Raw genomic sequence first — 144,179 nt, 5'->3', positions numbered from 1 at the left:
GAAGTGTAAAATATTTAGTATGTCCACTCTTCACCTTCATTGTAGCGTCCATTCCTTTCAAGTGACTTGCTTTAAAGAGATCTCCAGGCTTATTTTTCCACACCTCAAAAGTCCAGTCTTAGAAGTTGGTTTAGCATCTTCTACTTCTCACAATCCAAGTAATCCCAAACACTGATGTGCAGCAGCTGCTTTGTTTGGTGTGTCCGTCTCCTTTTCTCAGTGAGGTTCTTCTTGATCAGCTACACATCCTTTCAGACCCACAGCGCTGAGTCGTCTTCTCACAGTGGAAGGATGGACAGAAACACCTGTGGATGTTTTCAGATCTGAAGCAGCTTGATTTTCTCCTCTCTCTCAGAGATGAAAGCTTTAAGTGCTGTTTATCTGATGGGGGCAGTTTTGGTGCCTACCAGGTCTTGCAGTTTATTGTCAGGAGTCCCATCTCCTCAGAAATACCTCCCGAAAAATGAATAGCTTGTAGTTAATGGTGGTTCCTCTGGCATTCTAATGGTTGTGCATTCTCTCACACATGATGTAATTTAATCAGCATTAATTGCTAATTCCTTTTGAAATAGAGAAACTCATTTCGTGCTAAGTTGCCATGGGTGATCAGACGTCAACCAGAGTGTCAACTCCTGCCCCCCCGACCCATCTGGCCCCGGCCGCTGATGCATGCTGGGTAAACCATATGTCACACTCTGATCTATCTGTGGTCTCTGCAGTCGGTGAAACCCGTGGTGAAGCTTGCACACATACACACACACAATCGCACACAACGCGCACAACCCCACACTCTCGGTGTGATCCTGACTGGGAGAGATCTAATTATTGCAGCTCCGAGGCCGTCTTACTGAGCTACTCACCCAGCCATGCGGAAAGAATGGGCAAGGACAAAAAAAACAACGCTGAAATGAATCCCCCCCTCCCCATTTCCTGTTGAAAGCCATCTACACATTTTAGCATTCATCGGATGCGACTCCTCAGGGATGGAGCGATGGCTCAGATGCTTGTTTTTGTTGTATTTCAAGTGATCAACAAGCATCCGAAATGAAAATTGGTTTATATGAAAATTAAAATTTCACAGCTGATTTGTTACAGGCCAGGGAAAGCCAGCGAGACGCATGCTTCGATTGCTGATTGGGTGACGTTTTTGAATGGTTATCATTGCTGTCATTGTTATTATTTTAACTTGTTTAAGACTTTACTATAGGGCAGTGTTCAAAAGGCTGCATGACAGAACCTGCATGAACATTCGTAAATATTTATTTCAAAAGACGTCATCCGTCATGAAGGGTGTTTTGGTCAAATTTGATATCAGGTTAATACCTTTTTGTTCGATGTTTGCATTCAGGTTTGACTTGTATTATGTGGCTATACTGTCCTTATCCATCAGTTTGCTGGTTAATGTTTTGTTAAATGGCTGTTTCACCAGCAAGGTGGAGTTACAATTTAGGTGCTTCTAATGGCCAATGCGAAGTATATTTTTAACCTCTCTGGTCGACAAGCCAGGAACACAGCCTCTGACTGGTCGTCAAATCAGGAACACAGCCTCTGATTGGTCGACAAGCCAGGAACACAACATCTGACTGGTCAACAAGTCAGAAACACAGCCTCTGATATGTCAACAAGCCAGGAATGCAGCCTCTGACTGGTCAAAAAGTCAGAAGCACAGCCTCTGATTAGTCAACAAGCCAGGAACACAGCCTCTAACTTGTCAACGAGTCAGGAACATAACCTCTGATTGGTCAACAAGTCAGGAACACAGCCTCTGACTGGTCGACTAGTTAGGAACACAGCCTCTGACTGGTCAACAGACTCAACCCAAGGCATCAATGGGTGGCTAACAGCAATGCTAACAACAACAATAACTCTTTCCAACACCTAGAAATGGATAAATAATCATAGACAACATTCAGTTTTGGATTTTTCATTATGAATATATTTTATCAAGTCTCCAAAAAGACAACACAAAGCTTCTGGAAGGTATACGATCACAAGTCCCTAGCATGCAGCATTCCTGAGATTTATTCTTTCATGTACAATGTCTTTTGATGTCACATACGACATTGTCGACCTGAGAGACTTAGGTAAACTTAGCATTGCCCTCCCTGAACCCTCTCCTTACTAACTGTGGCATTGCTCACACATTACTGCTGTACATTTCTGTTGAATTCTGTTTCTCTGATGAACGATAGGCTGGAAACAAACGGCACAGCCTGTCAGAAGTGTCAGATGGTCGCTTACTTGCATCAACCGAGAGTGTGAACCCGAACTTGGCGCGAGATTGGCTCTTGATGTGCCTAACCGCCAGAAATGTATCCGGAGGGCTCAGATTATCTTGAGCGCGTGGGCTTGCTTTGCTTCATCTGCAGTACGGACCAAAGCAACAGGCTTTGGTTTGTATTGCAGATGATGTCTGATGCAAGGCTTCCAAAGAGGCGCTGGGCTATTTGGATGTGTCCTATAAAACGGAGAAAAAAAGAACGTGAGACATGATGGCTGGAGAAAGAGTCTTATGTTTGCTTTTGACTGCGCTTCAGCACTTGGCTCTACATATGTGCGATTACTGTAGTGCAGTGCTTGCATTGTAGTCTTAGCCCTGCAGTCGAATGGCTAGATTTAGAAGCTTTTATTCCCGCCTTAGCATATATTTGTGAAGTCTGTCATTATGTGGCAGTCCATATGCGCCAGTTTGATGCTCTGGCTTACACGTCCTAACTCTATTCATAGCCTCATGCTATGTTATCCCACACTTCTTGGGATTGCTCTTTTTCTTGACTATGTGGTGGCTGGTCTCTATTACTTATATCTAGGGTTGGGTATTGAAACCTGTTTCTGGTTAGGAACCAGTTGCAAAATTCCGAGAACCGGGTACCCGTTACAAAATAAAATTTTGATTCCACTTGTCGGCTCCTACAAACACATTTTAATTTATGCATGCTCCAAATACATGGCTGCAATTACTGCAAAAATATGTCACAAAGTGGAACCACATTTTTAAGCACTTTCTGCAAACCGTTGTTCACTTCTAATAAAATATATCAAAAAATGATGTCTTACCGAACATACACAGGTATTGGCATAAGGGTGCAGCTATATCGCAAGACCTGTGTAGGTTCTATAAGACATACAGTTTTTGATAGATTTTTTTGGAAGTGGATGATGGTCTGCAGAAAGCGCTCAAAAATGTGGTTCCACTTTGTGAAAGAAAACAAAAAGGCAAAGTTCAGCATTTTTGGAATGATGATCTGGTGTAAAGGAGGTTGCACCTCCAACATGGCAAAACATCTAAGGTCATGGTGTTTCAGCAGTGCTAAGTGTTTGACCGAATGTGATCTCCAAGCCCGAATGGTGCATTAGCCAGGTCCATACTTCACTAGCACATCCAGTACAGTCAGCCTATGATACAACTTTCTTGTTAATAATTAGAGGAAAGATAACCAGGTAGAAAACTGAGGAGTGACAGTATTTGTAAAAGGACTACATGCTTTATAAGGTCTTGAGTCAATGTCATTTAGGCAAAGTTAAACAAAAAACCTAGCATGATACTTTGCCGCTATTAGTTTACTGGTAAAGTACTGCTGTGTTGTATCTACAGACAGTTGGATTTTTGCAGGGAGCAACCAAGATGCTAAACCCAAAGTACACTCCCCCCATCCAGAGATATTTTGACAAACCAGCTGATCCTTGCTTGGTACAAGGTAGAAAAATCAAACATAATATCAGAGCTCAGTGCTGTTAGCAAAGATGTAGAACCAGAATCCATAAACAGAATCGGAATAGGAATTTGAAAGATACATATCTCTGAAGTCATTTCGTCATTTTGCAGTCGGCGTCATGCCGATCCTAGAAACTCCAGGTTTAAGCTGGTTTTCCCTTTGGGGAAAATTGCAAAGTATGCAAAAGTGCATTTTTGCTGCATGTACATTTTCCTCTGAATGTCAGTGGATCCATTTGGTTGTTAAAGAGTGCAAATGTTGCATGCATGTTAACACTGGTGCACACTGAACTGACATCATAGCATCAGCAATCTCATCAAAACACATTGCCTAAAACCTAATGCTAATCTTAGCTGCATGGCATGAGATCCCTCACCTCCTACACACTCAAAGAAATGGTTCTTCAAGGGTTCTTTAGTAAAGGAAATGATTCTATATGGAACTATGAACACTCAAAGAGCCCTCTGCTAGATTAAAGGGTTCTTTGCATTATGAAAGTATTCTATATATGTGCTATAGAATGTGCTATAGACGGTTCTATATAGAACCTTTTTGAAAAGGGCTCTATATAGCACCAAAAAGGGCTCTTCTATTCTTACAGACTTGACCTTGTATCAATAAAAGAACCCTTTTCAAAAAGATTTTACATAGGACCATCTATAGCACATATTCATATAGCATATTCTCTATCAATCTAAAGAACCATTTAATTATGCAAAAAGCCCTTTAATCATGCAAAGGGCTCTTTGAGTGTTCATGGTTCTATGTCTTTACGAAAAGACCCTTGAAGAACTGCAGGAATGTTTTGTAACACTATTTTAAGAAACACATATTGGGAGTGTATGGGTTTTATGGTTGCGTGCCTGGAGGCCCAAACCACTAGGGGGCCTCCACGAGCAATTATAAGAAGATCTAAACAGCTGTTTCGACTCGCAGTGGGAACTTTATTAGTGGCAAAGCAAAAAAAAAGAGCTAATTTCATCCTTGTAATTGTGTAATGGCTGATCATAATCCTGATGCTCTCCATGTTTTTGCCAATATCTGCTTCATTTACTTGTATAATTACTGCCTAGCAACCATTCAATCCAGTCAAAGTTTCAAGGTTTTAAGAAGTAAACTAACGTTCCTTTGATTCCTTTGAATTAGAAGGTCTTGTCAATGTGTGCATAATCTTGCTTCTGTCTTGTCTCGATTTGACAAAAACATAATAGTTCATATATAATATAATATATAATATAATAGTTTTAACGGCCACATGATAAGACAGATAAACTGAACTCTTTTGTAGAAGAGTTTTCGATCTTTTTAACAGTCAAAATATCATAAACTGATATGGAATTTGTGATGCAAATTGACTTTTTTTGAAAACTTGCTTAGCAGGTTATAGCTTCTATTTAAAATAGTCACTTGACACTTCATTGTGTGAAATGTTGACAATTATACAATAATAACGTGACTTTCATACTCAATAACTTGCATAACAATGTCTTAAAGAGCATACTGTGCATTATTGTATCTAGTAATGTAATTATTAGTGACTCTTAGATAGGTCTCTAGTTTATATACTGAAACAGGTCATGTTGAATAAAACTTAATGGATAAACCATTGAGAAGTGTCTAATTCAGGCTCTACTGAACAAAGATCAAGACCTTAACAAACCCCAGTGAATTAAATGTTACCACATGAATATATGGTGGTTGATCTCGCTCACTTATGCATATAGTGAGGCTACTATTTATACAGACCTCTGAAAGTCAGAAGTTTGTTTCCACCACTAGAATCTTCTGTTGAGTTTGGACTGCACCCCAACGCTTGGCTCTATATACGTGTGATTATTGTAGTAGAATGTTTGTAGTCTTAGCGCTGCCATCGAACGGCAGCAGGGCTGCTTTGGAAGCCTTTATTCCAGGCTTGGCATTTGTGAAGCCATTCTGTGGCCGTCCATATCAGCCAGTATGATTCTCTGGCCTACATGTCCTAATGTCCTAATGCTATTTTAAGCCTGATGCCATGTGATCCCTCACTTTCTGGGAATGTTATGTTGCTTGACTCTGTGGTGACTGGTTTCTAGTGCCTCTACCACTTATATGTCTCCACCACTGCACTCTTATGTTGAGTTTTGACTGCGCTCCAAAACTAGGCTGTATGTTTGTGTGATCATTATACTGCGATGTTTGCGCTGTGGTCTTGGCTCTGCAATCGAATGGCTGCAGGGCCGCATTTGGAAGCGTTTATGTCCATGATGGCACCGTGCCCTGCCTGGGCAACACCCCCCTATTACTCCTGAAGGAAGGAAACAGACTCTGCCGCCATCTTGACAAGCCGTTTAGGCTGGCTAATGCAATTATGAGTCACCTAGAGATGGAGCCAGAAACCGGAGAGGCACAGTGGATCCAGCATCAGGGAAGCAGGCTCTGGGAAGTGTGTGAATGTTGTTCTGAGAATTTCTTTTGAGCCATGGGGCTTTTTCTGTCCTTGTCTGAATGTTTTGGAGATGAAGGGGGCCATTAGTCCCGCTGTTTCTTAATGCATGTTGAATAATGTTGAAATATTATATAGTGCTATCTAATATTGAAGCTGTTTAATGGAAAAAAAATGGCTTTTACTTTTATTATTTTACTTTGTGTAATATCTACAGCTTCGCTTTTGCAATAGCCAAACATATTAATCATTAGAATAACATTTAAGGGTTTAAGCAGCTTAAAGGTTGCTTTATGGAGCTTTCCAACCAAAATAAGTTGTCTTAAAAGTTTTTTTTTTGTTTCACACTATCTAACGTAACTGCTAGAAAGCCAAATATCACATGTATTTTTTATTGCCATTGGGATTCCCAATGGTTGTATGATATACTTGCATAATTGCAGGCTGCGTATTGCAGTGAGGGAACACTGGTGAATGAAAACACAACCAAGAAACAAAATTATGAATTCTGTCTAATAAAGCTCAAAGCCATTGTGTCAATGCTTGGATATAAATAAAGAAAATGAATGGAAACTCTTCCCAGATTTTCCCTTTTAAAATTAATTTCATGGTTGGTTATTGATTTATCTCCTAGATCTTTCCTTTGTATGATCTCAGTAACTCCTTGTAAAATTTGCCCATGTGTATCCCAGCTACACAGTTTGGTGCATTTGTTCCTTAAATTATTATGGAATGTTTCATTTTGAGTCTTGGTTCCCCCCAGATTTTCTTCCTCTTACTCCTAAAGGGTTTTCCCTGCTACTGTTGCCCCCAGCAATGCTCATTAGTGGCCTATAGTTACTGGTCACTTCATCAGAAACCCCTGCCTAGTAGCTCTGCCTTGCTAGTGTACAGTTTTGGTGTTTTTCCACTGCTAAGTTTCATGGTTTTTGAGACCTGCTCAAGAATGGTATCAACAGATTCTAATGGTACTCAAGGGACTTCTCCACTTGCAGCTGAACAACATTTTAGCGAAAATTTTACTCTTCCAGGTGACAATAAAGTCACCAACGACTATGACATCACCAATAAGTGCACCAAACTGTAGGCTAAAATGGTATGTTGGTGTGTTAGTTTTAGAATTATAACTTTATAAAGGGTTCAATAGAGTATCCTACATTATTAGCATTTATGCTAACCTACACAGAGATTGTTTCGGCTCATATTTTCACACTGCAGAAAGAATAATATTAAACTACAGGGAAACAAGTAATGATTCACTTCAATAACTATGCAAATGCCCACATGGGGCCCACAAATGCTTTTCCATAAGCTCCATGTGGATGTGTGTTAGCCCATGTGGGACACTAACAGGGCCAAGCTGGGCTTCAAGTGGGGCCAGTGTGAGCCATCATCATTTTACTGTGTTCCCTTAATTGGACTAATAATGGGGCCAAGGTGGGCTGCAAGTGGAGCCCTTATAGGCAAGATGGGCAAAAAAGAATATCTTAAAAAGGGCTCATGCAGGACCCACACATAAACAGGAATGGATAGCTTAACTGTAACCCAACTGGGGACCACACCTGTAGCCAAACTGGGGACCACAACATTAACCGTGTGGGGTTCATGACTGTAGCCTAATGGGGACCACAACAGTAACCATCTGGGGTCCATGACTGTAGACTAATTGGGGCCCATGGATATAATCCAGTTGGGGCCCACATATGACCCATCAAAAAGCCCATTATAAGCTCATGCTAAATGCCTGATTCGAATACCTTCAGAAAAATGCTGCCAAGAAAAAAACAAATATTACTTAATTTCTAGAGATTGTCTGAGTGGACTGGGCAGTCAGAATTCCCCCCTTCCTTCTCTAAATGGAAAACTCTTCAAATCTACATAACTTACGTGACAGCGAATGTGAATTAAAGGTGAAGAATTTGTGTGGGTGGTCCTGCTAGTAATCCCCTTATTTTTATTTTGTACCTATAATCTGATTACTGTCTTTTTACCATAACTAAAAAGAATAGTTTCCTTTTTACATAACATTGTTTCATGCATTGTGTCATGTGCTACAAATGGTTAACCACCCCAATAATATCTGGTCAACGGTGGACCTATGGTGGTCCCTTTCCACTGATGCCCAGGGAGGAGTGGGGCAGCAACAAACTGTGTAGCAACAGATAGGCTACAGTCTGTACAATACATTGAATATAACAAACTATTGCTGCCTCAAAACACTGCACTTGTTACGGCCGTATGCCGTGTGCATTAAGATGCTAGCTCCTGTTCACATGCTGTAGATATGTAGATTACTGCCTAGAGCATACAGCCCCGTGATTTCCTCATGTGGGGTATGAAAAGATGTAGTAAACATTGAAATTACACGCCTGCGCAATTTCACAATGTTCACAGCGGCGGAAAGGATGAACACATCACCATAATCCAATATTACGCCACTTTGTCTTATTCTTTTTTGCCAGCCTCTTTTGCAATTAAGAATACATTATGAAGAGAAGTTCGGTGATTGGCACACCACGTTATTGTGGAGAAGCACAGTGCATGACTGTTGAATGAGATGACTCCAAATCTGCTGAATGGCATGCAGTACCAGGAATATACAGGAATGTATGTGTCATAAAGATATTTCGATCTAAAGACGTTGAAGGCTTGAAATGTGTTGCTTTGCCAGTTTGGAATCCTCAGGGCCTCCTAGGCCTTTGGAGATCATTACTATTTAATAGTATCTTCATGCTTCTTGCTTTGAAGCTCCAATTAATGTAGTAATATTTTTATTTCATTGTTACATTCTGAGGGTTTAAATCATGGAATGCTAAATGGAAAATGATGATTGGGAAACCTTCTCCATGGTGCCTATTTAGATACAGCAAAGTAAAGTCTCACATGGATTAGGCCCTCAAGAGGTGGAGGCCCTAAACTAAAGGCCTTAAATGATAGAATAGTGCTAATGTAAGTAGTTTTCTCCAAACAGGATCTCTTTCATTTGACATGTACATGTGGTTTTGTGGGAGGTGAACAGAACATGAAAGATTGCACCTGCCTCCCCTTTTGCTATGGGTGATAAGGTTCTTAACTGAAAGAATCACTGTCAAACTGCTGAAGCAAGTGTAGCTGATTGTGGTTGGAACCAGGCAGATCTCCAAGACCAGGGGTGGAGACCACTGGACCACTGCCCTAAGAATTCATAGATTTTCCCTAGGGCAGTTGTCACCACCCCTGGTCCTGGAAATGCACTTTCCTGTGGAGCCTTTTCCAACCATCATCTGTCACACCTGCACCAGCTAATTATGTTCTTCGGAAATCTGTGATTGGCTGGATCAGATGCATTACTGATTGATAAGTAGAAGGCAGCTTGGTGAGGGTTGTTTTTTTTTGGTAAGCATTCTATGCCAAGTCTGCAGAGCAGTGTCACCTGGGGCAATAGGGGTAAGTGCCTTGCCTTACAGTACAGCCAGGGGTGCCCAGTCATTTGAACCCACAACCTTGTGTTTGTTGACTTACCTCTTCTACCACTAGGTTGCCAGCCACATTTAGGGCATAGCTCCTAGTCATAAAGTCCTGAAGTATCTCAGGTAGTCACTGCAACTGGACTCTGGAGCAGTGAAAATGTTTTTTTTTATGGTGTGATGAATCACACTTCTCTATCTGACAGTCTGATGGACGAGTCTGGGTTTAGAGAATGCCAGGAGAACATTACCTGACAGCCTGTATTGTGCCAACTGTAAAGTTTGGTGGAGGAGGGATGAAGGTATGGGGCTGTTTTTCAGGGGTTGGTCTAGAACCCTTAGTTCCAGTGAAGGGAAATCTTAATGCTTCAGCACCAAGACATTTCAGACAATTCTATGCTTCCATCTTTGGGGGACAGTTTGGGGTAGACCCCTTTTCTGTTCCAGCATGACTGAGCCCCAGTGCACAAAGCAGTGTCCATAAAGGCATAGCTGGCTGGGTGGGTTTGATGTGGAAGAACCTGACTGGCACTCACAGAACCCTAACCTCAACCCCATCATATCCCTTTGGGATGAACTAGAATGGAGATTGTGTACCAGACCCTCTCGTCCAACATCAGTGTCTGACCTCACAAATGATCTTCTGGATGAATGGGCAAAAACAGAAACACTCTAAAATCTTGTAGAAGCTTCCCTGAAGAGTGGAAGCTGTTATAGCTGCAAAGGGGATATATCATAAAAGCTCCTGTACGTGTAATGTCTAGGTGTCTCAATAGAAATAAGACTGTAGAAGAAAAACATTAAGGTTGGCCAGTAAAATGGAAGTAGTCATACTTCAGATTTCTCACTTTGCAGCTCATTTGTTGAATGTGAGAACAGTTACATGCAGCAGGTTTAGATCATCACAGAAATGCTGGCGTTTATTAAAAAAGACAGCGCTTAATTAACCATGGAGTTTGGCATTCTGTCCCTGCCAATATGTCAGCATTCGCACGAGGAGCCGCTGAGATTACACCCTAGTCACAACGGAGATGATGTTCTGTCATGATGACCTAAAAAAAAAGGAAAGAAAAAAATCTAATTAGAGTGTCTGGCCTCAACTGCAAAACAGGCTGTGAAGGGTAGAAAAGGTCAAAGATCAGCAAAACAAAATGCTCTTTTGTCTTCTTTCTGGCCAGTGCTGGATTGACTGCAGACATGTCAGGTGCATGACCTCTTCAGCTTTCTTTCTCTCACTCTCTGTCTTCTGCTCAGCTAATGGAGGATAGGCCACACTCGACCTTCTGCTTATTAGCCTTTAGATGTCTAGAGTTATTATTGCCATTGCTGTATGTTTGATTCTGCAACAACAGGTTGTTAGTGTTCTGTTTATTTTAACATAAAACATCTAAAGGATGTGTTTTCTTTCCGGAAAACAAGACTGTGCCAAGACCGTTAAAGACAAGAGATCTGAATGGTTACAGTTGTAAAATCAGGCTGAAGTCAGAGTAAAAGACTGTGTGAATTAATTAAATAAAAACTGTTTGGCGATGTGCTTTTCATTTTGTTGCCATATGGCAACAGCATGTGACAATGGAATTCCAATCAACAATGCAAACAATGGGAGTAAAACAATACAGCACCATAGCACATCACCATAATTATCATCCTGGCATGTATGTATTGCAGATTGCGGTTCCATTGTTGTAGGGTGTTGCCATATGGCAACAAGTACATTTTATCGCTTTTTCTAAAGCATTTATGAATAACTTTTAACTTAACAAATGTTGTCCTTGCATTTGTTTCTTAAAGTTTTTGTGTATGCATATTGAATTATACAAATAAATTCAGTGGGTAGGCCTCACTAAGTGAAGCATATTTGAAAAAAGAAGTACGGAGCACAACTGGAAGACATGATTTGGTGTAGATGTCCTAAATGGCAGGGAAGCTTGACCCAGTGATGGACTGGGCAGGCTTTACTACCCACTGCAGTGCTTTCCTGTCTGAGGTGGACAGTTTTAGAGCAGCAGTTTAGGATGGGTGTGCACAGGCCAGCCCTCATCAGTCTCCTTACGAAGTAGAGGCACTGTTGTACCTTCATGGCCTGCAGTAAAGGGTTAACATCTATTGTGTAACCATTGTCAGCTATTGTAGAATTGTTTACTGGCACTATTATTAGTAATAAATTGCATTACCTATTGAATCTTATTGCATGTTGTCGCCATTATATAACAGCAAAATGCCATGAGAGGCTGAACATTACAATGATGTTACTACGGTTACAAGTAAATCCTTTCTTTACCCCAGTTAACTGGTAAAATTATTGTAACACACAATCTCTTGTGGCTTATTACCTTCACAATTAATACCAGATTGAAGCTCGAGCACAAACGATGATACAATTCCTTTCTTTTTCAGGTCTCCCAGTGGCTGAAGGTTTCCCTCATTACTCCATCGGCACGGCAGATCAGCAGCCCTGGAGAGGCAGATAAGAGAAATTCCGAAGCACAGAGTTCTCCTCAGATCATTAAAGTAAAGCTATTCTCTTGCCTCTAGACCCAGAAACTATAGAAGCTACTTAGGCCTTTGTAGCATGGCTTCTTGCAGCTTTGGGATATACCCTCCAGTACATATCAGAGCTTTTTAATCTGTTTCTTTCTCTGTATTAAAGCAGCAATATTGCCCTGGCTTCTTTACATGTAATGAAACATCTTGTTGACATTTTGGCCTCTTATAACATTTTGAACTTATTACAGCTGCATTAAAGCTTTTATTCTTAGATACTTTCAGCAAAAGCATCATTAATGGCACATATAACCACCTTGCTAGTACTACCACTATCTTTCATAACAATGATGAGACAATAAGAGGATGATAATGGAATCATTGTAGTGACGACACGGGAAATTGTTTTATTGAATTCGCGCAGGAGATGGAGCAGTAACTGGCGGAATAATGAAGCAGATAAGATCTTTAAAATGCAGCATGAATTCCATTAGTCTATCAGCGAGTCGTTTATTTCACAACACCATCATAAATCTGATGATACAGTCTTAAAACGCAAGAAAGATGAAACAACTGCAAAGTCACCTTACTTGGCAATGCTGAGCTAATGTGTTTTGGTGGCTGCAGTAAGACCTTAAGCTAAGCTAATCAATAAGGCACTGTTAACTGTCAATACCTTCTTAAATCATGCTTGAACGATATGTTTATCAAGTTTCTTAGCCTGTAGACATGCGTAGAAATCAAGTTGTGGCCATTTACCTCAGTCAGAGCATTCTTTGTAGCATGGCAAGTGGAGATAAGGCTCCTGTGGAGATGCTAATCAAGATGCCCGCCACAGCAATTAAAACTGACTGGGGAGAAACACCATGTCGCTTCTCTAATCACACAATCTCTGAAGAGAGATGGGAAATAAGAATTAAGTCATCCTCACAAATCTCATCCAGGCCCATTTAGCAAAGAGAGGTGCACCATTGCAAAATCCCTGTTGACTTTTCGGTGACATTTAAAGGCTCCAAAAACTTCATTTAAATCCTTTGGCTTTGAAAAGACTGTCAAATTATACCAATCTGGCAACCTCAAATGACCCTCTCTTTGGGTACTATAGTCCTTTATCCATGAATAATACAAACAGTTTTCAGGCAATTATGAAAGGCCTTGGGTCACAGTGCAGTTTGCAACTGTGCTTCGCTCAGCTGACAATGTCAAGCACTTTGAGTACTTTGAGTCATGCTGTGAAGAGACCTTCTGACATTGTGCAGAAGAATGGTGTCCTAAAAGTCCCAGCGGACCACTGCGTCCAATCAGTAGGATGACTCTGAGTGCCCTACGGTTGCAGGACAACTGAATAACGCACGGACTAGGCAATGCGCCATGTTAGTCAAACTTCATATAAGTAGCTGTTTAAGCCAGGCGACTTATAAAATCCTACCAGATTTCAAAACCGCATGGCATGTCACAGTTTCAGTTTAAGTCTAGTCCAGATTTTTTACAGAGTTTTGCTGTAAACATGCATATTGATGTCGTCAGAACACAACCTCTGGTAACTTTACAGGAGAAGGAAACAACATACTGTACTTTTAATGTAAGTCATTGTAACCAGTCATTTTGGTCTGTTTCTTTTGGTCCGTTTATCATGAAATTTACATAAAATATAAGAGGCAACAGCCACTTTCAAATGATGTCAAAAGCTGAAAAATGACAAAAATGGAGATATGAGGTTTTGTTCCGACAGCAGCGATATATTTGACAATTGGGCAAAATTAGGCACAGCTAAACATTCTTACTAATTGACTACCCATTGAGAAAAGTTGCCAAATAATCACTATTGCCGTATTAAAAAAAGACACATTTTGGACATCTGTGAACAGTATTTAGATCATAGCTCGCTAACAGTGGGGCTGGTTGTACTGTCCAAAGCTTTTTTTCAAAGTTTCAACCTCAGGCACAGAAAAAGTCCACAGAGGTTCACAGATTGTCTGATGTAAACTGCATGTTAAAACCACCACAGCTATCAGAATCTCACCTCTTACCAAAAATTTAAACAGGCTCTGTCTATCTAGGTTCTAAGTTCCATTCACTGGTTTATCAGTCTGATGGACAACAACTGATTGTTGATCAAGCTAAATAATAGTAGCTGTAGATATGGATAGATATACTAGTAGCAAGCAGTTGCATCTCTACTCACTAATAAACCTTTAAGAGCAAGATATAGGCCTAGTTGCAGAAGCAGAAAACATTCCATTTGAATTATTCCTGAATTTTATTTAAAACTAAAGCTAACTGTGTGACAGATATTTCTCAGAGGATGTCGCAAGATTTTCTACAATTAAATCACGAAAAAAACTGAAATACTGATCATTGGTACAAAAACTGCTTTATGAACAACTTGGTTCTTTAGCTTCCTATGAAATCTGGGTGTTTTCTTAGACTCTGAGCTCTGTTTTTTCCCACATGTTAACACAGTCAGTAAAGTAGCTTTTTATCATTAGAGAAAAAACATTAAAGTTTGAAATTATGTGTAAAATCAGAGTAAAACATTGACTCATTTCCATCCACACTGTCAACCACATGTGTTCAAGTTCCTGACTTGGAAATTCACATACAATTGTAAAAATTAGTAAAATCTGGTTCAAAATTGGACCAAAAATTATACTTTACATGTGATTTTAGACTGAGATTAGACAACAGTGCCACCCAATTGATCTACTCATGCTCCGCCCTAGACTGAACAAGCTTTGCAGAACAGCAAAATTTCCATTCAACTTAATGAGAAATTATAGCATGTCGTTCTCAAAATGTACATTATTCAATGTTTATTCAATGTTTATTTGGTGCCCCTACATAATGTTGAGTTTCCAGTTTGAAATGCCATGCTATGGACCTGCACTACGCTGTTGCAGGTAATCAAAACTAGGTAGATAAACAGAGTCTGCCACTTTGCTAATGTTAGCTTGAATACATTACAGCCAATATATCCTAACAGTGCATTTGTAATTTGGAATTAATACTGTTAGTAGACTGAATGGGATTTTTCCCAACATTCCACAAAGATTATCCAGTACTTATGACCGAAGACATATGTGGGCGAAGCATGAACAGGTCAATTTAAACAAAAATGTGTAGCGCTAGTGCTATTATGTGCATAATTGCTAAATCTGGCATCAGTGGAGCCAGTGTGGGCTGGGATTGCATGTGCGTTTTGTTAGCCATTAGCAACAGCTGCTGAGGTACTCTGCATTAATTGATAGAACACTATGCTTGTAGGCTTTTTGGACTCACATTTTCTTTTGCTTGCACATAAACAGGTTAAAGCAGACAAAATGTAATTTGAAACATTGACCGTATGTCTCTAATTAGATTACTTTGTTCTCCGAGTCGAATGTTGTTTGTGACCTAGCATAGACTTCTACTGGTCTGTAGGAAGGCCTCATTAAAACAGTAGAAGCTAACATGCCTTCACACCTTCCCAACAGGGGGGCCGGGTGAAACTAAGAGGGGAAGCACGGCAGGAAGATTATATTTAGCGCTTATCAGGGTCATATTTGGCTTTTATGTATTTGTACATGCTTTAATGATAACATTTTTAAAGTAGCAAGATCAGCACCCAGAGAGCAAGGCTACCATGCAATTAGCGTTCCCAGTGCATTATCCCCAGAATATATAATCAAGCAGCTTTTTTATCTATGCGGTGAACTCAACAGCGTTAAATGAACTCCTACAGAGTTCATTTGGGCCCCATCTGGGCAGAGTGGGACCAAATGAACTCCATACAAGTTCATTTACCACCACTGATTTCACTCTGTGTAGTCTATGATGCCATGGTTATTGGCACGGAAGTTAATGTGTCATATGAAGACATAAAAAAAAAGGTTTGCATGACTGGTCCATTGCTTTGGACTAAATTTCCAAAGGGTTACAAACATATGTGCTACAATTCAGTTTGATTTCATATGGAAGGTGAATGCTACCCTTACATTCACCCCTTTTCTTTCAAAGACTGAAGCAAGATAAGTTAGTGGAAGACTTTGAAGAGTTACTTCACTTGCAAAAAATCTTCATAAACTGGAAAAGATTTGATCTTGAACCTGCTTCTGCATCATCACTGCTATTTAGTTAAGCAACAGTCCAGTCAAGCCCATCTGTCTCCATATTCAAGATGTTACAGCACATCTGAACAGTCTCCCAGCAACTTTTATACATATACTACATGGCCAAAAATATGGGAACACCTGGCCATCACTCCTATATGACCTTGTTGGACATCCTGTTTCAAAACCATGGGCATTAATTTGGAATTGGCCCCTCTTTGCACCTATTACAGCCTCAACTCTTCTGGGAAGGCCTGGCTTGCAATCGATATTAAACCATGGAACTCGCTTTGTGCGTTGGAACAGGAAATGGTCTTCCCCAAACTGTTCCCACAAATTTGAAAGCATTTAATTGTATAACATGTCTTTGTATCCTGTAGTATTAATATTACCCATTACTGGACCTAAGGGGCCCAAACCCTGAAAAACAGCACCAGCCCATTATCCCTCCTTCACCAAACTTTCAGCCCTGTGCACTCCAGTAGGTAGTGTTCTCCTGGCATCCACCAAACCCAGATTTGTCATCAGACTGCCAGGTACTGAAGCGTGAAACATATTTTCCACTGCTCCAGAGTTTAGTGGTGGTGTGCTTTACACTACTCCAGCCAACGCTTTGCATTGCGCATCATGAACCCATTTTGTGAAGCTCCCAACACACAGTTCTCGTGCTAATGTTGCTTCCAGAGACAGTTTGAAACCCTGTAGTGAGTGAGGATAGTTGATTTAGAACTTGGCAGCCAAGCTCCATTTGTTTGCATGATCTACCATGTCCTGACTGAGCTGTTGTCACTCTTAGATGCTTACATTTCACAGTAATAGCACTTGCAAGTGACCGGGCAGATCTAGTAGACAGATCTCAAACTGACTCGAGGCAAAAGTGGCTGACTTCTGATCTCCCCTCACGCAATTCTACACAATTCTGATGTGTTACACCTGTGTGTTTTGATCATGTGACTTCCTCAGTTTAGCTTTTAAGCCCGGGCTTTAGCGTTAGTTATTTACGAGGTATTGTTTCATTTTTGCAAACTACTGAGCATTCTATCTGTGATCCTGATTTTGTGCGTGACCTGTATTACCCGTTCTTTTCGATTCTGTTTTTTGGATTTGCCCTTTGGATTGATTGCCCTGGATATCTGTTCTATGTGTTTTGACCTTTTTGCCTGTTTTTTGACGACGACTTTGGATTCTGACTCCAACATTAAAGCTTACTTCTCTTTCTTTATCCACGAGCGTCTGAATTCTGCAAAACCGTTACAATTCCAGTCTTGACTGGCCTAGTTCAGCTATGCCCCTTGTTGTGGACTCCCCTGATCACCCCCTGCGTAACTAATTCATGTTTTGTCTATGCCAGTGTTAGTTTTGCAGTTCTTCTTTTGAGACACCGGCATAGATTTGTCCATTATTTACTTCCCTGCCTGTGTCTTGACTTCTTGGATTAGCCCAAACAGATTCACTCAGACATCCTGTTGCTCGTACCTCCTGTTTGCCATAGTTGGCAATGCATAGAAACATTGCTACACTGCTGCTTGGAAAGATGCCTCAAACTCTCAGGGGTGGTACCACAGCTGTAGATACTCATTTACATTCCACCGGAGGGAAACCAGGGGGGCGTTACCTATTGAGCATTCATGCTAGCCGAGTTTTCAATTTTAGTTCTCATAATGATGATTTAGCACTGCAATCACTGTCCTAACAATGCTTTGTGGTTGGACATTTGTTTGAATTATGATTCAAAGAGCTGATATTTCCCTTGGATGCTTCTAGTTCTTAAGCATGGCACCCGGTGTGAATTAATTTAGGATGTTGCTTCTCTAGTGCTCAAATGGAAATGGTGTATTGATGTATAGGCACTGATGGCGAAGTCCTCAAAGGATAGTTTAGCAGTTCCTGCTTGCTGAGTGAAATAAATTCATCAATTCTTTTCTTTCTCTGTGCATTTAGGCTCCAGGCCATTGAAGCTGCTTAGCTTAGCTTAGAAAGATCAATGGTGGGCTTCAGGTAAAGCCATCTAGCTCCTCTGAAAAGCAGATAAATAGGCTTTCTAGCGTTGTATTCACTATTTCAAAACTTTATTAATCGTACTCTCAATCCCACAGCTGTGCCGACACTAAAATCCTTTTGCTAATTGGAAGCATTGTCGTACGATGCCAGGGAGCAGCATCTGAATGCAATATTTAACATTTAGCATAATTGCATTGGCAAACTCACTTAGTAAGCTAACTAAAAAGGTATAATTGGGATGAATTTGTCGAGCTCCAGGTAAGCAGATAAAGAGTGGCTAATTGCTATCTGTTGCATTGCCCTGTTTAAGAAATAAACCCATTCTCCCATAGAAGAGGCGATCGAACCTAATCAAGCTGCCCGTTCAGTCTAATAAAACCACACCTCATTTATGATCTCATTTGAGTGCTCCAACTTCAAAAGGTTTCAGCATGTTCAGCTTTTTCTTAATCTCATGAAGGTGTAGAGGAACACAGCTGATTTATCACTGTATGCAAAAGTTCATAGTGGTGAGATTTTATATGAACTCTACTGTAGTAGCACTGCTTTTACAGCAATGGTGAGAGTTAGCCTTTTAGCATCTGCTACCCTTTTAGCATGTCGGAGAATGGCAGTGGGACAGTTAATTACCAGCACATAATTTTCAATAGAATAACTGGAGACACTGTCATGTAACAAAGATGTCTAATGAATTACAATGACAATAGTCTATTCTAGAAACACACTGTGGGCTAGATGTAATAAGCCTTTTGTGCAAGGTTTCAGCTACAAATAGAAGGCATTTTGGCTGAAAAGCCCTGTTATGTCCATGACTAGAGTTTGGGCCTGAACAAGGGGTGGGCAATTGGGTCAAATGTGATATTCCATTTTGTTGGGCAATATGCAAAAATATTTGAAGCCTGAGTGTGGCATCATTTGTCATTAGCGTTTATTGGTAACACTTTATTTGGATGGTCTACAGAGAAGCTTTGTAGATGCTCAGTTTATCTTTCAACAGAATACCTATTAAATGCAACTGAACTTGAATTTGCATGTGAAACGTTCTTTCAAATCTTTCCCTAAACCTAAGCTCAAGGCAAATCCTACACCTGGCCCTAAACGTAACCCTAACCTTAATGTCATTGGTAATCGACTGGGTATCAAGAACAAGTTTGGGGACCATGCAAATAGAGGACCATCCAAATAAAGTGTGACCTATTTATCTTTTACAATTCTCATGTCCCTCATCAGGAAGACGACACGGACCTTCTAAAAGCTTGAGCCTTTGTGTTAAATGAAAGTTCCGATTGCTGCTGACATTTGGCAATTTCCAGCTCTGCTCAATGTCTCCAAGCAACGCTTAGCATTTTGTGATTACTGCATTGAAATAAATCCACAAAAGACCACACATAGCCACAGCAGGTAAAATGTAGCTTGAAATTTATACCAACTGCAGTCAATATACACAAACTAATGCTAAGCTTCTGTTACGTCAGCACACGTTACTAGCCTAGCCACACTGCAGCTTGTATATTTTAACTTGAAACATTTTGTGAAGAGTTGGCTGAAACCAAATGAGAAATTATGCTGAACGTTTATCATTAAATCTGCATGAGTAGAGGGTAAAATGGGCTTGAGTTTCCTCTGGCGCTTCTTATGTGCTATTGCTGTGCTTTGTACCATTTTCTGAGTGTTGGGGTAGACTTCGGATGGCTGTGGTAGTCTTTTTGTTGCCTTCACTAAAGTTAAGAGATTACACCTCTGACCAAAATGGACGATGCTACACTGCCCTCTAGCATGTGTGTTCGGAGATACTGAAGTGTGGCTGATTATTCCGTATTGCATTAATTTTGCAAACATTTTGGCAGCCATTTGTGTAAGCTTTTTTTTGCCTCTTAAACCCAGGAGTGAATTAATGGTAATAGGAATTATCAATCTATTTCCATTCTCAGAGCTCCTACTTGAAATATGCAATACTTAACCTTTAGCATAATTGCATTGACAAACTCACTTTTTTTTTAATTTCATGAAGGTGTAGAGGAACACAGCTGATCTATCACTATGCAAAAGTTCATGGTGGTGAGATTTCATATGAACTCTATTTAACTCTACTGTAGGAGCACAGCTTTTACTTTCCTTTTACTGTAGTGCAGTAGAGTTTACATGGAAAAGTTTCAGTTTCAGTTTTCTACACCTTAAAAGCTCAGCCGTTGTAGTTTCTGCTTCTCAAATTTCTAATTTGGACATTTTATTCTCAATTTTCGGGCCATCTTGAAGATTGCACATCCTTTCAGGCCCATAGAATTGAGTTGTCTTCTCACAGTGGAACACCTGTCTATAGTCAATAGTCTATTCTAGAACCATACTGTGGGCTAGACATAATAAGCCTTTTTGTGCAAAGTTTCACCTGCAAAAAGAAGGCAGTTTGGCTAAAAAAAGCTTGTCTGTTACATCCATGACTGAAGTTTGAGCCTAAACTAGTGAGCTATTCCTAAGTTACAGAAGTGTGTAATAAAACTTGCTGGCTTGTTTAGGGGTTAAACAGTTTTGGGACCTAATCTGTGGTCTCATACTTTTGCATCACATGATCCTGAAAGTCCTGACATCCTGAAAACAACATTGTATAAAAATCTCTGAAATAGACACATCAGGAATTTCAGATTGGAACAAGGTTATGCTGCTTGTGCCGAGATCCCCCAGCGTGTGTTTGTTTGTTTGCTATATGACCACCAGGCCGCCTCCAGTTGTTCAGCCAGGCCTAGTGGTTTCCAGCGTCTGATCTCTACCACCGCCTGCAGCCTACCCAGCATGCTTTGTTCTCTGCTTTGTAATTTCTTCTCATTTCTAGAGGGAGTGATCTTTCTTCCTTTCCTTTCCTTCTTTCCTGATGCTACCAAGTCATAAATTAGGGACACATTTTTAAAGACTTGGAGCATGGTGGGAGAGGAAGTTTGATTGGCTTTAGAGGGATGTGCATGTAAATGTAAAGAGGGGAGGGGCATTTGCTTGAGAAATGATCACTACGATGGACGTCAACCTCCGCTAAGCATTAATCCTGTAGGGCGCACCCAACAGGGAGCGATGCTTCATAAGAGAGTGTCACGGGTGACATATAGAATCCATAAATAGGAGCCGGGAGTGGATGAGGACGCCTAATGTGTTGCTCTTGTGTACACTCCGAGCGTCCTAGCTGGGTTATTGATCCGCAAAGAAGGCGGAGGCGGTGAAAAAAAGCAATCATTTCCACCGAGGATTACTGAGATCCTCTCTGTTCTAGCCTCAGACATAAACACTGGCTTCTCTGTGTTTACAGACACTCACCTGGACCTGGGCTCTCAGAACAGGACGTTTCGCTCACTGTTTGAAAAAGGGAGATGGGAATTTATAAGTTCTATCTGGTTTGGATTGGTTTTCTAGATGTTACCATGGAATGCCGTTAATACTTTACTTGAACCTTGGTATGTAACACTGACATAACCATGTTATAAACATGCCATAGCAGATGTGAATAATCTGTAATTGTCATGACAGATGCCATAATTTGTGCAATAAGTAGAATTGTTCATGGTAACTGTATCTTTTCTTTTGCTATTAAGGTGTTAAATGACCAACTTAGATTGAAGGTGTAGGGGTTGGGGGTCAAATTGGGGATATTCTGGGTTTATTTCAAGCTATAAATGGCCATTTATTCTGGTTTTAAAGGCATAATCTGACAAACATGGACCATGAATAAAAGACAATAATAAGCATAAAAATTATAAATGTCAGCCTTTGAAGACTTCAAGTCTTCTAATTAAAAAAACTCTACACTTTAAATATGTCTCCAAACAGATAATGCATTTGTTTATAATTTAGACTTTTTCAAGTTCTACTTCACTGTTTATAAACAACACAGAAATTGGTAGGCACATTACAGCTCAGACATACATCTGATAAAAGTACATTCAGAAAGAATATGTGCAAGGAAATTAAAAATAGACACATATATGATAAGATGAAGGGAATAACAGTAGATAATAAATAAAACAATGGAACATAACAATAAAGTCAGTTGTATATCGGGAATAGTACTGATGATAAGAGGACTCCCTGTGGTACAAACCAGGGGTCAATGGTTTAGATTTATCCGAGATTAAATACCTTGACCTTTACCCATTGTGGTCGATTATGAAGAAATTTTTCAATCCATAAAATTAATTTTTCATGAACAAACAGATCACAGAGCTTGGCTCATGCAGTATTAAAAGCAGAAGAAAAAACAGTAAATAAAATATAAACAAACTCTCCAGTTGTGTGCAGATGTTTAATGGTGATATCTAATAGATAAAGAATTTGCATTCTCAACTGGCCTGGAAAATTGAAGTGGGTCCAAGTCATATGTGTGTATATATATATATATATATATATATATATATATAATTACATTTACTTATTGTCGCTGCTGGGAAAAAAAATCTCAAATCTCCAAAACTTTACTGGTTAGAGAACTTTCAGTGGCATTTTTTTTAAAGGGTTTTGTTTCAGGGAATTTTGGACCATTTCATTCATTCATTCATTCATTCACTCACTCATTACATTGGACAGAATGGATTCAATGTTGGATACATTTGGATAATGTTGGAAAATATGAATAAATATTATACATTTGTACCTCAATTTGGCTTCTTTGCTTTGGCTGAAAAGGCCTCTGGGTTCCATTCTGTTTTAAACAAAGATAAAATCACATCTTTCTTTATAATTTTTGTTCAACAACCAAGGTAACAGCTACAATAATGCTAGATTTGTCGTATTTATTAGCCTATAAATCAGTGCTTGCAGTCAGGGTTGGTTGGCACCACTGGGATTTCCAGTGGTTGGATGATGTATTTGAGTTATACAAGCTGGGTATTGTTGTGAGAGAACAATGATGAAGGAAAGCATGAATTCTGTCAAACTGATGAGGCTTGTAATGAAGAATATGGTGCTGTGCTACAAAATGCTACCAAAATAATCATAAAAATGGAACTTATGATATATTTAAAATGAATTATCATCTATCAAATAAGCAACTAAGCAGTTGTCCTGGCCAGGTACTTGCTTAAAACAAAAGGTACTTGAATGGTTCTTGGCTTGGATGTACAGTTAAAGGAAGCCTTTCATTGGTATAGAAACTTTCATTATAGGGAGGTTCTCTCAATTTTAAAAAAGGTTATTCTTCAATGTCACTGCTGAGAAAAGAACCCTTTCTGGCACAGTTATTTTTAAGACTGTATCAGCTAATGCATCTTTTCCCAAAGTCATAAGGTCTATGTTGCTTTTGGAAACAGTGCCCTGCCTAGTAAGACAAAACTAAGCTTTCAACCTATTTGTCTCTGGTCTGTGCTCCACGTTAAGCCTTGAACCTTTTAGCAAATCTGATGCTTTTCCTCTTATCCTGGGTCTCTGAGGACGGCTGCCTCAGAAAGAGCTCTCAGACATTTTTCTCCCAGGACGAGTCCGGAGGCTTCCGGATGAAAGAACCAAAAGTAAAACATTTTGGGAGAACCTCACTTGCTCAAGTGTTCGCAACTTGAGGGAGATGAATGATACTATCTAGGTCGCCGCCCACCATTGTCCTGGGCCTCATGTTTTGCCAGCTGGACAAATATGTATTGAGTTGCTGAGGTCAGGGGTACAGCTAAATAAAACGCAGCGTTTCAGCAGAAAGCCGGCCACCAAATCACTGAGGACTTAAAGCAGGTCAGGTCAGCCTGAGCAAGCGCTGTTCTCCACTTACCTGTCACAGAGCATAGTGGTGCACTAGCCCTGTAGCCCCATGATATGGCCAGGCACTGATTAACAGCTCAGAAACCTAGAGTCAGAGACCCTTGTCCACACCCCCCCTTCCTTTAGCTCCTAAAAATAAAGGTTCAGAAGTGGTTCTTGGCTTGGACATGCACTTCTATGAATGTCTTTTAATTGGTATGGAATCCCATTTACAAACTATCCATTAAAAGGTTCTCGATCCAGTTTTTGAGGAACCCTTAGAAAGTTCTCCATCCTAATTTACAACACTTAGGGAGAACCATGAAGTTGGTTCTTGGCTTGGACATGCAGTTCTATGAACTTCTTTTAATTGGTATGGAACTCTTACATTATCTGGAGATTCTTTAAGGTTTAATCTCAGTTACAAACCGTCCATAAAAAGGTTCTCAATCCAGTTTTTGGGGAAACCTTAGAAAGTTCTCCAACCTAATTTGCAATGATTAGGGGGAACCACAAAGTGGTTCTTCTATGGCACTGAACTAAGAACTCTTTTAAAGAATGTACCAATTTATCATAGCTCATTGTCTGGTGCTGGTGTTGGCTGAACTTTGCTCCATTGTAAACAATGGAAAACTCGTAATTTTATGCTTCTTATATGTCATTTGCAAGTTCCAACTTCCAATCTCTTTCAATCCACAATGCTTTTGCCATTTCTTGGCATAGCAACAAAGTAGAAAAAAGTCAGGCTCAAAACTGTCAATATAGAAGGTAAACTGAATGGAAAACATAATTAATTATGTTACTTACAATGCAATTACCTAGGTATTATCTAGGTAATTACATTGTACTAAACAGTAACGCAAAACGAGGGTAATAACCCTGAAAATGAGAAGCAGGAAAGCTTTTTCTTGGCCTCAGGGCCCATTGACCTAATCAACCAGGTTCATTACCCTTGTTTCGATATGGCCAATTCAGATCTCTCTCTTTCTTACTCTCTTTTCTTTCCAAGGAAAGCTCTCTTCTCAGTGGTTCTCTGAGTAAATTGTTCTTTCACCTGATTTCAGATTGAAAATTAACACCTCACAGCACAGCCCGCTGGCTGTTCGATCTTTTGTCAGCTGGCTCTCACAGGCGGAATAAAACATGTGAATTGCCAGGAGAAAACGAATGGTAAATTAGGAAATCAATGTGCGGAACTCTGCGCACTATGTCAGTGTTCATGAGCGTCAGGTTATTCTGAGCTGAATGCTTTTTATGACGTGTGAGTCTTGAGCACCTGGCAGACTTCCTGAATTTTTTTCTTGTTTTCTTATTAAAAGAATAACTCCTGCTGAATTTTTATTCACGTTTAGGAATGTAGTTTTGAGGTAAACCTAAAAACCTTCAAAATATGTTGGCTGGTCCTGCTTTTTAATAAGAACCTCATCAACAGTTCTGTGCAAACGTAAGAGACCTCCCTTAAATTATTTGATTTCCAGTCAAAGAAGAGGTTATTCCTTTTTCAGCGCCAGGAAAAAAAGCAAAATTTAAAAGAAAATTTCACTCCTTTTTGACACTTTCCACACTTTTCCACATTTTTTTTTCTTTTATTTTAAATTTTTCAAAGAAATCTTCAGGGATATTTATCCATACCTCCCAAATTCAACCAAGTTGGTTGCAATTTTTCTTCATGATCCGAACAATCTTAATCCTTTAATGTCCTAACCAAGGAAAAAGCAATGGAATTTTATGTTTTGTATTTTTTATTTATTTAGGGCAATAATAAAAACAATTAGTGTTTTTGTTTCTTTTTTTTTTTTCGTTTTTTTGACCCCAATATTTTTAAAATATTCAATATTCAAGATGGCACTTATGTGGCATATATAGTGATTCAGAATGTGCTCTATCAAATGGTTGAGCAGAAGATTAAAGGGTTAAGCCTCATTCAGACGAGATTAGTTGTCCATGGGGAGCTGGGGTACTGTATTTATACCACAGGACATGCGTAATATTTAGGACCTATGACACAGTATAAGAAATCTAAGTATATATGCCAGAGATGGGAATGGCTACTCGATTTATGCACTGCCTTTATTCCAGAACAGAGTAGAAAACATGTAAAACATTTAATTTAACCATTATTTTGTTTAAACTTGCTATTTACCTTGCTGTCTCTTCAGTAGAATTGCCGTCACCTTGGAAATGCACAGTGAACAGTCAACTTCACTGCGTAAAATCAATCTTTTTCTGCAGTTTTTGCATATTTTGAGTTGTACACATGATAGAGGACAGTAATGTTACATACTGGCTTGATTTTAGTGCCAGAGGACACATGTAAATGCTTCTTCGAGTGCCTTTAAACTTAAGGAACGTCTTTTTAACAGAATATGTTTTTTGTTGACTTGCATTAATATAACCTTGGGCTTTTAATACACCTCGTTTTACAGAAAGTAAAAGGCACCTGAATCATTACTGACTTGGAAGCAGGCAGTTCAGAAAAATATCTGACGTGGCGCATTCAGGACTAAAATAAGAGAAAAACTCCTGTAAAACTGACCCCACCTCCTCATGTAAAACGAATTCCATCCGAATAGGGCTTTAGTCCACATCTTGGATGTCCAGTTTCGATGTTATACAGCAATTGTCTGTTTTCTTTTCTCAGTAAGGGCTTCTTAGAGCTACATATCCATTCAGACCCATAGGGCTGAGTTTTCCTCTTTCCAAGATGAAAGCTTTAAATGCTGTTTATCTGATGGCGACAGTTTTTGTTCATCTACCAGGCCTTGTAGGTGGTTGTTAGGAGTCCCATTTTTTCTGTACCTGACTTTTCAAAAAGATGGTTTTTGACAGTTTGGGAAACTCGATTTTCCCTTATTTACCTTTGACTTTGTCCTTCCTTATGTGGAAGAGGACTATTTCCTCAGAAATATCTTCTAAAAAATTAATAACTTGTGCTAAAGACCTTGTTAGTGGCTGTCTAACCCAGATCCTCCATTGCTTATTTAGCACTAGCATAATGACAGCTTTGTAAGGCTTCAGGCTCTCAAGCAAGGAATTCATGTGTTAATTTGTCTTAATCTCCAGTTCATATCAAGGTCCTGTTTCTCGCTAGACGTCGCATTACTCACTGTCTGTGGAACAGCAGAGGACAGAGTTGTAAGATTAGCTCACTATGCTAGCAGCTACCACAGAATGCAACTGCTGGCTAGCCATCAAATCTACTGAGAGAAAACGTGGCGATCTAGCCCCGTGATTATACTGTGCTCAAACAAAGCTCTAATTAAAGAATGCTCTGTTGAAGGAGCTTGACGAAATCCCAGGGCGAAAGCACCCGCTAAATGCTCTGCTTGGTAGCACAGAAACGAAACTCCGCCAATGGGATTCAGTCTGAACTTTTCTCTCGCAAAGCCGACTAAGGCCACGATGTGTATCCCCCTATTTTTCATCCGCAGAGATAAACTGAATTTCAGTAGAGCGTCTCTTGAGTGTATGACTTCAAATAACTGGCATGGAAACAAAATGAAGCCCAACTGTTGATTTTCTGTAAATGAAAAAGAAGCTGTGAAATGGGGGATAAATAAAAGGGGGGACGCACTTAGCTTTTTTCTTCCAGCCTGTGCGCTGACTTAACTGGTCAGCTGGAGCAAATGTGGTATTGATGTACGGCGCTTTTTAGATGTGTGCACTTGAACCCGGAGAGCCAGCTTCTTTTCAGTCGAGATGAAAGCGATGCTTGCCTCCATTGTGTAGCATCTTGTGTACTGAAATGCATTTCCCCACAACTGAAAATGCTCTTGTGTTTGCTAATGGTCGAACTTTGGTCTTTTCATACTGAAAGTGGGGCTGCTATGACCATCTTTTAGTGAGCTGAAGGCCCTGTCCAAAATTATGTGGCCATTTTTTCACTAGGAGACAAATTTAGACAGATTCAGTATATCGGAGAGCTCTGTTGCTTTAACCCCTTAAATGACCAAGGCCCACTGGCAGGCCCAACGTTTTATTACCCACTTCTATAACCTAAGAGCTCAGCCTGTTTGTACTGAGGTCCCTGTAGTTGAATAATAAGCATTAGTATGTAATACACCTGGGCTTTTAAGGGGTTAGTGGATGCTGCAATACATATATGTGTTATTGCACGTAATTTTTGGCACTAATATAACCAGTTTTCTATGTTTTTTCTCAGTACAGTGCAAAATCATGGGCCACCTTTTATTTATTTAATTTCTCGTCAAAATTGTTCATTTTTCACTGTCAGGTAAAAAAGCAGAATAGAAAATACGCCACTAAATATAATATCAGGTATTTCAATGTTGAATGTGTCCACTCTTTTGGGGGCACACTAAAATCTGCAGGGATATTTTTCCACACCTCCAAAGTTCAGCCTTGGAAGTTGGTTTAGCATTTTCTGCTCCTCACAATCCAAGTAATCTCAGTCAAGATGGTGTGGTCAGTCCATTGTTCTAAATAAACAAGCAGCAGTCTATTTCCTTTTCTCAGTAAGGGCTTCTTGCCAGCTGCATGTCCATCCAGAGCCAGTTGAGTCTTCTCACAGTGGAAAGCCGGACAAAAGATTTGAAGCAAGATCTCCCAAAGATAAAAGCTTTGTCTGGCTGTTGGTTGGTGCAATTTGAGCTCTGGTGTTGGAAACCCCTGTTTTTCACTTATTTTCCTTTGACCTTATACTTCCTCATGATATTTTGTATTGGATCTCCTCACAATCATCTCCTTAATAATGAATAACTTGTTTGTAATTGCCATTTTGGCTGGACATTCATCAAAGGGTAGTCTTTTGCACAGTACTGTGCATCCAGCTAGCATGGCGCAAATGTGCCTTTTGAGTGCCTTTAGCAATTGCCAGTTGGCAAAACATTAAACATCGTAATTAAATTGGCAATCAAATTTAATAAAAATCTGTTCATATGAAACAGGCCTGGTGTGTGAAGGCATTTATTTAGCTACCTCAGTGGTGATCATTTTATCTGGCTAGCCTAGCAGTGGAATCAGAAAGACTTCTGAACATGGCTCCCAAGGGGAATGCTAGTAAAACCGGCTAGCAAGCAAAGGTTTGCCCTACGGCTTAGCTCAAATCAGAGCAGCGCCATTTACCACCTGTGACAGCCAGTCCAGGCTGATTGCAATTGGTCACCTTCCCAGGGAGTCAGGATTGGGCCATATGTGTCATTCTTCTCCTTTTGATAGAATAATGTACAGATTCATTCAGGCGTCCACTTAGCAGTGTATCTGGTTGTGTGGTTAGTGTCGTGCTTTCAGAGTGGTAGCTTCAAAAGGATATAGCAAGCATGTAAATGGTACCATGAAGATGGCCTCTTGGCATATTGTACAAGATAATAAAGCATTAAATATACATAGCCCAATATAATGTTATAATGCTGCAATAATACTGTAATAACATTATAATAAGCCTCAAATAAGAATTTCCAATGGTAGTTCACCACTGGCACTAGGCATAATTCACATCCAGGAAGCCACATAATGGGATCATAAAATACAACACAAGCTGTCATTATGCTAGAATTTTATCATCTGATTAATACATGCTACATCATAATACTAGCATATTATCATTCACATAATATGAGTTATACTACACTGCTAACATGTTATGAACTGGGTAATGCATGCTATGTCATTATACTTACATACTAGCAGGATAAAAGCAAAATGAACTCATCTCCATAGCACCACCTACTACCGTAATGCTAGTATGTTTTCATCTTCATTGCTAATACAAGTTATTTAATAATGCGTACATATAATTTGCATACTAGCAATATATATATTCAGTACAGTGTTTTACAATGAGCAAACATAGCCTATTAGCATGCTCTCATCTGTATAATACAAGCTATGTCATAATGCTAGCTTGTTAGCATCTGTGTAATACATCCTATGCCATTATACAAGCATGTTATCATTTGCCCAATAGAGGTCTTGTCAAGTTAGCATTCACGCATTTTAAGCAAACATATGGAACATATCCCAGAAGTATTGAAGGTGCCTCCATCCTCCAAGAACCGGTTCTGTCATGTGATACAAAGAAATTGCCTGAAAAGTTGTTAGAAACTACTCAACTGGCAGTGCAAAAATAGATTTTTTGTCAAATTCCCTTTTAAAATATATATCCACATTTAAATGTATATAATCTAAGTTCAACACTCATTGTGTGACATCAGTGGTACCATTTACATTCAATGCGTTACCCTTGACTTGAAAAATTATGCATTCCTTGTTAAGCTGCTCAGTAGATTTAGTAAATCTGCAAAGTGTTGAAGGCAAAAGCCACTACATGTAATTGACTTAGTTTCTATGGCCATTCTGGCACAGCTATGAGAGAGTCATGGGAATTACTAGCCAGACTATTTTAGAATTAGGCCAACTGCACAACATTATATAAGAATGAAAGCATGTTAATATAATAGTGTCTGTGTAATAACATCCCATGCTTGGTTCTCTGCTCACACACCGATCAGGCATAACATTATGACCACCTCCTTGTTTCTACATTCATTGTCCATTTTATCAGCTCCACTTACTATATAGGTGCACTTTGTAGTTCTACAGTTACAGACTGTAGTCCATCTGTTTCTCTGATACTTTGTTAGCCCCCTTTTACCCTGTTCTTCAGTGGTCAGGACCCCCATGGACCCTCACAGAGCAGGTACTATTTGGGTGGTGGATCATTCTCAGCACTGCAGTAACACTGACGTGGTGGTGGTGTGTTAGTGTGTGTTGCGCTGGTCTGAGTGGATCAGACACAGCAGTGCTGCTGGAGTTTTTAAACACCTCAGTGTCACTGCTGGACTGAGAATAGTCCACCAACCAAAAACATCCAGCCAGCAGTGTCCTGTGGGCAGCGTCCTGTGACCACTGATGAAGGACTAGAGGATGACCAACACAAACTGTGCAGCAGCAGATGAGCTATTATCTCTGACTTTACATCTACAAGGTGGACTGACATGGTAGGAGTGTCTAATAGAGTGGACAGTGAGTGGACACAGTGTTTAAAAACTCCAGCAGCACTGCTGTGTCTGATCCACTCATACCAGCACAACACACACTAACACACCACCACCACATCAGTGTTACTGCAGTGCTGAGAATGATCCACCACCCAAATAGTACCTGCTCTGTGAGGGTCCATGGGGGTCCTGACCACTGAAGAACAGGGTAAAAGGGGGCTAAGTATGCAGAGAAACAGATGGACTACAGTCTGTAACTGTAGAACTACAAAGTGCACCTATATAGTAAGTGGAGCTGATAAAATGGACAATGAGCATAGAAACAAGGAGGTGGTCAGAATGTTAGGCCTGATCGGTGTATGTGTTTAAACATGGATGTTCGTCAGTGTGCTGGTTGAGGAGATGCTTGCCTTAGTTTTCTTTTCTCTTGTCTTCTCTTCTCTTCAGCCCATTAAAAGAAGCCTTAGTTAGCTAGGAATGGCTGCAGGACTGGAGCAGCAGGGTGTACTGTGATGATGTGATGTGAACTCCTCTGAACTTGCATCAAAGGCTGAAAAGTTTTCAAAGGCAGCACTGGATAGGAAGATTGTATCTTTGTCCATGAGATTGTACCCATATCCTGCATGGTTGTTAGCGCATCTGCACTTTAACAAGCCTTGATTACGCTGTAGAAAAAGCTTCTCATTTTTCCTGCCAAGAGTAAAAATGCATTACAATCATTTACCAGTCCAATTTAGCCACTTCATATGCTTCATTCGAGAATGTATTTTGAGTAGATGAGTAGACAAAGATTTGTGCCAAGTTGCACAGGAACCCCGTCACTTACAGAGGTTTTACTGTCTGCTGTCTCAGTGAAGGTCATGGAAGGCCCACTGGTGTAACAGCAGGTTACAAACTCCGGTACCCAATGGGGTCTGTGTCAGGCTTACTAGCGAAAGGTCAATATGCTATTTACAGAAAGCCCTCCAATGCTCCGGGGAAGCGAAGAACCCCAAATGACGTTAATCAGATAACAAAGTGTTGACATGATGTCAGCAAGTTTCAGAAGAGTTTACCTCGGGGCACAGAGAAAGAGAGAGAAAAGGAGCAAGAGAGAGATTTAATCAGCATGTTTACCTACTTTAACATCACCAATGTGCCCTCCAGGCACATGACTACATGCAGTCTTTGTGGAGAACTGCACAGTTTGAAGGGTACCGGGATTGCTGTGCTTGTATACACAGTCAAAGGGGCATCCTATAGTGGATGGTCTACAGGACGTCCTGTGGTAAGCTGCTGTATTTGGTTTCGAGGATGTCCTGCACTGTCAGAAAAAAAGGATACTGTACAGGTTTATTTTAGTTCATCAAGGTGCTAGAAATGTAAATGTATCCACAAAGGTACAACAATGGTCTTAAGGTCCAACTTTGTACCTTAAGTGGATTTTCTCAGTGTACCTTTTCAAAACCCAATGTGCAACCAAAAGTACTGAGGATGTACTATTTTGGGTACTACCCACGGGACAGTAGGGGCACCACCCCAGTGACAGTTTACCATCTGTCTCAGTATGTGCTAATGTACTAGTACAGGCTGAAAATATAAATGGTAACATACACTTACTTTTCTCTGCTTTAAGCTTTAGCATCTGCTATAGCTGCCTTTCTCACATCTCCAGCAGGATACCTTTCCACAAAAAAAGGGGATGTAATATAGTGTGCTACTGTAGAGGGTGTCCTGTGGTAAGCTGTTGTAGGAGATGTGTGCTATTAAAGATGTTCTAAGGCAGGGGTGGGGAACTGAGTCCAGCACAGATTAGTGATTTCCGTGCTCTAGCATATCAACCAAAGCTGGTCATTAGCTGATGAGTTGAATCAGCTATGCTTGGGCAAGGAAATCACCAAAATGTGAAGGAATCTGGCCTTCCAGGACTGAAATTTCCCATCCTTGTTCTAGGGGATGTCCAGTGTTGAGTTGCTAAGGACTATAGGACCTTCTATAGTAAGTCAAAGTAGCAGATATACTGGGTACTAGTTTATTATAAAGCGTATCCTATATTGAGCTACGATTGAGCTTAGATTGTCTAGGGAATGGCTTGTAGTGTGCTACTGAAAGTGATGCCCTACAGTGAGCTGCTGCACATCCTGTAGTGAGCTACTTTAGGACTGTGTCATTCATTTCTTCATTCAAGCCAGGACTACAGGTAACATCGAGGTAAACCCAGAGAGACGTGATCCAGACGACAGTAGTTTTATTCTGTAATTGCACCTGGCAATTTGCTGAGCGTATGTTGGAGGAACACATACAAGGGAGGGACACTGTGCAAAGGGCAGCATCTATCTCTCTCAGCGCTAAAGTCCCTAGATTTGAAAGGTCATGTCACTGTGGCTTAATTTGAAGCCTGTTTTTGTAATAATAAGGACACACTCCAATGCGCTTGTTCAACTTCGTTATTATTAATCATTCTTTATATATTCATTATTAAAAGGAAAGTTCTCTAAGGAGGGCATGGGGATTGGAAGGGTGCAAGGTGCGTCCTTACCTGTAGGTTATTGGAGGTACTCTTACAAAGAAGTGCTAAAATGCTATTTTACCACCATTTGAATTTCAAATCCAGTGGGGCCATCATACCGACCATGTGATTCTTTTGGGTTAAAGTGAGACCATTCTTGGAAATATGCTGCACTGCTAGAAGTGATTTATTACGTAGAGTAGCTGGCCAACTTCCCATCTCCATTCCCCTCATGACCTCCCTCACTCCTATCTCTTTCTACTTTCTCTCACTCTCTGCCCTCCATGGCCATTTTGCCGGCATAGTCCGAGAGACTCTTTGACCTTTAATTGGGTTACTAGTTTTATCCTCCATTAGGGTGCATTAGCCTGATCGTTTCATCCCCCCTGTATCCTACATCTGTATCGCAGTAATAATGCTGTAATGCTGGCCAGCTCTCACAGCTGTTTAAGTGCACTGGATCGGCCTGTAGATAAATCATTTACTACACTATACTGTCTGCAGGGATTGTGTAAAGGCCATCCAACATGCAGTGCAGTCTATGCCATGTTGGAAAGTACAAATTAGAGACTGTGGATTTTGATTGGACTCTGTTATAATATGCAAGAGACCGAGTGTCAGTTTCATCTATTAATTAAACTGTTGCACAGTTGAACGTACCAAAATACCTCTCTCTCTCTCTCTCTCTCTCTCTCTCTCTCGTTTGCTTTCCCATTTTCTCTCCCACTTTCTCTAGGTCTGCAACTTTGTCTCCCTTTCACTTTATCTTTGGGAAACTAAAGATAGGGGTGTTCAGTTGTTCAATATTGTTTACAAAGGGCTGGTGTGGCTGTAGGTTTTCATTTCAAAAAAGCAGGACCACACCTGATCTGTTTATTTGATAAGTCTCAGTTGTTCATGAAAAAGTCAATAGTGCTTTTTTGCAAATAAAACCTGCAGCCACACAGGCCCTGTGAGCATAAGCACCTCTGGCCTAAGATATAAGATTTATCAAGTTCTCCTATTTAAAAATTAGCTGGATGTTAATTATCTATATGATCTAAAGTAGATGAACATTTAGATAACTTTTCACCCAGTGACAGTCCACACACATATACACAGTGAATCAATCTTAATCTAGACTACAAAGTTAATTTTGTCTTATTTGATTTTTGCCTCTTTTGCAGAATTCAGACAGATTTGTGTCAGGCTACATTTAGATTCAGACAGAATTTTGTTGGGCTGTAGTCAGGTTCAGACTGAAATTTGTTGGGCTACACTCAGGTTGAGATAGAATTTTATCAGAACACAGTTGGGTTAAGACAAACTTTTGTTTGGCTACAGTTGAGCTTAGACAGAATTTGAGTTACAGTCTGGTTCAGACAGAATTTTGACATGTACAGTTGGGTTCAAACAGAATTTTGTTGGGCTACAGCCAGGTAGAATTCTATCAGGATACAGTAGGGCTAAGACAGACTTTTGTTTGGCTACAGTTGAGCTTAGACTGAATTTGAGTTACAGTCTGGTTCAGACAGAATTTTGACATGTACAGCTGGGTTTAGACAGAATTTTGACATGTACAGTTGGGTTCAAATAAAATTCCTTCGGGCTACAGCCAGGTTTAGACCAAAATTTGTTGCGCTACAGTCGGGTTCAGATAGAATTTTAATGGGCTACAGTTGGTTTAAGATAGAACTTTGTCAGGCTACCATTGGGTTCAGACAGAATTTTGTCAGGTTACATTTGGGTTCAGATAAAAATTGGCAGGTTACAGTCAAGTTGACATAATTTTATTGCTCAGTAGTTGTGATCAGACAGAACATTGTTAGCCTGCAATCAGGGTTCAGACAGAATTTTGTCAGGCTACATTCTGGTTTGCAAAGAATTTTGTCAGGGTACTGTTGGCTTGGGACAAAATTTTATCATGCTACAATTGGGTTGGGGCAGAATTTTGTAAGTTCACAGTCAGATTCTGACCGAATTTTATTGCTGATTAGTTGGGTTCAGACAGAACATTGTTAGCCTGCAGTTAGGTTCAGACAGAATTCTGTCAGGCTACATTCTGGTTTGGATAGGCTACCATTGGTCAGGGTACCATTGGCTTGGGTGAGAATTTTTTCAGGCTGCAGTTCAGCTTGGGACAAAAAAGTGTTGGGCTACAGTTGGGTTGGGACATAATTATATTGGGCTGCAGTTTGGTTCTGGCTGAATCTTTCCAGGCTGCAGTCTAATTCAGACAGAATTCTGCTTAAATACATCTAGGTTCAGTGAGGCTATTGCTGGGTTCAGATCAAAATTTCATCTTTGATTAAAGCTCTATCTCATATAATAAATGCCTTAGATGGATATGCTGCCAACCTCGCCCATTCCTTCCCTCTTATTGCATACTTTTTCTCCTCGTCTGCGGAACAGATTGGACAGTGGCAGACACTAGATAAGGGTCGGGTGTATAAATAATTCAGCTCCCTTTCCTGCAGCCACCCGGTAGTTGCCTCGTCCAGCCGCCTTCCTTCCGTTTCTTTCCCTCTGTCCAAAAATGGCAGGCAGATGCATAAGAGCAAACAATGACCAAAGCCCCTTCAGCTCCCTGCGCTTGTATAGATGTGAACTTGTTCTAAAGAAGTCAAGTGACGGAAAGAAGGGAAAATATGTCTCGCTGTGTATATGTGGGTGTGTGTTTGTGTGTAAGACACGGCTCAGACGATCTCCTCTGAGCAAGAGAAGAGACGAGACATGAGAGGGTGTGTGGTGCATGGGGGTGGGGGGGGTGCAGCAGTCATAAATATTCATGTTGTCTTTGTTTGCTTTTGTGTGTTTGTGTTTGCAGGCCCTCAGACGCTGATGGTTCCCGAGGGACTCTCGCTCCATCACCGAGGGTAGGAAAGGCTTTGCACATCCACTATATTCTGAGCCCAGATGGGTGACTCTGGCAGAGTGTCTGTCCAGGGCAAAAGTTTGGAATCACTGTTTTCACTAATATAAAACCAGTTCTGTGGTTTTAATGATTCCAGATTGATGCCAGGACTCTACAGTATTGCAGCAGTCCTGGCATCATAGAGTCATTTAGGCATCATCATATCCCGTTAAACCCACCAATGATGCGTTGATTGTGGTGTGATGGGGGTGTAGAGAAACTTTGAACAGATGTTTACTGCAGTTGGATGGGGTGGGGTGTTGCGGGGGGAGTTGTTGTTCCTCGTCTTAATGGTGCAAGCATCCACCTCGCAGTAAGGTCACCTCAGATGCCACCTCAAAATTTCTGCCACATCATTGGCAGAACTTTTGAGGTGGCATCTGAGGTGACCAGTCAGATTTAAAGGGGGGAAGACCCTAAACTTGCACAAACATGCATAATGGTGCACTGCTTGCTACACGGCTGGTAAAAAAGGCTTCAACAACCTTAGGAGAGTTTGCATGCTTCACTTCATACCTTCTGCATTTTAGGGATGCGTTGCATGTTGTTGGAGGGTAATTAGTAGATTTCTCAAAAGGTTAAACCTTTGATGATTTGTCATAAATGTGGCTCTTGCCTCATATTAAATGCAGTGTGGATTAAGCTGCAACACATTCCAAATCCACCCCACCCAAATCCCTCGATGGTGAATGGAAGTCCCACTCATGGTTTAGTTGTGGAGCTGGGCTTGTCTCACAGGCTTGTAGGAAGCTGAAAATATTCAGACATTTTAGTGCCCAGAATATTAAACAAGTCTGTATATAATTCTGAAATGACTGAAAAGGCTGTAAAACATTAAGAATGACAGAAACTAATATCCATAATATCTCAAATCTTAATAAATACACAAAAGAATATTGCATGTGTAGCTAAATGGTAGTGGTAGCCATTTGATGCCTAAATTTTGTGTATACCTATGTCCATTTTTGTGTCATTCACTGTCAGAAGCCACATACACAAGGCTGTTTGGGATTACTTAAAGGGGAACTCCAGCCAAAATGAAAAATTTAACCATTGCTGTATCAGTTGTAAATTTCTGCCTGTTTTGGAGGTCTTTCAGTTTTTGAAATCATTGCATATGTCTGGGATTAGTGCATTTGCTTGAATACCATTGATGAATATATTCTGACAGAAGGCAAGTAGGCAGGTCAACATTTATAAAAGTGTTTTATTGTGTTCACATGATATGTTTTATTGTGGTAGTTGTACATGATTTTTTGATATCATGAAAGTGGCAGTAACACCCCCATTTACCCCTCAGTGCTCACTAGCAGCTCAACACAATGTTAGAGTCACAATATTCCACACAAAGAGACAACACTGTTCCAGGTAATCTGATGACAGATGTAGGGGAAAACACACTTTATTTGAATAAATTCATTAAAGCCAATTTTCATTCTGGCCACTAGGGGGTTCATTTTCCCCACACCTCCAAAGTTCAGTGCTGGTCTATTGTTCTGAGAGCACTAACAGCCTCTGCTAAGCCAGCCTCTTTTTAGTTCCTTTATCTACTTCTGCAACATTTCTATTTGGTTTCACCCTTTGTTGCTCACTAGCAGCTCAACAAAGAGTCACAACATTTTACACACAGAGAGCCAACAGTGTCCTAGTTACTGTTAAAATACTCTGACTATATTTGACTATATTAATACAAAACACATGACTGGCAGGAAGGCCAAAAGGGAGCCTATAGAAAGAGCTCCATTTAATTTCCCATTTGTAGCTCATTGAAATAAGCACAGAAATTTTGGTAAAAATGTGCAGATTCTAAGCTTTTCTTGCTTTTGCAGAAACAAATGCTTTGAAAATATTTGGTATATTTTGTTCTTTTATCATCAAAATGAAAAAAAAATGCTAAGACTTTATAATAACAGGTTCTATAATATAATAATAACAAATATCTGTTGACTATTAATAATTACATAATAGTTACATATGCATTAATTAATATTATCACTTGATTTTTTTTTACTTATTTAGTGACACAAAAGAATTCAATTTTGATCATGATAATCAATTCATTTGAAATTTCTAAAGTAATATACATACTCATTTTTTAATAATCATTTAGTTACTTGGTTGTCAATAATTATATAACTTTAAATATTAAGCACTCACTCTGTTGCATTAAAAAATAATAATTATGAATTAATTGTACAAATGTCTCTTTACTACTTCATCATCATTAAGTGGACAATACCTTTTTAAGATTATTATGTATTAACAAGAATTAAGTTTCTTACAAAGATATGTTGTTTTTATGGAACATTAATATAATGCACTTATGAGAAGCATTTGTTTTAATAAATATGTAACAATTATACAATGATTAACTATCATTAACAATCTAACAGGTTGTTATTTAAAGCAGCCTGATATTCTGAAGTGTCTACAAGACTACATCTTTAATTAATTATGTAATTATGTAATTGCATTTAAATGAGTGTGCAGTGTTAATTGAATGTATAGCAAAATGAGAGTAAACTACACCAAGATGACTTCTTGTTTTCCCATGATTCACCACTCGCTTTCTCACTCCCGACCGTTCAATTCACTCCAACCGTCAGCGTGTTTCACACGAATGAGCTGTGAATATTTAAGCGCGCCCTTCTTTAACATTTCAGTAGGCTTGCTCCAGATTTGTGGAGGTGACATGCCCCCCCCCACCCCCCCCCCACACCCCCACCCCACACCTCACTCTGATGCATTATAAATGTCCCATGTGCCGCTAAAGGCCTTACGCACAACTGGCTTTAAGTACTCCGTTAGGACTCCCTGGACACTCGGAGAGGCCATTTTTCTGATGCAGGGTGTTATCCTGCTTCGTGTTACCCCATCATGTGTTTAATAATGGATTTAGAGATGGTGTGAAGGAGCTCTCTGCTCAGTGGCAGCTTCTGCTGTGGTGAAAATCACTCTTGTCCTACAAATCTTCTTGGCAGTTTGTGTGTGGGGGGTGCTGTGCAAAAGGCAGAGACCACCCTTCATTTATTTCCAGTCAAAATGGCATTTTAATTACTCAGTTACTCAGCTACTATTTATCTGATGTAGAGAGTTCTGGTGGTCTATCAGGTCTTGAGTTTAGAAGCCCCATTTTCTATATTTTTAAATAATTATTATCAGATCTTTTATAATATCTTTGATTTTCTCCTCCACGCTAAATATTTTCTATTTGATATCCTCAGAAATATCAAAGGAAATTAAATAAATGAAACGTGGTCTCTGACTTTTACAAAAGTCTGAAGAGGCCATGAGCTGTTGCTATAATTTTCTGGATTGTTATCTTGAGATTGCAAGATAATTAACTGATTATCTTAAGATAACAACTTTGTTATCTTGAGAGAACAAGACAATTAACTTGTTATCTCAAGATAACAATCCAGAATATTTTAACTACCTTATGGCCTCTCTGGACTTTTGCAATAGTTGCCCCACAACCCCAAAGCATAGATCCACTCTCATGCTTAACATTTGGCAAGGTGTTCTTTTCATCAAATGCTGCTTTTTCCTCCAAACATACCTTTAGTGATTGTATCAAAAGAGTTCTGTTTTTACTCATCAATCCACAGCACTTGTTTCTAAAATGTCTCTGGCTTATCTAGGTGTTTTTTTTTTGTATACTTCACACATAAACTTTTGTGATGAGATCACAGACAATGTTTCTTCTGATGACTCTTCCATGAAGATCATGTTTGTGCAAACAGTGCTGCACAGTACAACAGTGTACCACCACTTGTGTCAGCTAAATGTTCCTGTAGGTCCTTTGCTCTCATATGGGGGTTTTGCTTTGCCTTCTGGGCGGCATAAAAGCAGGTCTATCAGGGAATTTATATTCCAGATTTTGGCTTGGCTTCCACAGTTCCCCTTAACTGGCATTTTAACTGGAAATTGCAACCTGAAAGCCTGTCTTTCTATAGAATACAATGTCTACATGGGTTCTCAGAATGAATGATTTAGCATTGCACCATAGAACATACCATTCTATGCCATTTGAATCCAGATTTTTTGAAAGCTCTCTCTCTTTCTCTCACTCTGACTCCCACTCCTATTTAGTCTTTTATTCTCTCTCTCTCTCTCTCTCTCTCTCCCCCCAGTGGTAATGAGTTCATATGGGTGACAGAGTCAGTGACAGGAGTGTTCATTAGCACATCGCCATGCAAACACATCTCATATAGATAGACTGGATAAATAATGAAAGAAAAATATGGAGTGTGCTAGGATGAAGATGAAAAATAACACTGATCTAACATGTATTCACGTTTTGAGTGTGATTGGTGGAAAAACTAATTGCTGTTTTACTCAACTGGTTCAGATCATTAGACTTTACTGTCTCTCTCCTCGACATGACTGCTGCGAAAATCTTGCTGTTTCTCTATAATGTATTGAAATAACTGATAAAACTCTGAGATGCAGCTTCATAATCTTTCAAGCTGAACATTCTGCACTGCATAAATCCAACATGACCCAGCAGTGAGCACACATTTTTTTGTAGAATTGTCCCTATGCGTTTCTTTGGCACGATCACAATCCTCTAGTGCCAAAACTGACATTTGTGCTTTTGTAGCTAATATAGCCGCACATTGCACACCAAGTTTTTGACACCAAGTAGTTTAAAATAGTCATAATTTTAGCTTTTTTTACATATTTTTTTTTACATTTTTTATAAAATGGTCATTTTGCAGTGATGAATCATGACTACCAAAGCTTCAGTTTGGGCTATACATGTCAAAACTTATTTATAAATTAACAAAAAAAAAGCCCACTCCTATAGTAAAGCAAATTTCTGCTAGCTCCTCTATGGGATTTCTAGTAGTATGTTAGGGCAAGGCTAACACTGGTGTTGTTTTGGCTATTCTACACTACACACACACACACACACACATTTGAAGCTTGTAAAATATATTGCCATGTATTTTATCTTGTATATATCAGTTTCACAGTAAAGACTCCTGGCACAGAGCTGCAGCTGTTTTACATCCTTAACAACTAACTTAAACCTGGTTAGACTACAGCTCATATTCACAGTCAGTGACATAACTAGAACTTGATCCCATCAACTGTCAAAATGTGATTGGTTCATTCTGTAAGGCCTTCAGTTCAGCTCCTGAAGGCTTAACCAATGAGAGAGCTCTCTAGATCTGTCTAGATACCATAGAGAAGTTTGAAAAAAATATAATAAGTTTAAATAAAAGAATGATGATTATATTTTTTTTATTTCACAGAAATTTTTCGGCCTAAATTTCCCTGAGGTTTCCATATGGAATGTTTATAAATATATTTAATTAATTAATTATTTATGAATAATACAATTAATTACTTATAATTGACACAATTGTGTTTATTTACATTTTGCAAAAGAAAAAAAGTTTCCATTAAACACTTTACATGCAGGTATTGCTGCTTAGCAACACTGCCCAATCAACAGACAAGCCTTCGGTTATATCATCATCACTTTCATCATCGAGAATTAAATCAACCAAAAATTTCTGAGGCCATTAAATTGATGAACACTTCATGATAATTTTTTTTAGCCTGACTGATAATCAAACTTTCCATCTTGTTAGAATTGGAACTGCTGTTTCCTTCTTTGCAACAGCTGGTGGCTGTTGCTAGGATACATGTGAATAAAGTAACTGAAAGGATAATACAGAAGGAGAATGGACCTGTGGTGGTTCATTTTAATGAAGATCAACTAAGGTATGCCTTGATGTCAATATTTCAGATTGGATCAGGACGTCCCTAACAATTTGGCCATTGTGTTGGTCAACTTTGCCGAGTGCTTGACAGTGCTAGCATCAACATGCTACTTACATTCATTGACCACTTTCTGAGCTTCATCTACCTTACAGGTCCAGTATACAGAGACTGTAGCCCTTGGCAAGGTGTCACTTTCATCAAATGCTGCTTTTGCATATTTCCCACTTCACATTGTAGCCCAAGTACAACTCCTGTAGCTCATCTGTTGAGGCACAGCTTATCAGCTCCCCTCTACCCCATTCATCACAGGACCACTGTTGACCAGAAATGTCCCAGCTAGGTTGAAAACATACCATCACCCAAAAAGCCAAAGATCAGCTCTGTGGTCAGAAACTGACCTTTGATGAAGGGCTAGCAGATGGGCAACACAAACTGTGCAACATTAGATGAGCCACAGTCTCTAACTGTACACCAGCAAGGTGGAGCTACAAGGCAAGGGTTTTTGATAAAGTGGCCATGTTTGTGCATTTGCTTATGAGTGTGTGCACTGTCCTGTTTCTGTCCAGCTTCAGCATGCTGCCTAGCTTTGAGATCAACAACAACAAGCTTCACCAGCTGGGCTGTTCATCTCCCTCCCCCCAGCCCAGCATGTCCACAGCAGCGGACGGCTTATGAAAGCTTTGCTTTCCTTAATGCAACATTCCGGCATTTTTCAGTCTAATCTCTATCTGCTGTGCCTATATTGTAAAGTCAATTTCTGTGGACAATAATTCAGACATATTTTCCTGTATTCATAAAAGAATAGAAACTAACTGAGTCGAAACACACTTATATTAGAAGCCAGTTGTATCTGGCTTCAAACAGGCTTCTGCTACATTGAGTCTTTTTATAGGTTTGACACACGTCCACACCTCGGTTATTATGAGAATCTTATCACATAAGGTGCAATATACTTTATTTTGGTCTTTAGTCCTTAGAAGTCCGGAGCTGTAATGATTTAGTATGCAATCAATTTCCCGTACATAATTTTTTAAATGTAATAACAAGGGCTGTCATATGATTAAAGTCATTAATTGTGATTAGCTGAATTCTTTTGTGTAGTTAATTTTGTTGCATTTGTCTTATTTGACCCTAAACAAAGATTTTCCATTTGATGCAGAGATCACATGAAGCTGAATATGAAAATCACATGGTTTCCTTAGAGTGAATGCAATTTCTAGGGAAAGGGCCTCAATTTTTTGCCAAACAAGTTGAAAGCATACAATTGTCTACAATGTCTTTGTATGCTGTACCATTAGCATCACCCTTCACTGGAATGAAGGGGTCTGAACCCTGAAAAAACAGCCCAGACTCATTATCCCTCCTCCACCAAACTTTAATGTTGGCAGCATGCATTCCGGGAGGTAACGTTGTTGTGCAGAATCCAGTGACTGTGTGCTTTATGCAACTCCAGCCGACGCTTGGCATTGCACATAGTGATCTTAGGCTTGTGTGCACCTGCTCGGTCATGTAAACTTATTTGTTGAAACTCCCGGCACACAGTTATTGTGTCGTTGTTGCTTCGAGATGCAGTTTGGAACTTTGAGTGATGCAACGAAGTATAAGCAATTTTAATGCGCTACACGCTTCAGCCCTCGCCGGCCTCAATATGAGTTTCTGTGGTCTACAGCTTCATGGCTGAGCTGTTGTTGCTCCTAGATACTTCCATTTAATAGCACTTACCTTAAAGGCATCCTACGACAGTGCCATGTGTAAAATCACTAAGGAAATTGCATGGCTATGTGCTTGATTCTGTACACCTGTTAGCAATTGAAGTGACTGAAATACCCAAACTTAATCATTAGTAGGGGTGTCCACATACGTTTGACCAGAGTTAATGGTTCCAGCTCTTCCACAATTGTAGCCTTTCACAGTAACACTGGCTATGTAACATTAACATAATATAAAATAATACATTTTTGTGTCCCCAGCCTTTACAGATATATTACACTTAAAAGTCATGTGTAAAGGGTGAGCGCCATATTTTCAGGTAAAAAACATTCTATTCTGAAATTTTAACTACAATAATCTATGCATGACTATGAAATATATGATTTAAATAACATAAAGAAAACAAATGCCAAATAAATATTATAAAATCTATAATGAATGTTGTTGTCCCCAGGAGTCGTGTCACTGGTGTTACTGCGTAACAAAAAATCTCTTATTTTGAAATAAAAGTCACACTGATGACATCACTCGACTTCCTTTTACCTGTTTTCTGAGGATCTATGAAGAAAAGCTCATGGTGAGTCCACTGTGTCTTTCAGTTATCAGAGATTTTCTCATTTAGCTCCTGATTTCATATGAAGCTTTTAGCTGAAGTCACTGGTGTGACCGACTTTATTCTTGGGTAATTTTGAAAAAATAGAACACAAATGGATTAAATTACATATTTTAGTGGATATTCCATGATTGACAACATGTGGTTTTATGCTGTGTAGCAGCCATAAATGCATTTTTCATTAAAAATGTGACTGGTAGACTTTCTTACCTGTAGCACCAATGAGGATTGGTAACACCAGTGACACCTGTGGAGAGATAGAATAGTTGATGTCTCTGTAGAATGACCCATAAAGCATCTTGTCAAAATGTGGGCATGAAAAAGTTCACAAAATGACTTTATGCATGGAATCCATTAAAAAAAGCATCCGCTGCTCCCATAATCACCAGCCCTCCTCCTGGACATCTGCTTTTCTGCACAGTTTAATTAACCTACTTCATGATGCTCCTCCCCCTTGCGTAACACTAAAGTATATCATCCAGCCCATCTTGGATGTGGAAGAAGCTAATTAGCTGGAGCAGGTGTGGCAGATTGTAGTTGGAATTAGACTCGGCAGGAAGGTAGATCTCCAGGACCAGGGTTGGTGACCACCGCTCCACTCTTTCAGGGTATCAGGGTCTTGCTGTTACAGGTCACCCAGGCACATCTTTTGAATATCTGGAGCTATAAATCCAGAGGTAATGGCAGCTCGTGAAACAGTTGCCAAGCAGTGATTGATTGGAGGAGAAATGAAGACATTCAAGGATGAAACGGTGATTACTGGGATTTTGATTGGCCATAGAACAATGCCAAGGTTAAAATTATCATTGCATCACTAGTGATGTTCTCACCATCAAAGCAGCTGTTTAGAATTTGTCATAATTGCTCAAGGAGGCCCCTTAGTGGCTTTGGCCCATAAAACCCATGGGATGATCCAGGGCTCATGGGTAGCTAAGGGTGAATACTAAGAATGAAAAAGGAAGTCAGAATCAGCTTGGCTGCAAAATGCTGAGATGATAACACCATGCTCCTCACTTAAGGGCGAGCAGAGGCCTACCTGCACGGAACACCAGTTATAGATCCTTTGTGTTGGGGTGTGTGTGTGTGTGTTTGTGTGTGCGTGTGTGTGTGTGTGTGTGTGTGTGTGTGTGTGTGTCTATGATCGGATGCTGTGCATCATGAGCTGCTCCAGCAGGGCGTGACGAGAGACAGAAACCCTCAATAAATCTTATTTCATGCAGAGATGCACCTCGTCCTGCCCTGCTCTGGCCAGATTGTGCTGAGGCAGAGGAATTTGAGTAGAATACTGATCAATGCATCATGATGAGATAGAGCGAGAGTGAGAGAGAGAGAGTGAGAGAGGCAGAGGAAGGGAAGGAGGGGAAGGAGGGGTAGAGACAAAGAGAATAAGAGAGCAGTCTTGGAGGAGCATATTAAAAAATAGTGCACACAGTTTATAAGCTTTTAACAAGAACTAAAACATTTAGGAAAAATCTTTTAAAACCATGCAGCTCTTCCTTTCTAGCCCTGACCAGGGTGAGATTACTGACTGGGCTAGGGCCCCAGGGGCATTTGGCTGGCAGGGGGCTCTAACTGCCAGGGGCCTTGGGGAGATCAATGTGGCCCAAATTCTTGAGACCATGCATTGCGGGTGTAAACATTAGCCCTTGAATATGTGCAAACAGCTAAATATCTGTTCTAAGGCACAACAAGTATTATGTTATTATTGATGGGATTTTGTTGTTGCCTTACACAAAAATCAAATCTTAGATATAGACATGATTGCATGTTGGAATTTTCAAAATAAAATGAAACAAAAAAGATAACCTGTTCATAATGTGATAAAATGGTTTAATCCTTAGTTTTAAGTGTTACTGTTGGAGCGTGGGGGGCCTCCAAACCCTTTGCACCCAAAGAGTTTTGCAAGGCCATGATTTGTCCCTGGTCTTGACCGGCATATTTTTTTTAGATAAAAGCAACAGGCTACCAAAGGTTGTGCATTACAGTGAATTTACCACCGTTAAGGGATGTTGTTATGTGTGAATATCAGGTTTTACAACATGGTTCAGCCTATTATAGTGTGGAGGGCCTCCAAAACCCTTTGTGCCCAAAGAGTCTTGCAAGACCATGATCTGTCCCTGGTCTTGACCAGCACAATTTTTGGATGAAAGCAATAGGCCACCAGAAGCTGTGCATTACAGTGATTTTACCACTGTTAAGTGGTGTTGTTATGTGTGAATGTCAGGTTTTACAACATGACTCAGCCAATCAGGAACTACACTTTTCTAACCTTTGACTTTACATCCATGTTGCACATGCAGTCCACATTTTCAGGTACAAACGTCATTTCTGTCAAAAATTGCATCCTCCTACAAACTACTATGCACATTTTGGTGGTTTAATGTGACACAATACCCTTAATTGAGGATATCATATATTGCATTGTAGACATACTAACAAATTCCAGATATCGAAGGAGGAGTAGACTTCAATTCCAACAGTGTCATGTCAGAGGCCCTTTTACCTTAATTGGCCAAAGTGATCCTTATTTCGCATGAAAAAAAATCTCAGTTTAAAGTGATCTGTGAATTGTCTTGCATTTCAACAGAGAAACGTGTAGCTAGCTTTGACTTTAATGTTCTTGAATTTCCTTCTACAGTAACAAACAATATCAATATCCTAATTTTCGCAGACGTATTAGTCTTAATTAGAATCTAAATCTTTTTGAAAGATGGAACTGCAAAACGGCCTCTTCCACTAAAGAATCTGAAGCTACTAGAATCCCAGTTGTTCTTAAGACTACAACAGCTGCATAACTGCATGCAAAACAACTGTAGTAATTCTAAAAATTCATAAAGGAATAATCGTTCTTGGGGTGCGATTTTTTTCACAAATGGATGCTTTTGTTTTGGCCTTAGACACTGCCTCTCTAGATGCCAGTGCACAGTCCTGAACTGTTAGAGTTTAAAGTACAACTGGTAATTTATTAGTTGGATTATTAAGCATAATTTTAATGAATCAGGTATTGGATAAAAAACCCAATTCCTCTGCCCATTTTTGGTTTCTTTTTTTACTCTGTTTATGCCACTGTTGTAAAGGTAAGGTAAATGGACATTATATGGAACTTTCAGCAGTGTGGAACATTTTTAGAATTTAACAAAGAGATCTAATATCTCCAGTGTTGAGCTTTTTTAATAGATTATATCTACACCACCACGGCTTCAGCTGTTTCCAAACCAGCCGTATTTTGTCTAAACACAGGCACACAAAATGCAAGCAAGTGGCTTTTACTTAGAGTCCACTTTCTGCCATTTGCCAAGCATTCATGGCCACCAGAAGCATTCCAGAAACATAATCTCATACAAAACTCTCTCCTGTGATGTTTCACTTGTGAGTGGTTAAAAAAAAAAAACTATTGAGGATCTTTAACTTTCTCCTTTAATGGCATGCCCCAGGCTTAAAACCAGCATTTAACAGCACATTAAAAATACTGAAAGAAGCAGGTTACTGCCTGTATGTGAAAACGCCACGTTTGCCTATAAAATGGTTAGTTCCAATATGTAATTTACAACAAAACTAACAAAAAGCATCAGTTCAGAGTCTATACTAACTATATATAAATTAAGTGACTTTGATGCAGCATATTATACTTAGTACCCATGTTATCAGATTAGTCATAAATGAGTATTAAACACTTTAACTATTACTATTTTAATGTATCCTAATTGTATCCTTCTGCATTAGCCAGCTCCAAGCAACAGCTCTAAAGCAATTTTACTTTATCAAAAGCTCGTTCCACCTTCAAGACACATCATCAGAAAGGTTTTTAAAATGGAAAATCTGGAAAATCTCACATGAGAGCGGTGGTGTTCAAACCAGTCCTTGGGGAACCCCAGATGGTCCACATTTTTGCTCCATCCCTACAAGTTAGGTTGGATCAAAAAACTGGACCACCTGGAGGTCCCTGGGGACCCATTTGGAAACCAGCACTCTAGAGACTACTTTGGCACCAATGTGGCATGTTTACAATAGATATTTTTGTAACTTTTGACAAAGTGACACTGTACAGTACTAGGATCAGACTGGTGGGGGTGGGTTGCGGAGGCAAAAACTGGACTGAAGCTTACACCAGTGGTAAAAGCAATGAAGAAATTCAATGCAACAAGAACCTGACACATTAATAATAGAACAGCAAGAGGCATCTTGGCATCAAATGTATACAAACTTCCACTTAATCCAGATGTAATTAATCAAGCAAGACATATTTGGTGTCTAAATTTTGCTTCTTTAGTATATCAAGATGAATGTAGCTAATGAACACTAGAAGTCAACAGTCACCCAAATCTGCTGCATAACTACATCCTCAAACATCTCTTAACCAGCTCAAACAGCATCCAGGTATGTCACACAAACTTTTTGATGTGGTTAGGACATGATATAACTCAGCTAATGACAATTCCAGAATGTAAAAAAAAAATCTATCTGACTCTTCAAACATTGCTAACACTTACTGGGGCTGGTTAAGTATCTGAAATGGAGGTGATTAATGCCTAAAAAGCTGGGGAAGGCTATGAAAAGATACCCAAGCACATCTAAATTGCAATTTCCACTGTCCTAAATTGCATTGAGAAATGACTGTTTAAGGGAACTGTTGATGTCAAGGCAAAACAAATAAAATAAACCTTGAACTATTTCAAGAAACTCAAGCTGAAGCTTGTGGAATGGCCCTCACAATCTCCTGACTTGAACATCACAAAATATGTGTGTGTAGATCTTAAACATGCAAGACAGACCAAGAAAATCAAAAATTTAGAAGTGTTCTGCAAGGAAAAGTGGGTGAAAATTGCAAAAAAAAATTTCTTTTGTCAAATATAGATTAGATACATTAACATTTGTAGAAGAAATTGTTACTTTTCTGTCTGAGGTCATGTTTCTTTTCACTTCAAAAATGAACAATATATGGAGTTTGGCCAGCATCCAAACTTTTGCATACAACTGTAAGTGTAAACAACTGTTTGCAACTGTAAAGAATCAAGATGTTGGCTGATCAACTACATCTTAAATAAGATAAAATAAAATAAAATTGTGTAAAATAGATTTTTCACTGAACCATTTTAGATTCAGGTTTAGGGTTGACTTAGTTCAAGCACTGAACCTTGTAGCCACAGAAGAACATGGTAAGACCCCATAAAGACATTAAAACATGCCAGTCTGTGTGTCTGTGTATGTGTTTAAGCAGCATTCTGGATAACACCTCCGACACACAAGCACAGGCGTCAACGGTGCCAGGTATCATGGCAACATCGCCACGGTAACTGCTGTGGGTCTGGGAACAACTGGAATCAAAAGGCGTGGAGAGATTATAGACATAAGCTGGAGGAAATTGCAAAAGCATCTTTCAGGCATTAGGCAAATGTGAGGTGTAATCCACAGCAGAAAAGAGATGTCCTTACAAGGAAATTGTTGGTGATTGGACAAGATGAGAGCATTCGTCTCTCCAAACAGGAGAATTTGTAACTCACCCAAGTCCTTATTCTTTGCGTAAGAAACATGTTTTCATATAATATGAAATCTTTGGCAGGTTTTTGGCATAAAAGATAATTCAGCCTCTTCCAGTCTAGACAAACTGCTAAGCTTTTCTACAGCTGGCAAATCAGATATAGAAATCTGAATATGCAAATCAAAACAAATATGGAAGGACAGGGTTTCAGCTACAATAATGGCTTGGCAATGAACAATGCATTCGGCAAAGATTGTAAAATATATAATTAATCGTGTTCCATAAATTTTTCTATATTCTTTGAACAATCAATCAAATTCATTTGACCCTAACTATGCTAATTTGTCTTTGTCCAAGGCCCAGTACCACCCATTCGTTCCTGCCACTCATTCGTGACCATCACTGCCAAGGCATGGAACAGGAGTGAGATTAAAAAAATCTTTTAAAAATTTTAGGTTTGTAACCTTTGAAATCATAACATGTTGCAAAGCATATAGCAAAGGACCCCCTTTACTCTGTGATCCTAATTGTGCAATGCCAAGTCATTAGCCCTTGCATAAATATTCATTTTTTAATCATAGTTAAGCTGGATCAGGGGACCTGGTCACCCCAGGAAGACCTTGAATAAGTGTTATTTTAACATAGCATTTGGAAAATTACAGGAAAGCATACACTTGAGTTCAAGGACAAAGGTTTATATAGGTGTCCAAGTACAAAGGCTAGTTCATACCTGTTTTTGTTAGACCTAAATTTCACTTTAACTGAGTAAGATAGTGACCTTTCGTGTTTGATCTTTTTTACAGTACCAACATTTATTTCTGTCCAGTTGTCTGCTTCACCTCAGCCTAATTTGACTTAGAAATGACCAGGCTTAGTTGGTATATTTGAAAAGGGGAATCACCGAACTGTGCTGGTGGATCAGAACCAGACACCCCTGGCCAATAAGAGGATTGGGACAATTCTCGGTGGGCCGCTAGGTGTGTGGGGCTGCTGAGAGAGCAAGGAAAACAAACTGTATTAAAGCCTTCATCCATGTTATACTGTGATTTCTAAAGTAGGCCCATGTAAAATGAATAGAGACCACCTGGAACAAACTATGTTTCCCAGCAGCTGGGAAATGGGATCAACTATTGGCCATTGGAAGCATTCTGGTGCAGTCTTGGGAAACAACAGGGGTTTTTACTTCAGTGTCACTGTTAGTTTGAGAATTGAGCACCTCCCAAAAAATATCCAGTCAAGAGCAGCTCTGTGGTCCAAAACAGACCATTGTTGAAGGTCTAGAGCAGCCCTTTCTCAACCCTAGTCCAGGAGACACAAAAATGTGCAGGGCCAGGGGTCCCCCAAGACCATGGTTGGGAACCACAGGCCAGGAGGATGGCTAACCTTTTAGGCATCAACAGCCCCTAGGTGGAGCTACAAGGTAGGGATTTCTAATAAAGTGGCAAGCCTTTAAAGACTGTCCAGAAATGCATTCAACTGGAGATCATGGAGATGCTGCCTTTTGAAGTGATACTGGCCACATGTCTGTAGCAAGCACATGCAATTTTCCACCATTGCTCACCTTTATAGATTTGACCTGAAAGGGTCGTGGTCAATGAGGCATGGGGACTTTATTGAAGATTGCACTTAGAGAGGGGCATTTGTTTCAATATTGGCCATCACCGTGACTCGACCTACCCACCCGGACCCACATCGAGGACCCCACCTGCATGTCAAAGCATCCCTCCGCTCCACTCGCCCTTGGGAAAATGGCCTGGGGTCGACTGCTGCCTTCTTTTATGCCTCGCTGCATTTTTAGTCCAGTGACAGCCAATCAGAATGGTGAGTGATTGGAAGCATTAATGTTACATGCTCTCAATTTGTACAGCATGGTGAAACATTTATGCAGGTCTTGCGGCAGCAAGGGGTGATAAATATTAAAACGCTGATTGATGTGGCTTGGAGCGTCCGATAGCTTTTGTTAAAAGACACACATGTGGAGGGAAAGCTGAACATACATCGCAGTGAATTTGATCTGATGTTGTTGCAAATCTGGCCTGAAATATCACAGAATTGCTTGGCAACATAACCTAAAGGGAAGTAGGCCGTGTGATTGCAGGTGCCACATCAGTAGCCTAACATTGAAGAAGACTTCCATAGATATTCCTATGAAATGTTTCATTTTAGAGAAGCGTTGTAGTTCAAGTTAGTGGTGATAAGAGCCAGACGTCCATATTTAACCGGAGACTGCAATTTGCGGGCAAAACTGTAGGTCATTTCTAGCCTTCATACCTTCAGAACGGTTTAAGATACAAACATGATCCACATATCAGGACATTCAGCAGACCCGCCCCTAACTAGCAAGCATGACGACATTGAGCTGTGATGTCAGCGTCAGTGAGGGTTAAAACAAAGGTTTAAAACAGCGCCTTGATTCACACATCAGATCACTCATCAGACTTTGCCCTCACCATCCAGAGTGATTTCATCCGCCTGTGATGATCCATTTGCCAGCAATCCAGTTGTATCCAACTGTTGTATTACATCTCTGCTTTTAGCCTTCATATTATAAACAAAGGGCTTTCAGTTTACATTGATTTTGAGTATTAAAAATATCTGATATTAAACATGCAATTCAATTTGTAATTAAAAATAAAGCCAGTCTTGCTGTGTATCACAGTTTTAGCACTGAGCATGAATCCAAGAGGACAGACAATCAATGAAAAAACACATCCGCCTTATGATAATTATTTATTTTTACTCATAATAAACAATAGAATGAATCACCATCAAAATTATTGCACTTACAGCTCACAGACACTCCAGACTAATTTCTGAAAAGATAACTACAACTGCACTTTTCAAAATTGCATTTTCAAAATCACTATAAATGCAAAATTTTGCAGGCGCTAGGTAAACTTTTGATCAGAAACGACCCAAATTCATAAAGATATAAAATTTCTGTTAACATTTACATGGCAAACAATGGCACATCTGAGTAGCCCAGGGTCTCCTGAAAATAACAACATATGGCATGTGTGACTGTCACATGTAAATATTTTATAATTGCAATTGTAATTGTAATTGACTCAAAAAATACCAAGAAAATATCCCCCAAATTTTAAGTTTCTAAAGGTTAGTGCCTGGAAATTTGGAAAATACATTCAAATCCATTGTAAAAATGTATTTACCAAATACATTTTTGGGCCATTTTAATACATTGCAAAATATATTTGATAAATGTATTTGGAATATATTTCTCTTCCACATTGGCAGTATCAGCTGATTCTCAAGGTATCACCGTCTATTAAAGGCAATGGAGGCCACTTTCTCAGGGCACTGACATTGAGTTCTAGCAGGTCTGCTTGACTTTTTCTTTCTCTCGCTGTCAGACTGACTCAACCTCTCTCTCCCTGTCGGTGTGGAGTCACGTTGCCCGGGTCTAACAAGTTTCTCTCACCATGTCTTACTCCTAATGAGGTTAAAACTGCTCACTATCCACTCCATTAGTGGAACACAGGCTTCACACACCTCACCTTTTATACCTGCTCATGCAGAGAGAGAGAGAGAGCGAGAGAGTGTAACTATGTGTAATAAAGAGAAGATCATCTGCAGATGTGGGACAGAGAGAAGTTACAGAGTGGGCCAGGTGAACATTCTCAAGAACATACAGAGCAAATCCATTCAAATTCACCCAATCTAGAGCTCCCAACCACAATACAAAGGCCTCGCTCCTTACCCCGCCCCCTCTACCAAGACAGCCAATGAGAGAAGTTGTCATTAGCATACAATATTAACACCAGGTAAATGAGAGGGTACAGCACATAATACAAAAAATAAATTAAGGTTTTATTTATCTGGAAGCTAATTTCTACGTAAAAATTGCCATATAGTATTTCAAAACAACAAATATCCTAATAATGAGTTAATGTCTAATAATAATTACTTATGTTTCTCATACTTATGACTAAATAACTAATAATAATGACTTACTATCTCATAGTAATGAGAACATTTTTTCTCATAATTATAAGATGCTAAATTATTGTTATGAGAAACTTAATCATAATACATAGTCATAATTATAAGATACTAAGTCATAGTTGAGATACTAACTCTATAATTATGACTAAGTCATTCATTTGAGATTCTAACTCATTATTATGAGATACTAAGTCATAATATTAAGTGATAATTATGAGGTAAAATCTCATTATTATGAAGTATAAGTCATGGTTATGAGATAGTAAGACATTATTATGAGATAGTCATAACTATGAGATGCTAACTGATAATTCTGATAAAGATTTGCAATATAATGAGATACTAAGTCATAATTATGAAAAAGTAATTCAAAATTCTGAGATGCTAAGATACTAGTCATTATTATGAAATGCTATTTTATAATTATGAGATAGAATTAAAATATCATGAGATACTGAGTTATAATTGAGATACCTAGTCATGATTATGATACTAAATCAGAATTATGACATAGGTTCTAATTATTATGACAAAATATTTCACAAGCATGACAAAATATATCATTGTTATTAAACAGAGAGCTATAACTAGAAGATATTAACTCATTATTATGAGTAAGTCATAATTATGAGAATGTCAAAATTACGAGATGCCAAGCCATAACTATGAGATACTAAGACAATCATTGTTATGAGATGCTAAGTCAGAATTATGAGATCTAATTTTAGATTATAAGAATTTAATTATTATGATATACTGAGTCATAATTGAGATACTAGGAGATGTTTATTTAGATAGAGTCATAATTGTGAGATGATAAATCAGAATTATGAGAAAGACTCACATTATTATGACAAATTATGTCATAACAATAACCTAGTATCTTATTATTATTAGATAAAAAGCCAAAATTATGAGATATTAACTTATTATTATGAGATAGTAAGTCATATGAACCAGAACTATGAGATAGATTCTCACTATTTTGGAATAAAAAGACCATTTGTGTGGTCAGACACTGATGTTGGACGTGAAGGCCTGGCTCTTTTGCATAATTAGAAAATTCAAGTTATCCTTTACATTTAGTTAAAATTTCACAGTAAATGGACCAACAGAAATGGTCCAAAATTACTTGGAAAAATATTTGGATGCATTCATTTCCATACAAGTTAAGAATGCTTTTTCCTTCTCCTGTAAAGTTCCCATTTTGAAGACGAGAGGTTTTGTTCCGACAGTGAAGTTTTGTAGGAGTAACGTAGCGTTATGAACACTTCACAGCAGTGTTTTTTACATTTATTCATCCTAGTTCTTCTTCGTGAACAAGTATTATGCATATACATTTGGCTTTTGCACTTCTCCATCAAAACCTCCACTGGAGTCACACCGTGAACACGCTTGAATTCTAGAGATCCTCATTTTGCAGCCTTTTAGAAAATCCATCCGGCTGCATATTCAGGGAGGCGACTGGAGCGTTACTAAGAGACTCGGCTCAGTAGCCGCCGCAGACTTATGAAAGACAGGGAGAATGAAGCAGCGAGAGTGAGAGTAGAAAAACGTGAAAGGGAGAGAGACAAAGAGAGAGAGAGAGGGAGGAAAGAGAGAAATCCCAGGGTGCTCAGTCTGTCTAAAAGAGATTGGCAGATGGCTTTAGTTTAATGGTGAAGCCTGATGTGGATCTGTTGGAGAATTGCATTTCGGGCCCAACAAGAGGAAGTTTACATGGGATGAAATGTCAGTGTGAAAAGGTCGGCTTAACTCTAATACGCTCGCTGGTGGGTGCAGGTCAGGTAAAACTAGCCGATCCGACGTGGCAACAGTTGTATTTACATAGTGGTTTAATACAGTCCCACTTTAATCTTCAGCATTTAGTTTAATTTTATTCTACCTCAAGCAGAAGTCTAGCTGGTGAGGTCATACCTGGTGAAAAGTCTTATTTACACAATTTGCCCCAAATGTAGTAGATCAACCAAGACATGTTTGGTGTCTGAAGTTTGCTTCTTAAGTTTCACACTGGAGCTACGTGGCTAATGCAGCGAACAAGCAATGGATGCTTATACCTCAACAACTACCGTCATCATATACTTGATATCATCATATCATTGTTATCCATCAAAATGAATTCATACTGTATCCTAAATCACATTAGCCATGTTTACATGCAGCCTGATAATCCGTTAATAATCCAACTAATAGATCAATCAGAATAGAATATGTTAATTTATACAACTCAATCTGAATAGTCTAGTCCAATTGAGGCCATTCTGAATACAGTTTCTATCCGATTGAACGAGGTGAACAATCCTGTAAATAATCCATTAAATAGAAGAATAATAACCATGTAAACGCCTGTATCTGATTACATGCCCTATCGGAAAGTTTAAGTCCGTTCTGATCATGTGCGTCACGTCATAGCAAAAGTTTATAACGTTCAGCATGGCGGAGCAGAAACTGGTCTGCAGAGGAGACGAAGTTTATGCTCTGATCTTTAAAGGATGGCGGTGGGACGGACGTCCAGCTTATGTGTCTCAGAACACGACGTCTTCCTCTCGGCCTTCTTTAATGAGGACATGTGAAGGACGTTTTTTTGAGTCTGACATCATTTTAAAATAATTAAAAACACAAGCACTGCTCACTGCTGCTCATCTCACTCTGACTGGACTCACATGATGCTGGTTGTCATGGTAACGTCTACACTAAGTGGTCCTCTATGTATGTGCATATTTTTGGATCAGATGACTTATAGTGTGCTTGTAAACTGAGATTCTCCATCAGGTTGTTGAGTAACGTGAGCATGAACACCTCAGTCTTAATCTATATATGGAATATATTCACTCAGATTTGCAAAAATCTGCCCAAACTTAATGAACGATGTAGTTTTAATGAAGTTTTGGGGATATATTTACTGAAAATGATTTGGGTGACTATTGACTTCTAGTGTTTTGTTAGCAACATTGGCCTTGCAACTCCAGCTTAAGACTACAGAAGCAAAATTTGGACCCTCAACAAGTCTTGTCTGATTCATTACATCTAGGATAAGTGGGAAGTTGTGTATATTTGATTTTTTGCCAAACCATGCTATTAACCCCTTACATGGCCAGCAGGCCCAAAGTTTTATTACACACTTCTATAACCTAAGAATAGCTCAGGCTGTTTGCGATGTAGGTATTGTAGTTACTGTACAGTAAGCTTTAGTATGTAATAAGTTGGGATTTTAAGGGCTTAAATGGGTAATTCTGTGAATGACCTATTACCGTTATATGCACCGATATTTGTAACAATATTGTAATAACAGGCTTTCTCAAAGAAACCATAAGTGGGGTACTTTCTTTTGCTTTTTTTCCCACGTCATGAAATCATTTGAACTTGTTATACAAGTATGTTAATAAGACCACTATGACATGTTAACAGGAAACTTTAGAACCTGTCAAAGCTACAAGAGAAATGTATCATTTTGCTGTCTAACTATGCCTAGTCTGGGAGCTGAGCAGCATCACTAGCAGAGAAGCATCCCCTGGAGCAGTGGGGGCTTAAGGGCCTCACCTAAGGGCGCAACCAGTGCTACTCAGTTAGGCCTGGGATTTGAGGCTATGACCTTCTGGTTACTGGCTCACTTCTCCTACCACTAGGCCAGTGTAGCTAGTAGTGCACCAGCCAAAAATGAAGCTTTGCACATGCAACATAAACTGCACTTTACTCTCCTAGTTAGCATGAGTTGCACTGTCCTGTATTGTAGCACACCATACACCACAGGCCAGGTTTGATTTCAGCTAACTGATGATAGGCTGACGCATATTGAAAGACTCAACAATGTGTAAGGTGGTAGTGGATGGAGCTGTTATACTAGCTAAGCTCCTCTTACTCCACTATGCTGCCCTAGTTAGCACTAAAAGTTGGGATAATGGTGCATTTGACTAGATATCATAACTCGGACTTTCAAAACTCACACAAAACAACCTGCCAACTGGGAATTTTTGCACGGAAAAATGGGATGGTGTTCACAATTCCGCATATGACATCACTGGTACAAGGCTACATAGTAAAAAGTACTACTTCTCCACTTTAATTGAAATTTGGTTTATATCAATCAACATACAGACACTGTAGCTGGCTGAAGCTCTAACACTGACCATAAAGTTTGCTGTTTTGAGAAGATGATGCATCATGAACGTGAAAGTTGTTGCTTGTATAGCTCAAATATGACTAGCTTGTTGCTAACGATACTTGCTTGTTTAGCTTATTGAGTGACTTAGACGTGTTTCAATGCTAAGTTTCAGTCACAAGTTTAGGGGTACTTTAAATGCCAACTACAGTGAACTATATTGTACAGAAGTTTGTTCTCCATTCATGCTTTTCTCCTTTCAATGTTCAGATGCTTTCAAGGACTTTTCAGCATTTCATAGGAAAGCATTCATTGCCAGACTTGTCAAGGTGACCACACTCACACAATGAATGAGTATGTGAAAGTCTTGCTGTAAAACATTATGGACAATGTGTAGCTTTGTTTAAATGCGTTTCCAGCAACGACGCGGCTATCATTCATTCCAGTTTGTTCTCATAGAAGGAACCTCGTCAATATGGGGCTTCCTTCTGATGGATGAGCGGAGGGTAATGAAATTAGCTCTTATTCACCGAAGTGTTTCGTTCTGAGGCTCAGGAACAAAGGAGGCCTTTTTTTCAGCTAGCAGGAAATGTGGAGCTTCTTGTATTTTTGTATGGATTCTATATACCAGCTCTTTGCTTGATATGCACAGCCTTTGCACATTGAACATGTTCATGTGGGCCCCACATGGGTTAACGATGGGCTAGCAATAGGGCAACCCGGTTGGGGCTGCAAAGATTGGTCCATCAGCTTCATGTGAGCCCTATGTGTGTTAGCCCTAACAGGACCAAGCTGGGCTGTAAGTGTGGCCCAGGTGAGCCATCATCTATTGGTCCCACATTGGCCCCTTATTCTGTTCCCTTATGTGGGATGATGATGGGCCCAAGGTGGGCTGCAAGATGAGTACATAGGATATCTCAAATATGACCAATGTAGGACCCCACTTTGATACGAATGGGTAGCTTAAGTGGAGCCTAACTGGGGCCCATGACTGTAGCCTAACTGGGGCCCAGAGCTGTAACCCATTGGGGCCCACAAATGACTGATTGATATGATTTCAATTCAGGGTGCCAAGATGCAATAACGAAACAATTCTCGGTGCATCTTGACACATCACAACTGTTTATTTCTATAGCATAGGCTAGGATTTTTTCCTGTATATGTCACTAAGCTAATAGTGTTAGCTTAGATGAATTAGCTATTGCTAACTTTAGTTAATGCTTTAATGCCTTAAATGGTCAGTTTTTCAAAGTTTTATTGCTCACTTCTATAACCTAAGAATAGCTCAGCTAGTTTGCCTTGAACTCCCGGTAGGTTTGAAAGGGTCAATAAGGTTTTCAGTGTTATTTTAGCACCATGCTAACACTGCTTACCCAGACTGGTTTTAACACTGATTATAGCTTAATACTAGGTATAGCTGAACTCTAGCCTAAATGTGGGCATTTGAAACATGCGACAGATATTCAAGAAACTTATTTTTACTTATTACTACTTTACAGCAAATTCTTCATCGTGGATATTAAGGCCTAATTCTGATTACTAGTGGATTAGCCTATTAGCATTGCTAATGCAGTTGCTAAACAAAGAAGCGTTTTTATATAAGGTATGTTTGCAATGTTTTTGGACGCTTAGCATTTCCTATTTTGTACTGTCGTTGGCTGCAGTTTATTTTACAGTAGGGGAAATGAAGAGCCTATATTTACACCCAACTATGATGTTTTTGCAAATTAATTCAGAATCTTCTTAAGAAAGAAAGCTTGCATGTCTATTTCTGTCCTTTTTTTTTGCATAATTTAAAAACTCTCAGTTAACCTCAGCTGTGAGTTAAAATTTCAAACATATGTGCTCCAAAATTACTTGTAAAAATACTAATTACAGCCAATTTCCATTACGATTAAGAACATTTTTTTCTTTCTCCTGTAAAGTTACCATTTAACATAAAGATATAAAGTTTTGTTATATGCTAGTCCCACTCCCCAAGTCTAACCCCACCCACAACCATTTTCATTGCCTGTTCAAGTCTGTGCTATTCTGCTAAGTGGGTGGGGCAACATCTGGGTGGAGTAACATGTCTAACCCATCCCCAGGTTCATTTTCACTGGCTAAAACCATTGCTGCAGTTGGATAATGACCTAAAAAGGAAGTGATAGAGGATTCAACACTCTGTGAAAACCTATTTTTTTAGTGAATGCAGTGAAGCAATGTGGCTAAGCAGATGTATATTATCTAGCTTAATTTACAGCTTCTTTTGCATGCAATGAGTGTCTAAAAATCTAAAAATGCAAAAACTATGACTTAAACTAACAGCAGCCACAAGCATTGTTTGACTTTGACCAATCATAAACCTGACACACATCAGTCTGCCCACCAATGTAACCCTGCCCCAACCTCCAGGATGCAATAGTTAAGCATTACAGCACTATTATGTAATGTTTAGGAACAACAAATACAATCATCAACATTAGTTCTTGTTAGTATCTCTGTCGAATGTCAACTTACATTATTTCTGTTTAGCAAAAGAGCTACTTTAACCAAAGGGTTAATGACCCAGGAGCAGTCTAACTGAAATTACCTGGCTAATATGACTAGCCTAAGCCTTGCTAACAGCTGCAAACATTGGTTACAGAGGTCATTTCCCCAGGGCCTATGTTACTTTAATGCAGCTGCATGTCAGGATTACTAATGACGTCCTCTATATAGGATAGAACTCCAAAACCCTCCCTTGGGTGGATACGTGTCCACTATAGGCCTTATCTCATTTGACCTTATGCTATGGTGCTGTCTGCATGTTTTATTCAGTCAAATGGCCAAATGACACAAAACTCATCTTTTCCAATATCCCTTTGGTCAGAATGTTCTGAGGCTTACAGCTGCTATCAGCTAGTTAAAATGGAATATTTGCACAGTAAATATGTAGCACTGGGACTCCTGAGTCTATTCTCCCCAACACTGGACACCAGTAATGATGTATTCTGTATATTTATGACCTATGGTGTACTACATAAATCTGCATTTGCCCTTATCTATGCAAATTTTACCCTATAATACATACCATAATTGGAACGTTCAATGGCAGGCAACAGAAGATGCTAAGATTATTTTTGGCACATGTCATGTAGCAGCAAATGGGAATGTATATGATTCTGAGGTGTTAATATATAATATTTAAAGAGTTTAGGGTTTTTTTTTATACTACAACAATTCAATGTTGTGACTTGGAGTACTTTTGACTCTTTAAAAAGGCTAAAATAAGTTATAACTACATTAACAGTGTGTTCTGCCTATATGCAGGGGTTAAATTGGGGATTTTACAGGTGGAGAAAACTATTTTCCCAGGGCTGTCAACAATGCTGAGAACAATATTGGTCAGTGTATATAGATAAATGTTAGTTTTAAAAGGTTCATGTTAGCTATACTTTAACAACCCCCTGGATACAACAGCAACAGCCTAGCAAACTCTTAGCAACCACCTGGGATACCATAGCAATGGCCAAGCAACATCTTAGCATCCACCTGGGTATACCACAGCAATGGCCAAGCAACATCTTAGCAACCACCTGGGATACCACAGCAATGGCCAAGCAACATCTTAGCAACCACCTGGAACACCATAGCAATGGCCTAGCAACATCTTAGGATACCATAGCAATGACCTAGCACCACCTTAGCAATCACCTGGGATACCATAGCAATGGCCACGCAACATCTTAGCAATCACCTGGGATAACATAGCAATGGCCTAGCAACATCTGAGGATACCATAGCAATGACCTAGTGCTACTTTATCAACCACCTGAGACACCATAGCAATGGCCTAGCGCCACCTTAGCAACCACTTGGGATACTATAGCAATGGATTCTTTTAGTATTATATTTTATTTGGAATTTGGCATTTTTAAAAAACTTTATTATATCTATTTTTATGATGTTATGATTAATATTCAGACACATCCTGGATATTTAGATTACATTTTATTGCCATAGTTGTCTTTTGGTATCGTGCACTCGGCATTGGTGTCAGTAAAACTCTGGTATTATGACAACCCTGTATATCTGTGTGCCTCAGCTTTGTGAGGCTTTTCACATGAACACACAAGCGCCTGGACAGAGGGATGAAGGGAGAGAGAGGAAAAGGAGAGAGAGAGGGATACACAAACAGAGACGAGCGCAGCTTTGATAAAACGAGGCAGGCACTTCTGCAAACAAGAATGTAGCTGGCTCGTGCCGTGCTGACCGCAGAATTATCTCACTGGACCAGGTGTATGTGCGTGTGTGTGTGTGTGAACGTGTGTGTTGTTGGCCCAGGTGTGGGTACACACTGCTGGCAGCGTGCCGCCTGCTCGTTTCCACGGATACTGCAGGTAGCAGGTGGGCTGGGATGTAAAGCTCAGCGCTCACTAAGGGGATAAATATAGTCTAACCTAACACTGTCACACAAATACACACTCACACACTTACATACACTCACACACACACTTGAATACACACACACTATTGTCAGTGACACTGTATTTGTTTAGAAGCCCGTTACGATGAAATGTTAGTCGCCTAAGCTGCGCTGTTGGTCTGAAAGATGTCCTAATTAGAAGCTGTTATATTACCAACAATTCAACCTACTGTTGCATTGTTTTATTGTTTTATTACGTATCGTCAGAGTCACGCATCAGCAGTTCAGCCACAATGGAGGGAACTGTAGTCGTACAGCAGTTTCGAGACACACAATGGCATATTTTATTCATAAAACAGCCCAATTTCCTCACTGACTGAATCCATTTCAACACTCAGCATATTTTACATTGTATGGTTTGTATATACAGCACTGTGCAAAAGTCAGAAAGCACAGTTTCCTTTATTCAGTTTCCTGTCGAAGTGGCCAGTAAGTGCAAGGTACTCATTTTTCGGTGGCAGATAGAAAATAGAAAGTTACACAAAAGTCTCAAACACTATCAAAACTATCACTATAGATTTATAATTGACCACTATTTACTTTTGTGCTGCTGTCATACTGGCTGCGTTCACACAGCAGGTAAAAGTGGCCCAAATCTGATCTTTTTCTTCATATGTGACACAGAATTTCTAATTCAGATTTGATTCATATGTGGTGCTGAAATCCGATACGTATCCGATATGTGGCAATGCGACTCAGTCTCACCAGCCAGATCAGAATTCATGCGAATTTTACGTCAATTTAACTCAACATTCGTCATAATTTGGCATTGCTGAGACTCACAAACATTTAGGCTGATATTTCTGTACAAAAATTATTAGAGACGTATCCAAAATGCTCTGTGTTCGAAGAGAATTTGAAAGAAATGACCGAACGCGGCCGCAGGAGAACGAGGCTGCAGCGTCAAAGTGCGGTCAAAACGTCTGAAAACAAAGTTTAAAGAATCTGAGGATGCGAACCAAAGAAGTGACCGCGCCCTTTTTACGGCTCCAACACATTCTGGGTGATGAGCCCAGCTGTCAGTCAGTGAAGCTTCATGATGGCTCCTGTGATGCTGGTGAAGATGAAGCTGATCCTCCGGGAGCGTCTGGCGTTCGTCGGCAGTCGTGATTGTTTACCTCTGGATGAGCCGTGAAGCAGCGCGACGCTCTGTTCTTTTGCACATGTGGCTCAGTTTAGCAGCTGATCTGTTCAGACTGATGTCGCATACAGATCACATTTGAAAGATAATCTGAACAGACAAACAAAAAATCAGATTTGTTGAGAAAATCTAATTTGCACCACTTTTACCTGCTGTGTGAATGTAGCCTATAACTCTTCCATCCTTACACCCAGTGGGAAACAGTTGTGTCCACCCAACAAAGCTGTTCCCAGAGTAGATTCCAATGATGAAGTGCAAAAAATGATTAAAAGATATAGAGAAAATGGGATCCCTAACAACCACCTGCAACGCCTAGTAGATGCCACCAAACCTGTCCCCATCAGATAAACAGTGAGAGTCCACTCTTGTTTCAGATCTGAAAAGATCCACAGGTGTTTCTGTCCATCCTTCCACTGTGAGAAGACGACTCAGCGCTATAGGTCTGAAAGGATGTGTAGCTGTTCAAGAAGAACCTTTATGGAGGGACGAGTCTAAATTTGAGATTTGTAAAGTAACTGAAGAGAGTATGTACGCCAACAAAGCAATGAAAGTTCTTCAAACCTTATCTTTAATCAAGAGTGAAGCATGGTGGTGGATCAGTGCATGTTTGGGGATGCAGAACAACATCTGGAGTTGGTGATTTGTTTCTGATCAAAGGTGTCATGAATGGGAATAAGTAAAGCATTTGATTGGGAAGAAATTAATTCTACAGCGAGATAACGTTCCCAAGCAGACTGCTGAGAAGATTGTACGTGGGTCATTCTCCATTTGGAGGGGAAACCATGTCACAAAGGTTGCAGGGCTTAAAAAGATGCTTAAAATATCAGGCTCAGCTCCAAAAGTCGGTATGTACATTTACACAGCTGACCTAAGATTAAACAACACTTTTCCCTTCTGATTCTCTGATTTTTCTTTTTTTATGCTGTTTCATAGTCGCTCTGCATCTGTAAAGCAGCTCATCACAAAACCAGTTTTCAACCATTTTTAATATAAAACTATATTTTTAAGAGGTTTAACCTAGAAATTTGTATAAAACAGATTCATGTTTAATTTTTATATCATTAATGTTATACTACTTTTAAAAAACGTGTATTTTATTTAAGAAATTCATTCATCACAGAGATTTTGGTCTCTGGTGTTATCAGGACTCTTATATTACATTTTAACACAGTATTTTCAGCTCTATTAAACTGCTTCTTTGGGTCGAGGATCATCAGAGAGGAAGCATCTCAAGGCAGATGAGAAGGCGAGTCACACTGGCTCACTATATTTCATTAATTTATTAATAATTTTGTTTATCAGTCAGCTCATAACGTCTATGTGTCACCGGTGTTATGTGCTTTAATGGCTGGGTAATTAGTATTTTTTTTTTTTTCAAAATAATGGCAAATATCATTTTATCACTGATTTTAAATACACAAAGTCACCTGACCAACAATGAGTCAGCCAATTTACAGAATCCTCAGTTTTAACCAGAATTTCACTGGAGTCACCGTCACTGGTGTTACACCACATTCATACAAGACCAGGGACTGTAAAACATGTTTGGAATTAAGCTCCTTTTTTACATATATGATAACAGGAGATCTTAAGGAACAAATTAAGATTGTTTAGTTTTGAGATGAAAGAAATCGATTTTTTTTTTAAAAAATGTATCCACCTGAATTCCCACTCCAAATGGAGAACGACCCACATATGATACAAAGAAGCTGCTGGACTGCCCCAAATTCCAGACCTCAACACCATTGAATGTGTTTGGAATTATTTGGATCATAAACAGCAGAAAATCCAACCAACTTCTGCGACTAAACTTTGGAGGTGTGGAAAAAAACCCCTGCAGATTTCTTTGGAAAACTGAAAACAGGTGTCCTGAATAGAATAGCAGCTATAATAAAGGTAAAGAGTGGACACACCAAACTGTGAAAACAGTTGATATTATATTTAGTTGTTGAATCTTTGTCCATAAATTTTCTTTTTAAAAACGTTCTACTTTTTTTCGGATGCTGAAAAATGGATAATACTTCCCATTTTGACTGGAAATGAAATAAAACAGGGGTGGCCTCAAACGTTTGACCCTCATGTTTTCATATGTAGAGAATACTGGTCATCAATTTTTATACTGTGTTGTAGAATATTCCAACTAATAGACCATGGTGAGCTCATATTTCCCCCCCTCTCAAAGGCAACAACACCAATAAAAAAGAAAAATGCTAATGTCGCTCATAGCAAACAAAGGCTAGCCGGATCCAATTAGCATGGTAATTTCAGAATGGCTACCACTACGGCCTCCATTTGTGGTCCATTCGCCATTAGCAGTATTAGTATTTCAGAGTAAAGCATCCCTTTGATCAAAAACAGAACCAGCAATGATTCCTCTCTCTTTGAGATCTAATGTAGGGTGTATAGCTTGCTAATACGCGCTAACGTTCCATGCCGTCTATGTATCCAAGGCAACAGTCCGTCGCAATAACTCTGCCTCATGCATAATTGAGCAACATGTAACTGAGCTGCCTGACGCAATATCAGTTATTCCGCCGCTCGCTGCGATCTACGAGCGCATCTGTAATCTTACCTGCCACATGCATGTATCATTCATAGGCTGCTGCTTATTTTGCATGAGACTACAGTGTGAAATGGCCTCTTAAAAGCTGGCAATGTCAGCTTTGTTGTCGCTAAAGAAAGACGCCACAATTGCTAGATGGTCTGAATGGAGAACGGCTCGTTTTGTGCGTTCCTGTCAGAGGAATACTTCACCGAGAAGACAAGCTAATGACGCTAATGACAAATCAAGGCCAGCAGGAACCTGTTAGCGCAGCACAAAGGACGTTCTGAATGGACAACGGCTCGCGGATCCTTATGTGTTTTTCTCTCAAGGGAATAATTCACTCAAAAAAATGCTAATGATGCTAATAACAAATAAAGGCTAGCAGGAATGAGTTAGAATGGTGTAATTCACTCTACGGTGGGGAGACTGAATGGAGAATGTCTCGTTGGTCTTTATGCATTCTCCTTTCCAATGAAAGCTTCACTTAAAATACAAGCTAATGATGCTAATGCCAAATAAAGGCTAGCAGCATGGTGTGATTTGATACAATGAACAGTCTGAATGAAGAATGGTTTCATAAAGAAGCTAATAATGCTAATAATAAATAAAGGCTAGCAGGACCCAGTTAGCGCATCACAGTGGGCAGTTTGGTATAATTAGCAACATAGCTAACACTGCGGCCCACATTTATGCCTTTTGTTTGTTGTTAGCAAAGTTAGTATTTGAAGTAATAAAGTAATTTCATTTTGTTTGTAAAGTTTAGAAATTCTAATCTTCATTTTAATGCCTGATTTGTGTGGTTTGTTGCTTTTCTTGAATAGAAGTTTCACTCAAAAAGAAAATAATAATGCTAATAACAAACAAAGGCTAGCAAGAACCAGTTAGCGCACCACAGTGGGCAGTTTGGTATAATTACCACAATAGCTAGCACTGTGGCCCACATTAGTGCCTTTTGTTTGTTATTCGCAAAGTTAGCATTTGAAGTAATGAAGTAATTTCATGTTTATTAGAAATTTTTTAAATTCCATTTTAATGCTTGACTTGTGTTGTGGCTTGTTGCTTTTCTCAGTGGGGAAAAAAGGTGCTTTGTCTTGTCTGTACACAAGACAAAACACCTTTGTTCCCTCATATTAAATACAATAGATGACCAATATATATTATGCTAAACATACTTAACTGTGCCACTTTTGAATATTTAAATATGTGCTGATATATGTCAATATATTGAAATATATGCACATATGTAGAGGAAACATATGTCGTTGTAAATTTGTAATGTTTACATAGAGACAAAACATGTAAGGGAATGTATCACAGACATGACACATTTTGAAACATGAAAAAATCCCTATGGGAAATAAACAGGTATCAAAATTATTGTGTCACTCTGGTTTTCATGACAAAAAATCACTAAAATAAAAATTTAAAAATAAAAATTTTTAACAGATTTTTTTGTCAATTAATTTAGGAATAGAACAAATAATACATGGACATCAAATCTCTGCAGTTTATTCTTATTTTGAGCTCATTTTCAAGGCCTGTTCCTGGACACTGCAATGGCAGAATGACCCATATGTCGAATAGGATGCCGGGTTGTACGACTGGCATGACGGAAATTGATTGAAATAGATGCAGCAGCACAGAGTGGAATTGCTTTGCTTCCAGCTGAGGCAGCTGTGGAGAAAAACGTTGGATTGACAGTGCTGTGCCCTGCGACGCTCGTCTGTCAGCGAGGGTCAGAAATTATGCCCGTATGGAGGTTTAGCGAATCCACCTGAGTAAACCGAGGACACCGAGCGAGTATTCATGAAAGGATTATGGCCGATTGATGGACTGCCCCTCTGGTTAATCAAATTCTGGTTTGTTTGCACTTCGCCCGGAATCTATTACATGATCAAATACATAAACAAACAAATCGATGAGCATCTTTCTGACTTTGTTTCCATTCTCAGTGCTCATGATGTCAGATCTCGAGGAGCTTGTTTGCCTTCCAAAGTACTCAGATCAAATTTCTTACCAAAAAAAAAATAAAAAAAATAAAATCTTGGATATTTATTAGCGCCAGGCTTCCTTGGCTGGAAAAACGTGCCCAGCTCCTGACACATTTCCGAAGTGGAGAAGCGCGAGGAGCTTAACATATCGCTTTAGAAAAGCTACTCTTATGAATTTTGCATCGGCTGGTTGAATGGTCGAGGGGTGACGCTCCTCTGGAATCGCGCTCGGAATTACAAATTGACATTGAGGCAGCAAGGCGTGGTTTATGCATGAGCGGCTAGTCCGGCCAGGCGAGATGCAGAGAGAGCAGGGGTGGATGGAGAAAATAAGAGAGAGGAGGAGAGGAGATGGAAGAGCTGCTGGCACATCAGTGCAACCACCGGGAGGGTGATGTTACAGTTACAAAGTGGGAAAACGAGAATGAAAGCGAGAGGGAGGACAACAAACAACGTGACTCGTTCGACCTTGACACTTTCGCCTCGCCGCAACTGTAACACGTTGCCTCAAATCCTGCAGAAGGCCACAATTACTGGAACAGTTCAGGAAAATATCTTTCCCTTCACCTCAGTCATACAACCAAGGCTTTATCTGGGATCCTTAGATTAGCTTCTTTTGCTTAGCACTAAATCTGGGATGCTAATGTATCATCTTACCAAATGTGTGTATAAATAATCACACATTTGCATCAAATTTTGATTAAATAATCTTAATTTTACTTGCTTATGTGGTTTCCAGCACTATATGATGTAATATTATTTCTAAAACTGCACAAAAGTACATAAAATACAGTATTAGCAGCCATCTGAATTCCAGCTAGCTGAATTTTGTTTACATCTTGTTTAGTTAGCCTCGAGTAGTAAAGTGGCTAACCACCAAGCGTCACGTTTTATGCAGTAGGTTCCTGAATCAAAGAGCATATCCGCTGGTTCACCATGCTTCCTGGTTCTGCTTCTTCCTTGCTAATGCTACAACATGTAGCTAGCATGAAAATGAATTGATACTGAAGACAATTCATGTAGCCGTCCATCTGGCAGTTGAAGTCTCAAGCTATTCACTGATAGTCCTGTAGTTTGTCTTCTTATTTGATTTTATTTTTACCGTATTCACTATTATCTCGTCCATTTCCGTAGACAAGACTGTATCATGATACTAAGTATGTAATGATGCTAATCACTGGGATATACACCGATCAGGCATAACATCATGAGCACCTCCTTGTTTCTACACTCATTGTCCATTTTATCAGCTCCACTTACTATATAGGTGCACTTTGTAGTTCTACAGTTACAGACTGTAGTCCATCTGTTTCTCTGCATACTTTGTTAGCCCCCTTTTACCCTGTTCTTCAGTGGTCAGGACCCCCATGGACCCTCACAGAGCAGGTACTATTTGCGTGGTGGATCATTCTCAGCCCTGCAGTGACACTGACGTGGTGGTGGTGTGTTAGTGCGTGTTGTGCTGGTACGAGTGGATCAGACACAGCGGTGCTGCTGGAGGCCCCTGTAAATCATCTCAAACTGAAAACAAACTCTTGGATGAAAGTCAGTTGATTCAGGGTTAACAGGGTTAGGATTAGGACCAAGGTTAAAGTTAGGTTTTGGGTGGAGGTTAAATTTTAGGAGCTGGATTTAGAGCTAGGACTGGATTTAGGGTTAGAGAGAATTTGGGTTGAAGTTAAGGTGGTGTTAGATTTAGAATGTTGGCTAGTTTAGGGTTTAAGGTTAAGGTTAGCGCTTGGGAAAATCAAGGTGGATTGAATAGATATTTAGATCAATATGAAGTTAATTGCAAGGTAAAAATCTACAAATCACCTACAGGGGGCCATCCAAACAAAGTTATTCCAGCATTTCTGTTGGTTCACCATGCTTCCTGATCTTTACTTTAGCAATGGTGCTACAAGGCTACTATTATAACATCATGCTAACTGTATGCTTAAATACACTTACCTCAAAATATTAAAAAGACTTGTTTATGTTGTTTCTGGAACTCGGTTGGTTAGCTTCGATTAGTCCTGTGGCGAATCACCAAGCATTATGCTTCTGGTAGTAGGTCTGAGATGCCAAGTAAAAGAGAATTTCAGTTGGTTCTCCATGCATCCTGGTCCTACGCCTTCTTTGCTGATGCTACAATAATTTAGGATAAACATATCCTAATGTAAAAAGGAATGAAGATGAGTAATGTAGCCACTTGCTTTGCAGTTGAAGTCAAGCTACTGGCTAATAGGCCTAGTGATATAGTAGTATATCGCTGTTGTCAGAACAAAACCTTGTATCTCCAAAATGGTAACTTTACAGTAGAAGCCAAAAACCTACTTTACTTTTAATGTAAGTCAATGGAACCAGACTTTTTTCCAAGTCATTTTGAGCCATTTCTTTTGGTCCATTCATCATGAAATTTACGCACAATGTAAAGAGCAATAGATACTTTTAAATTAGGTCAAAAACTGAAAAACGACAAAAAGTAGAACTACTTTTGGATGCTTGCTTGCTGTTAGCACAAGGTTTAAAGATGCCAACTTTTGTGTTTCCACCAAGATATTCCTTGAAATTCATCAGTGGTAAATTTCCGAATGCCACGTCCGCCTCAATTTCTAGAAGCAGCAGCCGCGACACGAAACAATGACACTCTGCACGCAGCCCGTTACCCTGTGCGACCCAAACGCTCCAAACTCTTGTCATAATATGGTTAATTTTTCATCTCTTTCCACTTTGCGTCCTGTACTCCCTCCTGTCGCGGCAGCTACGGGCTGAAATATTGATGACGCAAGATGCTATTGTTGTGACATTGAGATTGATAGCGCCTCGCTCTTGTTTTTTTTTGTCCGTTATCGTGTTGTTTCATTATGATGTTTTCTATTATATTCCCATGTTCGATAAGCGCTGCTTATATAGCTCGGCGCTTAAAAGCGCAGCTGCAATAAGCTTCAGCAAAGCGGAACGGAGTTTTGAATAATTTGCTAGCGTCTTATCGCTCCTCTTCCTTTCTTTTCTCTTCTGTCGCCAGCCAATCTTTCCTATTACCGGAATCACAATCTAGAACCTGGCGTTACTCTATGCCATCATGTGTAATGCAATTAACTCCGCGTTATAACGTGGCAAATAAACCCGAACAAGGCCGGACGCCTACGCGGTAGGGAAAAAATAATAAATGTGGGCTGAATTTGAGGCGGTGAAACCAATAAACGTGACAGTGGCGGTGATGTGCAATAATCTTTCTATCTCTGTCTTGCTTCCAGGTGGTGCTGATCATCAGGATTCCCTGCGAGAACACAGCATGCCTGCTTGAGATGAGTGACACAGGAAGAGCCTTCATCTCGGGTATGTTATAAATACACATACATAGACACTCTGCTCTCCTCGCTGTCTTCCTCACTTTCTCTCCTTCATAGCGGGGGCCATTTTGAGCAGCTCTTCGCTCCCTCGTGTCGCTCTTGACACCTAAGCACTCCGTGGTTTGCAGAAGCCAGAGGCGGCCGGCTGCGTATTGTTGAATCCACACAAAGAGGCAGCCAGCGACACGCTAGTGCAGAACCCATTATTTCTACTTGCTAATTTGCTAGCTAATTAGCCTGATCTGCTTGCTTTGGTCCAGAAGCTTGCTTGGCAACCTGTAGCAGGGGTTATGCAACCTAATACCTTGGAAAAAGGGGAAGGCCAGCTGGGAACGCTGTAGTACCATCATTCTTCCTCTGCATTATTCGAGTTTACTTTAGGCCCGCAGCGTATAATTATTCCTATAATTGCCTAATCTATGAGCTATTGTGTAATTAATTGGCTAATCAAACCACTATGCCCCCTACTGTTTCCACTCTTTGCTTCTATTACAGCCATACAGCCTTAAAGTGCTGTGCAAAAGTCGGAGACCACTCTTCATTTGTTTTGTTTCCAGTCAAAACAAGGGCAGTCAAATTCAGAGACATTCACAACAAAATATAATATCATTTTTCAGTATTTAGCGTGTCCACCCCACTTTTAATAGACCCGCCATTCATTTCAGGGGACTTGCTTTCAGTTCTTCCGCACCTCCAAAGTTCAGTCTTAGAAGTTGGCTGCGTTTTCTGCTTCTCACAATCCAATTAATCTCTAACACTTATCCATCTGGACTTTGAGGTGATCTGTCCATTGTTCTGAGATCTGCAGTTGCAAGTGTTTTTCTTTGTCCATTTTCTCTTATTTTGTCTTTCATATTGTCTATTTTCTTTTCATAATAGTGCCTTTCTGATGCTACACGTCCTTTTCAGACTCATAGCATTTAGAGTTCTCAAAGTAGCAGGATTTTTCCTTCCTTCTTTCAAAATCGGAAGCTTTTAAGTAGTGTTTGTCTGAGTGAAAGTCCACCAGGCCTTGGATGATTCCTAGGAGTTCCATTCTCTCTTCACTTTTAATCATTTTTTGAGCTCCAGTTTTCAAACCCTGGTGCGTAACTAGTCATGTTATGTCTACAGTGGTCCAGTCAATTTATCCTCATACTCTTTTAGCAGAAAGGGTTCTACACGGTACTCAAAAAGAAGGTTCTAACAATAGCAGAACCCATTTTGGTGCATGATCTCAGAATGAGAATGTCTGGGAACAAACTTGAGAAATTTTTGGCTGAATATAGGTGGGAATGTGGACTGGGGTGGAAACTAGTCAACAGCCTTGTGAAGGTGGAGCTCAAATATGAGTCAGTGGTGGGCTTATCAGCATTGTCCAATGGTCAACATGTCTGCTGTTAGCTTAAGGAAGTCAGCATGGCTGAAAATCCTCTCAAACACCTCCATATAAGCTTGAAGATGTGCGTTACATGTGTGTAGAACATGCGTTAAACATTGCTTTACTCAACAGTTAACAGTTTGGTTAAGTAACAATAGAATTTCCTAGCTAGCTTGTTTCAAATGGGTTATGATTGTACAAAACATGTTAAAACAGCACCTACTAGAGAAATTTGGGGTAGGTTGAGGGGGTAGAAGGGGTGTGCCCTTGTTTGCGGTGGATTTTGCTCCTACCCTGAAGCAAGGTTTAACAAGAGAGGTCCCTAGACATGTATTCCAGTTACGAGATCACTTCTGACCCAGCAGGACTAGGTGTTAAATTGAACCAAATACTAGTTCTCCGAGAAAAGATTTTTGGAAATGACTAGTAATTCTACCCCTTCACAGAATGAACCAAAGCTCTCCGACTACCCAGTTTTGGAAATTAGGCTCAGTGACCTGACATTATATTAAACCACAACGCTATGAAGAAGTGAATGTGGTTTTATTGGCGTTGAATAATGTAATACAAGCACAGCCATATTAGCACACACTTTCCAGACCAGCGGGCAGCTTTTGTTCAGTTGAAAAAAGGCAACGTCTGATTTTATTTTGCTAATGTTTTGTGCATTAGCAGGTCTAGTAGTCTGCAAAGCTGTTTTGACTGTGCGGCAGTGGGTAATGAGGTGCTCAGTGGAAAGCTAAGCTACATTTTGTAGCCTCAGAGTCAGCCTGCTGGTTGCCTAATGCATCTCTTACTGCTTCTCTGCTTTTACCTACAGACCTCATTCACACATTCCAGGTTAGCTAATTCGGTGGTCCTGGAGGCCCACTGCTCTGCACATTTTCCTATTTCTCCTCCGCCCAGCATTCCCTGATCTATTTGGTTAGCTGAGAAACAAGCCTTCGCTAAAGTGGGCTTGTTAAAGACAGGGGTGCAAATGTGGGGCTATGCAAGTTATTTCTGATGTTTTGATTGACGTTTGATGGGTAGAACATTACAGAGCTTTACATAACACTGTTTAATGCATAAATGTATTAATATGCTTTGCCAAAAATTGCTATGTGTCATGCTAATTTCTGCAAGTGACCCTGATACTTTCTCCATACTACACTGTTAAAAATGAAGGTCCTGTGCACTTTTTTGTTCATCAAGGTACAAACAATGTAAATGTACCCTCAAAGGTACAACAGTGGATTTAAGGTCTGATTGTGAACCTTAAATAAGTTTTTCCAGGTGAAAAGTTCGTATTTGTACCTTTTCAAAACCGAATGTTTTAAAACAGAACAGTAAAATAAAAGCCTGGAGACGAGATGGGGTGCGTGGAGTCAGTACAGCTTAGAACATATCATTTCAGTGGATTATGGTTCAGTTATGCTCCCTGACTAAAGGTACTGAGATAGACCCTTGAGGGTCCCACCCCAGTGACGAGAGGGGTCCTGCCCCAGTGACAGTTTCATGCCTTTTTTTCTGAGAGTGTATGTTATTGCCAAGCTAGTGGAGATATATTGGTGATATAATATCATTTTCCATCTAAATACAAACATTTTAAAGATGTACCAGACAGGCAAGTATCATATTCTTACTTTGTAAGCTGCAGTATTTCAGTAACTACTACTTTAATCGTCTTTAATTATTGGTGGGTTTGCTGGTTAGCTTTCTGCTGACCTGCTCGGCCTACTGTTGTGAGGGCAGAATATATCCAGTAGCATATAGAGAGTATAACATTTACCAACCAGAACCAGCTCAAGCAAGTTAAAGACAGCCTGTGAACAGCAAGGAATTATGTTCAACTGGCTGTTCATCATCGGTTTGGATTTTATAGTCTTGGATTTCAACAGTAACAGCAAGGCTTTTTTCCAGGAATCACATTGTCTTCTGAAGCTCCACACTTTCTTAAAAGCTTTGTGCTTGTAAGATTGCTGTTCTTACCGTACTTTCATCGTCACTCAGCTGTAGTGATAGTCGTAAATTCCCAGAATGTCTCGGAGACATTTAATTGGACATAAAAAGATAACCAGATTAGTTAAAGAGTGTGCATATTTTGGTAAAAAAGGTAATGAATGACACTTGCCTTCCCTTCCCAAACAGATATTTCAACCATAATCTCCAAGTACAGTGGTCATATGAAAAATAAGTGAATACAGATGACATGATACCACTTATCCTGAAATTGAAACGTTGAGTATACAATATTTCCTCTTTAAAAACTACTACGCATTAAAAAAAGCTTAGATTTAACAAATTAGCTATGAAGCACATCATCATCCATAAGTAGTCTATTGCCTAAAACTACTCAAACACTCCATTATCCCCATGGAAGGAAATACACAGTCATATCACAGTGTGAGGGAGAATTATCTCTGGATAGATTTGTTACAGGGGTTAAATCAGATTCATTGTTTTTTCCCCTCCAATTTCCCATTCAGAACTTTTCTGCTTGTTCCAATATCAATGCCCATATAACATGTAATGAGGTTTATTGATCCTATAAGGGGAGCTTGTCATTTTACCATGTAACTATGCCCACTCTGGGGGGATAAGTGCCTTACCTAAGGGCACAAGCAAGAACCCACAACCTTCTGTTTACTGGCTCCCTTTTCCTACCACTAGGCCAGCAGCCACCCCAGCTCTACAACCATCTCTACTAGCAACTAGATTTTATGTTCTCAGAGAACTTATATACACTCTATCACACATCACACCTACAGGGGTTTTAATGACATCCCATTCTAAATCCATAGGCATTAATATGGAGTTGGTCCCCCTTTGCAGCTATAACAGCTTCCACTTCTGGGAAGCTTCTACAAGATGTTGGAGAGTGTCTGTGGGAATTTCTGCCCATTTATCCAGAAGAGCATTTGTAAGATCAGACGCTGATGCTGGACGAGAGGGCCTGGCTCACAATCTCTGTTCTACTTCATCCCAAAGGTGTATGATGGGGTTGAGGTCAGGGCTCTGTGAGGGCCAGTCAAGTTCTTCCACACCAAACTCACCCAGTCAGGCCTTTATGGAGCTGCTTTGTGCACTGGGGCTCAGTCATGCTGGAACAGGAAAGGTTCTTCCCCAAACTGTTCCCACAAAAGTTGGAAGCGCACAATTGTCCAAAATGTCTTGGTGCTGAAGCGTTAAGATTCCCCTTCACTGGAACTAAGGGTTCTAGATCAACCCCTGAAAAACAACCCCATATCATCATCCCTCCTCCACCAAACTTTAGAGCTGGCACAGTGCAGTCAGGCAGGTAACGTTCTCCTGGCATTCGCCAAACCCAGACTCGTCCATCAGACTGACAGATAGAGAAGTGTGACTCCATCCGAATCTTGGCATTGTGCTTAGTGATGTAAGGCTTGCATGCTGCTGCTCAGCTGTGGAAACCCTGCCATGAAGCTCCTGCTGCTCAATTTTGTACTGATGTTGATGCCAGAGGAGGTTTGAACTGTGCAGTTATTGATCAGCAGAGTGATGGTGACTTTTATGCACTATGCGCCTCAGAACTCGGCAACCCGCTCTGCAACTTTACGTGGTCTGACACCTCATGTCTGAGTTGCCATGGTTCCTAAACACTTCTACTTTTCAATGATACCACTCAGAGATGATCATGGAATTTCTAGGAAAGAAGAAAATTGGTGAACTCTCTTGTTGCACTGATGACATCTTATTACAGTACCACACTCAAATTCAGAGAGCTCTTTAGAATGACCCAATCTTTAACAAATGTTTATAAAGACAGGCTGCATGGCTCGGTGCTTGATTTTATACACCTGTGGCAACAGGACTGAATGACACACATGAATTCAGTGATTAAGAGATGTGTCCCAATACTTTTGTCCATATAGCGTATGTTATGTAGACACAATGTAATTGGTGTGGGTGATTTGATGGACAATATTATCAGTAATAAAAGCTACCCCACAAAAATTATCTCAAAAAGAAGAGAGGACGTGCCACCCCGACCCCTTATGGTTCAGGAAACGGTGAAAGATCTAGTTTACACAGTTTTACAGATGTAGTCAATCAGCCAAAACATATCTGCTGTCTTTTATTTTGCTTCTTTTGTTTAGCGCTGGAGCTATGAGGCTTACGTTGCTTACGAACACTAGAAGTCAATAGTAACCCAAATCTTTTCTGTATAAAAATCCCCAAAACTTCTCTCAACCCACTCAAACTGGATCCAGTTCTTCACTAAGGTTGCACAGACTTATTGATGTGGTATAGGACACAGTATGACTTACTGGAGACTTTAAAAATGAAAAAAAAATTATAGCTGAACACTGCAAGCAGCCACTTTAGACAGCTAGTGATATGCTGAAATTTCACCTCACGCAGGTTATGTTTGCAAATGCTGTTTTTTTTTAAATAGCTTTCAATCTACAGGGTGTCCCAAAAAAATTTCCATCATTTCGTAGTCTAATAACAGCCAATTCTCCCTCAAATGATCTCAAATTTTAACTAAATGTGTAAAAACTAACCAAGTTTAATTTTTAATGTGTATTTTTTTCAGCTTGAAGAATGGCATTCACTAGAACTGAAAAGCCATTTTGTGTGTTAGAATACGCTCGAACACAGTCAAACGAGAGTGTGCAGCGTGCATTTTTGAGAAAATTTAATAAAAATGCACCAGCTGGAAAGCAGATTTGGACATGGCACAAAAAATTCAAAGAGGAAGGCTGTCTGTGCAGGACAAAGGGATCTGGACGACCACCAGTTTCGGAAGATATTACATTTGTGAAGCTGTGAAATCGGTTATAAAATCTACATCCCTCTGAATTTCTTGTTCAAATTTTGATAAATAAATCTTGTTTTGTTCAACATGAAGCCTATTTAGCTTCGTATGCCTAGTTACTCAGACATTCACATCTCAAATGAGGTCAATTTTTTTGGGACACCCTGTAAATTCTCGAACTGATGAAATATGTTAATGAATAGAAAGAACAGAAATCTTGAATGTGTGAGAGTTTTAGGGTTGCATTTACAGTAACGATTTGGGTGACTATTGACTTCTAGTGTTTGTTTGGACCCTTTTTAGCTCTAACGCTGAACTAAATAAGCAACACTTGGACACTAAACATGCCTTGGCTGATTGACTACATCTGGGGTGTGTACATTTTTGCAGAACCAATCCTTTAAAGCAGGGAAAGCGGTAAATGTGGGCCTCCCAGCCCAGGATTGGGAAACGCTGAGCTAATCTATGTGTCAATCATTGGTATCTCAGAATCTACCACTCCATTGGCTGGGCTGTGTTAGTGGCCGGTAATGGTCTTGAATAGGCCTGACATGCTATCAGCAGTGGTCTCGGATTGGAGGAATCCAATCTCACAGCACTTTCTTTACAGCACGCAGGTCTACGCCTGTCTGATTCAGCCTTAAGATCCTGGCTCTGTCAGGTGAAGCGTGTTCTCCTGAACAATTCATGAAGTATTTACAACCCCCTCACAGGAATAGCATAAGAGCTTAGTGTATTATTCACATATATAAATATAAAACTAGTTCACTGCTGCTGTGGAATGGCATTACTCACCTATGCAGTGTCCCAATAAATTACAGCATCGTCAGTTCTGACCGTGAGCCACTTTCCACAAGAGAGTGGAAGAAAAAGCGCCAGAGGCCCTTGAATCAGTTTCTGTGCCTAAGGAATATGATAATGAGGACAGAAATAACTGATCATGGATCAGCACTTCAGCAGGATCAATACATACTGTATAATAGATACAATCCAACATGAGTTCAGCCCAAAGGCCAGCGTGTAAACAGTCAGTTCTACTTTCATTAAAATGGTAATACTGCTAACATGGAATGAATCGAGATCATGCTAAGAGGTTCCCGTCAAATATTAGCCGTGTGGACGTTTTATGGATGATGCAGTCCTTGAACGTATGGAAGGGTAGTGCTTAGAATAAATGGTACCATGTGACCTCTGGGTTAATGATACTACTTTACTAGACTTTTGAAAGCATCTCACAATGTCTGAAGTCAAGCTCAAAGCTCAAGGCTCTGCCTTTCTCTCGTTTTGGCCAGTTCTGCACATAAACAACACTTTTACCAGCTCACTAAAATGTTTTGTTGTATCAAAATTAAATCGATTCTTAGATGCATCGCGATGCGGACGTGAAGGATTCTGAATCGATTCACAAATGTCAAAAATCGATTTTCTAAATTTTAATTTGTAACGTAATGTTGACGGAACGCAAAGGGCGGAACTTGGAGGTGGGGAAGTGCAGCGCCCGGACAGTCTGGCGGCACATAACAAAAACACAACTGGATGGGCGAGAAATCCGACCGGCTCCCTCTGCATTAAAGCCAGGTTAGATCAGGAGTCACAACACAAATGATAAGAAGAGCCATTTTGTCCTTTCAACAAAAATCAAACCAGCTTGGGAGCCACAATATTTTATGTCCAGTATGTCTCAGTGTGTGTTAATGTCCTAGTAAAGGCTAAACAATATAAATGAAAATGCAGATTTACTCTGCTCTGCTTTAAGCTTTAGCTACAGCCGCTTTCCTCCCCTTTCCCTCAGGTAACTTTTCCTCAAAACTAGAGCAGTTTCTCGTAAAAAGTCTCTCAGCGTTCGACTATTTTCCGACGCTGAAGTCGCTTCTTATTCTCCAGCTTCTTGTTCGAATTTTCCCGTTCCACCTTAAATTCTGACTGAGGTGGCAGAATGTAAATGCGGCACCATTTAAGGTAGAATGGGAGAATTCGAACGAGAAGCTGATTTCATCTTCACAACTTTTTAGTGTTTGACAGTCTCTCGTTGCAGATTTAATGTACCAGGAAACCAACTGTGCTGCTTATAAATGCCATTCGTCTCCAAATGTTTCACCGTAAATCTCTCTCTTTGCCTTTTTGTTTGCTACTAGCCAGGCAAGGCTGCGTTGCTATGTGAGCTACAGTCTGCACACCAGTTCTCAGTCATTGAGAACCAGGGCTTTCGCGCTATGTTGCACACGTCCCGCCTCGAAGATATTTTACTGACACAGCGACCCCCCCCCCACCCCCCCCACAATGAGACCAAAACCACAGTTATAAGATCACTAAAGAAAACAGGTAGAATAGCTGTAATGGCTGCATGGACGCCCATTGCCACTGGATCTTATTTTACCATAACAGCGCTAATACTGAATGAAAGCCACCAGTGGCCAGATAGCACTATGCAAATGAGATCTTGCTAATAACCCCTGCTAGCTGTCATTCATTGCTTGCCATTGTCGGGACCAAGAGCTATTTTCTTCCTTGCCCAAAGCGCCGACATATGATGGTTTTTAAAATCTAAACTATTCTGTGCTGTGGTTTTGTTTTAATTATTGTCTTAATCACTTACAAAAAATAAACGAAAATAAAATAAACAAAAATAAAAAAGGTATTCAATCAAAAATAAAAGAAAGTAGAATAAAAGACTTCAGTTCTTGTGGAAGGGAGAAAAAGGCTTCTTCTTTGTTTCAGCATCAGGTGGCACAGGGTCTCGAGAGACCCCAATTGTGCAAATACAGTGTTCCAAACAGCAGTTTATCCCATTTATCTGGGGTAGTTTGATACCCCGCCTTACTGCTCAAATTTTGATATTAGCTCATTCTCTAATAGGTGCATCTCTTCGTCCATCAGTTTGGCCATCGCATGATGAGCTCACTCCTCAAAACTGGCTTCAACAGGTTTTTACCAGTCTGCTCTACCTTTCAAGGTCAACTTGCCCCTCTCTTCACTGGGTCAGTAGGTACACACAGGCCTGTCTGTGAACCCAGGGGCTTTCCAGTGTCTAGAATCTCCTACGCAGACAGACTAAGGCCGACCCTCTGTGAGAGAATTAATATTCTCTGTTCGGCAACACTTCCTATTTGGTTATTGATTACAACATCTAATCTATTTGATTACTGATTAAGGGAATATTTATTCAAAATCTCTGTCACCATTTTGGTTGAAGTGCTCCTCAGAAACACACTAGCTGACCTCTTCTGGGTTTCATTTGGTATTAGCAACAAATGCTAACAAGCATTAGTTATGAATGAAAGCCAAACATAATAGCATGGCTAATAATGAATGAAAACAAAAATGCTAAGGTTGCTAATACTGAAAAAAAGCCAACAGAGGCCAGAATGCTGGTCATTTTTGGTTGAAGTGCTCCTGAAGTGCTGTGTGGTGCCTGCTAGGTTCCATTTGGTATTAGCAACAAATGCTAAAGCTACAAATGAAACCCATAAATGCCGGCATGGCTAATAATGAATGAAAACCCAAAATATAAAGATTGCTAATACTGAATGAATGCTAGTACAGCCCAGACAGCACTATGCAAATGAGATTGTGCTAAATAATCCCTGTTAGCTGAAATTCATTGCTTGCCATTTTGGTTGAAGTGCTCCTAAGAAGCACGCTAGCAGGCTATCTGGCCTCTACTGGGTTTCATTTGGTATTAGCAACAAATGCTAACAAACGCTAATGATGAATGAAACCCAAATATATGGCTAATAATGAATGAAAACAAAAATGCTAAGGTTGCTAATACTAGAAGAAAGCCAACAGAGGCCAGACTGCTGTCTGGCGCCTGCTAAATGCTAAAGCTACGAATGAAACATGGCTAATAATGAATGAAAACCCAAAATACAAAGGTTGCTAATACTGAATTAAAGCTAGCACAGCTCAGACAGCACTATGCAAATGAGATCTTGTTAAATACTCCACGCTAGCTGTCATTCACTGCTAGCGATTTTGATTGAAGTGCTTCTCTAAAGCTTACTAGCATGCCGTCTGTAGCGTCCACCCACGGACAGTTCAGCTGGGCTCGTAATGCCTACAGATTTCCCCCACTATCTGCACACAGTGATCAGGAAGCTTTAGAGAGCGTCGAGGAGTCACTGTTGATTCATATCATGGCTAAAAGGCTTCTGTCTCAGCAGCAAGTCTGTCAATCAGAGCTAGATCACTGTCTTCAAATGACTCCATCCCTCACGCACACATATGCGCGCACACGTTGAGGCTCAGTTTAAATCTGACTCGCTCGTGCAGCGTCTTCGGCGGAGAGAAACAAGTGAGCGAACGCGGACTTGGGAGCCAGCCAGCATGTTTTCAAAAGGATACTTGTTTTCCGCAGAGCCAGTGCGCGTGTTGCAGTGTGACTATCAAAGGCCTCATAATAAAACGCTGAATTATCATCTAAAATCATTTTGCTTTTGACGTTTGGCTTCAGGTCACCCTCGTTGGATCCATCGAGCATCAGACATTCAGATGCTCATTCATGAAATGGTAGTCGGTTGAGTAAAGCTTTTAACCGCTACTGCTTTTAGCCATTCAAAGTGGAACCGATCGATTGTTTCATGGTCAGTGTGGATGCTGCTTTCAGGAACAGATCTCAGGCATTGATTCATGTCTAATAGTTCTATTAGAAGAGCAAAGTTCTTGGACAACAGAGCAATGACTAGCTGAGCCCACAGATTAGTACCAAGAACTCAACTATTGATATACAACCCCATTTCCAAAAAAATGGGACACTGTGCAAAATGTAAATCAAAACAAAATGCAGTGATGTGTAAATCATTTAAACCCTATATTTCATTGAAAATAGCACAAAGACAACATGTGAAATGTTGAAACTGAAAAATGTTATTGTTTTTTGGAAAATATTTGTCCATTTTGAATTTTTATTTACATTCTGCACAGCGTCTCAACTTTTTTGGAAATGGGGTTGTAGTTTGTGCTCGGTGCAAAGATGGGACTTCAGCTTAGACTAGGCTATAAAAACAGGTTGGGACGGGGGGAACAAAAGGCTGGTAAAGTTGTGTAATGCTGAAAAAAACACCTGGTGGTTGATTAGCAACAGGTCAGTAACATGATTGGGTATAAAAGAGCATCTCAGAGAGGCGGAGTCTTTCAGAAGTAAGGATGAGGAGCGGTTCACCACTCTGTGAAAGACTGCATGAGCAAATAGTGCAACAATTCAAGAATAATGTTTCTCAACGTAAAACAGCAAAGAACTTTTGCTTTTCATCGTCAATGGTACATGATAACATTAAAAGATTCAGAGAATCTGGAGAAATCTCTGTGTGGAAGGGACAAGACCAAAAATTTGCTGGCCATGATCTTTAGGCCCTCAGGTGGCACTGCATTAAAAACAGACACTGCATCTACAAATGCAAGTTAAAACTCTAAAACAGAAAGAAGAAACCATATAAACAGGATCCAGACACACTGCCGCCTTCTCTGGGCCCGAGCCCATTTAAAATGGACTGAGGCGAAGTGGAAAAGTATCCTGTGGTAAACAGGCCCCCATCCCAACTATTTTGGAACATGTTGTTGGCATCAAATTCAAAATGGACATATATTTTTCAAAAAACAATACAATTTCTCAGTTTCAACATTTGATATGTTGTCGCAAACTTTACCAATGATAGAGGAGATGTTGAAATGGTGGACGGCTTTTGCCAACTCGGATCAACTGTTAACAACAAAAGATTCATCGCTCAAGAAATCAGACACAGATTGGCACTCGGCAGAACAAGGACGAATGAGTTTGAAATAGACTTCAAATGCAACGATTTTTCTACAAACAAAGATCAGAATTTTCCAGGCTAGTTCTTCTATATGTGGTTCTTTATGGATGTGAAAGCTGGGCAGTAAACAAGCGAGACAGGAAAATATTGATGCCTTTGAACCTTGGTGCTCAAGGGTACCTTGAAAGGCCTTGCAAAGCCCTAGAAACGACCACATCAAGACTCATCTCTCACTCAAAGCCCAGATAAACAAACTGAAGCTTTTATTTTGGACACTTTCTGTGAAGAACCAGTTCATTTCTTGGAGTCGATGGTAAAAGAGGAAGAGGGTGATCAACTCCAACATGGATGCAAGAGGAATCATGAACAAGCCCTTCAGAAGCCTAAAGACCCAAACAGAGGACAGGATGTTCTGGAGAACCACTGTCCATATAGTCACCAGGAGTTGGAATCGCTTGATGGCAGTTGATAATAGAAACAGAACTTTTGCTAACATTGATTTATCATGCTAACTTGTTACATCATCAAGTGACTTTTAGGCAAATATCCCTTTTATTTGCCAATGCTTGGATAAAAAACACCATAAGAAATGTTGATGTTTGTATAAGCAACCTAGATGGCTGATGTTACCTTAGCAAGCTCCTTACAAAGTAGGAATGATAAGACTCTACTCGAACCCTGCTGCATAACATTGATATAACAATGCCATGAGTATGTAAGTAAGTGACCCTTATTAGTCCCACAACACCTCCGCATTTGATCCATCTGTGCAGTGAAACACCAAATACACACTAGTGAACACACACACTAAGGGGCAGTGAGCACACTTGCCCAGGGCGGTGGGCAGCCCTATCCATGGCACCCTGGGAGCAGTTGGGGTTAGGTGCCTTGCTCAAGGGCATTTCAGTCATGTACTGTCGGCTCAGGGGATCGAGCCGGCGACCTTCCGGTCACAGGGCTGGTTCCCTATCTTCCAGCCCACGACTGCCTCCATTACATGAACATGTTATTGAAGATGTCATTTGACAGATTTTGTTCAGTAATAATAATTTCATGTTACTGGTAATAATTGTGATTAATATCACAATTGCTAACAACAATAAGCTTCGCAAAAATTTGCATGTGGCATAAACTGTCATAACGAAGTCAAATTTGTGGGGTCAGGCATTTATTTTGGACGAGAAGGCCTGGCTCAGAATTGATGTTCCAGTTCATCCCAAAGGTGATCAGTGGGGTTGAGGTCAGGGCTCTGTGCAGGCCACTGGAGTTCTTCCACACCAAACTCATCACACCATGTCTTTATGGAGCTGCTTTGTGTCCAGGGGCTCAGTCATGCTGGAACAGGAAAGGCTCTTTCCCAAACTACTGCCACAAAGTTGGAAGCATATAATTTTCTAAAATGTCTTGTTAACATCACCCTTCACTGGAACTGAAGGGCCCAAATCCTAAAACAAGCTCAGCCCATTATCCCTCCTCTACCAAACTTTACTGTTGGCACTATGCATTCAGATAGGTAGCATTCATCCAGTAGTTATACATTTCATGAAGCTCCTGATGCCTGGTCCTGGCTTTGTGGCTGAGCTGGTGTTGCCCCATAGATGCTTCCATTTCACATTAATAGCCCTTACAGTTGTCTGGGGCAGATCTAGCAGGGCAGAAATGTCAGCATGCGGCAATGATGGCATCCTATGACTGTGTCATGTCCAAAGTCACTGAGCTCTTTAGTAAGACCCACCTACCACCAGTGTTTGTCTATGAAGATTGCAAGGCTATGTGCTTGATTTTATTCACCTGTTAGCAATGGGTATGGCTGAACTCAATCATTAGAAAGGGTGTCCATATACTTTTGTCCATATACTGTCTTTTTAATGTGTTTTCCTTTAACTGTTTACATTTGAGCTGTATAATGGGGCAGTGCTCCTGTCCATTACTTTACGTCCGCAGCATGTGAGAGACAGGTACTTGTGAGTTGGGTATATGTGAGAGAGAAGCTGTGAGTGTCTATGTGTGTGTGTTTGAATCTGTACTTCAATCTGGCCCCACACTGGAGCTTTACGTCAAGTGTGTGTCCTCACTTCTTATCTCCCTGGTGCCAGCATGGCTTCTAAAAGCTTCTGGCTGCCTGGAGCCCTCCTCTATCGGCCCCAGCCTGACCACAGTCCAGTCCCTCGGAGCCCTGAGCCAATCCGGCACAGTCAGTGTCCTCGTATCCCCCTGCAAATGAATCATCAGAGCCTGAGAGCAAAGCTCAAACCAAGCACACATACATAGCAGGCTGACCGAAGGGCAGCAACAGAGCTAAAAGCCTCAGCACCAGCAAACACACAAGCATTATCTCTTGCCTGTGAGGCTGTAGAAGGACATCACCTGGGTTCCCCCGGTTGGAATTGGATTTGGCCAAAACTTTTGCTACATCTGAAGATGTAGTGCCTTCACTCATCATAAGTTCATAGCCTGATTGACTATAGAAGATGCTAGAAGACTCTAGAAGTTTTTAAATTAGTGTCATTTTTCTATACCTTTGATTTATATAAGTTTCTCATTTCTTCAAAATGTTTACATAATTATGTGGTTGAGATGTGGTTTGGTGCTCAAATTCTGAACTCAAATTTCTTTACAGTGGTGGTGGTAGGAACCAAGGGTCGCAATACAAGTACAGCCACTTTATTTGCTATCCAAATTGCACTCACACATTAACAACTACCTCATTGTAAGTAAGTTGCTCATGGTATGGTATCGGACTCGCAGTGGCGAGTACTAAAAAACTATACTCGTACTTGTAGTTGATCTGAAAAAGATGGTTTCGATGCAACTGTATTTAATACTCACAGGACCAGATATAAGTCTGTAAGAAGATGCGACTCAAAATATGGCTTGTGGACACAATATATGCCAAGTGCTGAAGCACCATGCACCATGGTGCATAAAAGTCTCCTACCCTCAGTTGCATCACTCGCTACAGAGTTTCCAAACCACCTCTGGAAGCAACATCAGCACAAGAACTGTATGTCAGGACCTTCATGAAATGGATTTCTATGGCTGAGCGGCTGCACACAAGCCTAAGATCACTATGTTCAATGCCAAGTGTCGGATGAAGAGGTGTACAGTAGGCCACCACTGGACTCTGGAACAATGGAAACGTGTTCTCTGGAGTGATGAATCACACTTCACTATCTGGCCGTCTGATGGACGAATCTGGCTTTGGATGACACCAGGATAACTCTACCTACTGGAACGCACAATGCGAACAGTAAAGTTTGGTGGAGGAGGGATAATGGGCTGGGGCTGTTCAGGGTTTGGACCTTTTTCCAGTAAAGGGTAAAAGACATTTTAGACAGTTATATGCTTCCAACTTCATGGTAACAATTTGGGGAAGACCCCTTCCTGTGTCAGCGTGACATGGTTCCCTCTTGCACAAAGTGAGTTCCAAAGACATGGTTTGATGAGTTTGGAACTCCAGTGGCCTGAACAGAGCCCTGACCTCAACCCCACTAAACACCTTTGGGATGAACTGGAACGTTGATTATGAGCCAGGCCTTCATGCCCAACATCAGTGCCCGACCTCACAAATGCTCTTTTGACTGAATAAACACAAATTCCCACAAACACACTCCAAAATCTTGAGGAAAGAAGAGTGGATGCTGTTGTAGCTGCAACTCCATCTTAATGTCCAACAAGCTCATGTGGGTGTGATGGTCAGGCATCCACAGATTGTTTGCCATATAATGTACATCTAGCTCTGACTTTGCCATTGTGCTAATATTAAACAAGAAAAAAATACATCCAGTCTATATTAACAGTGTAATATTTCACATGAACACCAAATAAATAATATTTTAAAGCAATAATGTAAAGTGTCCAGCAATTTCGCAAGATGTTTAATGAGATTTTCCCCCAAATTTTGTTTAAACTTGAACAGTAGCACACAAATGCATTTGTGGGTAAAGCATTGATAGATCCGTTCTGGACACACTGTCAAAAAGTGATAATTAGAGAAATCCCCAAAAATATTCATATAATACATTAAATTGGTATCCCTGTCAGGGCGCTTCAGCAATTCCCCAATGAATCTGCTCGGCAGGCAGTCCGTGTCTTAGTCATGGGGTTGATTTGTGCTCTACTATTAGCGGACTGCTGAAGCATGGCATTGCCATTTTGTTCCCCAGTGATCTTCCATTAAAGTTTCCATCCGTGAGAATGACTTTACAGGCAGTTCTAGCCTCCGTCAGCTGCCCCTACCACTACCAGCACCACGTTCATACAGCACCAGTCTAGAGTGTACATCTGAATGAATGTACATTATTCATTGTTAAATCTAAATCTTAAAGCTTTGGCTTAAATGCTTATATGTTTCTAAGACACATATAAATGGTGAAGCTGATGCTTGCATATGCATGAATTTATTATGTTTTTTTGTTTTTTTTTTTAAATGCTTTACCTCCAAAGTAGAGTTGAAAATTTTTTAACTACAATTATGATCATTATATCTTGCCTTGTTGACATGGATGTTCCAGGGTAAACTAGCATTTAAAATGTTTGAAATATAGCTTATAACATAATAACCTTTCTTATTTGCTGGTAACAATTTTAAGTTAGCTTAACTAGTTTGCTAACTGTTAATATAACATTAACACCACAACTTTGTTAAGCTTAATGAATAACCTTGTTTATACACCGATCAGGCATAACATTTTGACCACCTCCTTGTTTCTGCGCTCATTGTCCATTTTATCAGCTCCACTATTTAGGTGCACTTTGTAGTTCTACAGTTACAGACTGTAGTCCATCTGTTTCTCTGCGTATGTGGTGGTGGTGTGTTAGTGTGCGTTGTGCTGGTACGAGTGGATCAGACACAGCAGTGCTGCTGGAGTTTTTAAACACTGTGTCCACTCACTGTCCACTCTATTAGACACTCCTACCTTGTCGGTCCACCTTGTAGATGTAAAGCCAGAGACGATAGCTCATCTGCTGCTGCACAGTTTGTGTTGGTCATCCTCTAGTCCTTCATCAGTGGTCACAGGACGCTGCCCACAGGACGCTGTTGGCTGGATATTTTTGGTTGGTGGACTATTCTCAGTCCAGCAGTGACACTGAGGTGTTTAAACACTCCAGCAGCACTGCTGTGTCTGATCCACTCAGACCAGCACAACACACACTAACACACCACCACCACGTCAGTGTTACTGCAGTGCTGAGAATGATCCACCACCCAAATATTACCTGCTCTGTGAGGGTCCATGGGGGTCCTGACCACTGAAGAACAGGGTAAAAGGGGGCTAACAAAGTATGCAGAGAAACTGATGGACTACAGTCTGTATAGTAAGTGGAGCTGATAAAATGGACAATGAGTGTAGAAACAAGGAGGTGGTCATAATGTTATGCCTGATCAGTGTATGCTGGTAATCAGTTAGCTTAACTAGCTTGCTAACTGGCAATATAACATTAACATCACAGCTTTGTGACGCTTAATGAATAACCTGTCAATACTTAACTAGTTAGCTAATTAGCCGGATATTTTAAAAAATTATAGCCTTGCAAAGCTTTTTCTTTATTTAGCTTTACTAACCAGCTAACTAGCCAGATAACATTAACATCACAGCATTGCGAAGCCTAACAAATGGCCTTGCATATATGCCGGTAGCCAGTTAGCCTAATTGGCTTGCTAACTGTATGTTTATATTTGTCATGAATGTTCTATAGCACAGCATTTAGTCCCTCGGCCTCATCAGCTTGACAGAATTTAGAGTTCACAATCGTGTCTTCGTCCATCAATGTTCTCTCACTACAACACCCAGCATGCATTACCAACAAATGTCATATAGCCATTGGGATAAAGAAGTCTTGACTGCTGGCATAGCTATTGGTAGAGGCTAATAAGTAAAAATGGGGTATTTGGCTACTGAGCAGTAGTGTTAGCTACCTGGCTTGTTCTACAGTAGCCAGTCAATGGGAATCCAAAAAACAGGAAAACAATTCGAACAGCCCACCCTTAGGTAGGATATATGTAAACAGTTGTATTTTTTATTTTGGCTGACGTGTGCCTTTAACGTGTTTGAGCCAATCAGCCAATCAGGGGTGTCGGTGGTAGGTGGGGACTGAATTGGGGTCTATTTGCCAGAAGGTCAGTATTTCTGATTGGAACGATTATAATGTGTAATTACACCATAAAGAAATGGTTATTTTTATTCTAAAATGTGGAAAATAGTAGAACATATGAGTAGGTGCAGGGATGGATTTCTGATTAGGCCACGTGGGGCCGCTGATACTCATGTGCACACGGCGCCAAGGGCCATCACAGACTGGGTGTGTCCAAACATGACCGGCACTGTGTTGCATTACTCGAACTGCCAAACAATTGCCAGTGGCCTCTAATTACAATGCAATTATCAATGTGGCTAATTACAGTTATCGCACATCCATTAATCTGGTGTTATCTGTGCTTTGAGTTAATGTGCGATGAACTGCAGGACATTGATAATTATACAGTAACTCGGCGTCCGGGTAATTGGGTCAGGTCTCACACACACATACACACACGAGGGGGTGAACATAAGAAGACATCAATGGACACTAAAAGACATTAATTTGCCAAAGTGGTATTTTTCTCTTGCTAATGTTTCCATGAGTCTTCAGTGCCATTTTTTCAGTAATGGCAGTGCTATTATTCACAGTGGATGCAATGTAAACGTAGTGATGTTTACAGTAATGACACTGTATTTTCAAATGCAGTACAAAACCATATTTACATGACTACGTAATTGACGACAGTGTATTACAGTAATCAACAACTCTAAAATATATACAGTGACCAGCCACTTCATTCAGTGTTTCTATACTCATTGTCCATTTTATCATCTCACATCTTAGCAGAGCCTTTACTGAGGAGTTTATTTTGCTTTCATAATCGATTTACAGTGTTCATTCAAACATTATTATTATTTTTCCATAAGAATAAATGGGGGGAATGCTCACCATCCAGAGACTACAGTCTTTCTACTTGTGTCATATATACTACTTATACCTCTATCTCTTATTCCACCAATTAGTCAGTATGTCACCATCATATGTACGCTAGCAACACCTTAGCAGCCACCTATGATGCCAAGCAATGGCCCAGCAACGCCTGAGCAACCCTGTGGAATTGCATAGCGATGGCCTAGCAACACCTTAAAAACCACCTGGGATACCATAGCAAAGACCCAGCAATGCCTTAGCAACCACCTTGAAGTGCACAGCAATGGCCTGACAACACCTTAGCAACCACCTTGGATGCCATAGCAAAGGCCCAGCAATGCCTTAGCAAACACCTGGATTTGCATAGCAACGGCCTAGCAACAGCTTAACAACCACCTGAGATGCCATAGCAAAGGCCCAGCAATGCCTTAGCAAACACCTGGATTTGCATAGCAGCGGCCTAGCAACAGCTTAACAACCACCTGAGATGCCATAGCAAAGGCCCAGCAATGCCTTAGCGACTACCTGGAATTGCATAGCAATGGCCTAGCAACACCTTAACAACCACCTGGGATGCCATAGCAAAGGCCCAGCAACACATTAGCAACCACCTGGAATTGCATAGCAATGGCCTAACAACACCTTAACAACCACCTGGGATGCCATAGCAATGGGCCAGTAATGCATTAGCAACCACATGGAATTGCATAGCAGTGGCCTGGCAACACCTTAACAACCTCCTGGGGTGCCATAGCAGCACTTACCGAACGGCCCTTATTTACGGTTCTACTCAGACCTCGATTTGAAGGGGGACGCAAGGGGGTGCCTTGCAAAATCCCCCTCTTTGTAGAACCCCCTTTTTTTTGTTTTAAATCAACCGCTAGATGTATCTGGTTTATTGTTTAATTGCAGCTCACCCCCCTGGCCCTAAAATTCGAATTCATCCCAGCCGTCAATTTGTCAATCGCCCCAAAACAGCAAACCTGGCACTGCTACGGTTCCACAGGTATTAATTTGATGGATGGCAATTCCACTGTGGCTCACATGGGGATTCTACACTGGAGATTAGACCCATGCAATTGACCATATGTGGACCTCTCCACCTATTTTGTCTTGTCTGGCAGAACTTGTGCACAACTGACCATGGATGCTTCTTACATGTTTGACCATTTTGGTCTGTAATCAATAATGTAGAGAGTCTCATGCCTGAGATGGAGACTGATGTGCCTTCAGGACAGGGACCATGTCGAGGGAAATGGCCTGTGTAGAGCCGAGATGTTGCTGGCCATTCATCACAAGAATGGCTTTGAAGGAATAGTTCAGCAAAAAAATCTAATTTGCTCAGTTTTTTTTCCCTTAAAACGGAAGTAGTTGGTCAGCCAAGACCTTTTAAGTGTCCGAAGTTTGCTTTGTTGGTGTGGCTACAATGCTGATGTAGCTATAAGCAATGGAAGTGTGTACCATACAGTTAGCTATTGAAAGCTGATAAACAACCTGGAATAGACTTACTCATATGGTTTGATGCAGTTTGAGGCACATTTACATGCTTACATCCAAATAAAGTGAGCAGTGTAGCAATTACAACCATTTTCATGCATTTTGGATCATAAATAAATTGGCCATATCTGTGTAGGAGACATTGTGACGCCTGGTTCCATTCACCACCACTGTATAGAAGTAGATTGGCTTCTCTACAATGAACCATTGATGGAAAATGTTGGAATTCTTTAAGTAAAGGTTACTGATGACTGCAGTTGTCGATTTCCAATAGTTTTGTAGTTCACTCGCGGCTGTTCAAAATTATTGGCACCCCTAACCAGCACCCTCAACAATACATTCAATTTTTCTCCAAACTGTTCTTTTAAACATATGGGAGGCCTGAAGGTGTCAGCTCAACACAAAGGGCTGGGAGCTGGTGGGGAAGGAGGGGCGTCTCTGGTTCCACTAAGCTGAAGGATTTGACAGCCTTCTCTGCATCTCACTCGAACAGGATGGAGGAAGGAGCTTCTCAGGCCTGCCACAAAGCCAGGCGGGATTTAACGTTTTTGCAGAGGAACATGCTTCCTGCAAAAGCGGTTTTGTGTTTCCTTGATTTTACAGCACTCACCGTGATGTGAAACACTCTCGAGACCACCACAGTGTTCATCCATGCATTGATGAAACCTGTAACAAACATTTAAAACATGAAACCCTCAGAAGTCTGGAGTTATTATTGTCTGGCTATTATACATCGGATTTACATCACAAACAGGACCGTTTTGTAAGGCACCACCCTTCTGGTTACCATGATCACAAAAGAAGCGGAAGAAATACAGTAGAAATACAGTTGCAAATGTTTTAGCATCGCGGGTCAAATTTAATGGCGGATATTTTGGTCATCGGACATTTAAGCTCCTTAAAATCTGTATCGGTAAGAAAATGTTCCCATCGATCAGGCCCTACTAGTGACCTACGCTGAGATACGCAGTTCACAGGGTCCACAGACGTAGCACAGTCAGTGCAATGTTTTACGTACTTTGGCAAATCCCTCCCTCGGAGGGCAAACATCATTAGGCTGATCATAGCTCTCTGTGTGCCCCACAAATCCTCCTTTATTTCTTCATGTTGCTGAGGGTTGCTTTGGTATTTCGTCACTGCAAAAAAGCTGCTGCAGCTGTCTACAGCACTGTTTACTGGGCATTTAAAAAGTCCTATAGTTATACCAAGAGTCCACTTTATTAGAAACACTGACCTTGTGCTTCATTCACGGGCCATTTTATTAGAAACACCTGCTTTGTGCTTCCACTCATTGGCCACTTTATTAGAAACACAGACATTGTGCTTGCCCTCACTGGCCAGTTTATTGGAATCACTGACCTTGTGCTTCTTTCACTGGCCAGTTTATTAAAAACATCAACTTTGTACTTCCACTCCCTGGCCCCTTTATTAGAAACGCCTACCTTGTGCTTTCTTTACTGGCCAGTTTTTTAGAAACACCCATCTTGTGCTTGCATTCACTGGCCACTTTATTAGAGACATCTACTTTGTGCCTCTACTCACTGGCCACTTTATTAGAAACACCTACCTTGCGCTTCCAATCCCTGGCCACTTTATGAGAAACAACAACCTTGTGCTTCCTCTCACTGGCCATTTTATTAGAAACATCTACCTTGTACTTCCACTAACTGGCCACTTTATTAGAAACACCTAGCTTGTGCTTTCTTTATGGCTACTTTATTAGAAACACTGACCTTGTACTTCCACTTACTGGCCACTTTATTGGAAACATTGACCTTATAGTTCCAGCATATAGGTGTACTATTACAGGCTAGTCCACAGTTCATTAATTCTCTTCATCATTCATCATTGGTCAGTTTCTCACCACAGCACAGATATTATTTGGATGGTGGACCATTCTCAGCACAGCGCTGACACTGTTAGTGTGTGGTGCTCTGTGATCAAGAAGTGACCATTAACGAAGGGCTCGAGGATGGACAATACAAACTGTGCATCCACAGATACAAGAGAGGGCCTTCCAGTAAAGTGGATATCATGAAAACGAATAAAGAAAGAAAAGCAAGGCTGCAGCAGAAACTGTTCCTTCTGCAAAAGTGGTCCCTCCAGGGTTGTGTCAGGTCAAGCTTACCGCTCCATGTCACAATGTGTTTGATTTGAGTGTCACTCCGTCACGCTGTGCCAGTCTAGACTGCTCTGGGTCACGGCGTCAGCCTTCGAAGCAAAACGTAGCTTGAAAATGCTAACGTGCTCATTCGTGAATGAAAGCCAGCAGGGACAAGTTAGTGAGATCTAATTTGTGCAGTGTTCAGTGGCCCACACTTTCATTTACACAACGTTCCATAAATTATTGGACAATAAGGAATATGGTTTTGGGCTCTGTTCTCTAACACATCGGATTTAAAGCAATGACTACGAGGTTAAAGTGCAGAATCTCAGCCTTTAATCTGCGTGAAAACTGGGTGAACCATGTTTATTATGTAATTACAGATTTTTAAATCTACAAATCCTTTCCAAAAGACTGTTTGACCTCTGTAAGTCTTAGACATCACCGTATGTTGGTTAGTTTCTTTGGTGCAGCTCTATTAGGTCTTTACTGTGGTCATTTTCATACCTAATTGGTTTGGTGGCTCAGTAAGTGAAGAAACGTTGCTTTGCAGGATTCAGGTTGGGTGATTGTCTTCCACTGACTGGCCACTTTATTGGAAACAGCTACATTGTATTTCCTCTCACTGGCCAGTTTATTGGAAACACCGACCTTGTGCTTCCACTAACTGGCCACTTTGTTAGAAACACCAACCTTGTGCTTCCACTGACTGGCCACTTTATTGGAAACACCTACCTTGTCCACTCACCAGATGTTGATTACTTTCTTTGATGCAGCTCTGTTAGGTCAGTAATGTGGGCATTTGCTATCTATGTATCTATCTATCTATCTATCTATCTGTCTGTCTGTCTGTCTGTCTGTCTGTGTGTGTGTCTGTCTGTCTGCCTGTCTGCCATTCATGCATTTCTTTGATTACTTTCTAAGTAGTTCTGAGTGCTTGGACCCCTAGACGTCTCTAAGACGTTTACTATGAATCTGTAATGTTATTATGAGTTTATAAAGTCAGATGTTTAGCACTGAGGTAAGGATGTAAAGCTATAAATGTTGTTTTGATTTGTTGGTGCTGTGCGGCTCTGGTGAGCTAATAGAGCTTCAGGCTGTAGATCTTGAGAAGTTACTGTAAACTGATAAATGGCTGTATATATTACTTTCCTTCTCAGTATATTTAGCACACACACACACACACACACACACACACACACACACAATCTGCTCCAATTAGCATGTCCCACTAGCCTCTGATATTCCAGAGAGAGCATTCTAAGAAAAAACTGTGTGTGTGTGTGTGTGTGTGTGTGTGTGTGTGTGTGTGTGTGTGTGTGTGAGCATAATGGCCTGCTCTTTATGTAGTTAACTCTTGACATGGCTTATAATGATGCACGTTAAAACTTTCTCTATAGTTGCCAATAAAAGTCCATGTTCAAGTATTTTCATGAAGTTTTTAATGATATAAAAAAGTTAAACAGGTTATAAAAATTATGAATAAAATTTGAATCAATCAGAAACATTAAAAGCTTCACATTAAAAGCTTCAGGTTCAGCCATAAAGCAACAACAGGTTCACTTAATAATTTGCGGTGGGAAACACCAACTGGACACCAGTGTCCACCTCAAAAGCTCTGGGATGCCATTAAATTTACAGGCAGATTGATTTAGTGAAACAAAAATTAATAAATAAATAAAAACACTGGATTAGAAATACTACATTTATTTCACTAATTTTAAAGCACTGAATAACACTAATTCTACTGCTCTGTCAATTTATTCTGTAATGATATTCAATATGATTTTGTGGTGAAACATTAAAAAATAACTAGAATAAAACTATTTATTACTATAATAAATAGTTACTACAGTTTTACAATACAGTTACACTTTATTATGTAATGTGTTGTTGTTTTGTTGTTGTTGCTGTTGTTGTGTATTATTGCATTTATTAAATTAAAAATATATTCTCGTTATTTTCTTTCATTCTTTTTTCTCTCTTCATTTATTTATAAATATTTTATTTTTTGTAAAACTATCTAGTTACATTGACAACACTTATCTATTTATTAATGTATTTATTCATAAATACAAAAAAATAGCAATGGAATTAATTCTTAAAAAAATATGATTTATTTATTTATGTATTTATTTATTGATTTACTTATGTATTTATTTTCTTTGGTAATAAAATGTAACAATTGAACATTTTTATTTATATTCAAAATGTATTCATTTCTTCATTTACACTTTCGGTCGTTATGTTATGAATAAATTTAGAAATGTTTTGTATTACATAACTTCTGAACATGAATAAAATACAGCAATACAACATATTCATTCATATTTAAATGTCTATTTATTTTTATTTATTTATTTATTTACCATTTAATGTTGTTTCCTTATTCCTGTATCTGCATATTTGGCAGCACTTTTTTTTTCTTACTAAGCTGTTTTGTTAGAATAGTTGTCGTGCAGGGTTTTACAGTAAGGCTGTGGAATCAGAGATTACAGTGACTCATCCGCTGATGGTTTTGGCTGCTTTAATCTGTAGATGATCTGCTCTGAACGTCCAGGCTCAGCTGTTTGAAAGGCGAGCGGTGTAAATCAGTGTTGTGGGCTGTGTGCGGTGTCTACACGGCTTTGTGGGAGTCATGCTGCCTTTAATCTGGGGTGCGTTCGCGTTGACAGAGCTGAAGCAGACGGCTTTAACACAGAGCACCCAGTTACTCCGTGTGACATGTGCCACCTTCAAACCCCTGCGAGAGTGAATCACTGGAAGACGGTGGAGTTTGTTCACTGGGCTTTGACACTGACAGCACACACTCTTCTTTATGCAGCTGTCTTGCCAGCTTTGATGTATCCATGAGAAATGAGGCATCTTGTGTATCCAGAGTGCTGTGTTAACATTGTGATAGCAGATGGATGGCGGCAAACCAGACAGTGTGGTGGCCTAATGTGAAGTTCAGCTATTCGTCATATGTACTCAGTCGGGGTATCAGGTCTTGCTTTTATAGATCTTTCGTATACCTGGATTTTTTGATATACTAGCTCGCCGCTAAAGACCTGGACTGGACTGAGATAGTGGCAGATAGTGGAGAGAGTCTGGATTATCATCAAAACACAGTAGCTGCATTCGAAATAGCCTACTACATACTGCTCACGTACTGATGCCCAAAAGTAGTAAGTAGTATGCAGTATATGACCAGCATGGCATTCCCCAGAGCACCAAAGATACCCAGATGATGAACTGCTTCGGTTTTCCAGGCTCCCGTGTGGAGTCTTGTTGCTTATTATTCAGTCAGACTAGCTCATACTACCCACTGTGAATGTAACGACAATGAAATGACTTGCAGAGGTATTTGGAAACCACGCATTTACCACACTGACCAATCCAAATCTGTCATTTTGAAGTTTATTTGTGGTTTTGGAGAAGGTAGAAGACAACGTCCTGCCCTCTGTCATGATATAGGGTGTATGTTAAGTCACTCAGGCCCATCTCTCGACCAAAATACACACGTAAACGCTGAAAAAGTGGCTAGCAAGTATTGATAGCAGTGAATGGTGGGCTGAGGAAAATGGAAGTCATGCTGGTCTAAGCCGGTCTAAGCTGGTTTATGCTGGACTGGTGCTGGTTTACTTGGTCACCCAGCATGGTCATGCTGTTTTTTTTTTTTTTTTTTGGCAGGGTTGAAATAAATTTACTACTCCTAAATTCCCACTGCAAGATAATTAAGCAGTTTGGATTTTATCGTAATTGCTCCCTGTTGCCCCCTAGTGGCTCGGGCCACTGGGCAAGAGCCCTTAAAACTCATAGGATGATCCAGACCTGTGTTTTTCCTTAAATATTTAATTGGCTGTCAATATGTCCATATGTACACACATGTAAAAATGAATTAGAACTACTTTTCATATATAACAAAACACCAATGGTACCTAAGTGGACCCCTTTTAATAAATAGTAATGAATTAATTTTCCACAAAATATCCGACGTTATATCAATACCAGTGTTGCTGAACTTCAAGGAGATGTTTGATGGAGCTTGTTTCTAGTTTTAGTGGTACTAAATTGGTTTCAGATCTTAAATTAAGCCTGTGTTTGGACAGAATGTCAATTTAGGGTTTTTTTTTACATGAAATTCTGTCACAATAAAAACAAATCTGGCCTGACCTGCTGTCTGAATGCAGTCTACCACAGTCTACTCCACTCTGTCTCATCAAAGCCTCGCTAAAACGGCTAATATTTTAGCCTGCCTGCTATTTTAAGCTTGTGTCTATTGGGAACTGTTGACAGTCTGACTGTAAGTAGGCCAGATGAGCTGCGATAATGTAAACAGCCTAATAATTTAACTCCAGTGTGTCTGCATATTTAATACCAGTCTACTTTTAGGGCTTTATTTTTCATTGTTTTAGACTGTGTCAGCCAAATGCAGGTGTATTAGGGAAAGTCCATCATACAGGCCAAGAAGACTCTATGGCCACTTTAATAATTCAGCTGTAGCCAATTTGTTGGTGCACAGTTAGCCATCCTCTAGCCTCAGTTTCTGACCACTGTGTCATTGTTATGCTGAGAATGGTCCACCATCTAAGTATTATCTGGCCAATGGTGGTGCTGTGGTCAGAAACTGACCAGTGATGAATGAGGTAGAGGCGGACTGATATATTCCATAGGAAATCTCCCAGCTGATGATGTATCTTGTAGGGGAGGAACTTTTTAAAAACGACAGCTGATCTGGGGTGGATTTTTGGGGGCCTTCTTGATATTTTGTGGCAAAATCCAACTTTGGGTTCCGTCATTTGTATTTATTTAATAAATATAGTAAACATTATCCAGGTATTTGTCACATTTTTGCTGTATCGATGAAAAACTCATGTAAACATTATTAAAGTCTAAAAATATATCAAGTCCATATAGTACATATATGAATGTATCTACAGTTAATCACCAATTCAGCCTATAGCAGTTGAGCCCCACCCATCCATGCTAAAGTTATAAGGAGAGTTGCAGCCCAGCCATTTTTTGAATGAGGTACAACAAAAGACAATGTGTAGCCAAAAGGAAAAGAGCTCATTTACATATATCGGTCTTAAAGGCACAGTAACAAAAACATCCTGTTTGTAATTCTAATGGATAAATAATAATAGCGGTTAGAAAATGGTAATGTAAAAATAAATTATGACTACTTTTCATATACAACAAAGCACAAATGGTACCTAAGTGGACCCTGGGGAGACAATAATACTGTACAAGAAAAATATACAATATGACTCCTTAAATAAACAGTGATAAATTCATTTTTTGACCAGATTCTTGGGGCATGACGTGCACCATAATGCCCACATGCATGCAACACTGCACAAGAGATCAGTCCAGATGTTGTCTCTCTGCTCACTCCTGTCTTTCCTTCTTTAACTCACTCCTCTCTTTTCTCTCCATCTTTGTCTCCATTCACTCCATCTCTCTTACAGTCTATCAATCTGTTTCAATCTCTCTCTCTCTCTCCTGTCACTCGCTCACATCCGTACTATTTCCTGTCTATTCATTCTCCTCTCAGTCAAGCTGACCACAAGAAATCTGCCTTTGTCACTCATTAACCCTCTGGGGTCTGAGGGCTTTTTCTCAATCTTCTTCAGTTCACCTTTAACGGCACTTGCATGAGAGCATGATACCCATATGTTTCATATCAAAGTGCTCTGTTATCTTCACCGTTACTTTCTGAAACCATTGCAGCAACTTCAGCAGCTGTAGACTCTGTTCATGTGTCTCCAATGTGGACTGAATGAAGAATGAAGGGTGTAAGTCCTGATTTCCTTATCACCCACTGGTCAGTTTTATTCAGTGAGAGGCAGATGATGTGTATCTCAACCCCTCTTCATAGCCTCATAACTCTGGATGTGAGTTACATACGATCTCGTGATGAGATGGCATTGAAATGGCAGATTCTACAAATTCAGGAAATGTTTGAATTATATTTCTGTGCTGTATTATTACAAAGATAGAGAAATATATAGAAACATCAAATTTTACGCAGGGGGTGTTCATTGATCCCAGAGGGTTAATAACCTGCAAAAACCTTATAATGCTGCTTTAACATGGAATAGCATACATGCACACAGTTTAAGTCTCTCATCCTTGGGTTACGGGGGGGTGCCTATTCCAGAGATCCTTGGGTGGAAGGCAAGAAACAACCAGTTCATCACAGGGCAGACATACACATTCACACCTAGGGCCAGTTTAGTATCTCCAATTGGCCTGACTGCATATCTTTGAGACTGTGGGAGGAAACCCATGCATACATGGGGAGAACATGCAAACTCCCCTTGAAAGAACTCTGGTTACCTGGCCAGGGAATCGAACCCAGACCCTTCTTGCTGTGAGGCAACAGCACTACCCTCCACACCACCATAACAATAACAGTACATAAAATGCATGTGGCACTTTTCAAGAACTCAAACACACTTGCAATTGTAACACAACACAAAACGCCAAATGATAAACAGGAAAACACAGAAGCAGACAACAGAGAAGAAGACGGGGTACAGTTATAATGAGAAGGTGGAGTTAGCTCTGTGGTAAGCTGTAAGCTAAAGAGAAGAGTTTTGTTTTAAATATAGAAAGAGAATTTGGCTACTGAATGTAGCGGAGGAAGAGAGCTCTCGACACGAGGAGCAGATCTTGAGAATGCAAAACTATGAAGGCTGGATGGAGGAATGGCTAGTAAATCAGCTGAAGGTGAGCGGAGAGTCTGGGTGGGTTTATAAGGAAAGAGAAGATCAGACAAGTAGGTGCAGTGAGGTTGTTTAGAGCTTTGTGAGTGAGCTGGGGGGTATTTCACAAAGCAGCGTTTCTCAGTTAGCCAGATAACTAAAGCCCAAACATGAGAGCTGTCCAATAGGAGTGTCCCTCAGCTCTTTTCCCATTTGACAGGCTCGACTTTGGGCTAAACTGAGTAACCCTGCTTTCTGAAATACCTCCCAGAAGAACTTTTAACTGAATGCCGTACTTTACAGGAAGCCAGTGGAGATCATGGAGAACAGGGCTGCATTCAGCCCCAGCAAAACCATAGCAAAATGTTTATTTAAACAGAAACTGTGGTGCATTGAAATCCATTGTGTGCACTGCTTTTTTAATATGGTGGGATTTATATACACATCGCTACTGATTGGGTATTTTTGACTCACCCATCAAATGAGAGAAAACATACCTCAAAGGCTGTTGTTCAACATTTTGCACCATTTTGACAAAACATGTTGTTTAACCTGAAAACCTTAGCAAAATGCTGCACAAAGTATTGACGTTATTGAGTGTGGCCTAGGTACTGTAATGTGGTTCTGACAGCAAGTATAAGTGAGAAGACAAACAGCAGAGTTATGGATCATCTGAAGCTTGTGAAGGGAGGAGGAGCTGATTCCCACAAGGAGAGAATTACAGTAGTCCTAGCGACTATATAAGAGATACAGCAGCAAAAAGAGAGAGGAACGGTTGAGTTTTCTGAAGACAAAAAAAAAGAAGTTTTAACAACACAGCTGACATGAGCATTGAATGAGAGTCGGGTCAAGGCTAACACCCAGATTTCTGAGTCGAGAGGCAGGGGAGACTGTACTGTCAACTAAAAGAGTGCAGAACCAGTTAAGCGAGTGATTTCAAGCCAAAGTCTTATCACTTTTACACACAAGAAAGTTATGTTTCATCCAGAGTTTAATCTCAGATAAACAAGATCCTAACTGTCTGAGGGGTGGACTTTTGAGGGAGTTGATCCTGAGATAAATCTGGGAGTGTAAGTCCAGTTTAAAGTGTCATATAATCTGTCCAAGGGGGAGTATGTAAGTGATGAAGAGCATAAGTCCAAGGATTGAACCCTGTGGGACCCCTCGAGTGACAGTCGAAGTGGATGAAGTAAAGCCAGAGAGAGTAATAAAGCGCTTTCTATCAGTGAGATAAGAGGTGAATCAGTCCAGTGTGAAGCCAACGATACCCAGCTCACGGAGCCTTGACAGGAGGACAGAATGACACTCTGTGTCAAAGGCTGTACTCAGATCTAGTAAATAAGAATGCTAAGGGCTGCAGCATCTGCAGATACAAGAAGGACTTTCATAAGCAGTGTTCAAGTCAAGACCACTAGATCTGAGCCCGAGTCAAGACTAAGACTTTTAGTGGTCAGGTCTGAGTCAAGACCGAGACCAGGAGTGGCTGAGACTGAGATAAGACAGAGACCAGATTGAGATATTTTTCAGACCAATGCAAAACAACATCACATTGTAGCAGGCTCGTTGATCGCTCTGGCAAATTGTTAGCTAGTTATGTTTATGTTTTTAGTGCAAGCATAACTGAAATGAAAGAAATACAGTAGTAAATACGTAGCTGTGGGCTTCACCTGAGTGGGAACTGAAAACGAGTAAATGTAACTTTTAAAATGAAGCTTCAAAACCCAACAATTTACACCATCATTTTGAGACTAAACACAGTGAAAATGAACCTAAAGCTGTCGAATTGAGACAGAATTCCTTACTTTTCCTCTCCTCAGCACAACATTCAGCACTCAGTAGCTGCCAAATCAGCTTCTCATTAAGTCAGAAAAAGACGAGCTGACTGGTAAAATATTGTGGGCCGTGGAAGCGTTTGTGGTTGTCTGCATTTGTGGCTGTGAGTTGTAAAATTCGGTTTATTCTGGTTTTGTTGGTGTTTAATAATAATTTGACCTTGAGTTACCTCAGAGGCATCGCACTTGGCTGGTCCTGACAACAATTTCTGAGTGCACCTTACCCCCAAGACTGAGACAAGACCATGTCCCAGTGAGGTCCAGACCAGGTTTATAGTTTCAAGACCAAGACTAGACTTGAGTACCTCAACAGTATTAATAACTTTAGTCAAGACAGTTTTAATATTGTGGTACAGAAGGAAGCCAAACTGGGAAAATCCAAAAATGTTTCTTGAATTTGTTGAAGTTATTGAAATTAGGATCAAGGCCGGATTTTGGGAGAATCAGAGTGACTGTAACCAGCGTATAGGCAGTCAGAACCTGGCCAAGAAGGAGTGATCGATTAAAAACCATTGTGAGATGATGACCCACAGTGGGTAGACAGGCTTTAGTTAAATTGTTTAGTTAATGTGTAATAACGTGTAATTCACTTGTAACAAGCATGTTATTACTTAGTTTTTCCATTATCTGCAAGGTCTCATTACGTGAGTGATACTTCTAAATGTTTTCCCCTTTTTTCTCCATCCTTCTCACTTTTTTCATTCTCTTTCTTTTTTTTTAAACCACTTTCCACATGCTTTGTGATTTGGCACCGAGGATATATTAGCATATTTTTACAAGGCACATGATAAACATTCCGCCCTGCTGTTTGTTTATTATAGCAGTCGAAATGATTGAGTACACTTTAGTCGCGTTAAAATGTTTATAGAAATTTCTCTAATTAGTTTACCTCATATGAATGTCAAGCATATGAAATTATGATTTAGCAACCTTTCCCCATGCTTCTCAGCCAATCGTCACGTTCCAGTGGTGTAATGACTCCATAAAGCTTTATGCTGATTGCGGCAGTGCAATTTGCGGTGTTTGTGGGTGAGAGAAAGAGAGCGGCGCGGGAGATGAATGGTGGTTTAATTTCGGATGGGGTGGCCAGTGTTTAGAGTGTTTTTCTGACCTGCACTTTAGAAGCCTACTCTATAACAGGTGTGAATGAATTTCAGATAGTTAAAGCTCACAGAGCGTTAAACATGCTGTCTAACTACCATTAACTCATGTAGAACTGGGATTGCTCAGTTGTTCATGTGGCATCCACACTAATTTACTTCAGTTTTATTTGTATAAAGCTTTCTACAGATACTGTCCCAGAGCAGATTTACAGAAATGCAGGTACATCCCCTTAATGCAGACAAAACATGAGGAACCAATATTCCAAAGGGAAAGCTTCTTTAGAGCAGGACAAAGAAATACTGAGAGGTCTCAAAAGGCATGAGGAAGATCCATGGAGTGGAATATAGACCTGAAAATCAAAGAAATTCTCTAAGAAAGAGACACTCCCTAAGATCATGAGGAAGCACCACAGAACCAAGACTCATAAGGAAAAAAAAAAATACCGAGAGGAAGCAAGACTCAAAAGTAAAGGCTCCCTAAGAACAGAATGAAGGAACACTGGGAGGAACCAAGACTCAAAGGAGAAACTACCTAAAACATAATGAAGCAACACAGAGCCAAGATTTAAAAAGAAAACTTTTCCAAGAGCACAGGGAAGAAACTTTAAGGGGAATCAAGACAAAAGAGGTACACTTTTGTGAGCTAATTAGGAAGAAACACAGAGAGGAACCAACACTCAAATGTGAAACTACCTAAAACCATGAATAAGCACCTCAGAACCAAGACTCAAAGTAAACAATTTCCTAAGAGCATAAGGAAAAAAAACACTGAGAGGAACCAAGACTCACAAGGAAAAACACACTAAAAGCAGAGGGAAGAAACCGAGACTCAAAAGGGAAAGCCCCAAAAGAACAAGATGAAGAAACACTGGGAGGAACCAAGACTCAAAAGGATAAACCAGCTATGAGTATGAGGAAAAACTAATGAGAGAAATCAAGACAGCCTAAAAGCATGAGAAAGCAACACTGAGAAGAACACTTTGAGGCTCAAAAGAGAAACTCCTTAAGACCATGAGGAAGCACCACAGAACCAAGACTCATAAGGAACACTTTTCTAAGAGCATAGGGAAGAAATACTGACAGGAGCCAAGACTCAAAAGGAAAAGTTCCCTAAGAACAGGACTAAGGAACACTGGGAGGCACCAAGAATCAAAAGGAAGAAAAAAACACTAAAAGCATAAGGAAAAAACACTGAGAGGAATTAAGACTCACACGGAAAGGCTCCACAAGTGCATGAGAAGGAACCTCTGGGTGGAACCAAGACTCAAAAGGAAAAAATAATGAGAAGAATGAAGTCTTAAGAGGAACACTTTACTAAGACCATGTGGAAGATCCATGGAGTGGAACCAAGGCTCGAAAGGAGAAACTCCTTAAGAACAAGACAAAGGAGCACTTAAAATACCAAGATTCAAAAGAGAAACTGCATAAAAGTATGAAGACATTGGGCCTTTTTATTTTTTTATTACATTTGGTTTTGGGAAAGGTCCTAAGAAAAAGTCTACATCAGATTCATAAGGTGTTCTTAAAGTGCAGAACTGTTCTCACCTTTGTGCTCTTCAGTGTGTGTAGATTCGATTCTTACCTAAGATAAAAAATCCCAAATAAGAAAACACTGGTGAATGTCAGAATTTTCATAAAAAATGCATAAGTTGGTTTTTAAGTAGAAATGTCTTCTTAAGAATGGTTGGTGAATGAGGCCCATTGACAAAGGAACTCCTGAAGACCACGATGAAGCACCACAGGACCAAGACTCAAAAGGAAAACCTCCCTAAGAACAAGATGAAGGAACACTGGGAGGAACCAGAAACATTGGGAGGAACCAAGACTCAAAAGGAACAAAAAAAAAAACAAAAAAAAACAAACATAAAACCCATGGTGTAAAAAGAATTAAAAGTCAGATCATCTTGAGATTTTTGAGTAAGCTTAAGTTCAATGGTTATGCAGAACTAAAAAATGTTTTTAAAACAATTTTTTTACGAAAACCTTTGACTGAACTACACTGAACTAAAATTTTGTTACTAATTGCGTTAATTACATAATTTACTCTACCATATTAACAGTAATTAACAGCAAAATATCAACTGTATCCTGTGACTCCACAGTCACCTGCACCACAAAATCACTGTGATGAAGCTCTATACATACAGCTGTGTACATACACTACATTAACAAAAGTATTCACTCGTCTGCTTCACACGCATATGAACTTGAGTGACATCTCATTCTTAATCCATAGGGTTTAATATGATGTCGGCCCACCCTTTGCAGCTACAACAGCTTCAACTGTGTGTTTATGGGAATTTTTGACCATTCTTCCAGAAGCACATTTGTGAGGTCAGACACTGATGTTGGACGAGAAGGCCTGGCTCGCAGTCTCCACTCTAATTCATCCCAAAGGTGTTCTGTCGGCTTGAAGTCAGGACTCTGTGCAGGCCAGTCCAGTTCTTCCACACCAAACTCGCTCATCCATGTCTTTATGGATCTTGCTTTGTGCACTGGTGCGCGGTCATGTTGGAACAGGAAGGGGTCATCCCCAAACTGTTCCCACAACTTTAGGAGCATGAAATTCCTTTCATTAAGAACATTGAGAGTTCCTTTCACTGGAACTAAGGGGCCGAGCCCAACTCCTGAAAAACAGCCCCACACCATAATCCCCCCTCCACCAAACTTTACACTTGGCACAGTGCAATCAGACAAGTACCGTCTCCTGGCAACCGCCAAAGCCAGACTTATCCATCAGATTGCCAGACGGAGAAGCATGATTCGTCACTCCAGAGAACACGTCTCCACTGCTCTAGAGTCCAGTGGCGGCGCTTTACACCACTGCATTCCATGCTTTGCATTGCGCTTGGTGATGTAAGGCTTGGATGCAGCTGCTCAGCCATGGAAACCCATTCCATGAAGCTCTCTACGCTGTTCTTGAGCTAATCTGAAGGCCACATGAAGTTTGGAGGTCTGTAGCGATTGACTCTGCAGAAAGTTGGCGACCTCTGCGCACTATGAGCCTCAGCGTCCGCTGACCCGCTCTGTCATTTTACGTGGCCGACCACTTCGTGGCTGAGTTGCTGTCGTTCCCAATCGCTTCCACTTTGTTATAATACCAGTGACAGTTGACTGTGGAATATTTAGTAGCAAGGAAATTTCACGACTGGACTTGTTGCACAGGTAGCGTCCTATCACGGTACCACACTGGAACTCACTGAGCTCCTGAGAGCGACCCATTCTTTCACTAATGTTTGTAGAAGCAGTCTGCAGGCCTAGGTGCTTGGTTTTATACACCTGTGGCCATGGAAGTGATTGGAACACCTGAATTCAATGATTTGGATGGGTGAGTGAACACTTTTGGCAATATAGTGTACAGTAATAAACAAAATACAGTAATATCCTGTGTTTTCACATAACAACTGTATAAGTCTTGCAATACTAGCCAATCACTTACTGCAAATTTACATATGAAACACACTTTAATTTTCACCAGACCTATGAATTTAATTCGTTTGTTACGCTGTAAAAAATCAGTCAGTCTAACCTAAAAAAAATACTTCAAGTAGTAGCAAGCAATTGAAAAAATTACTTTTTCAACTCAAAAAATTACAATTTAGTTTTGAATAAAACTAGTTGTGACAACAACCGTGTATATGCACAGAATATCTCAAATATGCATTAATACACCTTTAACTTTGCTTATAATTTGCACTAAGATGACTACAAATGTATATCTGACCAACCAATAAACAATAACAACACTTTAGTCTTCCAGCATTAAAACAATTAGAACTCTGGTGTAAAAATAAAAGTTTAAAACTCTTTAAAACACCAAAACCTGGATCAATAGAACAAATATGTAAAAAAAAATAAAAATATCTTGAGTTGATTTTGTTACAAAATAAAACAACATTTTGCTGTGAAAAATTACTGATAAATAATGTGAAATTCTACTGATGAGCTACCAAGTAGGCGACAACATTCACTAATTTCTTAAAAATGAGCTCAACTTAAACAGTTTTGTAGTATTAAAAATTATTTTTTTTAAACTGAAATTTTTGCTAGACAGAAAAATGCAGAATGTTAACTTAAAATTCAAAATATTGAAAACAGTATTTTGCTCAGCTTTTATGGAGGCAACAACATCCACTGCTTTCTTAAAAATGAGCTCAACTTAAACTGTTTTGTAGTATTAAAAATTCTTTTTTAAATGAAATTTTGACTAAAGTTAAAAGCTGTGCAGAATGTTAGCTTAAAATTGAAAGTTGGCTTTTGCTATTTCTCCATATGTAAGCATACAGCAGAGCTTTTGGAGTTGACAGGTGTATGAAACAGATATGAATTACACTACAAACAATGTCAGTAATAAATAATATGAATGCAGTCAGACTTGGCTGCAAGCAGCGAAACAACATTAACCCTGAATTACTAATGATTTGGAGCATTATGGTTGTGATTTTGAAGCAGGTGTGCAGTCAGTCTGAGAACTGCAGAGACAGAGATGTCATTGCTTAGATTGGTGTTACATCTCCACATGAAGTGACAACGGACTTCTAAAAGCAGCTGATGGTGAGATGGTGTTGTTAGCACTATCTGCATGGTAATTTACTTGAACCCTGCTGCAAAACGCTGACATAACAAAGACAGAAATGTGTCATGGAAGATATGCTGTCACGATTTTGTTCAGCAATACAACAATATTATGTTACCATCACTTGTAATTGCCATGACATATACCTTAATGTTTGATGTCAGCAATCATAACTTCAACCTTTATGATATACAGTGACTGGTAATGGTAACATGACACTGGTATACACTGTATGACCAAAAGTATGACTCACACCATTCCAAAACCATTTTGCAGCTAAAACAAAAAAATATATATATATATTTTATATTTGTTTTATATTCCGGAGTGTGTCTGTGGGAATTTGTACCCATTCAGTCAACAAAGCATTTGTGAGATCAGGCACTGATGTTGGACGATTAGGCCTGGCTCACAATCGAAGATCTAATTCATCCCCAAAGTGTTGATTGGGGTTGAGGTCAGGGCTATAGGTCACTGGAGTTCTTCCACACCAAACTCGTCAAACCTTATCTTTATGGAGTTCACTTTCTGGACAGGGATTCAGTTATGCTGGAACAGGAAAGGGTCTTCCCCAAACTGCTGCTTCAAAGTTGGAAACATATAGTTGTCTAAAATGTCTTTGTATGCTGTAGCATTAACATCACCCTTCACTGGAACTGAGGGGTCCAAACCCTGAGAAACAACCCCAGTTCATTATCCCTCCTCCACCAAACTTTACTGTTGGCACTACATATTCTGATAGGTGACGCTCTCCTGCGTGAAGCATGAATCATCATTCCATAGAGCATGTTCCCACTGAGTCCAGTGGTGGTAAGCTTTACACCATTCCTGCCAACAATTGGCATTGCACATAATGATCTTAGCCTTGTGTGCAGATGTTCGGTCTAAGAAACCCATTTCATGAAGCTCCTGACAAATCATTCTTGTGTTCATGTTGGGTACAGAGGCAGTTTGGAACTCTGTAGAGTTTCATAGCTGAGGAGTTGTTGCTCCTAAAGACCTGTCATTTTACAGTAATAGCACTTACAGTTCTCCAGGTCAGATTTAGCAGGCCAAAAATAGCGTGAACTGACTACAAAGGTGGCATCCTATGACAGTGCCTCAATTAAAGTCACTGAGCTCTTCAGTCGACCCATTCTACTGCCAGTCATTTGCCTATGGAGATTGCAGGGCTATGTGCTTGATTTTATACACCTGTTTAGCAATGAGTGTGTCTGAAACTTGAACTCAATAATTAGGGGCTTTATAATATATCACTGGATGTTTATAGCATGTTTCCGGAAAAAGTGTTAGCAATTTTTCACTGTAGGCCTACAGCACAGATTGTGCTAGTGATTAGCTATGTTAACCCATTAGCATCTCTATTTTCAAATACAGGGATTAAACAAGCAAACTATTCATAACCTTTATGACATAAAGCGAGACTACATTTGCTAAACACACCATCAGTCTTGTTGTGTTTTTAAGTCACTGGCTAGCTCCGTCGCTAATGACCAAGCCTTAATGCGCTCTCGGCCTCAAGCTGCCTCGCAGTATACTTTCATTTCTACTGGAGCGTCGGCCACCGTCAGCAGGCGATGACTAGCCACTGTGTGAGTTCTTCGGCTGCGGAGACAAATAAATGGATAAATAAAGAAATAAATACAGAATCTGTTTTGCGGAATGGCTAAACATGCCTGCAGGGGCATGGAGGAATCTGCACTATATCCAAACACTATGTCACATGCCATCTGCTATACAGTGGGCTTAATTAGGCATTTTAATTAGTTGGATGAGGAGAAAGAAACATGCACCCTTCGCAGAACAGTTTTGGCCAAGATTCAACTGTAAATAAAGGAAAAAAAATGGAAAAACAGAAAGCAAAACATGAAGTATTACTCTGATAATGAGGCTTTGCATGTCTTTTCAAACTCTTTCTATGTTCTGTATGAATAAAAAAGTCAATTAGCATGCGCTAAATTGGTGCAGTAGAAGTATTCAGTACTCAAATCAAGTTGGATAAGTTTGATTGAACTTAATGGTGACTTTGCTACAGGCTAATGATGTCGGACTCTCTTGCTAAACTCTTCTCCTTGTTTAAAGGGCTCCGTTTGCATGATGTGATTGACTCCCAATGTAATCAGGCTGAAGACATGGCGTTTGGTAGGAAGAGTGGAAATGAAGTACCAATAAGTCTGATCTCAAAGTGGAAGTGATGTCCCGTCCACTTCGAAAGTTTATGGGCATTTTAAACTCTGCTGCTTTCTCTACTTGGGAGTGAAAGGGGAAATTGCCTTTTGCTCTTCGGACAGCTAGTCAGGTAATGCAATCGTGCCTGCTCTGCTGGCCAGTTTAAGCAATTTTAATCCGATTTCGTCTCTGCCTGTCTCTCCGGGCCCAACGTTGTAAGTCTTTTAGGCCTTTTTCAGGCATTCTGACCATGTTGTGTCCAAAATATACAAGCCTAAATGTGCAGTTTATGAGCCATGTGCATGGAAAACTGCAAAACATGTAGAAGGTTGTGCAAAACATGGGAGCTTCTAAAACCAGGCGTAAATTGGCGTGGTGTCTCAGAAGTCTGTTTTTGGGACACAGTGGTCACCAACCCTATCTACCTTCCTGTGGAGTCTAGTTCCTACCACCATCTGCCACACCTACTCTGGCTAATTGTCTTCTTCAGATGTCGATGTCTGCCTGGATCAGATGCATTAGTGTTGGGTTGAATGTAAGCTGCAGGTTAGGAATAAACTCCTCAGGAAAGTGGATCTCCACATGTAGGGTTGGTGACTACTGGACCAGACAGGCAAAGCTTTAAAGTAAGAATATTTACCAACAGAAGAACATCTCTCAGGGCCAAATGCATATGATATGTACTAGCAGAAAGCTCTGGCACTTGCTTATTTGTGAAGTGACCTACTATTACCTAGTAAGAGTGGTGCCGCTCACAAAGACAAGTTTAATTAAGGCAAGCTGCTTTTTGTTTATGTCATTCAGGCTACTCAGTGACTGCAACTGGCACTGATCTACCACCAGCTTCCCATCTTTTCAGAAGACTTGCTTTCAGTTCTTCAAAGAAATCTGCTGGGATATTCTTCCACCCCTCCAAAGTTCAGTCTTACAAGTTGGTTGCACTTTCTACTTTTCACAGACCAAGTAATCCCAAATCCATTCAGTGATGTTGAGGTCTGGACTCTTGGTAGCTACATATCCTTTCAGATCCACAGTGGAAGGATGGACAAAAACACCAGATCTGAAGAAAGAGAGGAGCTTGAGGAGAGAGTTTATCCTGTCTCTTATAGCTTTAAGTACTGTTTACCTGGTGGTGGCAGTTTTGGTGGTTTGCCAGGTCTTGCACTTGTTGGCAGTACCACTTTCTCTATATCTTGTGGTGGTTTCGGAGCCTGCAATTCTTTTTTCTCCTCCTTATGTAGGTGGTTTATTTCACATCTAACCTCCTCAGAAATATCTCCTGAAAACAAAACAGCAAGTACTTATTGGTCATTTTGACTGGTAATGAAATAAATGAAGGTGTGGTGCATTTTACACAGTATTGTATATATTGGACCAGTGACCAGTGAGTGTATGTACTCTGTATGTATATGTGTAACACTGCAGATGGAGTCTAAATAAAGTCCTCAAGGAACTGTGTGTTATTGACTGAAGCATGTGATCAGCCAACCTTGACTTATCTGTGCTGTTAGCTTCAAGGAAAGTAATGATTTTTCCACTCACTGGTTACTTTGGTGGTCTTAGTAATCCAAAAGCAGATTTTCCTAGAGATCAGTTGTTCTGGCACTAGGCTTATGTGACTCCAACCCACCGCAGGCACTGTCAACTATGCTGTTGCAGTTCTTCCACAGTTTCTGTGCATCAGTTTAGGCGTTCTTGCGGCTGATGCGTTGGGTAGGAGGTCAAATGTGCCGCTTTAAATGCTTTCTTTGCCTACAGCAGCTGTGAACTAGTACACAGGATGTGTGGAAAAGTAAACATTAAAGTATCTTTCTTCATCAACAGTAGATGTTGCAGGGGCTCAGCATACAGCTGGCTCTGTAGAAGCTTTTATTACAGATATTGTCCATTAAATACCTTTTTGGAGGTCTGTCCACTGATCATCCAAAATTTTGGGATTAATTTTGATTAATCTTACTTTATAAGGGTAGAGTGATTGATACTTCTGTGGGTTTCATGCTTTTTCCCAAAAAATATACAGTGTTGAAGTGTATAGTTGTGACTTTCAGATTGACTGAAGGATAAATGTTTTTGTACTTTCTAGGTACTTAATTAGAAACCTTGCCCAAATTGTGTTCGCCATCCTCTAGACCTTCACCCATGGTCAGCTTCTGACCATTGTTGGAAGAATATTTTTGGGTTGTGGACCACATTTTGGGGGGGTGGAATTTCTAAGGAAAAAAGCCAATATGTACACAAATAAAAGTTAATTGGTCACAATTTACAGTGCATTGTTCATAAAGCTACATAGACTTATATTTATAAAGACTTATTCCATCATAAAGGCCGCTGCATATGCTATATGGCCAAAAGTATGTGGACACAGGTGGTAACAGGTGTACAACATCAAGCACATAACCATGCAATCTTCTTAGACAAACACTGGCAGCGGAATGGGTTGTGCTGAAGTGACCTTAAATGTGTAAGGGTCATGGAAACCCACCTTTGCTACAAGTCGGTTCGCAAAATCTCTGCCCTGCTAGTTCTGCCGTGATCAACTGTAAAGGCTATTACTGTGAATTGGAAACATCTAGGAGCAACAACAGCTTAGCCACAATGGCACAGACCACACAAGCTCTCAGAGCAGGGCTACTGAGTCCTGGAAAGCTTAGCGTATAATCGCCTATCCTCTGTTGTGTCACTCACTGCAGAGAATCAAACTGCCTCTGAAGCAACATCAGCACAAGAACTGTGCAATGGAAGCTTTATGAAATGGGTTTTCATGGCCGAGCAGCTGCAATAAACCCAAGGTCGCTATGTGCAATGCCAAGATTCAGACGGAGTGGTGCCACTGGACTCTGGAGCAGTGGAAATGTGTACTCTAGAGTGATGAATTATGCTGGAAGTCTGATGGAAGAATCTTGGTTTGGAGGATGCCAGGAGAATGCAACCTACTGAAATGCATAGTGCCACCAGAAAAGTTTTCTAGAGAAGGAATAATGATCTGGGACTGTTTTTCAGTGTTTGGGCCCCTTAGTTCCAGTAGGTGGGCGCTCCATGTTAATGTTTTGCTGAGTGCAGTGTTTGATAAAAACACTTCGGAATTAAAGTCAGTTAGCATGATCTGCTATGCACCTCCAAGCTTGCAATCATCATTAGCAATGTTAGCATTTCCAGGTGCAGCATTCCTTTAAAAGGCCTGGCTTCTGGAACCTGCCTTTTGGATGCTTTTGCATATTTTCAACATTCCTTAGACCTTGGCCTTCCAACATAGTGCTAAACAGTGCAGCCTCGGTCAGGCATGAAAGCGAGGCCTCCGCTTAAAATTGATTTCTACGCTAATTAAAGAAGCTGTGAAGGGGAGTTTGTTCTCTCACCCTCTCTGTATCTCTCTCTCCTTCTCTGGGCTCTAGCTCATATCTGCACTTGCGTCCTGGTCATGGCTGGCTGTGAATAATTAGGTCTGGCTGGAGGAAAACAACACCATGTTAATTTTTGTCTTTTTGATTAGCGGAAGCCATCCTCGCATTAGGTTTCACCCGAACGTTCCGGTCCTTAAAGCGAGTGGCCACCGGGACTGCTGTGATTCATAGTTTAAAATTACAAGTTGTAATAGTCTGTGACTAATAAGTAACTCAGTGCAAGTTCCTATGTTATTTTCAAAATCGCCTGCTTACGTTCGCAGGAAGCTCTGGACGAGAATGGACTGGCCAAAGGTCTGAATCATTGAACACAATTGCAGTCATTTTTTCTGTTGAAAGAAAAAGGAAAAATAGTCTTTATTGAATCTCTCTGGATAATCTCAGGCAGTGAGTCAGTGCCCCAGGGCCTTTGAGAGGCCTCTGGCTTGCCTGACCGTCTGCAAATCTGCCTGTAAAAAAGTCTGACACGCACTGGGTCTGTCAATAATTGCGCAAAAGCTCTGGGACTTCGTAATGGCGAGGCCATGAACAGTTCACTGCTTTTTTTGTATCTAATTGGTATTTATTCTTGCATGGCAGTCCACTTTGGAGAAAAAAAAAAGGAAAAGAACAAAGGCTGGCAAAGTGAAGCCGTACGTGAATAGCGAGACAAATACCAGGAGATCATGACTTCATTCCCTTTACTGAATATCATCTTGATTTTGACTGAAACGTACATGTTTGAGGGTGCAAAAGATAAAGGAATAGATTGAAAACCTTTTCTTCAGAAGTTATGAAATCTATCAACATACATTTTCCAGACGATTAGGAATTTGTATCTGCATTCACTGAATGTTTTACCAGGTGCGCTTTGTAGGTACACAGTTTCAGGCGGTTGCCAGGCCAGTGCCTGGTGATGGATAAGGGAGTTACCATGGTAACAGCCTCCAGTGGTGGTTCTTTTATTGATTTATTTCATGCACAGCATAGCATAACACTAGTATCCCACATGTGAACATAAGTGAACTTTTAAACATGTTGGGTGATGACATATCCTATATTGATATTAAATTTATTGTGCATAACATACCTGAGATGGTTCTAGAAACATGGCTGTTGAGCTGTGCTAGTTGAACATGCTTGGGAGGGCTGCTCAATAATAAAGTAAGAGTTTCTAGTAAAGTGGCCAGTACATGTATGCAATTTGTATGCAAAGACTCATAACAGCACAACATAGGTGACTTTAGTCCTGGCACTGAACACAATGGTTCATGGTGAGGTACAATACCAGTGTACTTTAAATACACCAGGTTGGTTCAGACATAGCAATAGGTACTCAACAATTATATTACCTTCTTTGTTTTTTCAGTTAATTGAATTTTCATGGTTAGCTATGATAATGATATAATAGTTACACCAAATTGGTTGACACCTAGTAACCTGACAAATGGTCAACCACCCTAATAATACTCCATCCATTTAAGGCCAAAAATGTATGGATGTTTGCAAACAGCCCTATAATTCAAGTTGTGGTGTTGGCTCAGAATAACCAGGGAATGCCATTCCTGAGTATTCTAATATACTTTTCAATATAAACTGTATTTGGTTTTGGCTTAAGGGACCATTAATGCTATTCTTATGCATTTCTTTAGAAATACATGCAAATTATCCTATTACCCAGTACTGTAATGTATTCAGTTGCACAGGAATTCTTCTGATTTAAATAAACTGATACCTTGAAAATGAATGTGTAGAGAATGTAAATGGTGTATTCACTTTATTAAAATGTGTTTACCACCCAGCCTGTAAGAAAATCTACGAGAAACACCGTAGAAAGTGTTTCCATATAGTAGGTGTACCTGATGAAATGGCCAATAAGTGCAGGCACAAGATGTGTTTCCAATAAAGTGGCAACTCCATGTAAATTTATGGATGTAACCGTATAACTCTGCCATTGCTGCACTGTATTGCAGCATGTTGAAGACTCATAAATGGTGCAGTTTGAGAAGTTGAGAATGTGCAGTCACACTGAGATAGATGATAATGATTGCAGCAACGGGCAGCAAGCCAGCCAGTGAATTGTCAGCTGGACAGTCTCTCAGAATTTAGGCAGCTATTGGACATTTGAGTGATGCAATCTTCTGGTAATAGCCACTCAGAACAAGATGCCTTTTCCGAGGCCTGCGACATCTTAACATAAGATATAAAACATCTCCTCCATTAACTTGATGTTAGCCAGTGACGTCTGCAAAAACAAATAGCTCCGCAATCAGTATGCACCACCACATGCACTCACGCGGCTTTTAGCCATCTTTAAAAGCCTGGTTAAAGCACTTGTAAATATTCAATACCTGCCTTATCTCCATCAAGATTGAAACCTCGATTTCTCTGGCAGCCTCACAGTGTCTTAATGGAATTCAAAGACCTACATTTTTCAACAGAGTTGCCTTGGAAACTAAGTTTTCTCTTTTCCTTTTTTATTGTTATTATTTTTTTGTCCCCTGTTTCCGGAGCTGTAGGGAGATCAATAGCCCGGGTCTTCAGGGATGGAGGTAGGAAGCATTCCGAAGACTTGAAAAGAGTAGGCCTAATGCATCGAATTCATTTGATTCAAAAGTATGCTACCGTGTGAAAGTGAGAGACCACATTTTTGTATATTTGATTCCCAGTCTAAATGGCCATTAAGTACAAGTTACTCATTTTTTTAATGGGGATGTTTCTAGGGGACTAGATGTCAAAACAATCCACTTATATAAGTCAAGTGAAAAAACAAGAGATTCCAAAACAAAATATTTAGAAGATACAGAGAAAATGGGAAATTTGCAAGACCTGGTAGATCTCCAAAACTGTTCCCATCAGATAAACAGCACTTAAAGCTTTCATCTTTGAGAGAGAGGAGAAAATCAAGCTCTGATCTGAAAACATCCACAGGTGTTTCTGTCCATTCTTCCACTGTGAGAAGACAACTTAGTGCTATGGGTCTGAAAGGATGTGTAGCTGATCAAGAAGACATCCTTGAAAAAAGGAAATAGACAAAAAAGAAGAAATGGAGAAGCTGCTGGTGGACTGGCCAAACCAGAGTCCAAACCTCAGCATCTTTGAATGTGTTTGGGATGACTTGGATAGTGAGAAGGAAAAGATGGGACCAACTTCTAAGACTGAACTTTGGTAGTTTGGGGGGAAAAAAAAATCCCTGTAGATTTTTGAAAAAATGCAAATGTCTAGAAAAGAATGGAAGACAAAAGTTGGGGACAGATTTTTTTTTCAGTTTTGACTGGGTACTGAAAAAATGAAAGGGTGGTCTCTGAGTTTTGCACAGTACTGTGTATTAACACAATTATAGGCCAAGACAAAGTTCTCAATGCATTTGGAAATGATGAACTTACGTTATGTCAAGTGCAATTTGTCAATGCTGTTAGTGCTCGGACTTTCTCACGGGTATTCCGTGCCATATCAGGAATATCTTTGGAACTAAGTGAATACGATAGGGCATTAGTCATTGACAAAACGTGCCATTTGTGGAGGGATTCTGTGTGTCGATATGTCTATTATACAGTCGTGTGTTTTGTGGGACTAGATTTGCTTTTCTCTGGTAATTGGACTAAATTGAACAGTGAAAGGAATGTGTTAATTAGAATATCCCAGCAGACAGCACAAGCCTCTGTTACTTTTCCCAATAAATCACTGGCGCGAGGAATTGAAATGTCAAGCGAAAAGGTGTAGAGCCTCCAGTTTCCGAGATTTATTTCAGAATGCATGCGTACACATTGTCAAAAATGTACGTCCCCTTTGTCCTTTGCATGTATAAGTTATGTTAAGGTGTCGCCTCGCCCGTTGATATGAGTGAGGTCGGTGAGATTACGGCTTTCATTTGCGGCATTCATTGCGTTCCTCATAACTCGGGCTCACATTCTCGCATTTCAATCCAGCAGTGCTCATGACAGTCACGCGAGAAAGAGCATGATAGGACTATTATTGAATAATGGAGCCTGCTGTGTATAAAGAGCCAACGTCTTTATTGTCGTTCCCTCTCCCGGGGGTTAAAATGAAAGACCAAGGACGGTATATCTGTAGGGATCACGCTCGGGATTTATGAGCTGTGAATTTGGCTCTCATATCATCATCTATTCTGTTGTAGTTACCCTCGGCAGACAGGAGTGCCCTCAAGGTGCTTATCTTCAAGGGCATGGCGGGTAGCGCAAGCATTTCAAACAGGTTAGATTGAGAGGGAAGGGTAGGAGATGGCATGCCTGGGAAATCAGCAGGTTGATTTGCATAGTAAGAGTAGTTTTGTGGGGAGACCCGAGGCAGTATATGTTGAATATATTTACTGATTACTAAAGTTCTTTTAAGCTGATTCCGCTTTACTTTCTAACCTAGTCCTACTTGATCTTTGCCCAGCCTTTGATATTATTTGTCTTTTAGATCAAGTTCCCTCCATTCTCCCCATTGGTATCACTATATTTATATATACTTAACTGATAGGAAACATTTTATGTCTATTCATCACTTAAAATCAACCACTGCTACAGTTTTTATGGACTATGACTCTTAATTCATATAAAATATGTATATATAGGTTGGATATGTAAATCTTGCTTTTATTTTATTGTTAAAGGGCTTGGGTTATGTTATTATTATTATTATTATTATTATTATTATTATTAATAGTATTACTACTACTACTACATAAGGACCTTAGAAGATGTACAAATATTTATGAATAAGGATTGAGTTACACACAAACATTCATATCAAATTGCATAGAAAAATAAAGATTGAGATTGAGTTCTGTTTAGTGATGATGTTATTATTATTATTATTATTATTATTATTATTATTGTTATTATTACATCATTTACTACATAAACCATTATAATGGCATAAGCCATTCATAAATAAGTATTGCTTTAGAAACATGTTTTATATGAATTTTTATCTGTGTTTTTAATGTATTTTATATATTTGATTCTCTATATTAAAGTTCCTGTCTTTTAATTATTTATTGGAAAGCATTTTTTAAACAAACAAACAAACAAACAAACAAACAAATAAATAAATAAATAAATAAATAAATAAATAATCATTCAAAATAAAATCTTGTCAACTAACAATACCTTATTTCTTTTTCTCCTTTCCCTGAAAAATTCAGAGATATGAGGTGGGTGTATATGTACAGTCTTATGCAAAAGTTTGAGCGCCCCGGTCAGATGTGAAAATAAGTACATATTTTCAACAAGGTCACACATTTTAGTGTATAATTACACAGATTATAATTTGCACAGAAGCAGCAGCCGTGAATGTTCCAGTCACCCAAGAAGAAACAGGGAGACATATTTGGTACCAAACACCTGTCCCAGGAAGGATATACTCACCTCTGAATCACTTTTGTGTCACATCGTCCAGCGCAGTGACAGGTCTTTCTTATCACTCACAATGGATACGGATTTTGTTGCCACGGCGGCGCTCCGCCGAACCGCTACGGCTACAATTCCGCAAATCATGTTGAGTTGACTTGGCAGGCCATCAGTGCTTTGGAGCACATTCTGCTTCTTTAGTCACCATGCATTTAAATAATTCTCCTTAACATGCGGGTTAACCGTTAGCCTAGTGTGACTCAGTGACTTACTACCCACTTAAATGCTTAATGATGGCAGGCACTGTATCTTACCAGCAGCGTGTCAGTTCTAGAAATGTGCTTTAGATCCATCTGTGCATGTCTGGTTAAACAAATGCACAAAATTTCATAGTAGCGCTGGGGAGTAGGGCCATTAGCAAGCAAGACAGGCCATTGCATTAGCGTCGTAAACGTCAATGTCCAGTGCATTTGGCAGCTGGGTCTTGCCTGAAGTGCCATCATGGGAGGTGAGTCACCAGGTCGTGGTCAGTTATGGCCCATATGGGTATCTTGATAAACATAGCAAAGGTCTGAGAGCACCCTTAGAGGAAAAGTTCAGATTCCACTGAGGATCTCGGTTATTACAGCCAAGAATTCCATTCCTCTTTTCATCCATTCCACCCCGATGCTGCTGCCACCAGAAAGAAATCAATACGGCTGAATGGGGATCAGATGGCGAGAACATGGCCCCGGACACAAGACCTATCAAACCATATCACGAGCTGATGGAGCTGCAGCCTGGGTGTTTTATGTACCTTTGGGTTTATTGCCGCAATCTGGTGTACAATTAAGCCTGCCTAATTTCCCAAGGCTTTCTGTCCATCCGAACTGGCCAGAAACATAAAGACCCATTGAACTCAAATGCTTGAACTCCGAGAGGACCCTTTCTCCCACTGGAAATGTTCAAAGCGAGTCGAGGCAGGAGTCATATAGGAGCTAATACTTCAATTTCTGGTCTGTTCTCAGCAACACATCTCCACAGCATAAACACTTGGCTCCTTCTCTGGAGCCTTTTCATGTTTGTAAACAAAGCACTTGCGTATGCCCAGTTGCATTGTATCTGTCGACCTCAGCTGCAGTCTGCTAAGCATCGTGCCCAGCAGCAACTCGGCGATGGCCTACATATCATGGTATTTTATTGGAGACACCACTTTTAAAAGAGTCCAACTTTGAGTATTTGTGCAGTACAAATTTCATCTTAGGGCAACTGTATGGTAACCTAAGAACTACAGTACTGTGCAAAAGTCAGAGACCACTTATCTTATTTCAAGTCAAAACAGCTATTGAGTACAGGTCAGTCCTTTTTCAAGAGAACAATGGACTGGCCCCAAAACTCAGACCTCAATATTGAACACCGTTGAAAGTGTTTGAATCATGAGATGCAGCCAACTTCTAAAACTGAACTTTCGAGGTGTGGGAAAATATCCCTGCATATTTCATCAAAAGGCTGAAAGTCAATCTCCTGGCCAAGGCTAGACATACTAAATACTGAAAAAGTTTGATATTTTATTTAGTTGTTGGGACTTCTGTTAAATATGTGTTCTGCCTTTTTCCTGACACTGAAAAAGAAATACTAATACTTAACACCTAATGACAGTTTTGACCAGAAATTAAACGAACAAAGTGCAATCTCTGATGGCTGCTATCGTTAATAATGAATACGGGAAGTATGGAAAACATTGGTAAAGTAGTTATTTGAGGTTGTTGGAAGGTGATCTTCTCCAAAAGTGGTGCATAAATGCAAATGTCCTGGCATTTAAAGATGGAAGTAAATGAGCTTCTTTTTTATTGTTCACAATAAAGGATCCATCCAGAACTACTTAATAATTCATACGTATGTCGTGTAGTTGTGGATAATTAAGGCTTCCATTCCCAAGCTGTTCAGGAGTTGCTTAATAGATGCAAATAAAAGCTTCTTTCACTGCTGTCATGTCACCTTTGTAGCCTCTCACAGTAAAAAGGATATAAAATCCTACATTCTTGTCAACATGGTGAGAATTAGCTTGAAAGGACTTTCTGAAAAGAAACAAGCAAGCAGACTGTTTGAAAAAGAAGCAAGCAAGCAATCAAACAAATATCCAGATATAATATTTATTAGGCTGAGCAAATGCAAAGTTGATGATTATGTCAAAATGCTGGAAAACCTGACAGCTTTTTTTATCTCCTGAAATGTTGCTATTTGCAGACCATGGTGAACCGAGCACATTTGCATTCTTTCATGACAGTTGAAAGCTACAGTCTGTTCTGATGGATGTCTGTGTCTGTCTCTCTGTGTTGTGTGTCATCCACAGGACCAGGAAGCTGATAAACCATGGATCGGTGGTACGTTTTGTGTGTGATGCTGTTGGGGGTTTTGGTGCGGGGGCAACACTGCCCAGGGCGCTGTATCTGCCAGACGATTTCCCCAACCCTGACCCTGCTATGCGCCAAAACCGGCCTCCTATTCGTACCCCCAACAATCGACCGCAAGACCGTGGAGCTGAGGCTGACAGACAATTTCATCACGGCCGTCCGTCGAAAGGACTTCTTCAACATGACAAGCTTGGTGCACCTGACCTTGTCCCGGAATACCATCAGCCAGATTGCCCCGCATGCCTTTGTGGGACTCAAGGCACTGAGGGCCCTGCACATGGATGGTAACCGACTGACCGATATAAGGAATGACCAGCTAAAAGGTTTGATCAACTTGCGGCATCTAATCCTGGGCAACAACCAGATCCACCACATCGACACTTCCTCTTTCGATGAGTTTGTGTCCACTATCGAGGATTTGGATTTGTCTTATAACAACCTGAGGACGTTGCCTTGGGAGGCTATTGCCAGGATGACCAACATAAACACGCTAACTCTGGATCACAATCTCATCGACCACATAGGAGCCGGAACATTCACCCTCCTTACCAAACTGGTTCGACTGGATATGACCTCGAACCGCTTGCAGAAACTGCCCCCAGACAGCCTCTTCCAGCATGCCCAGGTGTTGTCCGACCCCAAAGGCTCCTCCAGTTCCTCCCGGCTGACCGTGAGCTTTGGTGGGAACCCACTCCACTGTAACTGTGAGTTGCTGTGGTTGCGCAGGCTTACAAGAGAGGATGACTTGGAGACTTGTGCCTCACCTGAGCACCTGATGGACAAGTACTTCTGGTCCATTCAGGAGGAGGAGTTTATCTGTGAGCCCCCACTCATCATCAAGCACCATTCCACAAAGCCTTATGTGATGGAGGGACAAGGAGTCACCCTCAAGTGTAAGGCCATGGGGGACCCAGATCCTGCTATTCACTGGCGTTTTCCTGATGGCAAGTTGGTACACAATAACTCGCGTACCATCTTGTATGATAACGGCACTCTGGATATCCTGATTACCACCCTGAAAGACAGTGGTGCATTCAACTGTGTTGCCTCCAATGCAGCTGGCATCGCCACCGCAGCTGTAGAGATAAACATGATCCCGCTGCCATTGTTCGTCAACAACACTGGTCACATGAGGGAGGACCCTGGCCTCTCTGACATAACCACCTCCACCAAATCTGGCAACAACGACACCAAGCAGGATAAGAGGGTGGTGGTGGATGAGCTGACATCCAACTCCGCCATGATCCATGGCCATCTGAGCGACACATCCCTGGAATCAGGATGTACCAAATTCAGTATAACAGCACCATGGACGACACATTGGTTTACAGGTAAAGAACATACAATATGCATTGGTTAGCATGGAAATGTCATATAATGTTGCCTAGCACAGCATGTTTTGCATGACAAAATTTGGCCACAATATTTATTTTTTGGCATTTTTGACCCACTATACCCCCTACACATTAACAACAATGATTAAAAATGTTTCATTCACTTCCTGAGGATTATTTTGGGGTATGTTGCCTTGAGGCAACACTGTGTGACAATGGAAAGCAATAAAACATAGTGTCAGGATTCTAAATAGTTGGAAAATAAATCGAATTATGTGAAAGTTAATTGAGTTTTAAATATTTAAAATACTTAAAAACAAACAAAAAACACTGCAGAACCTAATTTCACCTTATTTTCAATGAAATTCTGTTAGTATGATGCAATATTGTGATGCAATGTTTTGATTTTGACAGATAAAACCATGCTAAAACATAAAAAGAATCAAATAATTTTCAGGTAATCAGAATTAGCTTCCATTTTCAAAACAAATGTGATGAGACTGGTAAAATTGACAGTATGCTGACTGCTACATAACAAAATTGACTAGAATGGGCTTCTATAATATTGAATGTACTAAACAATTTAGACTTCCCAAATAAACAAAAACACAAATAATTCTAAATAAAAATTTAGTCAAGTGGCTGCTTCACTTTCTACTTGCTATATCCATTCCACTGTTGCTTCTAGGGAACAAACGTATTTGAACAATTTTGGATAACAGAAGAATCATTTATATGATGCATGTTTTAAAAATGAACTCGTTGAAAAATTGTAAAAACTGTTTTTTCTGAAAGAAACTGTTGTTACAATAAAATAATAAAACCAAAGGTTCACAAATACCTACCTGGAGATACTTGGCTGAAGTACAAGCTTTTTATTGCTATATTTAAACTCTTCATTTTAAAGCATTTGATAGTCATTAAATATGTATCATGTAATTCTAAAGTGAAGAAGATTGGATTGTTGCCCTGAGGCAACGTGCTATCCACTTAGCTTAGCTTTTAGGTAAAAATCAAAATTTTCCCAGTATGTAATGGCAATGAACGGCACGCAGTAGCTGACTCTTAGTTTCACTTTGCCAGCAGTATGGAATTTTAAATGTGAGGCAGTATACAGAATAGGGGGATGGTACATTGCCCTCATATCAACAAGGGAAAGACTTCTGATTTACAGGGGCCATAAAAGGCATTCATGATTCAGCGAAATGCACTGTATTTCACCGAGCATCCTCAAAGGAACCGAGAAAGCAGCACTTCTGCCACTATGCACACTGCATTATGCAGCTTAGCATCCACATTCCCTGTCCAATCACAGAGGAGTAAAACATTTCTGACATTTATTACCTCTTGGAGAGCTTCTGCCACAGACTAAAACCCTCTGAATAATTTCAGATACCATGCATTTAGAAGGAGCCGCTCCAGCTGCTAATCACAAATCCTTTGGCTCATGAGCTGCTTGGACAAACATTAGATCGGATTTAGATCGGACATTAGCTCATTATTAAAGATTAGCGAGGCTGGAATTTGCGGACAAATCGCCTCCATTCTTATGCAAAGTCCAGCCGAATACACGGAGTGTGTGATGTTGCTTTTCAAGGACAAACATCAGTGCTTTTCAGAAGGCAAAACCATGAAAGTGGGTAAGCTGAATTGCCTCTAGTGTATCGGAACAATTTTCTGCTAAATGGCTTTGCGGGGTGGAAGCATTGTACAGCGTCAGTAAAAACTGAGAGAATAGCAATTGAATCCACATGCTGCTTATAAACCAGCGCAAACTGGGTGCCTCTAAAGGCCACAGTCATAAAAGTGCTGACAAACACCAGTTTTGAAGAGTGGAATTTACAACATAGGAGAGAGGAAGATTGAAAGCGAAGAAAGCAGCGCTCAAACGCGATGATGCCGGGCCAAATTTATTACACAATAACGGGTTTGCGTTGGTGAAAGACGAGCTCGATAATTGATAACTCTTGAAAAAGCAGTAAAGCTGTAAAGCTGGGGATATGAAATGACTTCGTTTTGCCCCGTGACAGCAAACATTACACATCCAAGCTAGTTCGAGAAATGAAGGGCAGTATAAAGTCCAAAGTCTGATAAACTGACATTTTGAAATCGTTAGCGTGATTTATGAAGTTTGCCGCATGCCCTCTCTATCACGTAATACATCTCACATCCATGATTGCTCACCTGTGGTGCGTAGTAATTAGGTCCCAAAATGGATCGACTGCTTGCAATAACGGCATATGGGGTAGAAACGGCATTAGCGCAGACAGATGCACCCTAATTATACTTCGGTACATGTGCGCCCTAAAAAATACACGTTAATTGTGTAGACTTTTGTTAAATGTATTATTTAAACCGGAGACATTATCAGGACAGGAGACAGTTGACTTGTTGCAAGGGCGTAGCTACGGGGAGGAGGCTTGGGGTGGCCTAGGCCCTCCCCATGGAAGCCAAGCCCTGATTTCTGACTGCTGAAAAAAGGGTGAACCCAAAGACAGTGAGCATTTTTCCACTTAAGTAAATAACTGACAAAGCTCTCCTTAGGTCATCAGCAATTTTTGGTGGATGCTATCACCATGACCAGCGTTTACCTGGCTGCATGCTGGCTCTGGTCATGAACCGCTGTTTTTCACCAATTCTGATATAAGGCAAGGAACTAAGGAACATATATACACAGTATTACCCTACTCAAAGGTTTCTGCAGATTGTGGGAACTTAGCTGAGCTATGCCTGGTCCTAACTTAGGATGCTTCTTGCCTAGCTAGCGAACTACATATCCAGTGAGCTAGATAAATGCTAACGTTGACTATGGTAAAAATGAACAGTAGTTCAGTACTACAAAAAATTATAAGATAGTCTTTAACATTTCGCCAACAATGCTTTGTAATACAAATGCTAAGCCTCTGGTTGATTAGCCTTTGGTGGTATGCTAAGAGCTGCTGTAGTAGCCAGGCAGTAAACCCCTTAAAATCCCAGGCTTATTACACACTAAGCCTTATTATTCAGTAATTGCATGGACTTCATTACCAACTGGTTTATTCTTAGAATTTGGAATGTGTGTAATGTAGATGTGAGTAATAAATGTTGGGCCCACTGGTGATCCCTGGCCATTTAAGGGGTTAAGTGCAAGGTCATCGATCCTGTGTTTAAAATTTTAGATTTTATCTGTTTATGAAAACTACAACAAAGCAGGCTAGTTGGTTCTTGGCTATGCCACTGATATTTTTAAAAATATGAGAAGGGTAGCTTGTAATGCCCAACATGGTGGTTGTTGAACAGGAAGTTCTGTCCAACAAGTTGCCTTGTTGCTAAAAATGTTACTGCCTTTGCCATGGAGATATGAACATATGCCAACATGAAAAACTTAAAAAAATATTTTTTTTGTGTGTCATTGAACGGAAAGGAACAAATTATTCATATCATTTTTCTCAGATTTGACCAATGATTTTAAAAAGATTGACATTCCCAATGAACAAATGCACATTCAAATATAGAGAATGTCCATTTGAATATTAAATCCTCTTAAATGTTTCAGGCCAGTCAGTTTGTAACATTATCACATGACGGCTGCCAAATAGAGGGAGCCTTTAAATACTGTGTCCACTCACTGTCCACTCTATTAGACACTCCTACCTTGTCAGTCCACCTTGTAGACTTAAAGTCAGAGACAATAGCTCATCTGCTGCTGCACAGTTTGTGTTGGTCATCCTCTAGTCCTTCATCAGTGGTCACAGGACGCTGCCCACAGGACGCTGTTGGCTGGATATTTTTGGTTGGTGGACTATTCTCAGTCCAGCAGTGACACTGAGGTGTTTAAAAACTCCAGCAGCACTGCTGCGTCTGATCCACTCGTACCTGCGCAACACACACTAACACGCCAGCACCACATCAGTTAAGAATGGGTGTTACAATCCCGTTCAAAAGCCCTACATTTTTTAAAACATAGCTTAGCCTCCAGTTTCAGACAGATAGAAGCCTGGGCTTGCATGCCTATAAATAGCCACCCAAGGCAAGTGGACAGACGACCTATAAAGACTTTGTCTGAGCTGTGTATCTCTCTCCGAGCTGGGATTAGCATGTTCCGAGCTGTTGTTGTGAGCTCCCTTTTGCAATTTCTCCAAATGTCAGAGGAAGGCCGGGAACGTGCGTGGGGGGTGGTCTTGTCGGAAACTCGTGTAAGAATGCATGTTAATCGCGAGGATCTAGATGTTGGCAGCACTGCAGTGTAAGAGGGTGTGAGAACATGGAAGAGAGCGTTTATTGCAAGTCCTCTGTAGGAGGACATTAATACAGCGAAAGAAAAAAAAGCCCCGGTAGGATGAGCGCCTGTATTAGCATATAAAAGGAGATGGGTTGTAAATACGCTTAAGTACCTTGTAAGCATGCCCAGATGTTTGTCAGGACGCCTTTTCCCCACTAGAGTGGTACATTAACACCTACAGCATGCCAGCGTGTCCTCAAAAATCCAGCTTCGACGTTCAACATCCATTATGCGAATGGATCGAAATGAATGGCTCTAAACCGTCACTCCATCTACCAAGCCTGAGCTTGAATAAGGCTTAAGATATCTCAAAACTTCTGAATTTCAATGCCATGCGCCCACAAAAAGAGAGCACTATCTACGTCAATGACAAATGCTGGCTCTCCATTGAGGGAAAGAAAAGGGACAATGGGAACATTTGCAACGGCCGAGCCGCCTGCACAGCCATTAGCATTCAGCACAGCCGCTTTCAAAGATACCATTAAGGAATGCATCTGGGAAAGTATGACCAAGGCGCTGTAGGAGAAGTCTCAACTTCAAAGATTTCAGTGGTGTGAAATCATGCCTGTAAGTACAGGATCAGACGCAGCAGCATGAGGACGGCCTACATACTGTCCAAAGCTCAAGAGAGCATAGGGCTTGTGCAGGGAGCCTGTAGCAAAACCAAGAGAGAGAACACAGACAAATGTGGTTCCAGGGTAAAACTTGTAGTTGTGTAGTTAACTTCTAGTGTTGTAGTTAAGGTTTACTGTTGTTGGGAAACAAATCTAATATGTGTACAATTCTCTACATCAGTATCTTAGACCTGTAATAAATCTTCTCCGATTTAAATCTTAGGTGAGAGTGGTTTTGCTATTTGACACACCGATCACTCCACAAAATTGGTAGAAAAATGATGAGTCATTGCTAATAATAACTATTGGCAAAAGATACCAGAATATGAAAATTACGTTAAAATAATGTTGCAAAGCTGTGTAGGTGTAGGCTGTTGCTATGCTATCTCAGGCAGTTGCTAAACCAGTGCTAGTTCATTGCTATGTTAGCCCAGGTAGTTGCTAAGGAGTTGCAAGAATGTTGCTATGGAATCCTAGGCAGGGGTTAGACTGCTAAGGTGTTATAGTATCCCATGTGGCTACAAATGTGTTGCTAAGCCACTGGTACATTATCCCAGTTGGTTGCTAAGCCACTGCTATGTTATCCCAAGTGGTTGCTAAGGTGTTCCTAAGCCACTGCTATGGTGTCTCAGGTGGTTTTTAAGGTGTTGCTAGAGCAATGCTATAGTACACCAGGTGGCTGCTAAGATGTTGCTTGGCCACTGCTATGTTATCTTAAGTGGCTGATAAAGTGTTGCTAGGTCATTGCTATGGTATCCCAGGTGGTTGCTAATATATGTTTGTATATGTGTGCTAGTATGTCTGTGAGTCTGAATGTAATGTCTATGAGGGGCAGTATGAGAGAAGCTGTTCTTGTGGTAGTTGTGAATTCATTTCAGATGGGGAAAAAATCAGGTTTGAAAGAACTGTACATAGAAATTGTACAAAAAACATACCTGTGATTGGTCCCAAAAGCACAAGCACACTGCTCACGTATAGGCTGTACAACCCTAGCTCGAAAACTCAGACCCAGGAAAATGGTCCAAAAAAGTACAGAATAATAAAATTTAAAAAATAGAAGTTTACTGAGCACATATGCCTCTTGTTTAGAGAGTTGCTAACAAGTTGTTTTCAGGTGATTAATAGGAAAGTTTTTTAGTCATCTAGTTATTTCTAAAGTCAAAGGCCTGATATTAGACATCCAAACAGGTTGTGCTGAAGCACTGCGAAATTCATGAACCATCTAGTTATAGAGTTTTTCCCTCACTTTACCTCACTTTAGGGCCAGAGAAAGTATACATAACTGTCATTACAGTGTCATGACTGTCAGCGCCAATGCTTTCACTATATACAGTACGCTATTATACAGTAGGTTTCATGTCGACAAATTGCCAAGTACTACAGAAAAGCATGCTAGTGCTCAAAACTGAATTTTGTAACTGGCTTAACATGGCTAGCCATGCCACATCGTCAGCATTATGTCACTGTGACATGCACTGAGCTGCAAAGTCAGTTTTCATAATTGAAAAACATAGTTTTCATCGGACATAGATGATGCATCAACTTGACCTCAAATTTGCCAAATGCAACCTTTATGACAAATGACACCTGTTGGAATAAGTATTTATAAATGTTTATGTAGGTTTACATTATCATGAAGGGCTTATCTAGGTGTCACATAACCTTATGAACACTGACCTACAATAAAGTGTCACCATAAAGGGTAATTTAATCTACTTTAATCAGGAAAACAATTATTAATCAATAATTAATTAAACTGGCTTTACAAAGCGGGGTATATGGGAGTTGTGTGCTTGTGCATAGCAGGTATAGTTTACAGCATTTGTTCAAACATGCTTTTTTTCCCATTGGAAATGAATTGTGGTGTAAAGACAAAGGTCAAAAAATACAAACTAACCAGATAATAATTAACATGAAACTAACAAGACTTTGCAAGGAAAGAAAACCGTCTATTTTAAGCTCACTAATGAGTCCCAAATGAGAAACAGGAACTGAAAAGAACTTCAGTATTAGGGTGATGGTGACCTTCAGAGGCATGAAGGAAAACTAGGCCTACATGTGACAAGGGAAATGGTGGAAATTTCAAATTGATAAGCAACGGCCTTGCAACATCTTAGCAACCACCTGGGATAACATACCAGTGGCTAGGCAATATCTTAGCAACTACCTGGGAGATCATAGGAAACAGCCCAAGAACACCTTAACAACCACCTGGGATTCCAGAACAACAGCCAAGCAACACTTTAGTGACCTCCTGGAATTCCATGGTAATGGCCTAGCAACACCTTAGCAACAACTTGGGATAACATAGCAACACCTTAGCAACCACCTGGGATAATATACCAATGGCCAGGCAATATCTTAGCAACTGCCTGGGAGACCATAGAAAACAGCCTAAGAATATCTTAACAACCACCTGGGATTCCAGAACAACAGCCAGGCAACATTTTAGTGACCTCTTGGGATTCCATGGTAATGGCCTAGCAACACCTTAGCAACCACTTGGAACAACATAGCAACACTTTAGCAACCACTTGGGATTTCATAGCAATGGTTCAGTCAGGCCAACAAAATTTGTCTGAACTTTCCCCTTCTAGTTTTGGACATGTAATTTGAGACTGTGATTATGAATGAATGAATGAATGAATAAATAAATAAATAAATAAAGTAAGAAAGTAAGTAAATAAATAAATAAATAATTCACGTGACCATTACCATGATCCAAGCACCCTGGCATGGGCAGATTTCGCGTTCAATTTAAAACAACTAATTTACCTCATTCATCTTAAGGGGATTATAGTGTTTATTAGCGCTGGGGTTGGCTGGCACACTGTTAATTTCCAGCCAGTAGGAGGAACTCTGAAAAAAAATGAAAATGAGTGCTGCTCTTGACAATCGTTTATCCATTTTATCAAAAGCTGATAGCAAATAGCAAAAAAATATTATAATCTGTTAAGCTGGGGATAAGTTCTTAATTTTTCTGTGTTGAAGCAAAAAATACATTACAAAATGTTAAAGTTATTAGGTTTTAAGCACTGCAAACATATTAAATAGCATACTACATAAAACAACTGAAAATACAATACTTGTAAATAAAGCAACTTTGAGCCAAGCAATTACTGTGATTTTATCATGAGGAAGGATGTTCTCAGGCACAACGTGAAGCTGAGTGCCTAAATTCTCCTTCTCTGTAATAATATCACAATAATCATGGCCTTGAGCTTTTCTGAAATGGCGGACAACATAAAATATGATAAAATACACAATTTTCAGTAAATAATTTAAGTTATGAAATTTTGTTCCTTTAAGGTATGGTATTGCTGCCAAGCAATGGACTAGTGAATGAGGAGAAGAACATATTTTTATTTGTTGCTTCATTCATTTGAATTGATAGATTTTTAATGTTGTCCCAAACATACCAATAATGTGCCAACCAACCCAACAAGGTTCTGTTTTGTAGCTTTCATTTACTGCTAGTTGGGTTATCTTGATGTATCATTTGCCTGAGAAATATGGCAGAGAATGAAAACTGTGCCAACCATCCCGGCTCTCCCCATTTAAGAATCAACCCACTCTGCCGAAGAGGAGTGAAATACAGACCGCTGCTGTCACGAGAACAGCATCTTTATTTTTGACAGTTTGCATTCTGTACATCACAGAACTTGCTTCCTTGGCATTTCACAGCTTGGAAGTGAAAAAAAATCCTAAATATTTTATAATTTTGTCACGTTTAAGCCATAACATTGCTCCAGGCGTTTTTTCCTCCTCTCCTGCGGAAGTGTCGTTCCCGAGTCAGTGACGGAACATGTTCCTTAGTCCTTGAGAATAGGAGCTCTGTTTAAATCCCTCCCTGGTTTCAGCTTCTGACCTCTGATCATGAGGACATCGCTCACGCTGACGTGGTCATTTCTCAGCGTGACCCTCTGACCTCCACTGTAGGGATTAACTTGCTGTCCCACATTGTTCCAGTCAGAGGATGAGTACCACAGCCCATGAAGGTCAGAGCAAGGGCCTTTTTTCTACACTAACCAGAATAGAACATTTCCCAAAGACATTGCGTAGCAGTAAGATGTACAAAGAGAAAAGCAAAGGCTCTAAAATTGAACCTTGAGGGACTCCACAAGAAATTTTACAATTTTATCATGAATGGTTTCCCAAGAATTGTCTATTCAATAAATATGATTTGAGCCATTCTAAAACCATGCCTGAGAGTCCAACCTAGTTTTCAAAACGGTGGATTAACTTGCTATCCCACATTGTTCTAGTCGGAGGATGAGTACCACAGCTCATGAAGGTCAGAACAAGGGCCTTTTTCTACATTTACCAGAATAGGACATTTCCCCAAAGGCAAAGCCCAGTGGCAACATGTACAAAGAGAAAAGCAAAGGCCCTAAAATTTAACCTTGTGGGACTCCACAATAAATCTTATGGTTTTTTGATGAATGCTTTCCTAAGAATTGTCTATTCAATAAATATGATTTGAACCATTCTAAAACCATGCCTGAGTAGCCAACCTAGTTTTCAAAACAGTGGATTGGAATCTTATTTAAAATCAAGTTACAGCCATAATTAACATCCATCTGCTGCCAGGGACAAAATCAAACAAGAGTCTTGAAGTGTTTAAAAAACTAATCAGGAACAGAATCACCGTAATCAGGGTTAGACCCTAATTTACAACTGCAGAACATGCATATTGTGTATTATTGTATATTTTTATTATATTATTTGAAAGCATTATTTGTTATAGTACTAAAATTGGCCTGTAAATTTCAGGCTATATAGAACAAAATTTAGATTATATCAGATTATAATCCCATGACACCGTGAACCACTTCAGCTATCTAGTCAGAAGTATTAAGAGACTCAGCTTAAGCCCAAATAAAACCAACAAAAAGAGTGCTTTGTCTGGTTTGTTAGTTTTTTTTTTTACCCTTGCTTCCTCTCTGTTTGTTTCTCTCTCTCTATCTCTCTCTTTCTCTCTGTCTCGCTCCATTTCTCTTTCTATTTGTTTTTCTCTCTGCTCTGTATTCATTTCACTCTACCCCCTTTTCTCTGTTTGTCTCTCTCCTCTCGACTCTCGCTGTTCATCTTTATCTCTCTACTCATATCACCCACTCTCTTTTTCATTATGTCTTTTTTTCCCTCTCATTTCAATCCTTTCTTTATGTATCTGCATCTAACTCACTCTGTCTCTCTCTATTCATTTTGATTATCTCTCTCTCTGTGTTTACTTCTTTGTTTCCCTTTGTATCTGTTTCTCTTTTTTTCTCTTTCTTTCTGTATCTTTCTACCATTTCACCCCTTTCTTTCTCTCTCTCTTTCTTTGTTCATACCATCCCACCCATCTCTCTTTCTCTTTTCTCTCCCTCTCTCTTTTCATATCCCCCCATCTCTTTCTCTCCTTCTTTTTTCCTCCTGTCTCTTATGTCACTCCACCTTTCCTTCTGCTTCATTTTTCTCTTTCTTTCATTTATCTTATTTCTGTCTTTGTTTACATCATTCCACCTCTTCATCTCTCTGATTGTCTCTCTCTCTCTTTTTTCGATCCCTCTATTCATACCATCGCAACCCTATCTCTGGTTTCTCTCTTTCTCTCCATTCACATCACGCCATTTCTTTCTTTTCCCCCTCGATCTCTCCATTCATATTGCACTGCTCATTTCTCTTTCTTTCCCTTTCTGTTTATCTCTCTGTTCATATCACATCTTTCTGTCCCTTTTTTCTCTCATCATATCTCTTCCTCTTTCTATCTCTGATTCTCTCGCTCTCTTTCCTTTCTATCTCTCTTTCTGTCTATACATCTCTTTATGCACATCTTCCCACCGCTTCCTCTTTATCTCTGTCTCTCTATGTATATCTCCCCACCTCTTTCCTTTCATTTCTCTTGTTTATCTCTCCATCTCTCTTTTCATATTGCTTTACCCCTTTCTCTTTTCATGCCACTTCAACTCTTTTTCTTTCTCTCTTTCTCATTTTTCTTTCTATCACTCTATACATATCCCTCCACCCTCCCTCTCTTTTTCATTCTCTTTCTCCTTCTCTCTGTTTCAGGATGATCCCATCAGAGAGTAAGACGTTCAGGATCAGTGACCTGGCGGCCGGTCGCGAATATGAGCTGTGCGTCCTGGCTGTTTATGATGATGGCATCACCTCCCTGACAGCCACTCGTGTGGTGGGCTGTGTCCACTTCCGCACAGCTCCTGAAGCTGGCCAGTGCCGCTTCGTCCACAGCCAGTTCCTTGGCGGCACTATGATCATCATCATCGGTGGAGTCATCGTGGCCTCTGTTCTGGTCTTCATCGTCATCCTCATGATCCGCTACAAGGCCTACGACAGCTCCAAGGCTAAGGCTGGCACCAGTGGTAACACTGGTAGTAATTCTAGCGCTAACATCCACGGTCATTCACAGACCAATGGGAACCGCATAGGACATTCTGGGTCAAAGCAGCAGCAGCAGGGGGTTGACGAACGCTCCCGTCGAAGGGAGTCCCAAGCCGGAACAGACTGCAAGGCCCTGGTTCTTCTTAGCCTAGAAAACGAAACTCAAGAGGAGCTAAAGGTGCAGCTGCCTCCACTAAGTCCAGAGGCACCCATCCCATCTGCATCTGCGCCTGTCCCATTACCACCAGGGTCTCGTCGGGCAAGTTTGGGAAACCCCCCTTCTGAGGACACCCAAACGGACAGCAGCCTGACGGGCTCCACCATGTCCCTGTGCCTGATCGGCTCCAAGGTGGGCGAGGATGTGCCCCCGCCACGGGCCCGGGATAGCCGGAAGGGGGCACTTGGTGGAATGGGGCTGCTCCCGGGCGAACTGGCCAGGACCAGGCACCGCTTCTCATTCGATGGCGATTACGCCCTGTTCCAGAGTCACAGCTACCCCCGAAGGGCGCGGACCCGCAGACACAAGTCCAGCACTAACCTGAACACTGACGCCTCGCCACCCGCCAGCCGCAGGGTCACTTTCAGCAGCACCGAGTGGATGCTGGAGAGCACCGTGTGAGCAGTGGAGATATTGGACAAACCTGCCTGAACATTAACTAACACACATAAACTACAGGCACACACAGACAAAATGATGCAGTACCCACAGATTCTTACACATGCCCACATACAACAAACAGAACATACACACCCACAGATGCACCAGAGTATGTGAGTGGAGGAAGTGGGGCAGTAAGTGCCACTTACCACTTGAAGTGTGTTCCTCCTTCATTCTTACTTAAATACATTCACATTATGTAATCCTCAGTTTCTAAGAAGTTGGGACTATATGCAAACCAGTGATTAATAAGTTCTCTTTCATGTATGTTACACTGAAAACAGCACAAAACCATTAAATTGTCTTTTTGTAAACATAAATTAATTCCAAATTTGATGCCTGAAACACACATTTTGGGGACTGAAGACACAAAATATTTTGAAAGCAGTTTTTTTTTTTTGTTGTTCTCCAGTTATACAAATATTCAGCTTCACAAACATACAGGGCCTTCATTGTAGTATTTTATGCTTGACAATGCACAGCACATTTTCAATAGTAAACAGACCCAGACTGCAAGAAGGCCAGTCTAGCACCCACACTCTCTGATTATGTGGCCATGCTTTTAAAATAAGCATGGACATCCTTGAAAAAGACGTTGTCTAGAAGGCAGCATAGGTTGCTCCAAGAGGTGTATATGCCTTTCCATGTTTATGGTGCCATCACAGATTAAGTTACCTACTAATACTCCCTCATAACATGACAGACCGTGGGTTACACTTGTAACAATCTGGATGGTCTTTTTCTTCTTTTACCTGGAGAACAGTGTTTGTTAAGGACGAAATACCTAAAATCCTATTCAGATATTCAATTCAATGTTTTCTTATTCAGGATTTGTCTGTAGGTAAGCACAGAATCTACACACACTCAAAAGCACAAAGGTGCAAACAATTCTAAGAACATATCATGAACCTGGCGTAGACTTTTCCTCAAGGAAAAGTCTATGCCAGATTCCTCATTGTCACTAGGTGTGCGTCTGCCCTCTAATGAATTGGCAACCTGTTCAGGGTGTTTTCTGCCTTCCACCCAATGTGCACTGGGATAGACTTCAGCATCCCAGGAGGATAAGCGGCTTAGATGATGAGTGAGTGAGTGTATAGGTAAAATATGAAATGCCTTTGTTCTGTTTTTTTTGCGTTTTGCATACTGTCTCAACTTTTTTGGCACTGAAGTTTGAATATTTTGAAAGTCTGTAGGTATATAGTCTTGAAATGATTGGTCAATCAAGCCAAACTGCCAAGAGTAAACAAAAGCACATACTTTTTAACACAATTACATCCACATAGCAAATAGACTATTCTAGACTAACTGTGAGTAATGACTATAGAACCTAAAAACACCATTAAAAATGGTTTCTTAGTGAAGACAGTGGCTATTTATAGAACCACAAACACTCAAAGAACCTTTTTGAAAATGGTTCTATACAGGAAGGCCTCCTGTCCCTCTGCTAGTGACCCCTTGCTCTGCACATCCTTGTGTTTTCTCTACTCTACATGCCTGATCCAGCCAATGTTCAATCAGGTGTATGAACAGTGTTTGGTCGCCAGGACTAAGATTCACTGTTCTGTACAGTTGTATGCAAAAGTTTGGGCACCCTTGGTCATAAGTGAACACATCCTCTACAGAGAACCTCTACTGTTTTGTTTGTTTGTGTAAACACATCAATCAACAAATCACCACAAATCAACACAACATGTAATTTGACTGGGGTTTTTCAAATTTTTGCATATGACTGTAGCACGAAAAAGGGGTTCGATACTGTATCTATCATAGAACCTTTTTTGGTATTAAAATCTGATTTAGTAAGAGTGTAGTGAAGCAGTGGGATTGTCCAGCATAAGCCTGCTGGACAGATGCTACGACTTTCTAAAAAAGATGCTCCGCTCCCTGTTCTGATCCCACTTCGGACCACTCACATACTCTGAGACACACATATGCGTACACAGATAGGTAGAATTATACAGAAAACACTGTTTCAAACATACACAAACAGAATTTATCTCATATGTCTTTGTCCAGGTTTCATTCATGTTCAGTGGCTCCATTCTGCCTCCTCCTGCCGTCCAATACAGAGAGAGAGACAGAGAGGGAGAGAGAGAGACATACAGATAAAGGCAGAGGTAAAGAGATATTAAAAACGGGGGACTGTCGCTGTCCAAAGGGGGGAAAAAAATCTCCATTTTTCTTTTTTCTACATCATTTGCACATAATTGACCTTTACATTGTCTCAAAATTACATGACGATTGAACCAATAGAAATGCTCCAAAATTGCTTTGAATGAAATCTCTTCACATTAACTTACATTCAAAGTAAAGAACGTTTCTGCCCTCTCCTGTAAACTGACCACGTTGGAGATGCTTCTTTTTCTCTGGACAGCGACGAAAGACAGAGAGAGAAAGAGAGAGATACATGAAGAGAGGGAAAGATAGATGGAGAGAGAAAGACAGAAAAACAGAAAGTGGGAGAGAGATAAAGCCGTCAATAGAGAGAGATAAAGACAGACTTACAGATGAAGAGAGGCAGGAGGGAGAGAGAGAGACATAGAGATTAGGAGAGAGAGAGTGAAAGACAGTGATGGGGACAGGAATCAGTCACTCCGACTTGTTCTTAATGTTGACGTTGAAGAGTTGTGAAAAAGAACATGAACACACTTGAGTTAGGACCACCGAAAGGAAATGCAGTAAATGAACGAATCTATTGATTCTTGGCATCTGTGACTTGCTACAGTGATGCAGTCATTACCACAATGCTGTTCACCTGCAGCTCATAGCCAAGATTCAATAAAGCTTGAATAAAGAAAAGAGGTAAAACAACTTGAAAGTGTTGGCTAGTGTGTAGTATAGTAGGTAGCACACAAGCTATTATAGCTCAGTGTCAGCTAACCTAGCTGAAGTTTTAGTAAGTGTCAAATCACATCATGATAAAACTACTAAAGTTTTAACAGGATTAGCAGTTAGCGGCTAGCTAACTTGCGATATAAACTACAGACTAACCATTTCAAGTTGTTTTGTCTCTTTAAACATCAACCTTACTGCATGTGGCACTTCAGTTAATTTTGTTATGTATGTACTTCTAGAGCATATATCCACTTCAAATTTCCAATTATAAATATGAACAAAACATGTATTGATAAGCATAAATAAGATCTGTGAAAATGAAATTGAAAGGAAAAGAAGTATTAAGGCTGTATATATATATATATATATATATATATATATATGTATACAAAGAAAAGATTCTTGTGCCTATTGCACCCAATCTCATTAAAAAAGAAGTTGCCATTGTTTGAGAAGATTTCACACAATGTGTAACAAACATTGTGAAGGTGAAGGAGCTTCCTAAAGTTCTCAGGGATAACATTAAACTTTACTACATGAAACATTGAAATGGAAAATGCTATAGAGTCATAATAAAGACCTTCAGCATCCCTATCAGCACAATATTAGCTTGATAACATGCAAGTGAAAGGTTCATGAAAGCACAACTAATCATACCCAGAGAGGTGTATCATGGAAGATTTCTCTCAGATTAATGACAAGGATTGTAGAAAAGTTGAAAAACAACCTGAAAACAGCAGGAACATCAGTTAGCACAATCATTTACATGCCACACCAAGCTCTTCTGCTAAAGAGAAGCACAGAGATGCATGTCTAATTTGCACACAAGCATTTAGAAAAATTAGAACTCATTTGGAACAATGCATTCTGGTCAGGCAAAACCAAATTCAAACTCTTTGGCAATAATTTAGCTTGTCATATTTGTAGAAATAAGAACTGCATGTATGATCCCAGGAACAACCACAGTGAAGCATGATGGTGGGAGCATTGTGATAAGAGGCTTCTTCTCTACAAACTGTACTGGTGATCATTCACAAGTCACTGTAGGATGCATGAGTGGAGCAATGAAGTGGACCATATTTGAGAAGAATTTAATCTAATTAGCTAAGGTACTTGCATGGCCTAGCCTATCTCTTCACTTAACTCCCATTTTTAAATTGCGAGTTTGTCAGAGGGACCTTTGGGAATTGAAGGCCATTTGACCAAAGCTGAATCACAGTGCTGCGATAAGCTAATTACTTCTTACCGTGGACGTCTTGAAGGTGTAATTGCCCACAGTGACTTTGCAACAAAGTACTATTATTATGAACTTGTGTTGTCTGAATACTCCTTATCAATTTCTCTTTTAAATATATTTATACACTTTTGTTATATTGCCCTTAAAACTGATATAAGAGCTCCAGTCTGCTTGGCTGTCCTGCATTTTGCCTGATTCAGAAAGCACTTAGAGCTGAAACTCTCCCTTGAATGTGATTTTCCACCATACAGGCCCTTTAACACATCATCCGAAGGGAACAAACTTTTTTTTTTTTTTTAACGTTCTATTTTCTAGTGCACTATTTCCATTATATTTTAAACACACACACACACACACACACACACACACACACTTATGACTTATGTCATTTCACTGGGGGCGCCAAAACTTTTGCCCACTTTTGACTGTCAGTACAAAGTCTAAAGACATCATCCGTATAAATCTGAAGTGGGTATGTACACCAGAAGTATATTAAATAACAAAAACAAAAGTGAAATAGAAAAAGGGGACAGAGTGAGATGTAGGGATAAGGAAAAGAAAGAGAGACAGAGAGACATAGAGTTAAAGTGAGAGAGAGAGAAAGTGCCATGTCCTTTCCAGTAATGCAGCGGTGCCTTATTCCTGAACATGAACCAGTGGAGGATGCTGCTACCTGTCTCACACACACTAATACACACAAACACACACATACAAACACACACACACACACACACACTGTCTCCTTGTCTCTGGTTGTCCCCGACTCTGTGGGAACACATCACTTCTTTTTTGTTTATGTTTCTTTTTTTATTATTTTAATGGTTATTTTTATATGTGATGCCAAGGTGGTGAGAGGCCGGTGGATATGTGACTGTTTTGAGTTTCTTTTTGATATTTCATAAAACAAATCATGATGATGATGACGATGATGATGATGATGATGACGAACCGCGAAATGTGTTCATGTGTGTCGGCTACTTTCAAAGACTTTTTGCACAGAAGACACGAGATACATACAGACACAGTATGGAGCCAGTCTATACAAAAACACCAGAAGAATAAGAGACATCCAAATAGATCTATACAAATACCGATTGCATCAGTTCGACTGGAGAATGGACTCCTTCAGCCGGAATGGACCATATCTTAAAAAAAATGTATCATTCCTAAAGTGACTGTATGATAGTAATCGGTATTGTATCTGGCTGGTCTAGATCAAAAAAACTAAAAACAAACAAACAAAAAAAAATCAAAAAAAGAACAACAACAACAAAAGACAAAAACTGCAACGGAAAAAATACATATATAAATATATTACAAACCTATTGGTGTATGTGTTCTAAATATGTAAGTCATAAGTGACATGACTTTTTACAAAGCGTTCTGGACGATGGCCGCAAGTTTTTACATTAAAAATCTGGGTCATCGCATCCTTCCTCCCGGGTTTAGTATATTAAAGTTTGGACCACTTATCCCTCGTGGAAGGGGATTAAAGTTTTTTCTGTGTGTGTTGGTTGACTGTAAGTGTCCTATGTGTCTTTTTCTCCATGTTTCTTCCAGGCTTGATCTTTTATTCCCATCACAAGTGCTCTGTTCTCGCTCTGAACTCAGTTTACAAGAGTTGCTGTGTTTTTTATTTATTCCCATGAAACTGAGAGAATTCCAAAAATACTCTCTGGTTACCACAGTGTGCATCTACGGAAGCTCGTTTCTGCCACTTGGCAAAAGAGAGTAGAGAGAAAAAGATTTCTTAAAATTACAAATTACCAACTCATAATTATGACTTAGTATGTCATAATAATGAAAACATTTTCTTATAACTGTAAGATATTAATGCTAGATATTTATAATGAGATAATAGTCATGATTCCGAGATTCTAAGTAATAGTCATGAAATGTTATTTCATAATTATGATTTAGTATCTCATTGTTATGAGATAGCAAATCATAATTATGAGATATTAGGTCATTATAATGAAACATTAATTCACAATTATGAGATATCATTACTATAAGATAGCGAATCATAATAATGAAATGCTACATGATAATTATGACATACAAAGTTATATTTATGATATATTATCTTATAAGTCATAAGTCATGATTATGAGACGCCATGTCAGTTATGAAATACCAATTCGTAATTATGAGGCAGACCTGCAAAGGAAACCAAGTCATAATTTTGAGATACTAGGTAGTAATTGTAAGATGCTAAGCCACGATTATGATATTCCATTGTTATGTGATAGCAAGTCATAATTATGAGATGCTAAGTCATAATTATTTGACAGTATCTCATTGTTATGAGAGAACAAGTCATCATTATGAGATACTAGGTAGTTATTATGAGACACTAAGTCATACTTATGAGATATCTCATTATTGTGATTATAATTATGAGATGCTAAGTCATAATTATGAGATGCTAAGCAATAGTTATGACAATGTCAAATTAATGAGATATTATCTCATTATTATGAAATAGCAAGTCATGATTATGAGACACCATTTCAGCTATGAAATACTAATTGGTAATTATGAGGCTCTCATAAGAAAGCAATCATAATTATGATATCTCATTGTTAAGCAATAACAAGTCATAATTCTGAGATACTAAGTCATAATTATCAGAGAAGATCTCATTTTTATAAGATAGCATGTCATAGTGAGATACAAAATCATGGTTATTAGACAAAAGCTCGTTGTTATGATATAGCAAGTCATAATTCTGAGATACTAAGTCATAATTATTAGACATCTTTTGAGATGAGTCATAATTATGAGATACAAAGAAATAATTGTGAGATACTAAATCAAACCTATGATATCTCATTGTTGTGAGATAGCAAGTCATAATTATGAGATACTAAGTCAATTATTACACAGGATCTCATTGTCTGGAGATAGAAAGTCATAATTATGAGATACCAGTAGTAATTGTGAGATACTAAGTCATCCTTATGAGATGTCTCATTATAAGTCGTAATTATTCAATGCTATGTCACCATTATGAGACTAAGGCAAACTTTACCCCAATTGTCCATCAGCCAAGACAAGTTTGTTGTCCAAACAGACTTATGCTGGAGCTACAAGGCTAATGTAGCTTACAAATAAGGGAAGCTTATGGCCACTAATTAGCATCATGCATGACTGAATCTCCCATAGACTTGCTTATGTGGTTTCTGTCATTCTATATGATGTTTTATTATCCATAGAGGTGAAAAAGTATGTAGCATTATTAAAAACAGTAGCAACCTTCTTGAAGACGTTATTTTTTATCACAGTATGTCACACAAAACAGAAACCACATAAGTAAGTCGATTTGAGTTGACAAATCTTTTAATTCCACCACTTTTCCAAAATTTCTGCTTAAATGAATTGTTATGACGGAAGCTATCCAGAGCAGTTTGGTGCGGATTGGTGAATCTTAGAGAAACTGTAAACTGGATTTATTTACAGTGGTGGTGATAAAGGGTCATAAATTTGGATCGACAACACAAATATAGCCATAGCCATTTACTGTTTACTATCCAAAATAACCAGTGAAGCTAAAAATGTTTTCTGAATATTATATGCAAAGTGGAAAACGGCCAAAAGCTTATTTGAAAACAATTGTGAAACAATGCCTTAGGCATCAGGCAGTGTATTTGTAAACATTATGTGTAATAGCTTCCTGTAAGGGAGCTTTTAGAATCATTAGACGTCTGGTTACTACCACCACTGTGAACAACTCTGACTTGTTTATCCAAAAACAAAACATTGCAAATGAAACCACTCTGAATGACTTTTTACATCTCACTGATTTATTAATGCAAAACTGCTTTGAAAAAAAGATGATCTAGCTATGCAGTTTGCACAGTGCTAACTTAGCTGCTGTACACTTAGCATAGTTAGCCTTGTAGCTCCAGTTTAGAACTAACGAAGCAAACTCCACTGCTCAATGTACATCGAATGACTTCTCTTTTATCACAGAAAACAGCCCAATACAGATACGAATCTGCGCCGTCACAAAGAGAACCTTGTTCTCAGGAGTTGGATTGTTAGCATTGTTCCTCGACATCATTTCTGCTGGAAAGAGAGACGCACGAATGTGCTTTTTTGTCACGGCGCTTCCATTAGGCCCATTTGCACCGCAAGTTCGGGAAAGGAAAGTGATGAATGGTCCCGTTCTGCGCGGCAAACCGCTGGCACATGAATGCAATTATCAAACTGATTAACATGGTAATAGTTCCTGTGACGGTCGAGCCTCTAATTACCCTCTTCCAAGGCGAGGAAGAAGGCGGGCGAGGAGCCGAGGCGTTTGTTTGCTGAGGCGGATCATCCATCAGGCGGCGCGTGTTTACAGCACGTCATGGCCTTAAGGTGAAATCTCGCATAGCCGTAATTAATTGGAAATGTTAAAGAATGAAAGAGGTCCAAGGTAACTAATCTGGGCCCAACGCCAAAAAGCACCCTAGCGTCCCTCTCATCTTCACTGGTGGAGCGTTCAAGGAAACCAGCCCTTTCTCGTCCACTGCTTTTGGTAAAGTCAGAATTTTGAGGGTACTAAGTTAGAAATTACTGGTTATTGTGGTTACCATTGAAATTGAGTGAAGTCAATTATATTGAACCTAATGCATCAATAAAATAAACTTTTGAAGAAAAAAAAAAACTTCCTAAACTGGGAAAAACAGGGACAATGTTTGGTTTACATTCACATCAATAGGCAAAGCAAAGCACCTTTTAATTTACAGTGGAAAAAAGAATCACAGTGGTTTTATTAGTTTTATTTAATTATTCCATTTTTATCCTAAATTATTCTAATATGCTGCAGTGAAATCAGCTCAGTTAAAGACAACATCATTTTGGAACAATTAAAAACATTTGATATGCAAAAGTGTTTGTTAGTATATTGCTGTTGGTGGAAGAAAATCTTGTATCTCTATTTTTGACATTTTTCAGTTTTTGACATCATTTAAATATACCTGTTGCCCTTTACACTGTATGTAAATTTCATGATGAATGGACCAAAAGAAATGACCCAAAATGACTTGGAAAAAAGTCTGGTTCCATAGACTTACATTAAAAGTAAAGTATGTTTTTTCTTTCTCCTGTAAAGTTATTATTTTGGAGATACAAGGTTTTTCTCCCAACCACAGCGATATCTAAGCTTTAAATGCCAAAGTATTAACTTTGAACTCAGTTGTTTATAAACGAAAATTTACATAATGTATTTCACATAATGTACAAAGCAGTTGGTATTTCAAAAAAATTCAGTAAAATGTTGAAAAACAACAAAAATAGAAGGTTTTGTTCCAGCAGTGATGGCATATACGAATATATGGTCATATGCCAAAGTTTGGGTGCCCCTAGTCAAATTTCATGTTTTTGTGAAATTAAAATAAGTTAACATCTCCACAGTGAATAAATGTCTGCACATTTTACTGTATAATTATTGTTTATTTGCTAGATTTGACATTTTGGAAAAAAGAATAAAACATAAAATGTGGCCTGTGCAAAAGGTTATGGCACATTTAATATATAAAATGTCTATTTTTTACTTGTGTGCGTAAACTCAATGTAGTAAAACAGAAACTATTTTTGTTCATAAGGTAAGAAAAGAAGAATGAAAACAATAATCTTGGGATATTAAATGAAGAAATAAATTGGTTTCAAAAGATATAGT

The 144,179-nt window shown here is 39.9% G+C and overlaps 1 protein-coding gene across 1 annotated transcript; it reads left to right on the top strand.

The window, feature by feature from the left end:
• Positions 1–36,048: 36,048 nt before the first annotated feature.
• Positions 36,049–134,400, top strand: lrfn1 (leucine rich repeat and fibronectin type III domain containing 1). The gene is given in 5 exon segments (XM_036562794.1): positions 36,049–36,162; positions 71,164–71,245; positions 121,131–122,435; positions 122,438–122,522; positions 133,452–134,400. Coding segments are annotated over 3 exon segments (2,319 nt in total). The 5' UTR covers positions 36,049–36,162; positions 71,164–71,245; positions 121,131–121,150.
• The last annotated feature ends 9,779 nt before the right edge of the window (positions 134,401–144,179 follow it).

Source organism: Colossoma macropomum, unplaced genomic scaffold (genome assembly GCF_904425465.1).
Source record: "Colossoma macropomum unplaced genomic scaffold, Colossoma_macropomum, whole genome shotgun sequence".
In the NCBI taxonomy this organism is placed as follows: Eukaryota; Metazoa; Chordata; class Actinopteri; order Characiformes; family Serrasalmidae; genus Colossoma; species Colossoma macropomum.
This window is presented reverse-complemented; position numbering and strand designations above follow the sequence as displayed.